Raw genomic sequence first — 142,715 nt, forward strand, 5'->3', positions numbered from 1 at the left:
CCTCTCCGGATGGAGAATTGGGGGGTCCTTGTCCCCACAGAAATTTCTGGTTCCTGGGGATTCCCCAGTTTCTCTTCAGACACTGACTTTCTGCTGGGTCAGCAAACCTGAGGAAGAGGAGGGGGAAGAAGAAGAGGAGGAGGAAGAGGAGGAGGAGGAAGATGACTGGGGATCAGAACCCAGGGACAGCAGCACCAGCTGCTGGGGCACTTCAAGCCTGCGGAGGACTGAGGTCAGGGCTGGGATGCTGGGAGATTACATGGCCAGGTGAGCTAGCCCCAGTGCTCCACTCACGCCATCTTCACTGCACTTTCCAGGGACCAGAGACACCTCCAAGACTCACAAGTCATGTCCCTTCCTGAGCCGGCCAAGGTCCTGGCCATTCTTTGTGGATCACTCAGAGGCTCTTGGCCACTGGAGTGAGCTGTAAGATGTCAGCATTTCCAATGACCCACCTGCTGTAGGTGACCTGCGAAAGGGATGGCGCTGTGGTCAGAGACATGTTGAGTTCCAGTCTGCCCACATTGTCCCTGGGATGACAGACCTGGTGGAAAATCACCCTTTGGACCAAATGAAACAGGTGAAGCCAGGTAGTTGTGGACACCAAGGGCAGACACGCCCTAGTCCATAAGTCATGCGTAGCGCTGCGCAAAACAGACCTGGGTCCAAATCCCAGCTCTGCGGTTTGCCAGTAGTAACCTCAGCAAGCCACTCTTAATCTCTATGCCTCCTCTGCTGCTGTCACGTGGGCATGGTAAAGATTCAGGGAGTTTTGGGGGCCACCAATGTCATCTGTACTGTCCATGCATTAGAATCCTCCATCTGTCCAGACTCCTGGGAGACCCCTACCTTCCAACCTGACTACCCCCTAGGTCACCCCATTTCTTCCTTGCCACCCTTATACCTTCTCATCAAGGTCCCCCCTGAAACCAGAACCCAATCAACTTTGTTTCTTTTTCAAACGCGGTCTACCCTCCAAGGTCCAGATTTGTTGGGGCAGGGCAGAAATGCACTCCTGGCCTGGTGTCCTGTTTGAATGGCATTGTGACAGTTTTGTTTTACTGTTGTGGTCATAATGAGGTTCTAGTGTTTGAGAAACTAATGCCTTTTGGAAACGGGGGGTGGGGGGGGTGTGCTGTCCTTGCTCTGCAGTGTGTGTCCTTGGCTTACAGGTGAGCACAGCTGTCGCTCATAGAACCAAAGTCTTTGTGGCTGAGGATCTAAACAGTCCATGATGCAGAAAAGAGCCCACAGCAGCTTTACCCATGGGGCTGTGCAGTGTTAAGACTTGCATAAAGCCACAGCCTTGCAGACCCCATGTAAGGGCACCCCTTAAAGCAGTGGTTCTCAACCTTCCCAATGCTTTGACCCTTTATACAGTTCCTCATGCTGTGCTGACCCCGAACCATAAACTTGTTTATTTTCCACTTCCTAACCGTAATTTTGCTACGGTTATAAATGGTAATGTAAGTGTCTCTGTTTTCCAATGGTCTTAGGCAACCTCTGGAAAGGGGGTCATTTGATCTCCCCAAAGGGGTCGGGACCCACAGGGTGAGAAATGCTGCCTTAAGGTCATTTGATGCAGGGGTTCTCCAACTCACTGTCAAAGGCCCTTGGGGGGCGGGGTCCTAGGCTCCTCCCCTCCAAGGCCAGTAGCCTCGCTGAGCTGATATACACACAGTGGCTTTGCGTAGAAGGTGTGTCACGGCTAACAAAAAGTTCTTAAAGCGCTGTCCTCCTTACATTATCTGCCTTGTTTCAAACAAAGGGCCCAAAGAACACCAAGGCAAGACTCTTTTTTTTTTTTTTTTTTTAAAGTCACCTGGATGCTCTAGTGACTTTATATGTGAGTCCCCAAGGCTTCCTAGAGTTGTTCAAACCGACAGGAGGTCTTTGCGGCCACCTCTGGGACATATACACACAACACTCACCTGCCTCTCTGGGGTCTCCCTGAAATGATGCTTGACCGTCTCACTGAGCCCAGAAGAACGAATGAGCATGCGTGAAGACGCCCATAGCGCAAGCGCAGGACCAGCTCCCGGAAATGTCCCAGCCAAGACCCAGCTGAGCTGCTCGGTGGAGGCTCTGTCAGAAATCCTTCAAAATGATCGTGACAGCATCCTCGCTTTATGCGCTTACTTCCTGCTTGTCCACCTTAATTGTTTAAAAGAACATTTCCCAAAGTTTACTCTCTCATCTAGCCTGTGCCTTTAGGTCCTTCTAAATCCCAGCTCCTTTCAGCCATTAGGCCTTTGACAAAAAGCCTGTGGGAAACCCAAGGATCGAAACAAAAGTTCCTGAGGCGTGTTCCCCACTTTGCTTACATAACAGCCTTGTCCCAGCGTCTGGGAACTGCAAGGATACCAAGGTCAAAGTGACGGACTTGAGTCACAGTGGTGTGAGGTTTCAGCACGCTGAGGCTATACACCTTTCTTACATATTTGTATTTTTGTAGAATTTTTGTACTGTATTTTATATCCTATTTAAATAATACTTAAATAAAGAGACCTATTTTTAGAAAAAATAATCTATAATTGGTGGAAACTAATGTGCATTCAGCAGCTTGGAATACACGGATCTTGGGTTGCGTCCCCAAAAGGAGACTCAGGGGAAAGGGTTGGGGAATACAGCTTCCAGATGACGCCATTCAGAATGGGGAATTGAGGCGGGCCGGTGGTGGCCCACGCCTTAATTCCCAGCACTTGGGAGGCAGAGGCAGGCGGACCTCTGTGAGTTCGAGGCCAGCCTGGTCTACAAAGTGAGTCCAGACAGGCAAGGCTACACAGAGAAACACTGCCTCGAAAAACCAAAAAGAAAAAAAGAAAGAAAGAAATGGGGGATTGAGGCAGGGAGAAGGACCCCACCCCCAGTCGAGGTACAAAACAAAACAGGTCTCTGATTCTGGAGATGGGGGCTCCACATCCCTGGGAATCTTCTGATGTCAGTGCCTGGCCCGTCAAATTTGGCCCTCTACAAAGACAGGAGGTGGAGGGCTCAGCCACCAAGCGGCACTCCTGCTGTGTGGAAGTTGCACTTGCTTGGTTTTGAACCGAGGCTCTCACAGGTGCTAGGCAAGTGCTATGTAGCCCTGAGCTGTACAGTGAGGGAAGGGGGCCTACCATGCAGGCTCCAGGAATTGAACTCAGGTCCGTGGGTTTACACAGCAAACGCCTTTGTCTCCCACCCCTTAGTTTTGGTACAGGGTCTCACTAAGTTGGCAGTGCTAGCCTTGAGCTCACCTTTCTGCCCAGACCGGTCTTGAACTTGTATCTGTCGGGATCCACAGGCATGGTGTGAGAAGAGTGAGTGCCATGGGTCTGGGCCTCCAGTGTCACCCCCTGCAGTGGGGCTGGAGCTTGCTCATCACCCTGGGAGCTCAGCCAGTGCCTGGTTTGCAGAAGGATGTCTTGGTGTGGCCAGCCTGGCAATCCTAACCTCACTCCAGCAGCTCTCAGCTAGGGAGGATGCCAGCCCAGTGACACTCCTAGGGACACACAGTGATCATATGACGTTGCACCTGCAGGTGTCACCATAGACTGCTGCCTGTCACAGGTTGAGCAGATCCAAGTTTCTTTTCAATTCAGTCTTCCTGACCAGTGAGTGAGTGAGGCCAGGCACAAGTGCTACAGTGCCTCCCCGCCTCCGTACCGAATATGTGCTTCCTACGCCAGGGTGTGGACGGCTCAGACTACAGCAAGAATGGGCTCATTGGAGTGAGAAGCCATGCCATGCCTGGTGCCACGGATCCTCTGAAAACTGGAGTTGCCCTGTAAAGTGGGCCCAGACCTTCCTGTTCTCCACTTTGAGCGCTTGGGCCTGTGTGCTGCCCCCTTCTGGGCAATGGTGGGATGGCAGGACAGCCGGAGGATTCTTCACCACCCCTCGCAAGCCTGCTTTGACAAGCACCCGGCCCAGGATGCACATGAAAGGAATAGTAAGACCCCTAGGTAAGAGGGCTGACTGGAGGGAAGGAGAAAGTTGGAATGAGAAAAACAGTCTTCATTCCAAGCATAGAAACAGGAAGAGCTTCAGAAAGTCACAAGGAAGTGATACTGGGAAAGAGCAGACCAAAATGGAGAGTGACTGGGAGCTGCGAACTGATCGCGAACTCAGCCATGCCTTCCCCATGGGGAGAGAGGGAACAAGCCACTTCTAAGGGATGCTGCCTGAGAGATGGACTGCCCACCTTAGGACACGCTCCCAGCCCTTACGAGCCCAAATCCAGCTGCCGGATCAGCGATGCTCGCTCAGTCAGACCCTGACTCCCTAGCCTACGAATCACGGGAAAGAAATCCCATTCGGCCACACCATCCTGAGAGAGACTCTGTTGGTTTTACTTTTTCAAACAAACGAACAAACGAACAAAAACAAAAACAAAAACAGATCTACTCTGGGGCCTAAAATCAGGGATTATCCATGTTAATGAGCAGAGGCTTCTCCAGAGAGGACCCAGCCTTATGTCCCTCCTATCTTGTGCCTTTCCAAAGGTGCTCAACTCCTACCCGGTAGAAGAACAGAGTTAACTCGTGAGTTTCTACTGAATGCATCCGGTACCTTCACCAAACCACTAGACTCAGAGACCCTCTCCTCTCATGGCTAGAAAATTATGTGATGCCCTGCGCTCTCTAAGTTGCCTGTTGAATCTCCCAGATCAGCCCCGAAGCATTCCTAAAAGCTGTTTCACTTGGAATCCACCTCAGCTGTTCTCTCTACCAACCCTGGAAAGAATCTTTATTGTTTAAGATAATCCACAGGCTCCCGAGAGCATCAACCCAGCCTGTTGTGGCTCCTGTGGGAGCTATGGAAGGCAGGAGGGCCACAGGCTGACAGGCCCCAGGGTCCCCTGAATAATGTTTTTGTTTTCTCCCTGTTTTCCTGTTGTCCCAGCTGTTTCTAACCTCTCTTCTTTTCTCTTCTCTTTCCCTGGCAGCTCCTTTGGTTCACTTAACCCTTTGCTTCCTCTTTTCTCCCAGTTTCCTGCCTCCTTCCTGGGTCTCATCTGAGCTGACCCTCACTGACCTTTAACCCCACAGCATACTCTGCAGTCTCCCACGGATCTCACCTACGCTGTTTGTTTTCTCCTTGCCAAGTGGTGCTGGGGAGTTGAGCCTTGAAGAGGGGACCACCTGGTAAGATCCTCCCCCAGCCCCACAACCAGGCCTATCCAAAGCATCTCATGAAAACCATCAAAATGCAGATATGCAAGAAGCAGACTCGGCTTCCCCAGGTGCTCCTAGCTCCACAGTGCCTGAACTCAGACACACTGAACTAGGTCAAATGTCAGGTGAATGAGTCAAAGATTTCCTGGTTAAAAAAAAAATGGTGAATGACCTGAAAGAGTTATACACACAAGCAGGTGAGTCCTATCCAGGTGCCGAGAGGAAAGCCAAAAACGCTGCCTCCGCCGCCCCTGACACTTTGCCTTCTGCTTCGCCCAGTGTATTGGGGACACTTCCCACTGGTTTATTATTATTATTTAATTCATTGAATTTTTCTTTTTTTTTTTTTTTTTTTTTTGGTTTTTCAAGACAGGGTTTCTCTGTGTAGCCTTGGCTGTCCTGGACTCGCTTTGTAGACCAGGCTGGCCTCGAACTCATAGCGATCCAACTACCTCTGTGCTGGGATCCAACTACCACCACTGCCAGGCCGAATTTTTCATTTCTAAAATTTCTATTTTCTCCCTGAATCTCCATTTTCCTGCTGACTTTTTCTTCCATGTTCTTGACTTGCTCACTCATTTTTGTTGATAAGGAAAAACCCACAACTCCAGACCAATGTCAAGACTAGTGAACATACATATAAGATTCTGGCAAACTGAGGGCCTGGAGAGGGGACTCAGGGGATATGACACTCGTCACAAAAGCATAAGGACCAGCGTTCAGGTCACAGCAACCATATGAAAAGCTAGGCACAGCCGGGCATGGTGGCGCATGCCTTTAATCCCAGCACTCGGGAGACAGAGGCAGGCGAATTGCTGTGAGTTCGAGGCCAGCCTGGTCTACAAAGTGAGTCCAGGATAGCCAAGGCTACACAGAGAAACCCTGTCTCAAAAAACAAAAACAAACAAACATAAAAAGCTAGGCACATATGGAGATCCCTCTGTTATGTCAGCACTCAGGAGGCAGAGACAGGCTTTCCTGAGCAAGCGGACCAGTTATACCACCTCCAGGATGCTTCATGAACAGAGATTGAGGAAGATACCTGATGTTAACTTCAGGCCTCCACACAAACACATACAAGGGCACATGCACTGACATATGTGTAAATGAACACACACACACACACACACACACACACACACACACACACACACACACCACCGCCACCACCACCACCCATGCCAAAGTAACTAATTAGATGACTGAGCATGAGGCCAGTTATCTGGGGCTGACTTATATATAAGAGAGGCTGGGATCCCCAAGTCCTGTCTCACATAGGTGTCCTCTGTCACACACATCTGCTCTGGGTGGTGGGAGCTGGGGTGGGGGTAGGTCACAGCACAGGTGTGGGGCAGTGGGTGGGTGGGGGGGGGGCAGGAGACAACTCAAGACCTTAATTGTCTGACTGTGACCTGTAACATACAACAGTATTATTGTCCGTGTGACCCACAGCACCGTCTAGGCCGGTATGCTACGGTCTTCTCCCAGCTTATTCTTGTGTGTGCAAAGTGATCTCATTTCCTTTAAAAAAAAAAAAAAAAAAAGCCACAAGTTTTTTTTCTATATCTAAATGAATGAGTCAGCCCTTATGAGTCATTGCTCAAAGACTGCGTGGGGCCCAGTCCAGCCCAGGAAGCAGGCTCCTCAGTAGGAATGCACAGCTCCATGAAGTGCAGCGTCTGTGGTGGGTTTGTTTGTTTGTTTGTTTGTTTGTTTGTTGCCCACCTCCTGATTTATGTGAATTAGAAGAGGAGGGGAGCATCCAGTCAGCCCCTGTCCGCGTGCATAAAAGCACCAGGTCAGCAGGTGGGGGCAGCCTCCCCTCGAATTATCCCATAATACTCCAACCTCAGCTTCTCTGGGAAGCCAAATTCCCATGGTGCCCTGGAGCCCCACACTCCCACTGCTCAGCCTTAAGCAAAGCACCCCCTCTTCTAAATTTCAGTATTCCCCCCCCCACCCCCAAATGGGGACTTCATGTAACTGAATGAAGAGAGTTGCAAAAAGGTCGTCAGCAGTAGAGTTTCTGGCATGCAGCATGCACCAGCTCTGAGGCGTTTTCTGCTCTGTTAACCTGTGTTGCATGTGTCGCCGCCTTGGCACTTGGCACCAGGCGCGCTGTCATGCCACACAGTGCCAGGGACCCCCCCACCTGAAACACATCGAGTCAGATATCAGTGATAGGTTGTGGGGTTTTATTTTGTAGTTCTATTTATGTATTTGTATAACTGTGACAGAAGTGTGGAGGTCCAAGGACAACCTGAGGGAATCGGTTCTCTCCTCCTACCCTGTGGGTCCCAGGAATCAAACGTAAGGTAGTCAAGTCAAGCTGGCTGGCAAGTGCCTTTACCTGCTGAGCCATCTCACCGGCCACATAATATAGGGTTTTTACTGTACACTAGAAGTTTTCTACTCTTAGAGAAACATAATGGATTAATGATGAGGAAAAAGAAAAAAGAAAAAAAAAAAAAAGATAGGGCTGGAGAGATGGCTCAGTGGTTAAGAGTACTGCCTGTTCTTCCAAAGGACCCGGGTTCAATTCCCAGCACTCACATGGCAGCTCACAACTGTCTGTAACTCCAAGATCTGACACCCTCACACCAACACACATAAATCAAAAATAAATAAAAGTAAATAAATAAAGACTTAAAGGGACACCCAGAGGCCCGCCTGCCACTGTGCTACACCAGGAGGAATGGGCTGGGATTCATGAAGTGCAGGCCGGGAGGACACAAAGAGGCCCACAACAAGACCCACTCCGATGTACAAGTTTGTTGTGGAGAGATTGGAGAACAGTTTGAACGCTATGAAGAGAGACAGAACTGGAGATTCGAGGGTGGAAACGAACAGCCTGATTCAAGTGTCCTGCCCTGCCACCTGTGACCACGGTGAAGTCCCCGCTTGTGCTGCCACCGAGGGCCATGTTTGTACATTGTCAAGCAGCAGCTCGGGGCTGTGTTCATGTCCGTGCCTCGTGTCACCACTAAAGACTACGTGGATGTCCCTGGTCTGGGCTGTCACCTGGAACCATGTTGATGTCTGAGGGCTGTGGAGAGCTGGCCCCGCCCCTCACTGGCTGCAGCACTCGGGAGAGTAGACCCTACACCTCACGTGGGTAGCACAGTAGAGCTGGCCATGGTGAGAACACAGGAAAGCTGGCCCTGCCACTTGTCTGCCATGAGGTATCGTGGGCTCTAGGGAAATGCCCTTCCCTGCCCCACCCCTCACCACCTGCAGCAGTCAGGAACGCTGGTTCCGGGAGTCATGAGAGTGGGAGAGCTGGCCCTACCCTTTGCTGGCTATAGCTCCTGGAAGAGTGGGCCTTGTGCCTGGGCAACACAGCAGAGCCGGCCCTGATGGCAAAGGCAGAGGTGAGCCAGCCCCAAGGGTGTGAACGTGGGAGAACTGGCCCAGCTCATCAATAGCTGTAGCGTTAGGGTAGCTGGCTGGGGCAGTTCTGTAGATCTGGCCCTGGTGGTGTAGGCTAGGGCAGGATTGGCAGACTGACCAACTCAACTGCCACCCAGGCCTAGATCCAGGGATCTGAGCGGGCCCCACCCCAACATCTACCCCATCTACCTATGAATTGATGGAGCAAGTGAAACGGCCAGTCCTACAGATCCAAAGCTATAGGACCTCCATGACACAGGGCAACAGCTGCATATCCGAGAGGTGTCCCGGGAGGATCCAGTATTGATGGTATAACAGAAGCCAGAGGCCTTGAGCCAGACCAGTGGCTCATTGAAATGAATGAACATTTGCAAGGAAAGCTGTGTAGGCAAAAGGATATACCACGTGACACACTGTGATGATGCAGCTTCCGTGACAAGATGCTTTTATGCTTTGTTTCGTTTATTTGTTTTGTTTTTATTTTCTTTGGCGGGGGAGAGGTTGCCAGGGCAGGGGGTGGATACAAGGGGACTGCGAGATGAGTGGGGTGGGGGTACATGGTATGAAACTCACAAAGAGTAAATAAACTTTTTTTTTTAAGACTCAGTATTTTTCTATCATCACTCTCTGCAGGCATAAAATTATCACATCTTTGGATTGCATTGTGATAGACTACTTGATATTAAGAATGATTTGATTTGATTTTACTGATAGGTTGTCTGTGCCGGTGGGCCTGTGCTTGCGAGTGCAGGAGCCCACAGGGGCAGAAAAGCACATTGGATCCCCTGAAGTCAGAGTTCTGGGCAGTTGTGAGCTGCTCAGCATGGGTCCTGGGAACTGAACTCAGATCTTCTGTGAGGGCAGCCAGTGCTCTTTACCACGGAGCCATCTCTCCAGCTCCAGGCCACTTGGTTTTAAAAAACTGGTGTTTGAATTGCTGACTTGAGCTTCAGTTTAAAACAATCCATTTTTTAAAATGTTAAAGAAACCTTGTCTTGGCATTAGGAAAGGATTCCCAAGACTTCCTGAGACGGCCCCCAAAAATGATCTGCCGCTTTGCTCTGTGTGCTTATATGAGAGGTGACTTGACAACTTTAAGAAATGTAAGCCAATTCTGATGAACACTGAAGGTGTTTCTGGGCCCTGCAGTAGCAAGCACTCCACCAAGATTTAATCATTTCTATAAAAACAAGCAAGCATGTCCATCTCATTAATATGCAAATCTGCTTTTGTATGCTAATGAATGGCAGAGGTTGGTGGACTTTTTGTGAAAATAACTTCAACAGTATGTATATGGAGAATTGCTTTTTTTAAAGGTCTCTAATTTTTTTAAATCAGTAAACAATCAATTTGTAGACCATACACACACACACACACACACACACACACACACACACACACACACACAAACACACACACACACTCAGGGTTACCTGAAAATTTCCCAGGAGAAAAGGGATGACAGGTGGGAAAAATTTAAGAAGCCCCATTTTAAGTAATGAACTCACCAGAGGCCTGATCAGCAGGACTTAAGAGCATCTCACCCCTGAACTTGCCCTCAGAAGCCTGCCAACTTGATCTCCTGGGTAAACGTGCATCACTACGTTCTTCATTGGTGCGTGTACAAAAGTCCCTCCTGGTCCTTGGTTCTTCTTTTGTAACAAGAGTGTCCTAGTTAGGGTTACTGTTGCTGTGAGGAAACACCATGACCAAAGCAACTCAGGGAGGAAAGGGTTTATTTCACTTAACATTTCTAGGAAACACTGGGGGAAGTCAAGGCAGGAACTCAAACAAGACAGGCACCTCAAGGCAGGAACTGATGCAGAGGCCACGGAGGGGTGCTGCTTACTAGCTTGCTCCCCATGCCTTGCTTGGCCTGTTTTCTATAGAACCCAGGACCACCAGCCCAGGGATGGCCCCACCCACAATGGGCTGGGCCCTTACCATCCATCACCAATTAAGAAAATGCCCTACGGCTGGATCGTATGGAGGCATTTTCTCAGTTGAGGTTCCCTCCTTTCAGATGACTCTAGCTTGTGTCAAGTTGACCTAAAACTAGCCAGGAGAAGGGGCTACACACGCCATATGTGCACTTCCTCAAAAACCACCCCAAGGCAACAGAATAGCTGCTGAGGAGTGGAGAGCTTCACTTCCATGTTGTAGATAGGAAAGTTGAGTGGGAGGGAGTAAGGGAGCTACACACAGGGAGAAGAGGAAGAGCCAGGGCTTGGACCCTCTTGGTCTGTACGGGCACCTGCACACATGTGTCATTTACCCATCCGCAGAGCTGTTCCCACCCTTACAGCACAAGACACGGGTGGACTGATTTTTTTTTTTAATGTATTTTAACTTTTTAAAAAACTGGGGGTGGGGGCGGGGTCGGTGAGAGCACATGAGTGACACCAATCAAGGAGCGAATTCCAGGTCTTCAGGCAGTTTCTGACCCCAAAGCAACACTGAAGCCATGCCGCAAACGTAGACACTGAGGCCTGCACATGGTCACCTAGAGGCGAGTGCTTGAGCTAGCCCCGGGCTCCTAAGCTGGGATGTCTCTTCAGAGGTTCCTGATTGATGCAGCCAAGACTGTGCCCAGATGCCCATGTGTCAGGACGGATTCGAAGCATCGAGCCTGCACCTCCTCTCCTCTCCTGCACCCCAGGCTCAGTATGCCTTCCTGCTATTTGCTCCTTCTGATGTTTTCATGTTACAGAAGATGAGGTTCTGAGGTCTCTGGGAGAGGAGGGAAGGAATAGAAACGTCATATTTCTGAGTATTTATCATTTTAGGACATTTTTTAAAAATATATTTTCTCTTTGCTGTTGTTTTGTTTTTGAGACAGGGTCTTGTTATACAGTCCCTGTCTACCCTGGGACTTGCCAGCTAATCCAGACTGGACTCAAACTCAAGGTCCTGTTGCCTCAACCTCCCAGTGCTGGGATGATGGGCGCATTGCTCTCTAGCCAGGACAAGCTTTTTCTGTCACTTAAGGGTAGTGTTTCAAAGGGGACTAGCAACGGGCCAGCTCCCCCTCATAGTTAATCAACAAATATTACCCAGTATCCACTGTGTCAACCCACACACAAAGGTGCTATGTTAGGCCTCGACTCCAAGTCAGCACTAAAGGCGCCGAAAATGGCGGCGTGCCCTCTGCGCTCAGAAAACGGCGCTTACAGCAGACAGGCTGGCTCACACAGCGAAGCTTTCCTGGAGGAAGATATGAATAATGAACAAAAAGATGACAGGGAAAGGGGGTGGAAAGGATGCTCTAGGCGGTGGGAACATTTTGTGCAAAGACTCAGAGGTACGCTAATGGGCGGGTTGATGGAACCATCAGGCAGAGAACGAGGGCTTTTCCTGATGGTCCAGGCTGGAATCGGGATAACGCGCCGCCATCGGGCTCATGCTGCTAGCTGACGTTAGGCATCTGGTCTCCTAGAGGTCAGCCAAAGGGTGTTCGCTGCACTCGCGACACTTCCTCCCCAGGAATTAAAGAACCATCTGCTTTTGGAGACCCAGGAGTGAAAACATCCAGGGACCTCATATGCACCTACGCCTCACTTTACACAGAGAGAAAGATGTTTACCACATTAGGCAGCGCAACCTAAATTAGTTCAGTAGGGAGAGCTGGCTCCTTAAGGTGGGAAGCACATCTCCCCTCAACAGCCTTCACGTCTCTAAAACTGGTTGTGCAAAAAATGTTCTCCTGCATTCAGCAGCCTCTAAGTGTTTATAAAATGGCTCACTATCTCCCCTCCACCCCAGCCCAGGTGTCTTCAGCAGTGTATCACACTGGCAGGTTACACTGGACAGTGTCATGTGTGGGGTAGACTACAGTTCTGGGAGGGTTTTTTAAAGGTGGTGGTTGTTGTTAATGGGTATTTTGCCTACATGTGTTTGTGCAGCGCACGCATGTAATACCAGCATAGGCCAGAAGAGGGCGTCAGATCCCCTGGAACCGAAGTTACAGGAAGTTGTGAGGCATCATGTGGGTGCCAGGAACGCAATGCAGGTCATCTGCAAAGGCAGTAAGTGCTTTTAGCCACTGAGCTATTTCTTCTCTACATCCTCTGGAAGGATTTTAAAGATGAGATTATTTGGGGCTGGAGAAGTGAGAATTTGGCTAAGGGAAAGGAGATAGCATTCCAGGAAGGGCTTGGCACTGGCAAAGGTCCTTCTTGGCTACCTATTTGCTTGTCTGGTAACCTTGTATTTCCCTTACAGAAGGTAACACGGCTCCTCATAGTGGGTTGAGTAAGAAATGTCCTCCGCAACAGCTGGTGGCACTGTTTTGGGGGAGGTGAGAAGCCGTGGCCTTGCTGGAGGAAATGCGTCACTGGGGGCGGGCTTTAAGAGCGCATAGCCTGGTCCTACTTCCAGTTTGCTCTCTCTCTGCTTCAGGTTCACAGCCATGATGTGCTCTCTCAGCTTCCTGCGCCCCATGCCTTGCCACTGGGATGGGCTCTTATCCCTCTGGAACTGTGAGACAAAAATAATCTTTCTTCTGTACGTTCCATAGTGTTTTACCACAGCAACAGAAAAGTAATTAATAGACTGTTATATTACAAGAATTGCAACACAAGGCCCTCAAGCACCAATCTCAGTGTGGTATTATGGATGGTTTATTAGAATGCCACACCTCAAGACTGGCCATGGCTGCCAGCGACACAGAAAGAACTCGGGAGCCTAACTGTGACGCTGGTCTGCTTCTAAGGTAGGCTTCCCCCCGACCCCTAGGTAGGCTTTTTTATATGAAAACCGGTAACAGGTGGGAAGCGAAGGGGAGGGCCGCGTTACATCATTTTGACCAGTTAAACACAAGAAGAATCGATTTTGTTCTTGAGCACAGTGTCCAGGTGGCTACACAAAGTATTTTAAGCTGGTTGGCTGGGATTTAGGGTAGGAGAGCTCCTGGGGGCTTTCCAGCTCTCTGGGCGAAGGGAGCATAGCAGGATGTTGCTGTCTTAACTCTAACAGAACATGGTTTATCTTAAGGCCAAGCAGAACACGCTTTTACCACCTATTGTTTTATTCTAAGAAGCAAGCGTTGAACCTTATGATCAAAATGGAGACTTGGAGTCAAAATAGCTTCTGATATGCTAAGAGCCAGTGTTAAGAGAAGAGCTAGAGTCACGCCAGGAACGAAAGGAGGTCTCAGCAGAGCAGCTAGAGAGTTTAAGCAGGTTAAACAGGTTACACCAGACTCCAATAACCATTTTAGAGAATGCAGCTATTCCATGGGAAGAAAATAAAATGGCTTCTAAATCCATTACCACCCAGAGGTGGTGGTTCCATTCCTGTTTTCATGTCCTTCGAGGCTCCATGTCTGTCAGTGGGATGGCATGCTTTACCCGGCTGGTGCCATCTGTGGGTGTTATCTGTGATTATTATTGTTGTTGTTGTTGTTATTATTATTTTGGTTTTTTGAGACAGGGTTTCTCTGCGTAGCCTTGGCTGTCCTGGACTCACTTTGTAGACCAGGCTGGCCTCGAACCCACAGCAATCCACCTGCCTCTGCCTCCGGAGTGCTGGGATTAAAGGCGTGCGCCACCACCACCCGGCATCTGTGCTGCTTCTCATTTCCAGGTCCAGAGAATCTTTACCAGGATGCAGATGGGTCCCACCACGATAGTTACAAGGTCTATGCTTGTTATTGGTTACTTACTCGTCGCTCAGACAGAACACCGGCAGAAGCACCCTAACGGAGGAAGGGCTTCCTGTGGCTCAGCCCGTCACGGCAGGGAAGGTATGGGTCGGAGAGTGCATGATTGGTCACGTTGTCTCCGCAGTCTAGAAGCGGAGGGTGATTAAAAACTGGAGTTCAGCTTACTTCCTAAAATAATTCGTATTTAGCCGGGCGGGTGGTGACTCACACCTTTAATCCCAGCACTCGGGAGGCAGAGGCAGGCGGATCACTGTGAGTTCGAGGCCAGCCTGGTCTACAAAGTGAGTCCAGGACAGCCAAGGCTAACACAAAGAGACCAAAAACAAAACAACAACAACAAAAAAAACCAAATTCGTATTCAGCCTGGGCCCCCAGCCCACAAAACGGTGCTGCCCACACCTAGGACGGCTCTTCCCGATCCAATTAGTCTAATCTAGATGCTCCCTCACAGGTGTGTCCACAGACTTATTTCCATGGCGAGTGTCTTGGTTGTTGTTAAGAACACATTTAATTGGGAGTTTGCGTACAGTTTCAGAGGGTGAGTCCATTGTCATCATGGCAGGGAACATGGAGGTAAGAGTGGTGCTGGAAGATTAGCTAAGAGCTACATCCTGATCCTCAAACAGAGAGCGGGGAGGGGAGAGAGAAGGCATGGGGGGGAGAGAGGAGAGAGAGAGAGAGAGAGAGAGAGAGAGAGAGAGAGAGAGAGAGAGAGAGAGAGAGAGAGAGAGAGAGGCAAACAGGAGGGAGGGAGGGAGAGACTGGGCCTGACATTTTTTTTTTAAGATTTATTTATTTATTATTATGCATACGGTGTTCTATCCGTGTACACCTGCAGGCCGGAAGAGGGCATCAGATCTTATTACAGATGGTTGTGAGCCACCGTGTGGTTTCTAGGAATTCAACTCAGGACCTCTGGGCCATCTCTCCAGGCCCTGGCATGGGTTTTTGAAAGCTTAAAGCCTATCACCAGTGACACACTTTCTCCAACAAGGCCACACCTCCCAATCTTTCTAATCCTATCAAAGACTTCTACTCCTTGGTGTAGAGGAACTTTAATTCAGAACATGGATGGTCTGGCACAAGATCACATCCAAAGACCTTCTTGGGTCTATGTGATCTTGCTGAAATACAAATACACCTTTAATCCAGGAGACAGAGGCAAGTAGATGTGAGTGCAAGGCCAGCTTGGTTTTAGGTTTAAAAAATAAAAAAGTTTAAGTCCAGGTGTGGTGGTACATACCTTTATCTCAAATAATAAAGGTAAAGTTAGTTTGTACAGGCAAGTACCCATGTTTGAAAGTGGTGTTTAATTGAGTGGCAGAAAAAGGGACAAATCAGAAAGATTTGACAGAATAGGATACACCCAACTCTCAAGAAGAGAGAGGAAAGGGAAGCTACTCTGGGGCAATTCAGAGAGAGAGAGAGAGAGAGAGAGAGAAGGAGGAGGAGGAGGAGGAGGAGGAGGAGGCAGTTTTTCCAGGACAGTAATAGAAGACAAGTTGCAGAGAGAGCGAGAGAAAACTCAGGTGAAGACTGAAGGAGCCAGAGAACGAGAAGGAGCCAGGAGATTAGAGCAGATCGCTGGAGTTAGAGGCCAGGCAGAGCAATTCAGAGGCCGAGAGAGAAGCCAGGTTGAATAGGTCAGCTGGGAGAGGAGTTTGAGCCAGAACAGCTGAGTTGAACCAGCCAGCCCAGAGCTCAGAAAGAACAAGAAAGGGTAGGCTGATTAAGCAATAAGTCTCAGAGGCTGAAAACATTCTAGGCCTAGGTTAGATGGTACAGAGTCTAGAACCTTCCAGGACTGGGCCTAGGTTAGCAGACAGCGGCAATAAGCCTCAGAGACAACAATTACCTTGGGAAAATAAAAGACTCTTCTATACCTTGATGACTAAGCATCAAATGTCTGAGCCTCTGGGGGCCATTTTCATTTAGCCGTCACAGTGAGCCTGAATCCAATGAAGCTGACAGTCAAGAACTATCCCATCTTACCTTGGATGGAAACACTATTATTCATCTAAGCAAGCCCTGTTGTGATACTTAGAGTTTTTCTCTCTCTCTCTCTCTCTCTCTCTCTCTCTCTCTCTCTCTCTCTCTCTCTCTCTCTCTCTCTCTCTCTCTGTGTGTGTGTGTGTGTGTGTGTGTGTGTGTGTGTCTGTCGGTCTGTCTATCTGTCTGCCTGTGCTGTCTCTCTGTGTGTGTCAGTCTTTTTCTATAATGGTCCCAATTTATTTTCAAGCTGTTTGTTTCTTTGTTTGTTTGTTTGTTTGTTTTGGGGGCCATGCGTGCCATGGCACCTGAGTGTGGAGTTCAGTCAGAGTTGGTTCTTTTCTTCCACGATGTGAGTCTCAGGGATCCAACTCAGGATGTTTGGATGGGCAGCAAGTGTATTTACATGCAGGGCCATTTTGCCAGGCCCCAAATTATTACACATCTTACTTCCTGTTCTAGCTTGCCTTCCATTGCTATGACGGACACCGGGACCAAAACAACCTAGAGGAGGAAGCATTTGTTTTGGCTCACACTTCCAGGTAGGTCACAGTCCATCACTGCGGCCTTGGCTGAGTGCTGGCTCCATCAGCGGCTTATGCTTACCTAGCTCTCTCAGGCAGCCCAGGCCCCATCTTGCCTAGGGATGACACTGCCCACAGTGGGCTAGGCTCTCCCAATCAATCATCAACCAAAACCATCTTCCAGAGGCCTGGCTGCAGGCCAATCTGATCTGGTCGGTCCTTCAGCTGAGACTCCCTCAGATGATGCTAGGCTGTGTCAAGCCGACAGCTGATGGGACGCCTCCCCTCATTCCTGCACAGACCTACACAATCACAGCTAGAGAATCTCATCAGGTTCCATCCCCTCCTGTACCCCAGAAACCCCAAGGAAACCCTTTGTGCTCCACAGGTCCTGTGTGGCTGCAGCTTGTCCTCTGGGCCAGCCACCTTGGTCCAAGGTCCACCTGTCTCCTCTCAGCGTGAGTCTCTTCTTGGTGCTTTGTAACCCAGCCCTCCAGATGTGGCCTTTCCACTCCACCTTGTCCATTACGTCACTAAAGCTTCTTCCTCCACCATGGGCCATTCCCAAGGGACTTTACTACAGAGGGGTTGATTCCCAAGTGGCAAGAGACTGTGGGTCCCAGCCAGTGTGCCCACAGCAAAGTGCTATTCAACCCTTCCACCCGCAGGGAAAGAGGAAGGCCCAGTGGTATCTGCTGCTACTGGGTTGTTTTTCTTTCTGTGTGGGGGTGGGGTTCTTGTTTGTTCATGTGTTTGTTTGTTCATTTGTTTTTGTCAACTTGACATAAAGTAGAGTCATTTGAGAGGAGGGAACCTCAAGCAAGAAAATAACTCCATCAGATGGTTCTGAAGAGGAGTTTCTTCATTAACAGTTCGATGGGAGGGCCCAGATCACTGTGCGCAGTGTCATCCCTGGACGGCAGGTGGTCCTGGGTGCTGTAAGAAAGCAGACCGAGCAAGCCGTGTAAAGAAAGCCAGGAAGCAGCCCTCCTCCATGGCTTCTGCATCAGCTCCTGCCTCTGAGTTCCTGTTCTGCATGTGGTCCTGCTTTGCTTCTGCCAACTTGTAAGCTGTAACCTGCAAGCTGAATTAACCCTTTCCTTCTCAAGGTACATTTAGCCCTGGTGGTTATCACAGCCAAGAAAACAAATGAGAACCATACCAGGACTGGAAAAAAACAAGGTTGGAAGAGCCAGGGGAGGGACACAGCCACCCTAGGGTACCACTCAGATGAGGTCACAGCGAAGGAGACGTATCTGGCATCTCCAGCCCTCCAGCATGCCTCCAGTGCCTCCATGAGCTCAGCCTATGAGGAAGCAGCTGGCAAATCTAACATCTAAGAGATACAGTCTCTGCAAATGATTGATAATGTAGACCCGGCTCTCGGGCTAGATAAGCTTTAGCAGCATTAACAATTGTAACACAGAAAAAAAAAAAAAAAAAAAAAAGTAAGCACAAATTCTTGTGTATTTGAGCCCATTTCAACTAAAGCACCAGTCCCGGGGCTGAGGGCCCAGCTCAGTGTAACTTACCGCGTTCTCATGTGAGGTGGATGGGTCTGGTCACCTTGGCAGGCTCTGCAGTTGATAATGGGGTCAGGCAAATGTGCTACGGGGCAGGGTCCCTTATTGTGTGCATGCTAAACCTAGCCCGAGCAGACTTCTCCCATCATCTCTGGGGCCCAGCAAGGAAAAAAACATGTCTTAAGCATCCGCACCTTCGTTACCATGAAGTCCGCGTTCAAGTCCACGGGCACGGATGTCAAGGGAGCTCCGGGTGTGGAAGAGGGCTGGGGGAGCAGTTTCCATCGGCACTGCCCCTACTGCCGGATTCTGGCCTCCTCTCTGATGAAACAGAAGGGATCCCCCTTTGTTATTTTTCTCTCTGTGCATGCACATGAGTGTTTGTAAGTGGAGGCAGGCACATATGTGCGCAGGTTAAAGGACAGTCTCAGCATCAACGACAGAAAATGCTTCCTTTTTTTTTTTTTTTTCTTTTACTATATATACTGTGTTCTGCCTGCACACCAGATTTCATTATAGATGGTTATGAGCCACCATGTGGTTACTGGGAATTGAACTCAAGACCTCTGGAAAAGCAGACAGTGCTCTTACCCTCTGAGCCATCTCTCCAGGCCGAGACACCCTCTCTTGTTGCTCTCTGCTCCATGCACAGGCTGGCCAGGACCACCACTTTGCAGAGATCCCTGTCTCTGCCTTCAACCCACCCACATGAGTGCTGGGATTCAAAATGCTGGACCTGCACATCCACCCAGCCTCACTTAGGTGCTGAGGGTCCAAACGCAGGGCTTCACGCTTGCTTGAAAACACACTACCTACTCCCCCTACTTTTTATAGATTCTTCGTCCAAGGTTCAAGCTTTAAATTGCCTGGGCATCGCGTTTCAGTAGCCTTGCCAGGAGGCGGCTGCTTCAATTGCAGTGTTCAGTCTTGGGGGACAGGGTAGGTGCAGGGAGGGCGAGGGGAAATGGGGAGGTAAGGAGGCTTCAAGCTCCTTGCTTTTCCTCTAGCCAGAATCAAGCCAAGAAGTCATTGCTGAAGATACACTCTTACTTGTCCCCTCAAGTGCCCTGTTCTTTTCCTCGGGATAAATCCTCTTGTAATGGAATTATTATGATAGAAGATATGCACTGGGGATATGGGGGGGGCGGCTTTGATAGCTCCCCGATAAAACTGCACGCATTTCGTCTTTGCCTTTCCCATCCCCTCAGTGCACTGATACACCACCAGGAGACTTGGGATGAATCAGTCACCAGACCAGACAAACAAGCCCTTCCTCTGCCTAGTCTGCACCCAAGGAGGGATCCTCCCTTGGCTCTCACCCAGGCCCTGGAATTCCTCAGCACCGAGCTAGGCACCTTTGTACCCCTGCCCCCACGGGCCCCAGATCTTACTTTGCTCCTCCTTACTCCGCCCTGGACCGGGCGGAGCCAGTTGCCAAAGCGGCAAGACTTCACACACAGCCCAGCCTCTGTGCAGTGCAGGGGGTCCAGAGCCAGAGGCCCGAAGGGGCCCTGGCCGGGGCAGGCCCAATGAAGACACTACTGACCATCCTAGCTGTGGGATCCCTAGCCGGTGAGTACTTCTTGACCTGTTTCCCCCTACCCCGACAACCAGGGAACACAGTTACCTCCTCATGCCCATGAGCTCCATACGAGCCAGTTTCATTTTCTTCCTTACTGGGGCTGGACTGGGTGCTGAGTTTTCCTGGAGACAGAGATGAGCTACACCAGGGAGCTGGAGAGGATAAAAGAGGACCCCAGACCCTAACTTCCTGAAGGGACTCAGTTGACTTTCAAGTATGCCGACATGGACCAGATGTCTGAACGCGGGGTTGCTAAGTCCTCTGATAGGTAACATCTTGGCCTGGGGGAGGGGGGTGTGCTTCTTCGTGTTCATCTTCTCACTAAGAGGGGCGGGGGCGGTGACAGGCTGGACAGAGCTGGGGTTAGGCCACTGTCTCCATCCATGTCTCCTCCGGCCCCTGTGGTTGGATCAGTAAAAAGAGGTTTCCTTCTGGAGCGGCAAGGTGGGCTGCATTCATGCGCCAGGGCACCCACACAAATGAGGTGAAGGACTATTGCTGTGAGGCTGACTCAAGTGAACTTCGGGGTTCATACCTGCGAGACCTTCTCTTGAGATGCAGGCTTGATGTGCTCCGAAACGGAATCTAGGGATTCTCTCTCAGGAGTCAGAGCTTGGGCACGATGGAAGGACGTGTCCAGCCATCTGGGGTCCCTAAAGAGACAGATCTGCAGCCCTGGTGGTGGGACAAACTAACGTTTGAGGCCAGCCTGGTCTACAGAGCTAGGTCCAAGACAGCCAAGGCTACACAGAGAAACCCTGCCTTGAAAAACAGAGGGGGGGGGGGAGGGAGAGAGAGAGAGAGAGCGCTGCTCTGGCTTCTATCTCCAAACAGGAGAGATGGGCCCTCAACCTCAGCAAACCTTCCCTCACAAACCAGCCTGTACCGGGCTGAGGAGATTAAAGGCAGCCACCAAATTCTCCTAAGCCTGTACATCCCACACGTTGCGGGGGGGGGGGGGCAGGCAGGGATCTCCTGAACCACTAAGATGGGGGCGGCTCAGAAAAGAGCCTTGAGGTGGCATTAGGGGACATTAGCCGCAGACACAGCCTCCCACCCCGGCTCTCAGGCTGGCTCCTGGCCACTGTGGATGTTGGCTGTGTGTTTTTCCTTAAGCTTCCACATGGCCTGATACATTGTTTTTCCACACAAATGTGAAACCTGTCTTTTATAAAGTGGCCAGCCAGCCGGCCAGACTCCCCGCTACACATCCATCGCCTTCTTTCCCAGGTTTCACAATGTAGACTTTCAACCAGGAAGTGGGGGAATTGACACGGGACAGGAAAGCAGGTGGATTTCAGGAGGGAAAGGAGAGCAGAGAGAAGCCTCCAACTTAGTTTCCTAAGTTTGGAGGGGCTCTGCCAAGTGTGCCTAACTCACATCAGTTCCCCCACCCCTGCCTCCCTTCAATTCTTTTATTGGGGTGTCCAAACCTCAACCCCAGCTTTCCTTAGCCCAGACATTGATTGTATCCAGGATTGTCTCCATTAGCAGCCTGTTCGGCAGCCTCCTTAACCCACCAGGTGTGGACAGACCCCAGCCACGTCTCAAATCTGCTCTCTCCTGCCCAGGGGCTCACCCTTATGTCCACCCAGAAGCCACTGCTCAAGTCTATTCCTTCTTCTACTGGTCTTCTCACGCACCCCTGCCCCGCCGCCCCCCCCCCCCGCTTCCACCCCAACCCCTACCCTCACCCCACCACCTAAGACCCAGACCCAGCAGCGAAATCTAAAACTAGCCTCTAATCTGCCCAAACTGCTATTCACATCTCTCAGGGCTCAGCCGCCACATTAAGTAATGACAGTGGGGACACTCAAACACTGTCCCCCCAAGGTCCCATTGTGTGGGTTCTAAGGAAGCCTGGAAAACAAAGATTGCCACAGCTGCTGCCCCCAGCCTGGCCCAGATTCAGGGAGGTGTAACCAGGGGGCCGGGCCGGCAGCAGCAGCAGCGATGGGCTGTTGCCATCTTCTGCCCACCCTCACCCCTGCAGCCCACAGATCCCTCTCGAATGGACTGTGTAGACTTGGACTGTGGGAACAGTTCTCCTCCCCTCAGCCCCTCCATCTGCTGGTGGCTGTAGACAAGCGTGGGGGAGGGAGGCATATACACATCAAAGGCACGTGTTCTCAGGGCCTTCGCTCAAAGCTCCGCACCTGTCTCTTTCCCACCCTCACCAACCAGGCCGTTCTGAGTATGTTCAGAGCCAGGGGCACCTCGGCTGGCATGATCTGGCCTTTCTTCCTCACCGCAAGCCAGGTCTGGATGAGGGAAGGGATCTGTAAGCCACAGGCTCTTCACTGACAGGGACATTGCTTCAGAGGCAGCAAGCCCCTCCCCAGTCATCCTGGGGACAGGCCTGTCTGGCCCAGCCCTCTCCTTGTCTAAAGCTGTAGCAGTCTGAGCAAAAGCCTAGGCTAGAAGCAATGGCTGACGAACAGGTTCTGTTTTGCTTTGAGCTTGGGGGTTTTGGTGCTAGGGGTTGAAGCCAGGGACTCATACATACTAAGCAGGACTCTATCTCTGAGCTACACCCAAGCCTCTGTTGTAAACTCCTTAAAGACTGTCTTCTGTCCTCCTCTGAACTGGTCCCCTACCGGAGCTTTGAAGAGACAGAGTCGGGCATTTCTTTCCACACACTCTCCTGCTTTTCCAGCCCCTCCCTTATGCTCGGGACAGACAGAGTCCTAAACGTGATGGTCACCTTCACAGTCCTTAACCCACTGCTCAGTCATGCAGCCCGTGTAGCTCTGGGACCCTGGCAAATGCTAACCATGACACTGGTCAACAGCACCGGAGGAGCCCCAGTTTTTCTCATTTATGAAATAGGAACAGCAGCGGTCACCGTCTATATAGGGTACGTGTTCCGCGAGTGGAGAGGCTTGAGCCGGTCGCTGGCAGCTGGCATGCCCTTCTGAGTGTCAGCTGCTGCTGTTGTCATCGTCTGTTCCTACGTCAGTCAAATTGTCCCCCTTCTAGACTGGAGGGAAAGAGATCAAGTTGCTTAAACAATTTCGCCATGGTGACTGTGTCTGTATGTCAGCATTCTGCCCCCTACAAGGTCAGAGTGTAGAAAGTGTCTTTGCCATCTAAGGAGGCAACAGGGACTGACACGGAAAGAATTTACCAGAATTCACAATACCTTCTCTACCGCTGCGTGAAAAGATTGACTGTAGACATGTGCCATCTTTGGGCTTTTACCTGGAGAACTCTAAAATAAGATTAAGAGTGCCAACATCAGCTGGGCATGGGGGCACACGCCTTTAATCCCAGTACTCGAGGAGGCAGAGGCAGGCAACTCTATGTGAGTTCAAGGCCACCTGACTCGAGGGAGGAAAAAAGCAAAGGAAAGAAAGCCAACCTTAGTGTTAAAAAGTGAGTGTGAGGGGCTGGAGAGATGGCTCAGCGGTTAAGAGCCCTGGCTGCGCTTGTAGAGGAGCTGGGTTCAAGGCCCAGGATCCACATGGCAACTCACACCTGTCCATGACTCCAGTAACACTCTCATACCAACATACACGCAAGCAAAACATCCAATGAACACAAAATAAAAATAAATTATGTATATTTTTAAAAGTGAGTGGGAGACAGTAAGCATTCACAAGGACGCAAAGAAATCTGACAGCCCAGTTCCTGCTGGGAGGGGGCAGGGCTAGAATGTTCTGCATGTAGCTACTTTAGGAAACGCCTTGGCAATTGCCTCAAAAGCTAAGACTAAAGGGGAAGGGTGGAGCTCAGAGGCAGAGGGCTCACCTACCAATCAATCCCTGAGACCCTGGGTCCCATCCTCAGCACTGCAGACAGGGAGGGAGGGGGAAGAACTTAAAGATAGAACTACCAAGATGTGTACCCAAAAGAGCTGGTGCGCAGTTGTGTCCACTCTAGATGCATACCCAAGGGAATTAGAACTATGTATCCACTTTTTTTTTTTTTTTGGCTGCACACATTGTCACATCAGCATTATTCAAAATCATTCTTAAAAAGTAGAAACCCAAATGTCCATCAACTGGTGATAGATAAGCAAACTGTGGTATAGCCATACAATGGAATATTATCCAGTCTTGAAAAATAAACAGTTTACTGCCCCATGCTGTGGATGAAACTTGAAATCCTGCTGAAGCCAGATGTGGGGGGGGGGGGGGGGAACACACCAAATGTTAAGCAAATGAAAATCTCAGAATTGGAGAATCCTAAGGAAAATAAAATAGATTTGTGGTTTCCAGGAACCGGGAAGGGGAAGGGGCGGGGGGGGGGGGGATAGTTTACAGGGAAGGAATGGGCTGTGATCACCAATAAAACATTTCTTTTGGGATAATGAAAATGTTGTAGGGTAGTGCTGACCGTTACACAGGAGTGGGAGGGCTCTCTGAAGATATTAGCCAGAGCACTTAAATGGCGGGTGCCATGAAGTGTAAGCCAGGTTGACTCAGCAGAAAGGGAGAACTGGGTGGGAGCAGTGAGGAGCGCTTGAGAATGAGGCGCCCCTCTCCTTGAAGGTGGGGAGTCCTCAGTCTGCAAACCCACCGGCTCACCCTGCTCCCGCCTCCTGCAGCTCACACTGTCAAGGACACATCTGGTCTCCTTCATCACGTGAAATTCCAGTCCAGCAACTTTGAAAACATCTTGACGTGGGATGGTGGGCCGGCTAGCACTCCGGACACGGTCTACAGCGTGGAGTATAAGAGGCAGGTATCTCAGCTGACCCGACCCGACCTGAGCCTGTCCTGACCCTGTTCTACAGCCAGCACCTCCAGGACATCCCCAGCTCCAAATGCCCACAGACAGATAAAGCTCTGGTCTTTTACACTTCCCTCACGGAGGGAAGATACAAGTAGAGTTAATAGTGCCCAGGCGTGAGAGCCGGCTCCAACCATGTAACCTTGGGCAGTCAGGGAAACTTCTTCGAGCCTCAGTTTCGCCATCTGTCAAGTGCAGGTAATGACACTATGCTCAGCGCAGCACCTCAAACGGAGTAAGATGATGTCACTAACGCGCTCGTGACCTCTGTGTGATAAGGTAGTACTAACTGATTGTCGGGGTGAGTCTGGGCCCATGGAAACTGCACCCCACCCTCCTGCCTATGCCTAGATCCAGCACATTCACAAAAGCCGGACCCCCTCCTTGGGCCAACCAATTCAACGTGTGGCAAGCCACTCCCCCGTCTCTGAGCCTCAGTGGGTCTCCTTGCCTGTAAAGTAGGGCTCACAGGGCTTGGGAAAGGACTGGGTGGCCAGGAGCACAGGATATCGACTGAAGCTGGCAGGCCTCTGTCTATCTCACCATATGCCCTCTTCCAAGCACTGGCCACAGTGCTCTCCCCTGAACATAGCTTCGTCCCTTGAGAACAACACACACACCTACAAGGGCCATTGTGAGATCTGACCTCAGTATCCACACAGACGGCCTCGACTCTGAGTAAACAACTGACTCGCTTATCGTCATTAATAAAGCACAGGCTTATCGGAACTGTTCGTTCACGTGCACCCTGCCTGCCCTCGCCTACAGGTACGGAGAGAGAGAGTGGCTGGCCAAGGCAGGCTGCCAGCGGATCACCCAGAAGTCCTGCAACCTGACTATGGAGACCCGTAACCACACTGAATTTTACTATGCTAAGGTCACAGCTTTCAGCTCGGGAGGTCCACCAGTCACCAAGATGACTGATCGCTTCAGCTCATGGCAGCACAGTAAGCAGGGGATCTGCACACCCGGGTTGAGGGGAGAGGTAGGCACGCACATCTGGGGTGAAGGGGAGAGGATGATGTGTGTGTTTGGAGTGAAGCGGGGAGTCCTCAGATCTTCCGGAGTGGAGGGGACCCAGCAAGTCTCTGCATCTGAGCAAGTTGGGGATGTGGGCTTTTGGAGACGGTGTCCCCAGGCCAGGGCACACCCCAGGGGCGTATTACAGGATGCCCCACCACACGCACGCTGCCAGGGCACCTCCTTCGTTTCTCCAATGTTCCGGTACCCTGCCCATTCTCTCAGGGTGTAAAGCCCACTGTGTCTTCCCTTGCTGGCGAGTCTTAGAGAAGATCCAATTCCTCCCTGTAGCCCTGCTGGCCCTCCCTCCCTAGCCCAGCCCTCAGGAGAAACACTCCGTATTCAGTGGGTCTTCTCTGCTGGCCCCTACCTTGGCACCTACACTGTTCCCCAGGTCTGAGGCCTTAGTTCAATATAGATTCCAAAGAGAGTCCCTGACTCGAGCCCTAACCACCTGTGATCTCAGCCGGTCAAAGCCAGCTGAGGTAGTTTTTTATTCTTTATCTTTATGTATTCTTTATTCCCAGCAGCTCTCTCATTCAACCAAATGCAAATGAAAAAAACATTCAGAGAAAATACTGCATCTGCATTGAGTGTTGCCCTTACCCTCTGGGTGACGCACTAATGTTTACATAGCACTTACCTAGTATTGGGCAGAATCCAGTAACAGTCTACAGAGGTTGTGTTTAGGCCGAGCACAGTGCTGGGCCACTCTGTACAGTGGACTAAGACCATGATGGATTTGGGCACTGAGGAGGTAATCCAGCACAATTCCCACAGACACAGAGAGACCCTGTACACTGTTCATGTGTCTGTTTGTATGTGTACTCTCAACTTCCCTGTCAAAGACATGACCCCAGGGCAGTCTGTGGGACCCACTGTGTCCCCAGCCATTAGCAAAGTGCTGGGTACACAGAAGAGGCTCCATGCATGACCTATGAATGAATGAATGAATGAATGAACGAACGGCAGGTGCCAAACCCTACACAAGCTAAGCATGTGGTGATGCTGACTGAATGACTTATGAAGTCACGGTTGCCTGTGTTTTGAAACAGGCTCTTAGTCTGTAGCCCTACCTGACCTGGATGTCACTTGGTAACCCAGGCTAAACTCAAAATAGTAATGTCCTAGTTTGCCTTCTGTTGCTGTGATAAACACTGACCAAAAGGGAGGAAAGGGCTTATTTAAGGCTTACATGCCCCTATCACAACTTATCATTATGGGACACATGGCAGGAGCTCAAGGCTCCGATGGAGGAAAGCTGTCTCCTGACTTGCTCCTAGGCTCACATGAAGCTAATTTTCTTCTATAGCCCAGGCCTGCCTGCCTAGGAATGGAACCACCCACAGTGGGCAATCAAGAAAATGGGCCACAAAAAAAAAGAAAGAAAGAAAGAAAAGAAAATGGGCCACAGGCATTGCACACAGACCAGTCTGATGACCGCCTCAGCCTCCTGATCCGGTGTCACATTCTTGTTTTGGAACTCCTTTTTTTCCATGTAATGGCATTGTGAACTTTGCCTTGCTCTGAAACATTTCCCACAACCTGACTTTCCATAGAAACGAAGCAGCTCTTTCTAGGGTGGAACCCTAATTCCTTTTCATTTGGGGGGATATTTTAGTGTGTGTGTGTGTGTGTGTGTGTGTGTGTGTGTGTGTGTCCTTGTGTGTTTAGATCAGAGGACAACTTTCAAGAGTTTGTCCTTGTTTTCTGTCATGTGGGCTCCAGGGATTGACCTCAGGTCCTCAGGCTTGGTGGCAAGCACCCTTAACCACTGAGCCATCTTGCCAGCTCTAGCTCCACTTTTCAGGCTCACTGGAATAAACATTCTTTGGTTAGGATGTTCTAAATCTTGGAGGACAACAAATCATTATTAGATTTGTACACATTAGATTTGGGGCAAGCAGGGTGCACCAATTCCTGAAATTGAATGCAAGATTTTTGTATGCTTACGTTGTTATGGAGAAGAAAGCCATAGCAACCATCATATTGTCAAAAAGGTATGCAGGGAGCAGGGCATGGTGGTGCACACCTTTAATCCCAGCACTCGGAAGGCAGGGGCAGGCGGATCGCTGTGAGTTCGAGGCCAGCCTGGTCTATAAAGCAAGTTCAGGACAGCCAAGGCTATACAGAGAGACTCTGTTTTGGAAAACAAACAAACAACAACAACAAAGGTTGTCACACATAGACATAGACATACACACACACACTTTTTAAGATATTGTGAAATAGTGACACTCATTTGGAAAATTCCATCTTGAGAGAATGTCTTGGGAAGAGAAGCAATAGCACTGGGCCTGGTATAATTTAGCCTCTGTCTGGACTTGTCAGTCACTGGCACCCACAAAGTTGTCTTTGCAGTGGACTAAGGGGATGGGTGTTTAAGGCACACTCACACTGGGGTGCATGAGGCAGAGCGAAGATCGTCAACACTCAGCCCTGGCTAGTCCCCCTTCCCACCTGGCACCTCCCACCCGCCCTCTGTCAGCCTTAGCCCTGGGCAGCCTTGTTCATGGACCCCAGCCACCCAAAGGCCTCTCTGTTTACTTGCTGAGTTAGTTGCTGCTCCCCAAAGCATTCTGGGATTTTCTCTCTCCCCTTTCTAGCTAACATCAAACCGCCTGATGTGACCTGTATCCCCAAAGTGAGGTCCATTCAGATGCTGATCCACCCCGCACTCACACCCGTCCTCTCGGAAGAAGGCCACCAGCTAACCCTGGAGCAGATTTTCCGTGACCTGTTCTACCGCTTAGAACTGCACGTCAACCACACCTACCAAATGGTAAATATAGGTCACGTCCCATCCTTCCTTGGGAACCCCATTCCCTCCCATGCATAGTGGGCTGCTTTCAACAAAACTGATGCATTATGTAAAAACGACACTTCCCAAATAACGTCCTCGTGGGGCTCCTAGGGTGCTAGTGAGGTTATGACCCATGACCTCCCTCTGTGGGCTCACATAGACAGCTCACATAGGCATGTTCAAGGCTCTGATGAGTCCCACAGAGCCAGGGCTTCGATGCTGTACCATGCGAATTTTTCATGTTTAGTGGACCAGATTCCTTTGGTTTGGTACATCCATTGGTTGGTGTTTGTTTGTTTGAAGCAGAGTATCACTGTAATCCAAGCTGGTCTGGAACACACTACAAACTCATAGCAATCCTTCTGCCTCAGCGCTGGTATTACAGGCGTATTCACTGTGCCTGGCTCAGAAAGCTTTATTGTTTTTTGCCTAATATCCTCTGACATCGCAGAGAGGAAAATATCTCTATTAACAACCCCAGGCATTCTCCTCAGAAAATGTTGACATCATGGCACTGCTGCCATAGCTCTGTTAGTGGAGTCCTTGCGTAACTTATGCAAAGCCCTAGCCTTGAGTCCCCAAAACCACAGAAACCAAGTTTGGTGGCGCAGGCCTATAATCCCAGCTCAGAGATGGAAGCAGGAGGGTCAGGAGTTCAGGACTATTCTCAGGTAGCAAATTTGAAACCACTCTAACCTGTGGTGAGAGGGAGAGGGAGGGAGATGGAGACAGAGACAGAGAGAGACAGAGACAGAGACACAGAGAAGAGAGAGGAAGAGAGAGAGAGAGAGAGAGAGAGAGAGAGAGAGAGAGAGAGAGAGAGAGAGAGAGAGAGAGAGAGCCTCTAGAGTCAGCCTGTACGCCTGGAAGTGTTTGGGTAAACGGTGTGTGGGGCGTGGTTTAAGATGGGTCCTATAGACGGACTGACACACCTGTCAAACGATATGCAAATGCTCTGCTCCTATGCATTCCCCAGCATGGGTGATTAATCTGTGACTCAGCTGGGCGAACGCTTATTTCCTCCTCTGCAGTTCTGAAAAATCCCTCCAAGAGTTGATGACCCAGTGGGTGGGGAAAGGGGCTAAAACAAGAATCGGAACAGGCAAGGCTGCATGACAGATGAGCTCCATTCACATAAGAGACTTGTGGGAAACTCTGGGGTGTCGATGCCACTTTCTGAGGCATGCAGGTATGCCAGTCACCTCTTCACCGCAGCTCCATGAGTTGGAGCTAGCATTTCTCCATCTTCCAGATGAGGACACAGAGCCTCAGAGAGGCCAAGCCACTTACTGGAGTGTTCAGCAGATAGCCATGTGGATGAGATCAAAGCTTACCTACTCCGGTGGGCCTCTATCGTTGCGCCACGATCAGAGAAAGAAACAGGAACATGTGCAATGTTTTCTCAAAGCACAAAGCTGGCCACTCTGGCTGGATTGTGAAGCCACATGAATCAATTTTCCTGCATGTGCCTTGGACCAGTGGCATCGGAACCTCCCAGGGTACTTGCCCAAGCAGTCCCCAGGGGAGCCCTGCGCTGGGTTTCTTATTGAAATGCCTAAATGCCTGGCAGAATGACTTAGTGGATTTCTTTCGGCTTGGAGTCTCAGAGGCGTCAGCTGGTGAGGCAGGAGGGGTGAGGCAGAGCCTAGCAGTACACATCATGGATGCAGGATGCAGGAAACATAAAAAGGGGACTCCGAAAGAAGTCCAGACAAGATTTAGACTTCAAGGGCACACGTCTAGTGGCTTAGTTTCTCCAGAAGACCACTTCCCAGATTACAAGTCCATCAAGGAATTGATCCATTCACTGGGTCAGAACCCTATCAACTGGTCCACCTTCGCTGGACACGCCCTCACAGACACACCCAGAGACAGAGTCATTCCTCTCCTAGGTGGCTCTCAATTTAGTCAAGCTGTTGAGACTGACCAGCAGGGGCCCCTCCCAGTCTGCTCAGATGTTTACAGTTGCCTGTCTGAGACCTGGATTTTAGTGTCCAACCCACAGGGGACCCCTCCCTCCACCTTGAAGCTTGAGAACCTCAGGTGTAGAGGGACCGTGGGAAACAAGCTTGAGGGCCCTATTGGGATGGTGTTGCAGAGATCTGGGGTGCAGGTGGTGGAGGAATTCTACATCTTTTTGGTTTTTTTTTTTTTTTTTTGGTTTTTTTGAGACAGGGTTTCTCTGTGTAGCCTTGACTGTCCTGGACTCACTTTTGGTGGAGGAATTCTAATCTACTTCGGTCGTTGTCATGGGAACCGCTAGAGATAACAGCCAGGAAGAGCATCCTGGCTGTCAAAGCTGCTCCTTCTGATAAACATTTGGGCTTGGACTAAAGATTTTATGGTTCTTGATTTTTAATTTAATTCTGCCTGTGGTCCGTGAGCCTACTCTATCTGAATTAGTCCCTTTAAACTCATGAAGGTCTATTTTATGACCTGCCATCTGCTGCTTGCCTTCTAAATAAAGCAAGTGTATTTGGAGGAGTAGGGTATAGGTGTAGTGTGTTGTACAAACACCACCTAGGGAGTGGAGGCTAATGGAACTCTTCCCAGCGGTATCTTTCCTGATATGCAGGTGTGTGTGTGTGTGTGTGTGTGTGTGTGTGTGTGTGTGCGTGTGCGCGCGCGCGCGCGCGCGCGCGCGCGCGCCCACATGCGTGGGCTGTTCCTTTAGCTGATGAGAGTACTAAACTCTCTAGCTATGCATGAGTTCTGTGTTTTTCTGTCATGCCTTTGAAACTCTTTTTAAACATACGCATAAACGATTAGCGTTGGCCTCTGATCATGATGAAATCCCCCATTTTGTCTCCTTATAGTGTGGGTGTATACGTATGTATTTATATACATATATACACAAATGTATTATATATAAATAAATATTTAAAGTTTTGTTTTATTTTATGTGTGTGAGTGCTTTGATCGATATACATCTGTGTACCGCATGCATGCTTGGTGCCCCTAGAGGTCAGAAGAAGGCATCAGATCCACTGGAGTTATGGATGGTTGTGAGCCACCATATGGGTGCTAAGAACTGGACTTGGATCTTCTGGAAGTTTAGTGAGTGCTCTTAACTGCTGAGCCATCTCTCCGAGCCCTAAACAGGAAGCTGACAGGGGTACTGGGAACTGAAGCCTTGGAGTTCTGCTTGTAAACTGAGCCTTTAAGGTCTGAGCTGTCTATCCATCCTTGGGTCCTTTTTTATAATCACTTATCTTTAACCTATGTCTTCATATTTAAAATGCATCTACACAAGCACCATTCTGCCAGAGGTTCTCTTTTTAAGATTTATTTCATGTGTGTGTGCACGCGTGTGGGCATTCATACGTCACAGCACATGTGTGGAGGTCAAAGGACCTCTTGCAGGTGTTGGTTCAATCCTTCTGTCACGAGGATTTGAACTCAAGCCATCAGCCTTGGAGGCAAGCACCTTTACCCACTGAGCCACCGCCGAGCAGGCCCTTTTTCATTGAGAGGCAACTCATATGCCATAAAAACTCATTCTTTTCTTTCCACTTTTTGAATGTGTGGAATCAAACTCAGATTTTTGCAAGTGCTAGGTGAGCACCTTACCTAGCTGGGACACACACACACACATACACACACACACACACACACACATATTTACTTATTCACTTTACACCCCTATTGCCTCGGCTCCCCCTCCCTCCTCTCCTTCCTCCCTCTCCTCTTCCCTTCCTCCACTCCCCCTCCCTCTCTCCTCAGAGAAGGGGAGGCCTTAGATTCACCCTTTTAAGATGCAGAGTTCCCAACATACCGCCAAGCGGCACCACTGTCTCCTACTTGCCTTGCTTCCACCGATCAATTTGTCTTCATGACTCTGTCTTTTCTCCTTTGCAAACTGTTTTTTTTTTTTTTTTAAGGCCATTCTGCATTTTTTCCAAAATCAGATATTGGGTTGTTTGATTCTGAAGTTTCCAATATTCGTATTTATCATACACTATTGAGATTTCTTATTTATTCATTACAGTTTGTATATTTTTGTTTTCTGCATGTGTATATGTGTAAAGGGTGCGCGGATGCCAAGGCACAAGTATGGAGGTCAGAGGACAATTTGCGGGAGGTTTGGTTTTTTTCCTTGTTTTGGTTTGGTTTGGTTTAGTTTTGGTTTTTCGAGACAGGGTTTCTCTGTGTAGTCCTGGCTGACCTGGACTCACTTTGTAGACCAGGCTGGCTTCGAACTCACAGTGATCCACCTGCCTCTGCCTCCCAAGTGCTGGGATTAAAGGAGTGTGCCACCACTGCCCGACAGGAGAATTTTTTTCCCCTTCTTCTTCCATGTGGGTCCTGGATATCGAACTCAGATCCCCAGGCTTGGCGGCAAGCGCTTTTACCTTCTGAGCCATCTCACACACCCTCATTTATTCATTACAAATATTATTTTCTTTTAGTTCCTTAAATACAGTTTTACAGCTGATTCAAAATTCTCTAGATTAAGCCCAAAATTCTGGTCATGTCGGGGACCACAATTTTTGCTTTCCTTGTATGATTTGTAGTGTATCCTGGATATTATGAATGCCACATAAAAGCGACTCTGGATTGTGGTCTGTGTAGCCCAGGCTAGCCTGGAACTCATTATGTAGCTAAGGTTGGCCTCACACAGGCAGCCTTCCTCCTATCTCCCCCTCCCGACTGCCACCACGCCATTACTTTGGCTGAACTCCATGTTCTGTCATCCCCATGCAATCTTTTAATTTTACTTAGGCTTGGGGGCTGCCCTATACACACAACACGTCTTTTAAGGCACCAAGGGGTAGAGCTGAGTTCACACAGAGAACCTGGACCTCCTCCAGAGTCCTGTCTATGGTTTGCCCCTCATTTTCCAGCCACTGTGGTCACCCCAAACTCTGTCCTCTGGTTATTCCTGCCAGCAAGATGGCGTAGCCTCTAGGCTTTAGCCACCCCATAGAGCATAGGCAGGAATATGCCTTCGGTGGGGAAAAGACATTTAAAAGCTTCCATAGCTGTTTTCCCCTCTCTTCTCTCCCAGCTCTCCCTCTGTTGTTTACTCTCCAGCATCTTTAAACAGTTCTCTCCCTCCCCACCCCCTTTGATCATTTATTGACTGATTTTTCCATCGACATGACCGAAGTGCCTGGCGGGACAATTTAAAGGGAAGGAATTTGCTATTGGGCTTATGGTCCCAGAAGACTCATTCCGTGGTTGCTGGTCCTTGGGCAGAATTCATGATGTCAGGAAGGGAGGAGCAGGGCTGGAGAGCTGGCTCAGTGGTTAAGCATGTGGACCGCTCTTGCAGAGGTCCTGAGTTCTGTTCCCAGCACCCAAGTCAGGCGACTCACAACTGCCTGTAACTCCAGCTCCAGGGGACCCTGGCTTTCAAAGACATCTGCATTCAGGTCACACACAGGCACGCACACACACACACACAGACACGGGCACATGGACACACACCCCCCCAGAGGCACACACACATGCATACACACACATCACCTAATTTAAAATTAAATAAATAAAAAATGCAAGCAGGAGTTGGGGCGCAGGAAGGGGTCAAGGACACAGTATCTCTAAGGACCTGCCCCTTACCCTACTTCCCCCAGCCAGGTCCTGCTCTTGAGGGTTTCCAGAGCCTCTCAAAATATCTGGGAGCCTATGTGGGACAGCTCACATCAGGCCATCACAGACTTAATGATACATTATTGGGGGACAGCCGGTCCCATCAACAGTACAAATCCCTGAAGCCAGAGTGAAAAGTGACCAGGCACACGAATGGAAGACAGCAAGGTGGGAAATCAGAGGGTGACGGACACGGATATGGGCTAAGCCAAGACGGAGCAGGGAGAGCTTGGGAAGGAGGGTTTGTGGCCCCATAGTGGCTGCCTGGACTCACACCACAGAACACTCAATGTCTTCAGGTTCGGCCGGGTAAGCTCCACAAAGGAGTAACTTATAAAAATACATTCCACGTAATCCACACACTTCATGCAGACATTCCCGGCCCCACCAGCCCCCTTTCCCTGCCAGCCCCCCTCCCCCACCAGACCCCCTCCCCCACCAGGCCCCTCCCCACCAGACCCCCCTCCCCCACCAGCCAGCACATGACCTTAAACCTCGGCCTCGTGTGTCCAGAGAAGAGAAAGCATGGCTGAAATGCAAAGAGTTAAAAGAAGAACTGAGTCCTGCCCCTTTAAGGAAAGCTGTTAGCCACAGAGGACAAGTGGGGACCACCAACTACAGCCTTTAAGAGTGAACCTCCAAGGTGAGGAAAATCAGATGCTATAAAGAGAATTTGAGAACAGGGAGCAGGTGCGAGGGTAGGTTCGGGAAGACGCAGTATGGAGGTGCCTGTGTCGTGCCACTCAGAAAGGGAACATCAGAACCCCCTTAGTGACCACGGAGGCCACAGGTCCAGACAAGATCACTAAATGAGAGAGTGAAAACGACGGGTGAATAGTTCATCCTGCTTGGAACTGAGGGGCTGAAACAGGTGGACCAGCCAGAGAGTGACAGGAGCTGACAGGAGTCGTCCCTGCCCTGCCCCCCAAGGATGGCACAGGGCAGGCAAGTTGAGGGGATCCAGAATAGGGGAGTTAGAGAAGCCTGGGGAGAGAGGACAAGTGATCACCACAGGAGGACAGAGGGTGGCCATGAACCCTGACTTACTCAAGTCACTAGAGGCCCAGGGCCCTGCATCCCCCGAGAGCCTCGAGCCAGGCAGCTATTGATGGCGTTTGGCCAGGATGTTGTCTTGTGACGATGAGCAGCCGAGGCTTTGGAGGAGAGGAACACTGTACATCTAACTTTGACAAAGATCGTGGCGGCACCAAGATTAATGTGCCAGTGGACAGGGACCAAGCCAGAGATGAGTGACCAGCCAGGGGCCACTGCAGAGGCCAGGCTGGAGCAAGCAGGTCAGATGGGGCAGAAGGGTAAAGGGCCATAAGAGTGGGGGCAGGGCTGGTGATGGAGAGGACAGGGGAGGGGTGGGGACGGTGGTGGCAATCATGTCGTCACCACCGTAGCTGGTATCCACAGGCTGGCACAATGTGATGGAGCAGGTTCAATGAGCAGGGTGTGTGTCTGTGTGTGTCTGTGTATATGTGTGTGTGTGTGTGTCTGTGTCTCTGCGTGTGTATCTGTGTCTGTATCTGTGCAATCACCCTGGGTTCTCTGTCCATTTCAGCACCTCGAAGGCAAACAGAGAGAATACGAGTTCCTTGGCCTGACTCCGGACACAGAGTTCCTCGGGTCCATCACAATTTCTATTCCACTGTGGTCCAAGAAGAGTGCCCCCTATGTGTGCAGGGTGAAGACGCTGCCCGGTGAGTTCAAATGAGGCCATGGGGTGGGAGGATTCCTGAGCGCACAGCTTAACCCCACTCCTCCCTCCATGTAACCATGCTTGTCTGTGCTCTGAGAACACTTGGAGACTGGTGGACTCATATTAAGATGGATGTTTGTTTACCCATCGCTGCGTGGTCTAATGGGCTCACTTAGCAAATGTTTAATCACCACCCTCAGCCAACGCCTGAATTTCTTTCCTCTGGCCAGCTTTGTGTAAACTCTGGCAAAGCAAACATATATACTATCAATTCAAGGAGCATATACTGAGGGAGGTGGAGGTGCATGGGTGGGGGATAGAGAGGACAAAGTAAACCTCGGTATCTTCAAAGCCGTGAAGCCGTCATGGTGATAATGATGGTCCGCGATGGTTCGCTTTTCTGCTACACAGAGCAGGGACCGGTCACTATGAACCATGACTCCCACACAAACTGAGAGGCAGGTGTTCAATTACCTTCATTCTACACAAGATGAAACTTAGGTTCAGATCGGTTACATAACTTACCCAAGGTCACACAGGAAGAGAAGGACAGAATGCCGCCCCGTTCCGGGGTTTCTGTTCTAACCTCTGTGCTACTGTATTGATAGTTTGAGTCATCTACTCAGGGAGATAGTGGCATGGCTGTTTCCTCTAGTACATTCTCAGGACTCAGGGTACAGCTCAGTAACAGAGCACAGACAAGGTTTGGGGTTCCATCCCCAACAGTGGAATGCAAGCTGACAAGAGCCCCGGCTCCCGGCGGAGCATCTGTTCTTTGCTGAAGTTTATGTTCCCAAGCACATAGAAGAGTCATAATGCTTCAAGCTGCCAGTTAGAGCCGGGCAGTAATGTCAGAGGACAGGAATGAGTGTAAGGACCGGGGCCCACCCAAACCATTGTGTTCAGGTGACTTCTGACATCTGTACCCTCCCTCGGAACTCGGGTTGAGAACTGGACGACGGTGCATGGCCCTGGGTGAAAAAAATGGTCCCTGTCCTCAGCTCTGTCCATCAGAACCCACAAGACGCTGGCTTCTCAGCCCGAATCCCGAGCCATCATCTGGCAGAAGACAGGACTGGAGAAAGGCCAGGCCTGGCCGATAGCATGGGGCATGCCCTTCCTTCCTGAGGGACCCAGGAACCAGAATAGAAGCTGGCTGGCAGGAGGTCTAGGAACAGAACCCACTCTGTGGGGGCCAAGCTGGGACGTACAATCTGATCCTTGACCTTCAACCCTGACCTTGTTGGATATGTGTCACCTGTCCCCAGGCACCCCACTCCCCACCCCACCTTGCTTCTAGACGGTGGACAGGCCACTCTTCACCCACCTTCCTATGGGCTTGACCTCACATGAGCTGGCCTGCACTGTCACAATAGCTTTTGTTTGGGTTTGGATTTTGTTGTTGCTGTTATGTTTTAAGACAGGGGTCTCCCTCTGTAGCCCAGGCTAGCCTCCAGATCCTGTTTCTCCTCCCTCACTCAGCCTCCTGAGGACTGAGATGATGGTCGTACACCATTTTTATCTGAGACCACCCACTGCTTTCATCTAAACCTCACTTTTCCTGCTAACGGACCTAAAGATGCTTTTTCTACCTAAAGAGTGAAGTATGTTACAAACACTTCCTGCTATTAGCCCCATTTCATGGTCAACATGTCAGGTGCTTTATAAGCTCTTTTGTCCCTAAGATTGCATATATTACTTAATTTTTTAAAACAACCCTCCCCCAATTACTTAATTTTTAAAGCAACCTCCCCCCCAAAACAGCTGGTAGCATCACCCTCGTCTTACATAGGAGGAAATTCCGGCTCAGGGAGGTTAAGTAATGTGTCCATGGCCACACAGCTGGTCGGCAAACCCAGTTAGCTTTACCTGGTCCTAAAGCCAGACTCTAACCATCACCTGAGAGCCTGGGGTGCAGCTGGGCCATTCTGATGTAGGCTTACTCTGAGCTTCCATTCCAGAGTGAGCCATCTGCTCTCAACTTTAGTCGAGGCTTTGCCTCTCTCCAGATCCCAGAGGCCCCTGCTTTAATGCCTCAGGATGCCTTGGAGTTATAGAATATCATCCTGGCATTGTGGCAGGAAAAAGGGTTTCAAAGTTGTCTCACCTTGACTCTTTTACAACTGAAGAAACTGAGCCATAATTGTACATTGCCTGTGGGGATTCGCTGCAGTCATACCCATCCACTGAGGAGCTGTGCAACCTTTGGCAAGTCACTGAAGCTCTCTGAGCCTCAGCCTCGTTGCTTGGAAGAGGAGAGCATCCCTGTCCCTTCGTGTGTTCTGGTGATTTGTGGGGAGAAGCCGGGCATGCAGGAAGGGCAGCTATTACTACAGATGCTAGACCAGAGAGGGCTGCACAGCAGGGAGGGGGCTCAGCACAGAGGGTCACTCTTCCTCATCTTCAGGTGGCCACCATCATTTTCCCACCCTGCCTCCACATGGGTGAAATGACGTGTGGAAAGCTATCGGGCCACAGATGTTCTTGTTTCTGTCTTGTCCTGGTACGAAGAGTGGTGGCAGCTTTCCGTTAACATTGGGCATAGCGCAGTGGCATGGTCGTGCACACCTTTAATCCCAGCACTTGGTGGGCAGAGGCAGGTGGATCGCTGTGAGTTCAAGGCCAGCCTGGTCTACAAAGTGAATCCAGGACAGCCAAGGCTACACAGAGAACCCTGTCTCAGAAAAAACAAACAAACAAACAAACAAACAAACAAACAAAAAAACCCATTGGGTATAGTGTAGAGACGTCATGCTGTAGCAGTGACAGGGTTGCCAATGACAGGGGCTAGCCCATTATTTCAGGGTGACCCAGATCCCCAAAGGCCCTGAACTGGAGGAGGCTCAGGGTTGGGGGCTCTGAGATCTCTTGTAGTAGACCCCATCACTGAGGCCAGCTGGGGTTACAGTGTGGGGTCATGAAGAGAAGAAGACAAGATGGGGGGGGGCAGGACCCCAGATAATGTAAACATCTGGTCACTGAGGCTCCATCACCCTCTGCCTCCCCAGCCTTTCACAAGTGTCACTCAGACTGACAGCAGGACAGATTGTGCCAAGGACCCTCTGTAGCCAGGCGTGGTGGCACACACACCTTTAATCACGGTACTCTGGAGGCAGAGGGACGCAAGCAGATCTCTGAGTTTGAAGGGCAAACTCAGGGATATTATACAGAGAAAAGGAAAAATAAATAAATATATAGACAACAGAGAGACAAGAAGTGTCAGGACTTCGCTCTCTCAGAGGCTTCGTGTCTCCCCAACAGCAGCTCCTCACCTGGACACAGGGACAAAGGACGCAGGTCTTCCCCAGTCTACCCTCTGACCCCTGTCCAGGAGGTGGGATGGTCTCAGAGCCCAGTCAGGGGGACTCAGCCTGCTCACTGCCCTCATTCCTTCCTCTGACACATGTGATGAAAAAAAAAAACCCCTAGCAACAGTGACCAAGCTGTCTGAACCTATAGAAGAGTGGTTCTCAACTTTCCTAAGGCTGCAACATCTTAAGATGGTTCTTCGTGTTGTAGTGACCCCCAACTACAAAATTAACTCGTTGCTACTTCGTAACTGCGATTTTGCTACCATTATAAATCGTAATGTCAAACAATATTTGTGTTTTCCGATGATCTTGGGTGGCTCCTGTGAAAGGGTCACTGGGCCATGAGGGGTCGTGACCCACAGGTTGAGAACCGTTTTGTTATAGCTCCTCTGGGCCACATTCTGTACATCAGGGACTAGGTGTCCCCATGCCTATGACAGAGCCTGTAACCAGACTATTCTCACCTCCTGCTGAAAGCAGATACTGCCTAATGTGCAAGTTCTTGGGCCAAAAGGTGACTAGAAAAATGTCTAGATGTGGAGTCTAAATAAGCTGGCTGTGTGGGTTGGGACACCCATGGCCAGCTGAGGTCCCTGGCCATGCAAGTTGGAGCCACACTGAGGACCTGCAAGAAGCCCTCCTTCTGTATATCTCACTTTGGGGTTTTTGTTTGTTTGTTTGGTTGGTTGGTTGGTTGGTTTGGTTTTTTTGTTTTGCTTTGTTTTTCAAGACAGGGTCCTGTCCTAGACTCCCTTTTGTAGACCAGGCTGGCCTTGAACTCATACTGATTCACCTGCCTCTGCCTCCCAAGTGCTGGGATTAAAGGCGTGTGTGCACCACCACCTCCCGGCTCACTTTTGTTTTTAAGGCAGGGTCTCACGTACACCAGAATAGCCTTGAACTCGCCCCATGCCCGAGGATGACCTTGAGCTTCTGATCTTGTCTCTGCCTCCCAGCTGCTGAGGTCCCCAGCTTGTACCCTGTTCACACAGCGCCTTATTGAGGCCAGGCCTCTGTGAACACTAAGCAAGTGCCCTACCAACTGAGCTACACACCCCTAGCAATGCATTTTGAATTGGGAGATGGTGAAGATCTCTCACCCCGGACCCGAGAGGGTAGCATCAGTTTTGCTCGGGGCAGGGCCCGGAAGCCTCCAGCCTCACACCGCCTTTTCCCATCCTCGTCTGCAGATCGGACGTGGGCTTACTCCTTCTCGGGCGCAGTGCTGTTCTCTATGGGCTTCCTCATCGGTTTGCTCTGCTATCTGGGCTACAGATATATTACCAAGCCACCGGTACCTCCTAACTCCCTGGTGAGTCACCTACCTGGGGCTAGAGGGGGGGGCGCAGGTCGGGGAGACCCTCCAACTCCCAGAGGACAAGGGACTTGCCCCTGAGCAGTTGCTCAGTGCAAAGATCTGCCACAAGGCAGGTTGGGTTGATAGCAGTGGTCTGGCAGATTTCTGGGTATACGCAGAAGATATTTGATCAAAATAGTGGGATTGAACAGCAGGTGCCCTGTGACTTGAGAGCATCCGAGCCAGGTGGGGATGCAGGTCCTGGAGAGCATCGAGAGCTCTGCAGTGGGGCCCTCGTCCCTGCAGAACACCCGACTATTTGAGTAGAAAGCCAAAAGTCGGTGTGTGGGCAGGGTTGCGTAATCCCAGGACTAGGGGGACCAATATGGAAGAGTCTCAAGGGCCAGGCTAGCCTGGGATACATAAGGAGATTTTGTCTTACAAATCTCCTCAACAGCAGCAACAACAGGGCTAGAGAGATGTCTCAGAGGTTTAGAGCACTGGATGCTCTTCCAAAGGTCCTGAGTTCAATTCCCAGCAACGACATGGTGGCTCATAACCATCTATAATGAGATCTGGTGCCCTCTTCTGGTGGGTAAACATATATGCAAGCATAATAAATACTCCCCACCACCCCCCGCCACACACACACCAAGACAGGGTTTCTCTGTGTAGCCTTGGCTGTCCTAGACTCACTTTGTAGACCAGGCTATCCTCAAATTACAGGGATTTGCCTGCCTCTGCCTCCCCAATGCTGGGATTAAAGGCATGTGCCGCCACTCCCAGCCCTAATAGATAAATCTTAAAATAAATAAATAAATAAATAAAAAGACGACAACAACAACAAAGAAGAAGCGAACCAAAAGATTCACAAAATATAGCACAGGCTGGCAATGCAGCTCCGTTGGCAGGATCAGGAACTCGAGGTCATGCTTGCCTACATATCCAGTTCAAAGCCAGCCAGGGCTACATAAAAGCCTGCTTCAAAACAACCAAACCAATGCCGGGCGTGGTGGTGCACGCCTTTAATCCCAGCACTGGGGAGACAGAGGCAGGCAGATCGCTGTGAGTTCAAGGCCAGCCTGGTCTACAAAGTGAGCCTAGGACAGCCAGGGCTACACAGAGAAACCCTGTCTCGAAAACAAAAACAAACAAAAAACAAAACAAAAGAAAGAAAGAAAAGAGAAATGGTGGCACATGCCTATAATGTCTAGAGGCAGAGGCAGGAGGATCTCTGTGAGTCTGAGATCAGCCTGGTCTGCAAAGAGAGTTCAAGGACAGCCAGGGATACATAGAGAACAGCCTGTCCCAAGCCAACAACATGTACAACCAAACAAAAAGTCCCTAAATGGGCAGCCCAAGTCCACCCTGCATGGCCACCTGTTGCCACTTTTTCCCTCATGAGAGTCCAGGCTTCAGATTTTCCAACTTTCAAATACTGCTGTCTAGTTTAAATACTTAGTCCCTAGGGACTCAATACATCTCACCAGTGTCCCCACTTGGCTGCGGGCTGCAGGCAGCAAGGTCCCCTTCGGCGCCTCAGGCTGAGCAGCGTGGCTCTGGAGCCAACTCTGTCCATCTTACTGGCTCAGAGGGCATTTCACGGTGTCACAGTCCTGGCTACCCACTGTCTCTCAGCCTCTTCTGGCTTTCCCTATATCCCTATCCTTTCCCACCTCAGTCCCTCATAGCAGTGGGAGCCACAGCCTTGAGGCAGGCCAAAATCGGGGCCATCTACTTCCTGGCCTGTCAATCATCCAGAGCAAGCGGATCCTAAGTCACGTTATACATCAACCAGTTACTTGTTCACTTTGGCTTTTCAAAACATAGTCTCACTATGTAGCCCAGGCTGACCTCAAATTCAAGATCTCAATGCACCAACCTCCTTAGCATGAGCTTCCCAGGAGGATGGGTAAATCTGAAGAGAACCTCATGTGCAGGGGTGGGAAGTGGGGGTTATGTACATCTTAAATGGATCCCCGATGTCTTGACACCTTCTCAGAAGGCTTTGCCTACCCATATCACAAAACAAAACATGGGGCTGGAGAAATGGCTTAGTGGGTAAGCATAAATGCTAGGAGAGTGGGGCAGCCCACCCACAACCCCAGTGCCCTGCAGGCAGAGATTCTCAGGCCTAGATGGCTGGTTAGACCAGCAAAATTGCTGAGCTCTGGGCTCATCAATATCCTGCCTTGATATGTAAGACAGAGAATAGCCAAAGATACTGGGTCTCTGGCTTCCACACGCATGTGCTCGCACACACACTCGGACACACATTCGAGCGCCCATCAGCACACACATCACCCACAAGATCACGTAAAGAGAAAAAAAAAGAACAAATATGCCCTATAGAGTGGGTTCTTGTCTCTTCACAGAATGTCCAGCGTGTCCTGACCTTCCAGCCTCTGCGCTTCATCCAGGAGCACGTGCTGATCCCTGTCTTGGACTTCAGTGGCCCCAGCAGTCTGGCTCAGCCCATCCAGTACTCCCAGGTGGTGGTGTCTGGGCCCAGGGAGCCCCCCAGGGCTGCACAGAGGCACAGCCTGCCTGAGGCTGCCTACGTAGGGCAGTTAGATGTCTCCACCCTCCTGCCCACCAACATGCCACCTCAGCAGACATCGTCCCCACCATCCTATGCTCCGAAGGCTATCCCTGAGGTCCAGCCCCCCTCCTATGCTCCTCAGGTAGCCTCCGATGCCAAAACTCTGGTCTACTCGCCGCAGCAGGTGCCGAAGACCCAGCCTCCCACCTATAACCCACAGGGCATTCTGGACAGCTGGCCTGCTTCCTATGCTGTGTGTGTGGAAGACTCCAGCAAAGACTCCACCCCTGAGATCATCCCCAGTCCCAAGCACATCAAGCCAAAAGGTCAGCTCCAGGAAGACACGATTGCTGGAACCTGTCTCCCAGGGGACCTTTCTCTGCAGGGAGTCACCTCCTTGCCTGAGGAGGAAGCACAGAGACCAAAATCGCTTCCCCAACCTCTGGGGTTTTGCACGGACAGAGGGCCTGACCTTCATGCACTGCACAGTGAGGAACCGGAGACACCACGGTACTTGAAGGGGACATTGTCCCTCCTGTCCTCTGTCCAGATTGAAGGCCACCCTGTCTCTCTCCCTTTGCACACACATTCCCTCTCTGGTTTCCCCTCTGACCAAGGACCAAGTCCCTGGGGCCTGCTGGACTCCCTCGTGTGTCCAAAGGATGAGGGTCCAGTGACTGAGGCCCTGAGCCCCAGTAATGCAGCTTCTGAGCTTGGACAGTCCACAGAACTGGATTCTCTTTTCAAAGGCTTGGCCCTGACTGTTCAGTGGGAGTCCTGAAGGGAGATCAGAGGAAGCAGGCTTAGGCTTCCTCCTGCCCCACGCAGCTTTCAACCCCACACCCACTAAGCCACAGGCTCTAAAGGCCCAGAGCCAGGTGGGTGCCCTGGCAAGAACCAGAGGAAAGAAGATTTGGGCCCCAGGCGGGAATACAAATGCATGGTGAGGGCTGTGCTGTCGTGGAGAAGTTACAGGCAGGCCACATGCGCAAATGGCCTATGCCACAGAGGCTGGCAGGTAAGGCAGACAGTGTAGGGTGATACAGGGAAACCTGGAACCCACCCCCACCACCTCTGCTCCTAGGATGCTGGGCTGGAGGCTGCTTCCCTTCGCTTGTTTCCCAGACAGCTCCCCAATCTAGTTTTAACCAAGAGTCCACCTTCTCTGAAGGAGCTTGGACTGGGAGCTAGGGGACCAAGCATTACAGGCATTTCCACCAAGGTCAGAGGCAGCACAGTGACAAGACTTGAGGCGGAGTGTGGCCAAGAGGCTCGCTCCCTGCCAGGGATCCCTTCTTTGCTCCCTGTGAGAGGTGTCACCCTGGAAGGACTTGTTCATCCTCCAGGAGGTGAGGCAGGGGTCCAGAGAAAAGCATTTGAAAGGAACGTGGAGCCATGGAACCCAAAGGCGTTGGAGTCTGTGTGGGCTCACAATCTGGCCTCTCCACCTACCATCTGTAGGACATCAAGTGAGGGGATTGGCTCAGATCCCAACTTCCTCATCGATGAAACAGGGATCAACACACTTACCTTATGAGGTGATGCCAAGGATGACATTAATGTCTGGGAAACACTTTGTTGCACCCAGCACATGGCCAGGGTCCAATACAGGATCACTGTCTCCTGCTGGGATTTTTTTTTTTTTAATCTGGAAAGACAAGGAGGACTCTCTTCTGTTCACACTGGCTCATGGGTATTTCCTCATGGATCAGAGACTGTTGCAGGCAAGGACTGAGCTATCTAGGGCAGACAAGAGGAGTCCTGACAGGACGCTCTAGAAACAGGCCCAGAGGCAACAAATGACACAGAACCTTCTTCTCCCTGAAGTTGTAGGTGAAAGCTGTTTGGGCAGAGGCTATCTCACAGGCCCTTCTTTGTGTGGTGGGAGTCCCAGGTCTCTGTCTGCCCCACCCTGGCCCTCTGACCCCATGACTGCACACAGGAAGAAGAGCCTTTACTCTGTGCTGTCAGGAAGCCAGATGGGCTTTATCAGGAGGAAGTGGAGGCCCAGCCCTCGCAAGGCCCTGTTGTGGAGTCTACACTCAAACACGGGGCCTTTTGTGGCAAGAATGGACGCTCTCCACCCTGTTGGAATTCATGGGGGGCCGGGTCTGGCAGAACACAAAGGTCTCCTGAGAGATTTGTCCTCCTCATCACCTTCTGGCCCCAAATGTCTGAGACACAACAGCAAACTCCATTTGCGCCATCGTCATCATGGCCCTGTGCCCTGCTGTACTCACCTGTGTTTCCCTTCTTTTCCCCACTGGATCCCCTTAATGACACATGGTGACAGGTGGGGCTCTTATCTGTATGTCATTAATATTTAACCTCCCTCCAAGGTCACTGACCCAGTATCTTGGGCCAAAGGTTAACTGCCTTCACTTTGTTTATGAATAAAAAGCAACTGAACGGCCTGTGCTAACCTGATCAGTCCAATCAGGGCTCCAGAGTGCGTTATAGAGGGCCATAAACTGGCTGCCTGTGCCCAGGGCTGTGTGTGTGACAACCATAACAGCTGGAGTGCCTAGGGAGGAGCCTGTGCCCCTACCCCAGGGACCCTCTGAGATCAAAACACACACACACACACACACACACACACACACACACACACACACTGGCATTCCAGGCCTATAGCTAGACTGGATCCTGCTAGAAGGCAGGCTGTCAAAATCCCACCAAGACTAGATGGTGAGCTTGGCTTTGCTGAGCACCCTCCACTCTGACCCAGTAGCCTGGAAAGTCTCCAGCCCCGCCTGTTGTGCCCTGTCCCGCCCAGAGAATAGCAAGTCTCCAAGTCACCTGCTTAACAAGGAAAGGCAGAGCCAGGCGTAAACAGTGACCACTCCCCAAACCTCATCCTCTGGGGAACGTCCCAAGACCCCAGGCCCCTGTCTAGCCAGAACCCACAAGCTGCGTGCAGCAAGGGAAAAGCTGTGAACCAAGCCCAACACAAATGGCAAACTTTCCTTAAACGTCACGATTTGTTGTTTGTTTGTTGTGGTTTTGGTTTTGTAATGCAGTTGTCTGGTTTTCCAAATGTGAAGATGACAGCGTCAGGTCCAGAGGATGTCTGAAACCAGAAGCTACCAACCCTGCAGGTGCTCTGTTTTGTCACATATCTATGATAAAGCTCTTATTTTGTAAACTAGATGTGAAGAGACAAAGAACCACATAATAGGATGTCAACTGCATGAAGTACTACAGTAAAGGTTACTGGAACACAAATATTAGGTACCAAAATCCAGTCTGACTGAATGATGTGTAACATATACAGGGTGGATACACTGGACCACAGGATGATGCTCACCCGTGGCTGGATGGAACAGGACGGCATGGCATCTTATCATGTCAGTCAGGCAGTGTAAAACTTACAGATTATGGGGCTGAAGAGATGGCTCAGGGGTTGAGAGCATCAGCTGCTCTTTCTGGGTACTGGGTCTGATTCCCAGCACCTACAAAGGGGCTCACAACTGTCTATTATCTCCAGCCTCAGGGGGATCTAGCACCCTCTCCTGGCCTCTGTGGGCACTGCATGCATGTGGAACACAGACATTGCAAGCGAATCGTCCATACACGTAAAATAAAAATGAAAGAGAAAAAAAATGTTTTAAACTTATGAGTTATCTCTGAAAATTTCCATGGAATGTTGTTGAATAAAAGTAAATGAAGCTGGGCGTGGTGACGCACACCTTTAATCCCAGCACTCAGGAGGCAGAGGCAGGAGGATCACTGTGAGTTCGAGGCCAGCCTGGTCTACAAAGCAAGTGTAGGACAGCCAAGGGTACACAGAGAAACCTTGTCTCAGAAAAAAAAAAAAAAAAAGGTAAATGAAACCAGAAACAGGAAAACCATGCTTGAGCGGGACTTGCTGTAATGGTGGCAGTGAGAGAGAGGGGAATGGAAACGTGTCACTTGGTGTCATTTGGTTTCTATCTTCATCCTTACCCTCCTGCTAATCTTCCTTCCATGACACATCCCAGTGCCCATCTTCCTCAAGGAGCAAAATGTGGCTCAGAGAAGTGAGCTCTCCTCCTCGTAAAACTTGGGGCTGGGGGCTAGGGAGACAGCTCAGCAGGTAAGAGCACTTCTTTCACAAACATCCCCAGCACGGATGGACAAGCTCGGTGTACCTGTAACCCCATCCTGGGGGCAGCAAAGTACAAAAGGGTCCCTGGGGCTTGCTGGCTGTTAGCCTAGCTCCAGGTTGTGAAAAGACTTTATCCCAGGGGAGTAAAACAGACAGTGACAGAGGAGGACAGTTGACATCATCCTTTCTGTTCTTCTCTCTCTCTCTCTCTCTCTCTCTCTCTCTCTCTCTCTCTCTCTCTCTCTCTCTCTCTCTCTCTCTCATACACACACACACACACACACAGCAATAACAAAACTTGCAGTTGCAGCTCAGTCTCTAGCATGCTTTTTTTTTTAAAAAATATTTATTTATTTAGGTATACAGTGTTTTGCCTACATTACATGTACACCTGCAGGCCAGAAGAGGGCACCAGATCTCATTATAGATGGTCATGAGCCACCATGTGGTTGCTAGGAATTGAACTCAAGACCTTTGGAAGAGCAGCCAGTGCTCTTAACCTCTTGAGCCATCTCTCCAGCCCTAGCTTATTTAGCATCCATGAACCCCTAGCAGCCATTAACAGGGCACAGGGGCACACGCCAGTGATCCCAGCATTAGGAGAAGAAGCAATGTTGAGTGAGTGTAGTGGCCCATCCCTTCAACCCCAATATTCAGGAGGCAGAAGCAGGCAGATCTCTGTGAGTTTGAGGCCAGCCTGGTCTAGATAGCAAGTTCCAGGACTACAGGGTTACAAAGAAACATTGCCTAAAAAAAAAAAAAAGGCAAGATCTTAAGGTCATCCTCAGCTACATAGTAAGTTTGAGGTCAGGCTGGTCTATATGAAGCCCTGTCTAAAAAAAAAAGGAGAGATTTCTTTTGGTTCATGGATTCAGAGAATGTTCTGGCCTGGTGGGGAATGTGTGCTGGAAGAGGAACAGCAGCTCCATCTCTCGTGGTGGGAGTGGGGTCACAAGCTCCTAAAGCCTTCATGAATCAGGGCACACAGAGCTGGAAGCAGCGTGGGAAGAAGATTCAAACTCTCGAAGATACCCACTTACAGGTCTCATGCCCCCCAAGGTTCCATAACCCCCAAAATAGTGCCCAGACGGGGACCAGGACAGACACATGGGCCTGTGGGAAACATTCAGCCTCAGATCATAACAGGGGTGCACTGAAAGACAGTTTCCCAACATTGCTCCTGGAGAGACAGACAGACAGACAAAGGCACGGAGAGAAACAGACGATACACTTTTCGTTGTTTGTTTGTTTGTTGAGACAGGGTTTCTCTGTTACACAGAGCCCTGGCTGTTCTGGACTCACTTTGTAGACCAGGCTGGCCTCGAACTCATAGATCCGCCTGCCTCTGCCTCCCTGAGTGCTGGGATTAAAGGCGTGACCCATCATGCCCGCCTGTCTCAAGGATACATATTTTGTTGTCATTATTTGCAACAGGGTCTTACTAACGTAATCCTAGTTGGCCTGGTATTTATTATGTCATCAGGACAGCTTTGAACACATGACAGTCCTCAGGAACTCATAGCCTGTGCCTCCCACAAACTGGGATTACAGGTATGCAGGACCATGTCAGGCTTAAGAATGAGTGTGTGTGTGTGTGTTACTGTGCTTTCTTGGTTTTGTGCACATGTTGAGGGGTGCATGTGCCATGCAGGAGTCAGTCCTCACCCTCCACCATGGGGGTTCTAGGGATTACAGTCATGTCATCAGGCTTGGCGGCAGGAGCCTTTACCCCCACTGAGCCATCTCCGCAGGCCGAAGAATTTAGATTTTTTTAAAAAAACAAATTCTTGTGAGATTTCTGCTCAAGGAAATTAAAGTGACAGTGTCTCCATTCACAGCCTCAACTTACAAGCCTCCACCGCCCGCATTATACCCCTTAGACAGCAAGGCTGGGGTGACTAAAACCCTTAACCTCCAAGCCCTCGGCTCTGGGAACAGACCGGGCTTGCCCAAGTGTCGGCTCTGAAATAAGGCTAAACTTCAGGGGCTTTCTAGAAGACCAGGTCCTTCTTTGTCCCTACTGAGTGGGGTTAGCCTGAGCAAAGAGGCTGCGACCTCGTCTCACCACTTTTTCCTCCGTCTCCTCACCTATGAACTGAGACAGCATGACCAGAGAGACAGAGTCCTGACATCTAAGTTGAAAGTCAGAGCTCCGAGGCCCCGCCCCGCAAACGGTCCCTTTACCTCTGCCAGGCATTAAAGGCATGTGCCACCGGTGCCTGGCTCCATTTTTCTTTTACTCTAAGGGGGAAGGAGACCAGGAAGCATTCACTGGTGTGCATAAAGGAGTGCAGGGGCTGGAATTACCCAGAGCGAGAGGCAAAGAACACAGAAACTGGAGGCAGGAGGCGCCGTCAGCCGTGGGCGGCTGGGTTGCTCGCAGTCACAGACTGAGCTGTTGATAGAGATGCCAGAGCTCCACTGGCCATCATCCTGAGTCACACTGGTTTGGTCGTCAGTCCAGGAAAATAAAGGGCAAATAAAGTGGAGAAGGAAAGAGGAGAAAGATGGAAATAGAAGTGACATACTGAAGCCAGGCGTGGTGGCGCATGCCTTTAATCCCAGCACTCGGGAGGCAGAGGCAGGCGGATTGCTATGAGTTCGAGGCCAGCCTGGTCTACAAAGCGAGTCCAGGGCAAGCCAAGGCTAACACAGAGAAAGAAGAGAGATACTGAGCCAAGCACTTCTTGCATTTGGATCACAATTTAGTCTCACAACCATTTAGCAAAACAGATGGCTGTGATTTGAATGTTGGGGCCCCTCCCACCCAAAAAAACGTGTGTGTGTGTGATGTGTGAGTGTATATGTGTGTGTGGGCACACACAATTGTGAGAAGGGCCAGATGTCAATATTGGGTGTCTTCTTCAATCACTCCCTACCTTATTTCCTGAGAGTCTCTTGTTGATCCTGGAGCTCACTGATTGGCTAGCCTGCCTGACCATCAAGATCCCAGAATCCTCCTGCGTTTGCCTCCCAGTGCTGGAATTACAGGCACATGCCCGGCTCAGGTCCTAATGCTTGCTCATCACGCACTTTACCCACTCACCGTCTGAGGGCTCCAGAGACAGTGAGAGCTCAGACGCTGAAACTTAACCGCTAGTGCAACTGCGTCAAGAGCTTGGGTCTTTACAGCCATGATTACATCATGAGGAGGGGCTGGTGGGCGTGTCCTAACCCCTTCAGCTCTTCTGAAGACTTATGATATGGTGTGACACAGACTAAAGTCATCTGAAAGGAGGGAGCCTCAATTGAGAAAATGGTTCCACGTTGTCAAGCTGTAGGCAAGTCTGTGGGGCATTTTCTTAATTAGTGATTGACAGGGAAGGGTCCAGCCCATTGTGGGTGGGGCCATCCCTGGGCTAGTGGTCCTGGGGTCTATAAGAAAACAGGCCAAGCAAGCCATGGGGAGCAAGCCAGTAAGCAGCACCCCTCTGTGGCCTCTGCCTCAGCTCCTGCCTCCAGGTTCCTGCCCTGTTTGAGTTCCTGCCCTGACTTCTTCAGTGATGGACTATGATGTGGAAGTGTGAGCTGAACAAATCCTTTGCTCTCCAACTTGATTTTGGTCGTGATGTTTCATCACAGCAAGAACAACTCTAAGATGGGTGGAAAGTGAGACTTGACCTTGGTTGGACTTTGGTGCCTCCAGAACGGTAAGAAATAAATTTCCATCCTTTATAAATGACCCAGTGTGTACTAGGCCAAGTAGATTGAGACAATATTTACCCACTTGTTAATTAAATTAATTAGCTTTGTTTTTAGACAGGGTCTAATGTAGCCCAGGTTGACCTCAAACTTGCTACAGAGTTGAGGGTAGCCTTGAACTCCTGATCCTTCTGCTTTGACCTCCCACGTGGTAGGATTATTGGCATGCACTACCATGCCTGGCTTTCCATTCATTTTCAAAGCCAAGTTGAGGGCAAGGCTGTATTCCAGGAACCGTTATTTCCTTTGGGGGAGAGGGAGGGGCAGAGAGAACAAGACAAGCAAGTGTCCCTGCTATCTAGAATCTTCTCTAGTCTACAATTCAGAAACTGAGACTATAGGAGGAAGCTGATGGTACATGCTTGGAATCCCAGCACTCAAGGTACTGAGGCAGGAGGATTGTGGAGTTGAGGCCAGCTTAAACTGTATAGTGAGACTTGTCTCAATTCTTTAAAAAATTGTTTTCCGAAACTGGGTTTCTCTGTGTAGCCTTGGCTGTCCTGGACTCACGTTATAGACCACGCTGGCCTCGAACTCATGGAGATCCACCTGCCTCTGCCTCCCGAGTGCTGGGATTACAGGCTTGCACTACAGCACCTAGCTGAATTATTTCAAAATTTAAAAAACAAAATAAAAATATAGAGAGGAGGTCAAGGCTCCTCAGAGACCAAGGTCTTCCTCATTTGTGAATAGAGGCACTTGAGGCTGAAATCGAAGCCACAAGCTGTGTGAAGAGCCATCTTACTTCTGTTCCATTTCCTGACTGAGGTTTGGCTGTACTTACAAAAGACCCAGTGATATGGGTCTGCATCACCATGAATGATCAGCTGAGGGATACAGAAGAACGGTCCCTGTGCCCAGATGGATGGGGTGAGACAAGGCCTTCAGTGTCCCCAGATCTGCAGAGTGACTGGTGGAGCCCTCATCTCTCAATGGTCTACAGTAAGCCTGGCGCTGTAGGGGAGGCTTTGGACTCTGCTAGGACCACTTTCTTTCAGAGGGTCCAGTTGGAGACAAGATCTCACTGTGTAGCCAAGGCTGGGTCTAGATGCCTGTATCCATCTACTTCAGCCTCCTGAATGCTGGGATGACAGGTCTGCACCACCACGCCCAGCTGGCAGACAAGGGTGGGGGGTGGGGGTGGAGGGTTGGGGGAGGGAAGGGGCAGGGAGTCACTACTGTCCCCAGGAATATAGATAAACCAGATCAAATCAAGGTGACTTGCTTAAGCTACAAAGCCAGGAGACTGATTGGGATCCTGAACAGTCAGACTCTGAGGTGCCCCTGAGTCTGGTGCACTCCTGAGTCCATCCCCCTCAGGCTGCCTCAGAGGACAGGGACAATGGGGCCTATGTAAGAGGCTGCATTCTGCTGAGCAGAAACAGAAGCACATCACCCTTGGTCATCAACAGCAACTGTGTAAGTCCAAAGAAGCTCTTTCCAGATGGGATAATAGGAGAGGGGAGGGCAGGGTGGTACATACTTGAAACCATGGCACTCGGGACACTGAGGTTGGCATTCTGTCAGTTGCAAGCTAGCCTGGCCTACCTAGCAAAACCTTGTCTCAAAAAAAAAAAAAAAGACAACAACCAAGAGGCTGGAGAGATGGCTCAGTGGTTAGGAGCACTATCTCCTCTTCCAGAAGTCCTGAGTTCAATTCCTGGCAAGCACATGGTGGCTCACAACCATCTGTGATGTGATCTGATGCCCTCTTCTGGCGTGCAGGTGTACATGCAGATAGGGTGCTCATATACATAAAATAAATTTTAAAATCTTTTTAAGACAACAACAAAGAGATGATTGAGGGCTGGAGAGATGGCTCAGTAAAGGTTGGAGCACTGGCTGTTCTTCCAGAGGACCTAGGATTGACTCCCAGCACGCCCCAGGCAGCTCATAAATAACCATGTACATCTCCAGCTCCAGGGGATCTGATGCCCTTTTCTGGTGTCTGCGGTTACTAGGCATGCACGAAGCACACAGTCATACATGCAAGTAAAACACCCAGACAGATAAAATTTTCTAAATAGAAAAATAATAATAATGAAAAGAATAGTGGAACAGGGTGCCCCAGCATCCTTCCCCGGAGCTACTGTGACACTGGCCTGGGAAAGGGATGAGTCCAGGAAGCTTAGGAAGGGCTTTTCAAATACACAGGAGATTAAGATGAGGACTGAAAAGCTCAGTGCCCGCTCACTCCCTCTCTCAAGGGAGTAGCTTCCAAGCTGTAGAAAAAGCAGCAGCAGCAGTGGGCTGTTGTTGATCTCCGTGCCTGTGGTCTCAGGAAGAGCACTGTCGGGAAGCCATGTTCTCTACCCTGGAGCTGGCACAGCCTTCCCAGATCTGCTGGCGCTCTGGAGGGCTGTGTCCCTTCCTCACGGCTTCCCAGCTCTTCTCCTGGCCCTGCCTCCCACACACACAAGCATGGGCAGATGGGGAATAACTGCTGGGATGCCAGACAGGAAGAAGTCCCACATCTCCACCTTAGCCAAGGGAGTCAAAGTCTGCTTGTTCGGATCGCACTCTCCGCACCATCTATGTGAGACTAGACCCTCTGACAACGCTGTCTCTGTTTCTCAGGAAGGAATTCAGACCAGAAAAGCTGAAAACCTTCCCCAGGGTACCTTGCGGATGGAAGGAGAATTGCGGTCAAACCTATACAGCTGGGAACACGTGTGTCCACTTTCCCCAATCCAGGCTTGAGCCCTAGGCATCGCTCTTCCCTCTAGGCAGGGACTGGGGTAGGGTGGAAAGGCTAGAGGTGGGGGAGGAGCAGCCTGAGGGGGTGGGGGCCATCCCACCTGTCGCTGCCGCCCAGCAGCGCTGGCAAGAAGAGACAGCCCTGCCCTCTGCCTCCACCCTCACCATAACTCCCATCCATTGTCACCACACTGTCTCAGCGCTGCTATATTTAAGACAGTTGCAAGGCTCCAAGATCACATTCTTCACGCCCGTCCTCACTGAGCTGAGGGCAGGAAGAGACCGGAGACCTTCTTGCTGTCCCGGAGACCCCTGAGTGGACACCACTGTTTCTGTGAGTCACATGCAGGCGCCAGGGTCTAAGGGAGCCCTGCTGAGGGAGACCCTCAACTTTCCACAGTGTATGACCTATGCGGGGTGGTACATATGGCATATGTGTAGTGTATTTATCTGTAGTGTATGCGTGCCCTGTGGTATGTGAGCTTCCATATGTGTATACGATGTGGGTATGATCTATACATAGGTTTACTTGGAAGTCTATGATGTGTGTATGTGTTCATGAGGGGGTGCGTATTGTGTAGTGGGGGTAGTATTTGTGTGACTATGGTGTGTCTGTGTGTCTATAGTGTAGCGTGTGGGTGTGTGTGTATGATGTGGGCATCTACAGTGTGTGTGTGTGTGGTAGAGTATGTGTTTGTGTGTGTATGTGTGTGCATGTGTGTGCTATAGGGAATGTGTGTATCTCGGTAGAGTATATATATATATGTATATGCAAACATGTTGGAAAGGGGCCTTGTTTGGGAGATTTGAGCCTGCTAGCACCCCAACTCCCAGAACTCCATGCCTCGCTGCACTTCTCTGTGTAACCTGGGGTCTTCTGAGTCTTCTGATGTGAGCCCTCCTTGATATTAAAGCTAAAAATAAAGGAAGAAAAAGGCCCCTGGGGATACACTTGGAACTGGAGTCTTTGCTGCGTGGGGCAGCCAGTCGGGAGCCAGAGTTGGCAGGTCCAGCGGGGATGGCATGTGCGGGCTGAGCTCTCATTGTTCAACCCCACAGGCAGAGAAAAAGCACACAAGCCCTGCCATCCCAGATTCTAGGCTTGCCAGGTTCATCCCCCACAGGGGATGAGGACACGGGGCTCTGCTGGGAAAGAAACAGCCTCCACTAGCCAGAGCCAGACCATCGCAGCCTCCTGGGCGCTGGGGAACCAGTGCATGTCCCAGCCTGTGTCGACCCACTGGGCAAGATCATGCACTCCAGCTCAGCCAGTACTGCTCCTCACCCCGTGGGAAAGGGCAACGGAGGCCACAAACCTGCCCCCACTTAATCCCACACTTCAGTCAGCGCTTTAAAAAGCATCCAGGCTCACCGCAGAGGAAGGGGTTTTGAGGCCAAGTGCCAGTGGGCCGCTATGCTCATTAGGGCAGAGATTCCGGGAGAGAGCTGGGTGTTGGGCTTGGAGCCTTGCTCCCCACATCAGCCGGGGGTGGGGGGTGGGCGGTTTCTGAGGAAGAAGAGTGGGATGTGTGGGTTTGGCTAGTTCTCTGCATGTAGAGATGCTTTCTAGCCAGAGCCAGGCCTAACTGGGCAACTGTCCTCTGACTCTGCTAAGATGCTTGTCAGGAGCCAAAGGACCTTTTAGAGTAGCCCTTGATGGCCGCTGACCGCTGCCAGCCAGCCACTGTCCGCCCTGATGGCCACAGCTGAGGCCAGCAAAGAAAACCAAACCCTAAGGAAATGGAAGAGATACATGCTCAGCACCTGACGTTCAGCAGCCTAAGCCCCGCCGCCAGCAAGTCATATACAGCCGACATACAGAGATGAACTAAGCAGTAAGAGGAGGCATTTTCTAAATGAGAACCAAACTGGAGAATGCGGATTTAAAATACCAAAAGGATTAAAGGGGAGAGGGAGTCTAGGCCTGGTGTGCGCGTGCGTGCGTGCGTGTGTGAACGGTCAGTCTTGAGTGTTATTTTTTGGTCTGTTGTTCCTTTTCGTTTTTTTTTTCTCAACCCCTTTGAGGGGTCGCATATCAGATAACCTACATATCAGATGTTTGCATTACGATTCATTACAGTAGCGAAATTACAGTTATGAAGTAGCCATGAAATAAACTTATGGTTGGAGGTCACCACAACATGAGGAACTGTATATATGAAAAAGGTCGCAGCGTTAGGGATGTTGGAACCACTGCTCTAGAGAAATAGCCTCTAAGAGAACCTCTCCGGCACACTTCGAGAGCACTCGGGAAGGGAGGTGGCGGATGCCAGGTGGCATAACCGTACACCTTGGCTTTGACAGGTCGTTTGCTCGCAGCCATGACTCTGCCCCACAGCGCTGGGGAGCCCCAAGCCTCCCAGACCGTGCAGGTCCACAGACTGGAACACAGGCAGGAGGAGGAACAGAAAGAGGAGCGACAGCACAGCCTGCATATGGGCTCTTCTGTGCAGAGGCGGACCTACCGCAGCAGGTGGGAGTACTCAGCCCCGGCCCTGCGAGCCCCTCCCCAGCCACAGCTCCACCCCAGGAATGAAGGGGAGGCCTAGCCAGCTGTCCAGAGACATCCTTAGATGGGTAGCACAGGCCTACCTTCTGAGACACCCCTCACTGACCGCCAACCCCTCCCCCCTCCCCACACCCATCTGAATAAAAGGGACAAGGGCCAATCCTCTGCAGACTCTGTCTGAGAAGAGACACAGTCAGTCAGTACCTCGGGATAGCCAGCAGGCTAGAGAGTGTGCTGGAGGCTTTTTGTCACCATGACAAAGCACCTGAGAAAAATACTGTAGAAGTGGACTTTTTTGTTTGTATGCTTTGAGGGTTTTGTTGTTGTTGTTTGGGGGGGGGATTGATTTGTTTTGTTTTTTTGATAGCCCTTTATGGTGTTCATACTCGTCTTGGCTCTATTGCTTTGGGCCTGAGGTAAGGCAAACAAACAAACAAACAACAACAAACCCAAAAGAACAAAACAAAACAAAAAAATATCACAGTGGAAGAGTAGCCAGGAACAGGAAAAAAAAAAAAAGGAATGGGGGGGCCTAGAACATGACAAAGGCCCCATGACCACATCCTCCAACCAAGGCTCGCCTCTAGATGTTTCTTCTGCGCCTAATAAAAACCACCAAATGGAATCCATCAGGGGATTGCCTGACTGGTGAGCCCGCAGCCCCTGTGGTCCAGCCACTTCTGGATGAATAGATCTAGCAGCTGTGGACAGAGTTTTCCACACAACTCCTTTAGGGGTTACCTCATACCCAGACCCTAAGAGGAGGCACAAGCCCTGTCCTCTCGAGCCTGCCTGGGGTTGGGAGACATCCCTGCTCTCTCAGACCCCTGCACGAAGGAGAAAGGTCATAATGAGAAGGGAGCTCGGGGGTTGCCTTCTGGTACCCTAATGTACAGCCATGGTCTTGGGAACACCGGGGAAATTCCCTCCAAGAGCCGTGACTTCTTTTTGTCCTGGCAGTGAGGAGGAACAGCAGTTCAGCTCCCAAGACTATGCCCTGGCTGCTGCCCTGGCCCTGACAGCCTCCTCAGAATTGTCCTGGTAAGTCACATGACTGTCACTAGATGAGGAAGGGTTGTCTTGTCTTGACCCTAGTCCCTGCTGCCCTGTTCCCCACCTCCCCATAGGCTCCCATCGACACACGTTGGACCTGCCACAAGTTCTTTTGGAGGGAGAAAGGCTAGGCAGAGTGCAAACCAGACATGTTCCCCGACCACCAAGTCTTATGCCACCCCCTGGAAAAGTCCCCACAGCAGAAAAGGACTGTCGCCAAGCAGCAATCCTTATTACCAAAGAGGTTCACAAGGAAGTGAGGTGCTGCCATGGGGTACAGACTGGTAACACTCACAAATCTCGTACAGGAAGGGAAGGTCCCTGAATGCCTGCCTGAGGTACCACAGTTTTAGGAAGGGCCCTAAGCTTGGACACCAGGGACACAGTCCTGCTGTCCTTAAGCAAGTCACTGGACCTCAGTTCTCTGTCCTGGGAAACGGGGAGGGGAGCACCTGTCCACTTGGACATAGCGAAACCTAGCCAATGGTTTGTTGAGAAGCCCCCACATACCCCATTTATAACTATCTATTTATTAAATTCTGGCTGTAAGCAGCTTATCTCACACATGCGCACGCGCACACACACACACACACACACACACACACACACACACACCTACACCTACACCTACACCTACACCTACATACGCACTTTTTGGAGATAGGGCCTCAGGTAGCCTAGGCTAGCCTCAAACTTGCTATGTAACCAAAGGTGGCCTTGAACTTTGTTCCTCCTGCCTCCTGGGTGCTGGGATTGCAGGCGTGTACTACCATGTGTGCTTAACGTGGCGCTGGAGATCTAACCCAGGGCTCTGTACATTTGAGGCAAGCACTCTACCAGCCGGACTACATCCCCAAGTCCCTTTTCCAAGGTGTCTGTGGGCAGAAGAGGGGTCAAGGCTGTGTTGTCCCTAAGGCACATTCCCAAATACCACTAGCATGTTGGGATGGGGTGGGAGGGTAGGACTTCTCCTGCCTCTTTGGGCCAAGTCTGAGTCCCCATCCCTGTAGGGAAGCTAAACTGAGGCACCAGTCCACCACAGTGGAGCTAGAGGAACGTGGACAGAAGCGGGTGGGCTTCGGCAATGACTTGGAGCGGATGGAGGTGGCCTTCCTACGGACGCAGAGGCTGCTGCGCCAGAGACGGGACTGGAAGGCGCTGCGGCAACAGGTGAGTGAGGCACTGGGGGGCCTCAGCCTTAGAACCTGACACTCGACACATGGCCAGTCCTCACTCTCACCCACTTCTCAAAGGGCATCCACGAAAAGTCTCAGGCCTAGGTTCCGATCCAGATGCCCCCTAACCTCAGCGGTGTAACCTGAGAAAGGGTCAGACTATTCTTGCGCCTCAGTTTCCCTTCTCTGACTCAGGTGTGGCTATAACAGCTCTGCGCTGAGGTAGAAAGTAAGTGAGCTTAGATTTGTAGAGTGACCTCCCAGCGTCTAAAAGACCTTCACAGTCATGCAAGGTCTGACGTCACCTCCCTGCCCCTTGCCCAGGGCTTTTTTTTTACAGCACCCCTGTGTTTTCCATGCATTGACCCCCCCCCCTCCTCATTACAACCCCACAGGGGCGAAGCAAACAAATAGCTTCATCTTCCACATTTTACAGGCAAGGAGAATGCGGCTCTGCCTGTGACCCCTTTGCTGGCCCCATAGCACACTCCCTGCCCACTGAGCAATACTGCCACAAGATGGTGCCCGATGAGGGCTCAGCCTGAATTGTGTGGAAGCCATCCCTGGGCCCTAGGAGTCACACACCCTTTCACCTCCAGACAGAGAAGAAGGTCCGGGAGGCCAAGGAGCTGATTGAACTGTGCTCTGGCCGCGGCCCCTGGTTCTGGATCCCACTTCGCTCGCATGCTGTCTGGGAGCACACCACAGTCCTGCTCACCTGCACCATCCAGGGCTCCTTTCCGTTCCAGGTTACCTGGTAAGCCCCTGGGGCCGGAGACAAGAGTCCTCACTCGCTCTCTCACTCTCTCTCTCTTGGTCTTCCATTCTCTCTTCCGTCCTCCATGTTCACCCAAGGGTCCTCTGTCTCAGCAAAGCCACAGCCCACAGACTCTGAGCTCTATCCACCCTACACACAGAGCAACGACAGCTGCCCAGGAGCCTCAGGCCTCCTTGGGCCTTGTTTATTCTTAGGCACCTTCCTGCCAGCCTGGGCCAGAAAGACTGGACCCCTGGAGAGCCAGCCCTTGTAAAAATATGATTCTGGTGGCATGAGCCATCAGCTGCTTTGAGCTGGGCATCTTCGTCACTAGAGACTGTCTGGGAGTCAGGATAGAGAGCCCAGAAGTTAGAGACGGGGTAAGGAAGGGCAGGGCCCTGCTGGAAGAATGGGTTCAGATCTACAGTGTGAGCCGAAAAGTCAGGCCTAGCATCCTCTCTTATAAGTCCCGGTGTGGCATCAGGCTCGACCTAAGCACCCCTCCCGCCCCCCCCACCCCCCGCTTCTGGTTTTGCCTCTGTCTCCCATTCCTACGATGGGCTGAAGACCCCTCATCCAGCTGAATTTCGGCAAAGGGTTTAATGTCCTGCAGAGGAAGTCCTCAGAACATGGCAAGAGCTAGGAAAGAGCCTGTATGGTTACACATGCCTGTGGCCCAAGACTTAAGAGACTGAGGCAGGAGGATCGGGGTTTTTAAAAAGAAAAGAGGGGTGCCGGGCAGTGGTGGCGCACGCCTTTAATCCCAGCACTCAGGAGGCAGAGGCAGGTGGATCACTGTGAGGTCAAGGCTAGCCTGGTCTACAAAGCAAGTCCAGGACAGCCAGGGCTACACAGAGAAACACTGTCTCAAAAAGAAAGAAAGAAAGAAAGAAAGAAAGAAAGAAAGAAAGAAAGAAAGAAAGAAAGAAAGAAAAAGAGAAAGAGAGAGAGAAAAAGAAAGAAAGAAAAGAGGGAAGTGCTGGGGAAACAGGAGACAACATTTCTAGAAGCATACCAGCACCCCAGAAGCCTTACAGCTGTGGGGGGTCCCCTGAACAAGGTAGTGAAGATGAGGTTGATCATGGACACTTCCTAGTAGGAGGCACATTGTCCACAAAGCGGAGTCCCAGGGCACGCTTCGGCATAAGAAAGGGATTTCAACAATGTTTGCTGTCAGTTTCACAGTCCCAGGCCCTGCCAGGGTCTCACCCTCAAGGAATGCTCTGCCCAGGGGGAACTGGCTGCCAAGAAGTGTATTCATGGACCCACTCCGATCGAAGGGCAGGGGGAGGAGAGGAAACCGCTGGCTGGCATGGTCTGAAGTGTCCAGGAAAGTGTCTCAGAAGAGGTGGCACGGGAGCTGCAGGGTGAACACCTCATCACCCAAACACAGAAGAGAAAGGCAGCACCTTGCTGGGACCTACCACACACAGACTCCGCCCCCTTGTCCCTTTTGAGCCTCATCTAAGGTCACACAGCCAAAATGGATCAGGATTCAAATTCGGGAATCCTCCCAGTAGCCGGCAGAGCAAGAGGGCAATAGAGTCTTTTGTTGTTTTGTTTTGTTTTGTTTTCTAACCTAAAGGGCACACGTGCTAAGGAGTTAAGGATGGTAAACATGCAGGCAGGTCACAACCAAGAGTGACATCTGGAGGGAGCTGGCCTCCAGGCTGGCCAGCTCCAGCTGGCACACTTTCAAAGTCATGCACTGGGCGCTGTGCTGAGCACTGGGGCGCAGTGAAGCCCAAGGCTGCCCTACCTGCAAGTGGCTGCCTCCAGGAAGAGGTCTGTTTCCAACTCAGAGCTGGGCCAAGTTGGGGTGGGGGGGGGCGGGGATCCGAGGTTCAGATGTCCACCTGCAGCCAAATCCCACCCGCCCTTGCACTTAAGCCCACATCTAAAGGATACCATGGGAGCCTCTAGGATGGGGGGACTGTTTTCTGCTCCAAGCAACAAGGCCAGCTCCACAGAGCTAAGCATTCCTGAAAGGGTAGAAGCCAAGGCCAGACCCACTGACTCTGGAAGCCCCTGGGGCTCCTGGCTCTGCGATCCTGGAGGAGAGGCCTGTGGCTGGTCTCGAAGGGTGGTGTCCTTGCTCAAGCTCCAGGCTTGTCAGGAAAGTCCATTCATTCAGCAGCTACTGAGCATTTCCTAAATTCAGAAGCATTGAAAGGACTCAAACGTACAGCCCCACGCTGGTGAGGCAAACACATGCGGAGCCCTGGATTATATCAACTGGAGCTGTTGACACTGAGGACGAATTTACTACATATGGCAGGCAGGCAGGGGGAGGGCGGGACACACATGGCAGCCGGTACTCTACATGGGACTGCACGTGAACAGGAAGGAGGACCCCAAGTCAGAGCATCTCAGGAGAGCTCAGGGCTCAGAGGAGTGCCAGGGAGAGACAAAGGCAGGGGCAGCAACTGCTGGAATCAGATGAGGTGCTGTGACCGGCCACCCCAGGGACACGGGGGATAGTGGAGAGTTATAGCAGGTGGCTGTGTTGGCAGGGACAAGAGGCGGCATGCTAAGGGAGGGACCCGGGAAAATGCAAATGATGTCTTAGAAAGCCCAAGCTGCTGGGGCTCGAGGCGAGAACTAGTCAGGTGAAGGGAAGCCCACCGTGGCCATGTTTAACCCACGGGGGGGGGGGGGGGAGCGGGAACAAACTTGGTCTCACTGATGACAGATAGAATAAATATCTCAGACAAAGTACCCTTAAAAATGAAATCTAAGGGCTGGAGAGGTGCCTTAAATGGTTAAGAATGGGCACTGCTCTTCCAAAGGACCAGAGTTCAATTCCCAGCACCCATGTTGGTGGTTCATAATCGTCTGAAACTCCAGCTCAAAGGAAGCCAAAGGCTCTGGTTCCCACGGGTTCTGCATTCACAATTTCCCACCTCTTGCATATAATGGTTTTTAAATTTAAAACAAACAAACAAAACCAGGCGCTATGGCACATGCCTGTAATCCCAGCACTCAGGGAGGCAGAGGCAGGCAGATCTCTGTGAGTTTGAGGCCAGCCTGGTCTACAAAGTGAGTCCAGAACAGCCAGAGCTACACAGAGAAACTCTGTCTCAAAACAACAACAACCCAGGTGTGATGGTGCACGTCTGTAATCTCAGCATTCGGGAGCCAGAGGCAGGAGGATCTCTGTGAGTTGGAGGCTAGCCTGGTCTGCAAAGTGAGTCCAGGGCAGCCAAGGCTACAAAGAGAAACACTTTCTTGAATCCCCTCCCCAAAAAAGCTAGGTGATGGTTCCAGGGCAAAAATACATAGTGAGACCTAGTCTCAAAAAACATAAATAAGGTCTGGTGTGGTGGTGCACGCCTTTAATCCCAGCACTCGAGAGGCAGAGGCAGGTGGATCTTGCTGAGTTTGAGGTCATTCTGATCTACAAAGAGAGTTCAGGTCAGCCAAAGGTGTACAGAGAAACCCTGTCTCAAAAAAACAAAAACCATAAATATACAAAGAATAGAATAGACGTTTTGCTTTGTTTTGTTTTTCAAGACAAGGTTTCTCTGTGTAGCCTTGGCTGTCCTGGACTCACTTTGTAGACCAAGCTGGCCTCGAACTCACAATGATCCACCTGCCTCTGCCTCCCGAGTGCTGGGATCAAAAGTGTGTGCCAGCCGGGCATGGTGGCGCACGCCTTTAATCCCAGCACTCGGGAGGCAGAGGCAGGCGGATCGCTGTGAGTTCGAGGCCAGCCTGGTCTACAAAGTGAGTCCAGGACAGCCAAGGCTACACAGAGAAACCCTGTCTCGGAAAAAAAAAAAAAAAAGTGTGTGCCACCACATCCAGCTAGAATAGAATAGACTTTGACCATCAAAACGCACCATGAAAGCTAAGCATACAGAGATGCAGGACTGTGGTCCCCGCCTTCAGACTGAGACCTGAAAGTCACAAGTCTGAGACTGGCCTGGGCTGCCCAGTGAGACACTATCTCAAAGAACAACAGAAGACTTAGGCAAACAGTAAGAGCCTCTTTCCTGAGCCCTCTCTGGCTGGAGGGGCGGGCAGGATGAGGCTAAGGGCCTGGCAGGCCACACTCAGAGCTCCAGCTGCTACTTCTTGAGAGGAAGACCGAGCCTGGCCAGCCTGAGGTGTCTGGAATGTTTCTGACAGGTGTGGGCTAGGGGCCTAGCCCTCAGAGCCTGGAGAGATGTGTGCCAGATTAGGTACTGCCCTCCCCACAGGAGACTTAGAGGAACCCCTTCCTTAAATGGGTATAGCCTGGGGACAGAGTGGGTGTGCCTCTGTTGTGTGGCCGTGGAGAGAAACAGTGCATTCAGAGACGGGCGAGGTCCAAAGAGGGCTCATCCTGAGGTTGGGGCGCCCTCTGTCGGCAACAAGTATGCCCTCTTCTTCAACCTCAACTACCTGTACTTGGCAGGAAGAGGCATTTCTGCATTCACCCCTGAGATACACACACGCACGGGGTGGGGGGGGGCACGCGCACGTGTGCGCACACACACACACACATCACCACCACCACCACCACCACAACAACAACAACAAAAATACTGGGTGTGTTTAGTGTTAGGCACTAGCCTAACACAAATGGGCCTAGAAGGCAACCCTCAGCAGGGCTATACAGGCACGAATGCACACATGCACACAGGCACACACACACAGGCACACACACACATGCACACACACACATGCACAGATGCACACACATGCATGCATGCACCCCATACCGGTGCCCAGACCCTATACCCAGAAGCCCTAATTTTATCAGGACACAGCGTGAGTCCTGAGTGTGCAGCTGCTTTGTCTTTGAGCAGCTAAACTGAGGTAGGAACTTGGTTTTCTCCCTGGTGTCTGGATGTAGCACTGGCCACTGGCAACTCTGCCCACAGCATCCCAGCCTTCTTCCAGCCACAGGGCATAGAGGAGGTCAAAGTGATGCAAAGTGTGTCAGCAGCAGCAGCCATGTGGCGCCTGTCCTCGCGTGCTGTTGACCATTACCATGTGGCCACAGCTCCCAGAGAGAGGGACAAGGAGACAGACAGTATGCTGGGGAGCTCCAGGGTAAATCCTGTTTTCTTCAGGATTCGAGCCGTGGCTCCCAACTTGCCTGACACTGTGACCTTGTAATACTTTCCTCATGCTGTGGTGACCCCAACCATAAAATTATTTTCGTTGCCACTCCATAGCAGGAATTTTGCTGCGGTTATGAATTGTAATATAAATATCTCTATTTTCCAGTAGTCTTAGGTGACCCCTGTGAAAGGGTCCTTCAACTCTCGAAGGGGCCATGACCCACATGTTGAGAACCACTGGATTATGGGAAACTGATGTGGGGGAGCAATGGGTGGTCTCTTATGCAGCCCCCTCCCAAGGCCTGTGTCCAAACTCTGCCCAAAATAAAGAGCCTTCGGTGTTGCTGAGACAACCCCGGGGCTTATATGTGCTGAGCAAATGTTCCACACGCAGCCTGCACCCCAGCTCCGTGCAAAGACCTTTAAAATCATCCTTGGATGATTTGATTGAGAGCTAAAAGAACAGAAAGCCAGATGTGGGGAGTGCACGCCTGTAACCCCAGCGCCAGGAAGGTTGATCCCTGAGGATCGCAAACTCAAGGCTCACATGAGCTACATAGGGAGGCCCTGTCTCCAAAGAGGATGGAGGAGAAGGCAGGGAAGAGGAGAGAGGAGGAGGAGGAGGAGGATGGGGAGGTGGAGGAGGATGAGGAGGTGGAGGAGGACAGGGGAAAGAGGAGAAAAAGTGGAAGCAGCAGCAACTAGGCTTGCACACTTCTGATGCCAGCCCTTGAGATGGAGGCAGGAATATTAACATTTCACAGTCATCCTTGGCTACATTTCAAAATCAAGGCTAGCCCAGGTGACCTGAACCCCAATCTCAAACTTCAATAAACAAATAGCAGTCATCTTAGGCATCTGCCCTGGGGAGTTATAGAGAGAAGCTGTGGGGCTTTCATTGGTACAGGTCCCCCAAAGAGCAGTCAAAGTACAAGGCCTAGTCCCTGGCTACCCCAGACTCTGAGCATCTATAGTGAGCAGGGCCAAGGAAGTGTTACCCCACCTCAGGGTCACGACAGCCCTGCAGAGTCAGCCCTGCGTACAGGGCCAGCCCTGTGTACTCCCATTTCCCAGATGAGGACAACTGAGGCCGGCAGTGAAAGTTCCACCAGACAGGGGTGTTGGCAGCTGGTGAGCAGCACATTGCCGAGGCTGGAATCCAGGTGTGAAGGCTCTGCGTCCCCCAACTCACTGCAGCTACCATTTGTCCCCACAGGTACAAGGATGACATCCGGATTGATCCCCGCCTCTTTCCCGCCGGCAAGTACCGAATCACCAACAATTACGGGCTGCTGACCCTGGAGATCAGAAGGTAAAACCACAGACCCTGCATGGCCCATCCCCCATGACCCCCAACACCACTGAGGCCAATCCTGGGCTCTGGCACCCCAGTTTACTCATCCTCAGACATGGTATAGGATGGGGAGGGACCCTCGAGGGTCCAGCAAGACTGGTCTTCAAAGCCCTGAGTTCCAGGGAAGATGGAGCACCAAGGGGCTCTTAGCTTGTTGATGGGGCACATCCTACTGCCTACTCTGCCAGCAGGGTACCTTGGACAGACATGGGGTTTTTTTTGTTTGGTTGGGTTTTTTTTTTTTTTTTTTTTTTTTTTTTTTTTTTTGGGTGCACACACAGGGCTAGTCTGGCTGGTGATGAGACCTAGGCCTGAAACTGAAGATCTGGGCATTGTGCCTGGTTCTGGCACAGACTGGCACTAGGCCTCAGCGAGTCTGATGCCCTGTGTGACTTCCTCAAGTCCTGCAACTGGTTTTTGACATAGAGATGTCAAGAGGGCAGGAGGCAGCGCCTCCTGGAACCAGGCAAGGACAGCTGCATTGAGTTTCTATTGCTATGCGATTCTGGCAGAATGACATCACCACTCTGGTCTTCCACAGTCGGTCACAACAAGGATGCAGGATGATGTTTCCAAAGCCCTTTCCTTCGAGCTGTTTTAGGCTGGTGTCAGATCCCTAGGTTTGTTTTTTGTTTTGTTTTTGTTGTTGTTGTTGTTTTGTTTTTTGTTTTCCTCAGAAAAATCCAGTGACCAGCCCAAAGACACAGAGCCCAGGGTCTTCCTATGCACCCCAGGCTCCCTTCCCACCCAGCAGGGTGTGAGTTCCTTGCCCAGCATCCTGTGAAGTTCCTTCCTCCCTCCTTTTCAGATGCACAGTTGAGGACTCAGCCACCTACACAGTGCTGGTGAAGAACGCCTACGGCCAGGCCTCTTCCTTCGCCAAAGTCCTCATCCGCAGTGAGTCCAACCCATCCCCAGCAGGCCAGGCCCCGAGAGCCCACAACCAGCAGAAAGCCATGAACCTATGGCTGCACAGGAGGAAAGGGTTAGGGTGTTGAGCTGAGACTGGGGACCCGGAGATCTTTAGATTGAGAGAGCCTCCTCTCTCAGACTAGCAAGGACAGCTGGGTGAGCTGATGGCATAAGGATGACTAGGCAGGAACCTCCGCCCCTGGGGACTGATGTAGAGAGCCACCAGGAGGAGAAGAAAGTGCAGGGCGGTAGTCCCCCAGCATTCAGTATGCACCGAGCATATGCAGTCTCTCTCTGTGCTGTGCTGGCCTTGAACTTAGCTCTGTGTACGGGGTCATGACAGGCATGGGTCAGTCACTAAGCTTCAGGTGTGCTAGGTAGATGGATTAGAAAGGGGGACTGAGCCGGGCGTGGTGGCACACACCTTTAATCCCAGCACTCGGGAGGCAGAGGCAGGCGGATCGCTGTGAGTTCGAGGCCAGCCTGGTCTACAAAGTGAGTCCAGGACAGCCAAGGATACACAGAGAAACCCTGTCTCAGAAAACCAAAAAAGAAAGAAAGAAAGAAAAAGAAAGGAAAGAAGGAAGGAAGGAGGAATAGGGGCTGTCCTACAAGTGGAGGGCAAAACAGACTGGGTTTCAGGCCCCGCTGGCTGTGGACAGTCCTCCATGAAGAGCACTAGCCAACTGTTCCAAGTGACCTTGTCAGCGCATCTCCATAGGGTGCTAGAGTCTAACTCAGATGAGGGCATCCAAGAGGGTGGCGCAGCAGCAAAGGGAAAGGCAGCCCTCCCTGACCACGGCCCCTCTCGGCTTTCTCCTGTGTCTTTTCCTGCTGGACTCGTCCCTCCTAGATATTGTCCCACGAACAATCAAAACTCACAGCTTACAGCAGATCAGACACCCAGGCATCGGCCAGACCTGGGTTCCCATGCTGCCTCTGCCTCAGCTAGCCATGGGGGACCTGGACAAGCCACCCAACCTCTCTGAGGTGCGGTTTACTTAACAGTGGGGTTCTGTTCCCTGCTCATGGATGGTCAAGTGGTGCAGATAAGTTTGGTGCACTGCTGCTGAGAGATGATGTTGTCCTCTGTCCCTCTGGCATGAGAGGCCCCACGTAGTGCATTCTCTCTGTCATCTCTGTCTCTCTGTGTCTCTGAGTCTCTCTATGTCTGTCTCTCTGTCTCTCTGTCTCTCTGTCTCTCTGTCTCTCTGTCTCTCTCTCTCTCTCTGTTTCCCTGCCCAACCAGGGCAGCTGTCCAGCCCTGCCCTCCTTGCCTGTCACAGTCCTTGTTAAACTGTCCTTTGCAGTCCTCTACCCTCTGTGCATTCCTGAGATAGCTCTTGGGAGGCAGCTGTCCTTGTCACCCGGCCAGGCTCCCCGTGTAGACATCTGAGCTGCCCCATAGGCTGTGCCCAGAGTGAAACCCAAGGTCAGACACTATTTCTCTCTATGCAGCCCTCCTCCCTCCCTCCTTCCATACCTCTGTCCTTCCCTCCCTCCAGCAAGGCCAGCAATTCAAGGATCCCTGCCTGAGGCATGAACCCACAGATAGGACAACCGCCCCTCTGTTTCATCTCCATGGTGACGGGGGTATCTATGCATGTTCCCCTGCTGGGAGATGGGACCCCAGCTTCTAATACCAAGTCTCCCACCAGCCCTATGTACCACCTGGAACCTCCCTCTCCCCTTTCAGGACCTCACTGTGGGGACCAGGGTCACATCATGGCTCAGGCTGCTGGGGCTAGCCTGGGTAACTCTGCCTCAGTTTCTCCATCTGTGAATGTCAGCAGAATTAAGCTAGGGGCTGCTGCTCTTACTTGGCTCTGGGGGTCAGGTCCATTTCACTCTGAACTTCCAATCGACCCTGTCGATGATGATACCTCCAGAGTCCCTGGCCAGGATCATCCACTTTCAGGACAGTGTATGATCCCATCAGCAAGTCCGGACAGACGAGGAAAACCAGCATTTATGAAGCACCTACTGTGTGCCAGATGCTCAGTAGGGGCTTTATTTTAAAAAAAAAAAAAAAGTTTGTTCATAACCCACACCACCAGGGAGTAATCACAGCTCCCATTTTGCTAGTGAAGAAACTGAGGCACGGGGACATAAGAGACTTGCTCCAGAGCTGCTACAGGAGGCCACTGACACGTCAGAAGTCAAATCCACACCCACGACCACGCCCCCAAATGTAGCAGGATTGTCGGGGCCTGAGCCCTCTCCAGCTGCAGTTGCCCTGTTTTTTGCAGATTACCTGGGGAAAGATGCTGGTTTCGACTCAGAGATCTTTAAAAGTAAGTGGGACAGGGATGGGGGCAAGGCATCTGGGATCCCCGCGGTCCTTCTGAGAACAGTCACCATTGCCCATAAAAGCTCTTCATGGAAAGTGGGCACAGGTGCTGACCCCCAACTGACGCGCTGACTTCTGTGGTTCCCCCTCCCACCCCAGGACTTCTTTCCCTATTAAGTCACCTTTAAGAACTGTAAATAGAGGGTGTGGTGCTGCATGCCTTAAATCCCAGCACTGGGGAGGCTGAGGCACTGGATCTCTGAGTTCGAGGCCAGCCTGAGCATGTTCCTCCAGGACAGCCAGGGTTACACAGAGAAATCCTGGGGAGAGGGGAGGAGGAGACTGTGTATCCTGACCCAGAGGAATGGGGGCCACTCAGAAGAGTCCTTGCTCCCATTTAGGCCCTGGGACAGGCCTGTGTCTTAAAAGACTTTGATCTCACGTTCTGTCCCCACCCAGGATCTATGTTCGGCCCCAGCGTGGAGTTTACGTCGGTGTTGAAGCCAATCTTTGCCCGAGAGAAAGAGCCCTTCTCCCTGACCTGTCTCTTCTCAGATGACGTGTTGGAAGCTGAGCAGAGGATCCAGTGGTTCCGAGATGGTGAGGCCACGGCCTTCTGAGCCAGAGCCCTGCTCCTTCCTAACCCAGAAACAACTCCCACCCCGACCCCAGGCATCAGCCATGCCCCTCCGCAGACAGTGCTGGGCACATCTTGGGTGGGGCCAAGGGTTGTCTTGGTTTATTTTCCTGTTGCTGTCATACAGTTTCCTGACAACACCATCTTAAGGGAGAAAGGGTTTGTTTTGGCTCACAGTTCAAGGATACAGTCCCCCAGGGCAGGGAAGTCAAGAAAGTAGGAGCTTGAAGCAGCTGTCCACACCCCAGCCACAGCTAGGAGAGCAGCCAGCGATGAATGCATGCTTTTCCCAGCTCACTTTCCTCACTTAGACAGTCCAGTAATGGCGCCACTCCCAGTGGGTGGGTCTTCTCACCTCAATGAATGCAACCAAGATAATCCACCCCCCACAGGCAAGCCCTGAACTCACAGTCTTATTCTTTTTTTTTTTTAAGATTTATTTATTTATTATGGATACAGATCTTGTTATAGATGGTTGTGAGCCAACATGTGGTTACTGGGAATTGAACTCGTGACCTTTGGAAGAGCAGTCAGTGCTCTTAACCTCTGAGCCATCTCTCCAGCTCCCACAGTCTTATTCTTACATACCCCTGGTCTGATGGAGGAGGCTCAGTCCTGCCAGGAAGCCCAAGGATCATAGGGAGGATCATAGCTGCTTCTTGAAGTTCTCTCAGTCTGAGGGAGGGGATCAGTCTGCTCTCAAGAGCACTCTGGGGGTGTTGAGGCATAGTTCCCTCAGCCTTTAGCTGCCTCAGATTTGCCCCAGCTCCATAGAGTCTGGTCACACAGCTCCTGTCTGCCTCTAATGGGCTCCAAGAGTAACAAGACCCGCCGGGTGTGGTGGCGCACACCTTTAATCCCAGCACTCGGGAGGCAGAGGCAGTAGAATCACTGTGAGTTTGAGGCTAACCTGGTCTACAAAGTGAGTCCAGGATAGCCAAGGCTACACAGAGAGACCCTGTCTCGAAAAACTGAAAAAGAAAAACTTAAAAGAGTAACAAGACCCACTTTGGACTCCAAGACTCCACTTAGAATTCAGGGCCTGGAGTGGGTAGAGCTGCCACTGGGGATTTAAGGAGTTGCGTGTCAGAGAAGGCCACTATAACCACTGCCAGTGAGGTCTGCCCAGGTGCTGGCTTCATGTGTCACCTCCTCCCTGCAGTGAGCAATGAATGACATTCAAGACGAAGGGACCAGAGACCAAGGGTAGGGGGTCAGGACAGGTTGTGCGGCTCACCACAGACCCTTTGAAGGCCATGTTTGTACTCATGCATGGGTGCGTGCATGCATACATGTGCATGCGCTTGTGTGAGCGTGTGAGTGTGTGTGTATATGTGTGTGTGTTGGTTCAGGATGCATACATGTGTATGCACTTACCTGTGTGGGTGTGAGTGTGTGTCAGTTCAGGATGAGTGCATGCATACATATGCATGCACTTGAGTGTGTGTGTGTGAGTGTGGGTGTGAGTGTGGGGGGGGGGGGGTGTGAGTGTGTGTCAGTTCAGGATGAGTGCATGCACTTGTGTGTGTGTGTGTGAGTGTGTATGTGAGTGTGGGTGTGAGTGTGGGTGTGGGGGTGTGTGTCAGTTCAGGATGAGTGCATGCATACATATGCATGCACTTGTGTGTGTGTGTGAGTGTGTATGTGAGTGTGTGTGTGTGTGTGTATGTGTGTGTGTGTGTTCAGGATGAAGAGCTCCAGGGAGGCTCAGGGAAAGGGCTAGAGCGGGCTATTCTGTGAAAGGAGAAAGCACCTGGCCCTCGGGTCCTGACCACAGCCAGGACTGCAGCCTAAGGGCAAGAAGTTTAACCACCCTCCCCGTGCCCTTGCCTTGAGCCCAGGAGGGTGGCACCTGCTGGGTGGGGTGAAGTGGAGGAGCTCTGAGGGACAGCTGCAATAACAAGAGCGATGTGTTTTCCCAAACCTGTCCATCACTCAGAATGGAGTGCTGACAGGAGGGAGGAGGGGAAGGACTCCTCTCCAAGGCAGCTCAGGGCAAGGCTCCCAGAGCCCCACTCAAGGTCTCTCCGCTGACCTCTGACCCCTCTGCCCTCCTCACTGTGTGAGGCCCAGGCCCTTTACTGCGCTCCCAGCTCTCAGTGAGACTTCTCACATTAAGCCGGGTGTGGTGGTGCACGCCTTTAATACCAGCACTCAGGAGGCAGAGGCAGGTGGATCGCTGTGAGTTCAAGACCAGGCTGGTCTACAAAGTGAGTCTGGGACAGCCAAGGCTAACACAGAGAAACCCTGTCTTGAAAAACCAAAAAGAAAAAGAAAGAAAAAAAGATTTCTTGCCTACCATGCATAAAGCAGGATTCTATCCCTAGGACCACATGAATGGGCCGTGAAAGTGAGTACCTGTCGTCCTAGCACTCAGGAGTCAGGGGCTGGGGGAATCAGAAGTCCCGGGGGGGTACATCGGCTCATCTACTGAATCCCCTTTACTGAGTTTCCAGACTTCACGCGGGCTCCTTCTCTTTCCCAGAGAACTCCTCATTCCTCACCTGCTAACTAGCTCCCTAAACCTTTTTATTCTCTCCTTGAGCCCCCGCATTGCCACAGAGCCTTGATCCCACCCTCCAGATCTCTCCAAAGAGGGTTTAGAACCCATGCCGACAGATTCCCCCAAAAGTTCTCAATACCTCCACCGCCAGCCTCAGCCTCCAGCCACACCAGCCCCCTCTTGCGACTTCCCAGGGCCTCTAAAGCCCCAAGTGTCTCTGAGCTCCTAGGTGAGGCCAGGATCCCCCTAAGATCTCCCACAGAACCGCCTTCCCCTCCACAGGCAGGCTCCTGAGGTCTTCAGCCCGCAGGCAGATACTCTACGCAGACCGCCAGGCAGCTGTGCAGGTGTCCTGTGCCTACAAGGAAGATGAGGGATTCTACACAGTCCGAGTTTCCTCCCCCTTTGGGCCACAGGAGCAAAGTGCCTACGTCTTTATAAGAGGTAGGTTGACCACTTCATCCAAGGCCCTTATGCTCTCAGAGCCTGGGTTCGTCTACTATAAGATGAACATGTCGTGTTGATCTCTGAAGGTCCCTGCAGTAGCATCCTGTGGATCCAAAAGAGACGCAACCACATCTCCACCGTCTCCGAGAGGAGATGCGGTGGGGACCAGGAGGGAGGGCTCTGGACAGTGTTGGAAGGCTCTGCTCGCTGTTGGAGTTCTGCCTTCTAGGGCCTTGAGTCCTGTCTACACTCAGCTCCTGGTGTGGTTAATCTGTGAGCTGAATGCCCTTGAATATGTTGCTGTCCCTCTGGGAGGCTGTTTCTCACCGCCAAAATGAGACGTCAAGTACTCAGGTGCCTAGTGTAAAATGGACACTTAATAAATGAGAGACTGCCGCCCCTCCTGCCGGATGCTGCCGTCTAGCGGAGGCCAGCTCAGTCCCCAGGCACTGGTCCTCCAGTCTGAGGCCCTGGAGGACTCAAGGGAAGAGGAAGTCAGGTGGGTTGGGAGGAGGTCTAGCTCCCAAATGGTCCCAGGCTGAGGATAAACCCCCTTTTCTCCCTCCCCGGGGTTCAGATGCTGCAGCTGAGATGCCAGGAGCCCCAGGCTCCCCGCTAAATGTCCGATGCCTGAATGTGCACAGAGACTGCCTGACCCTGACCTGGGCCCCGCCCAGCGACACCCGGGGTAGCACCATCACTGGCTACTCCATTGAGCTGTGAGTTGTATTTCAGTGTGGCAGAGCCACTTGGGCAGGGTACTGATGAACAGCTTGTGTGTGTGTGTGTGTGTGTGTGTGTGTGTGGTGGAGGGTGGCACAGCACAAAAGGTGGAAAAAGCAAGCTGCATGCTAGGACTCTCAGCCCTGATTCACAGAAAAGAGCAAGAGGCTGTCTATAAAGTACAGTTTAAAGACAGTGCAAGGAGCCGAGCGGCGGTGGCGCACGCCTTTAATCCCAGCACTCGGGAGGCAGAGGCAGGCGGATCTCTGTGAGTTCGAGGCCAGCCTGGTCTACAAAGCAAGTCCAGGGCAGGCAGGGCTACACAGAGAAACCTTGTCTCGAAAAACCTTAAAAAAAAAAGAAAGAAAGAAAGAAAGAAAAGAAAAAGAAAAAAGGGCAGTGCAAGGGTGTGCAGGTTTCCAAAATCCTTTCACACTGATGCCTAGAATTCTGCTACAAAACCATTAGGTGCTTTGACACTTGAGTAGCTGTCAGTTTGATGGCTTTGATCCTCCAGAGAGGGACACACTGAGAGTGGGAAAGGATGGCTGGAGAAACAGAGTGCTGCCTCCTTGTTGCGCTGGGGATGCTGACACTGGAGCTAGGGAGAAAACCAGGTTTAAGAGTAGACTGCTGAGCTGGGCGTGGTAGCACATGCCTTTAGTCCCAGCACTGGGGAGGTAGAGGCAGGCTACAAAGTGAGTCCAGGACAGCCAGGGCTGTTACACAGAGAAGCCCTGTCTCAAAAAAAAAAAAAAAAAAAAGACTAGACTGCTGTGTGTGCCTGGACCTGTGCTCAGTTTCCTAGCTCTCTAACTGTGCATGCCTGTTGTGGAGTGACTGGCAGGGCCGGGGGAAGACAAAATGGGAGTCGGGATCAAGGTCCCATCATGGTGTCAGAGACATGGCAAGCTCTCCAGAGCACTGCATCTTCCGACCAGCGATCAGCGTGGTGGTAGCAGGTGGTGAAGAGCCTCTAGCCTCTGGCTGGAGCAAGGCTTTCAAGTGGGAGACGAGGGTAGAAGGCAGCTGCAGCTGAGTGCAAGAAACAGCCCCTGTTGGGGCTCAGACTGGGAAGGGCTGAGAGTCGGGGTGTGTTTCCACAGGTGCCAGGGTGATTCCGAAGAGTGGGTGCCTTGCCATGAGGCCCCCGGGGGAACCTGCCGGTGCCCGATCCAAGGTCTTGTTGAAGGGCAGAGCTATCGATTCCGAGTGCGAGCCGTCAGCAAGGCCGGCAGCAGTCTCCCTTCCAAGGCCTCAGAAGCGGTTGTCATGGGTGACCACGATGCACCCCAGAATATGGGTGAGGTCCTGAGGGGATATTGTAGGGACCCAGCCAGGGCACAGAGAGGGGACTGCCTCGATAGGGAAGAGGTGGCTTGGTTTCCCCTGGTCACTGCTGTTGGCAAAGCACCTAGCAAAAACAGTACAGGAAAGGAAGTGTTCACTTGGGCTCCAGTTTGAAGTACAGTTCATCACAGCAGGACAGCCGTGACCCCAGGAGCACAGAGCAGCTGGCCACATTGTATCCATAATCAGGAAGCAGAGAGACATGACCACCACTGTCCATCCCAATTTCTTCTTTTTACCAAGTCCAGGTCCCCAGCTCACAGAATGGTGCTGCACACACTTAGGACCGGCATTCCTGCCTCACTGACTCCCTCATAGTCACACTCAGAGGCCTATTTCCATGGTAACTATTAATCCTGTCGAACTGACAATCTAATTAACACTAGGCATCCCAGGGACACATGGCCCAACCTCCAGGAAGTCCTAATCTGAGCCAGAGAAAACCCTACTTAGCCCTAGTGAGATGACAGCTCACGGTCTTTACTCTTTTTTTTTTCTTTTCCTTTCTTTCTTTTTAAAAATAATATTTAAAGATTTATTTATTTATCTATTATGTATACATTGCTCTGCCTGCTTGTAACCCTGCAGGCCAGAAGAGGGCGTCAGATCACATTATAGATGGTTGTGAGCCACCATGTGGTTGCTGGGAATTGAACTCAGGACCTCTGGCAGAGCAGTCAGTGCTCTTAACTGCTGAGCCATCTCTCCAGCCCACAGTCCTTACTCTTAAGTCTCCTTAGTCTGATGGAAGAGGCACAGTCCTGTCTTTAGGAACTCCTCCCCAGAAGGGGAAGAAACAGCCATTCTGGTGGAAGGCACCAGGCCCATCCCTAGGAGATGCCTCGGCAAGTTCCAACCATAGCTGCTACCTCAGGTGCTCTCGGTTTGATGGAGACGATCAGTCTGCCCTCAAGAGCGCCACCTCAAGCCAGGCAGTGGTGGCGCACGCCACTCAGGAGACAGAGACAGGAGGATCTTAGCAAGTTCAAGAGTGAGTTCCAAGACAGCTATTATACAGAGAAACCCTGTCTCAACAAACAAACAAACAAAAAAGAGCCCTATCTCTAGGGGTGTCAGAGGCACAGCTCTCCCAGCCCTTGGAAGCCACCCTGCCTTGGGTGTACTCCAACTCTGTGGAGTCTAAGCACACAGCCCCTGTCTCTGTCTCCATCTGCCCTAAGAGCAAACAGGGCTCACTTTGGACTCTAAGAAACTAGACCCTGAAGGCTCATCTCTGAAGCATCATGGCCAAGGGACTGCCAGGCAAAGTAGGACTAGGCAGGATCCAGAACCTGAGGTCATTAGCTGACTTCTGACGCAATCCCCTGTGCTCCATCCTACCTCCTAGAGATTCCCTTTGGCCTGGGCAGCAAGATCACCATCAGCAAGAACGATTTCGAAGGTATGTGCGAGCTTCCCCTGCCCCGTCACAGATCTGAGACTTGCGTTCGTTGATTATTTGTGTTTGAGGTGTAGGAGGGTCTCCTCAGAAGAAAGCAAGCACAGGGTCCCTGTAGACTGCCTGGCTGTGCCTCTGTGGACGAGATGGCGTACAGATGGCAGGGCCTCAGGGGAGCAGGGGCTGGTGCCTGCTCGGGTCTGGGTTTGCTGAATCAGCTAGGACAATACCCCACCCGCTTCCCTTCCCTTCCCCTCCCCTCCCCCTCCCCCACTGCCATGCTCCTAGCACCCTCTGTGAATGCAAAGTTGAGGTTGAGTCTATGTGGATCTTTTTTTCTTTCTTTTTTTTTGGGGGGGGGGTGTGTTCCAGACAGGGTTTCTCTGTGTAGTCTTGGCTGTCCTGGACTCGCTTTGTAGACCAGGCTGGCCTCAAACTCACAGTGGTCCACCCACCTCTGCCTCCCGAGTGCTGGGATTAAAGGTATGTGCCACCACGCCCAGCATCTTTGCGGATCTTTGAGGGACTCCTTATCTCTCCCTTGATGACTCTTGATTCCAGATGCTGTGACCATTCCCTCAGCCCCAACCAATGTCCATGCCAGCGACATCAGAGAGGCCTATGCAGTTCTGAGCTGGGAGGAGCCCAGTCCCCGGGGCAGAGCCCCGCTGACTTACACTCTGGAAAAGGTACAGATGTGAATGAGGAAAAGCCCCAGGATAGCCTGGCAGGCTACAGGTCTGGGGTGAGGAGATGCAGGGTATGGAGAACCCCAAGAACAGCCTTGGGGCCTTCAGAGATGGGAATTTACCGACTGGAAGGGCCTAAGCAAAGCCTTAGTCTGAGGCAGGAGGATGGACTAGAGGGCCTTTATATGCTGAAAGCCCAGATACAGAGAATGCTCCCTAGGGTCAGATAGCTGTAATTATAAGGAGATCCACTGGTTTCCCGGACACCTCCCTTCTTCCAGGTCAATGTCATAAGGTCACACTTAGGGCCCAGCACTCGTAGGCCACGTTGGGTGGGAAGTAAGGCTTGAATTCATCAGACATGGGCCACGGGGCATGTCTAGCACTAGGAAATGGTCCTCACTAGGGACAGAGACAGAGCAGGAGAGACTATGAGGGAGGTGGAAGGAAAGTGGCCAGGCCAATCAGGAGACAGTGTTGATGGGATTCAGTCAACCCCAGGCTCTTCTGTAGGAGTCTGAGGCAGTTTCCTAACCTCACCCGCCCTCCTGTGACTCAGTGTTCTCCATCCTTGATTGGAAAGTCGGCCCTGGGGGGTTGGGGAGGGGAGCATCGCACATAGCTAGGGCTGGTACCTGTGGCTCGCTTGCCTCTCGGAAGGCCTCTAACCCTGAGTCCGGAGTTAGTAGATAACATAATTGAAGCCATGAATCTAAAATGTTCAAGGAGGAATCAATACCTCTGCTTGCCCAGAGAGCCCTCTTCTTGCCTTCAGGTAAACAGCTTTAACTCTCTGTCAGAAGAGAGCTGTGGATCTCTTTTGTGGGCCTGGGAACCCAGCTAAAGTCCACACTGAATTCTGATCCTCCTCAAAAGCCAGGCATGGCAGGGGGCTCCTGTAATCCCAGAGCTGGTAGAAACAGGGCTGGGAGGATCCTAGCTGGCTTGCTGGCCAGTTAATGTAGCCAGTGTGTGAGCTTCAGGCTCATTGAGAGAACAACTGAGGGAGATATCTATCCAGTGTCAACAGCACACACACACACACACACACACACACACACACACACACACACACACCATACATACTCATACACTCCCACACATTCACACACACATAACCACACACACTACACCCGCCACACACATGCACACTCACACACACATGCACACTCACACACACACATACCACACACACACACACCACACACACACACACTATACTACACGCAGGTCCCCACCTGCTGCAGGCTAGTTCATTCCATTATAACCTATGAACAGACACACACACACACACACACACACACACACACACACACACACACACACACGTATGCATGCTATCCGCATACACAAACATAAGCACAAAAGAGATTTGTTTCCTGGGTTGTGGAGTAAGGTCTGCCCTCGGGGTCAGGCTGCCTGGGCTCAAAGCCTGCCTCTGCTAATCAGTAACAGTACGGCCTTGAGCAAGTTGTTCGTGTTTACCCTTCTGTGCCTCAGTTTTTTGTCTGGTGTGTGGTAGTGGCCTCTGAAACCTATGAATTTTTTGGGGGGGTGGGTGGGTTCTAGGCTCAACAGCCATGTGGGCCTTGGGGAAGAAGAGACAGGGAGGCAGGATCAGAGAGGCCTCACTGTGGCTCTCTACCCTCCATCTTCGCAGAGGCCCAGGAGCCATGGTTGCCTCCTGAGTCCCTGAGAGAGCTGAGCTGGTGCCACTTACACCTGTGTTTCCGGGCCCTGTCTGACTCTTGCTTGATGGGTGATTTCAGACACCTAAGTTCCCTCCCTGGTATGGAAATTTACATGTACTTTGCAAAGCTTTCCTGAGAATTCACTGGCTTAGTCATCCATTCTCCCATGGGCTGAGACCCATCCTGGCCCTGGGGACGTGGGAAGGTAAGGAGGCCTGAGAAACAAAATGAAGCTATAAAATAAATAAATAAATAAATAAATAATGACAAGAGCTCATTATGTAGTGGGAGAGTGCCAAAGAGTGACACAAAGCAGGGGAGGCTTAGAAGTCGTAGGTATGACTGGAGGCCTTCCCAGAAGGCAAGTTCTTAGTAAGTGCCTCTAAAAAGTAAGGAGCCAAGCAGGGCATGCTGGCGCACGCCCTGCACTCAGGAGACAAGTAAAAGTATGTTCATGAGTTCAAGGCCAGCCTGGTCTACAAAGTGAGTCCAGGACAGCCAAGGCTACACAGAGAAACCCTGTCTCGAAAAACCAAAAGAAAAACAAAACAAAACAAACAAACAAACAAAAACAACCACCACCAACAACACACACACACACACACACACACACACACACACACACACACAAAGAAAGGAGCCCAGAAGATTCTAGAACATTCCTGGTACAGGCTCCAGCAAGTACAAAGACCCAGAGATCAGATCCAGGCTCTGGAGAGCAACAAAAGACCCAAATGGGCAAAGGAAAGTGAATGGTGGCCAGATAGGTAGCAAGTCACAGGGACGTTTTTGCTAACAGGTCAGAAGGACATGGGAACCTAGGAAGGTTGTGAGGAGACAGGGGCCTGCTGCTATAAAGGAACCCTCTGACAGCCACTGAAAAAAAAGACCAGAGCAAGGCATAGTAGTGCATGCCTGTAGTCTCAGCACTTAGACGATGCAGGCAGGAGGATCAAGAGTTCAAGGCCAGCCTACGCTACATGAGACCCTGCCTCAAAAATCAAAAGGGGACGGGAGGTGTGGTTCAGCGGTCCATCAGAGGGCCAGAGTTCTCATCCGAGCACCTCAAAACCCCTGTAACTCCAGCTCCAAGGGATATGATGGCCGTCTTCTGGCCTCTGGGTACTCACACACAAAAATAATAAAATAAATTTTTTTCTTTTTCTTTTGTTTTTTCAAGACAGGGTTTCTCTGTGTAGCCCTGGCTGTCCTGGAACTCTCTCTGTAAACTAGGCTGGCTTCAAACTCACGAAGATCCACCTGCCTCTGCCTCTGCCTCCTAAGTGCTGGGGTTAAAGGGATTCACTGCCACAGCCTAGCACAAATCTTTAACAATAACAACAATAATAAAAGGATGGAGTGAGAAAGGAAAAGAGGAAAGAAGAAAAGAAAAAAGAAGAGAAGAGGTCCGGGCTGTGGTGGTGCACGCCTTTAATCCCAGCACTCGGGGGGCAGAGGCAGGTGAATCACTGTGAGTTTGAGGCCAGCCTGGTCTACAAAGTGAGTCCAGGACAGCCAGGGCTACACAGAGAGACCTTGTCTCAAAAATAAATAAATAAATAAAAATTAAGAAGAAGAAGAGAAGTTAAAGTTACAATGACAGGGGTCAGTTAGACAAGTTAAGTAATTCGTGTGACCGGTAAAGCTGGCCTGAATCAAGGGTACGGTGGGAAATAAGAAGTAGAAGTTAGAATTCGACCCCAGATGTGTTTTGAAGGTGGGGTTAACTGGCTTAGATTTGGGCCTCTCGTTCTAATGGTTTGGGCCCAGGTGACTGCAGGTGTGAGCCACATTGGAGCTCACGGTAAGTTCTGGCCACACCTGGGTGAGGAGCTCAGCAGGCACCAGAGTGGGGAGGTTGAGGAAGCTGAAGAAGGAGCGATCAGGTGCGCAGGGGCCAGGGGCCGTGCAAGCTGCAGACAGGCGCTCTGAGAGGCTGCAGGGGAAGGGCCGAGCCCACAGCCAGGCTGTGGCAGCCACAGCACCAACTCCAGCTGCTCTTGCTCTTCAGTCCGTCATAGGGAGCGGAACCTGGGAGGCCATCAGCTCCGAAAAACCCATCAAGTCCCCGAGATTCGCCCTCCTGGACTTGGAGAAGGGGAAGTCGTACGTCTTCAGGGTGCGAGCCTTGAACCAGTATGGCATGAGCGACCCCTCAGAACCCAGCGAGCCCATCGCCCTGAAGGGCAAGCCAGGTACCAAGTGATGCTACTGTGCCATGGAGAAAAAAAAAAAAAAAAAAAAGACGGGCTACCCAGACTGTCAAACTCAGAAATCGGGCTTCAAGGAGGGGCCTTGCTCACTTTCCTACCAAGGAGGCGGAAAAGCAACATGGCCTCCAGCCTGTAGAGTTTTGAGGCAGAGCAGCAGGCTCGGGGAGGGGTGGGCGTTCTGCCCACCCAGATCAATGGTTTCCAGACAACAGAGTCCGACGGGGGTTAGCCCAGGCACTGAGTATGAGCGAGTGTCCCTCAGTTCTAAGGTCTCCGCTGAGCCTCTTAAACGGGTAGACTTCCTGTGCCGGCCCCTACTTCCTCCTCAAGTGGCCAGACAGTTCCAGTGTGAGAACTGGCTCCCTGGGCGTACATAGTGTCCTTATTTGCCAAGCTCACCCTCCTGGGGGCCTTAGTAACCGTCTCCCCAATTTTTGACTCCTCCTGAATCCCCCGTGGCAGCTCCACCCTACCCACCTTCTCAAGGTGTTTCTTCTTCCAAAGCCTCTGTATTCTTGGGCTCTTTGCTCTCTGAGGAGATCAGATCTGAGGGCTCCCTGGAGCAGCTGTCATCCTTGAGGAGCTGCCATCCCAGAAAGGTCTGGAGAGAATATCAAAGCCCTGGATTTGCCCCACTTTAATACTTTATTCACATATATATGGATACATGCATATATACACACATATGTACAAATATACATAAACCATATATAATTATGCACAAATTATACATATGTATGTGTCTTAGTCACTGTTCTATTGCTAGAAAGAAACGCCATAACCAAGAAAAATCTTAGAAAAGCAAGCATTTAATTGGGGGCTGGCTTACAGTTTCAGAGGTTTAGACCATTATCACAAGGGCAGAGAACATGACGGCACGCAGGCAGACATGGTGCTGCAAAGAGACTGAGCCTGAGCTTTTGAAACTTCAAAGCCCACCCCAGCAATATACTTCCTTCAACAAGGCCCCGCCTCCCAGTCCTTGTAATCCTTTAAAACAGTCCCATTCCCTAGTGACCAAGCATTCAATATATGAGTCTATGGAGGGATTCTTACTCAAATCACTACTATATGTATACATGTGGCACATATAAAATGGGTTAATGGGCAACTGGTATTTTTCTTTTTTTTTTTTCTTTTTTTCTTTTTTAAGATTTATTTATGGGCTGGAGAGATGGCTCAGTGGTTAAGAGCGCTGACTGCTCTTCCAGAGGTTCTGAGTTCAATTCCCAGTAACCACATGGTGGCTCACAACCATCTATAATGTATACATAATAATAAATAAATTTTAAAAAAAAAGATTTATTTATTATTATGTATACAATTACTCTGTCTGCATGTACACCTGCAGGCCAGAAGAGGGCAGCACACACGCACACACACTAATGCACACAGAAACTCACCCACCCACACATGGACACACACACTCACCCACTCACTCACACATGGACATACACACACTCATGCACATACACACACGTACACACACTCATCTACCCACCCACTCAAGCACACACACACACACACACACACACTCATGCACACACTCACCCACCCACCCACACATGGATACATGCACACACACTCATGCACACACACACACATATGTACACACATACTCATCCACTCACAGACACACACTCACGCACATACACACTCATGCACACACACACACACAGAGACACACACACACACACACACTCACCTGCAGGACGCCCTTCCTGGGAACCTTCCCCAGCCTAGGGTTGCTGACAGTATGGCCAGTAGTGGAGATAAGGAGTAGCAACAGAAGGGAGGGAGGGAGTCAGGCTCCATGGTGAGGGAATGACACAGCTCTGACTTCTAGCAGCCAGGTGCTGCTTTACTCAGACAGGTTTCACAGAACCTATATGACAGACTAGTGATTATCCAAGTGGTACCGAGTATGTGTTTGTTTTTTCATTATATGTCCAGGGTTACAAGTTCAGTCACAATTAGAGAATACAAATAGAACAATTTTTCTATTATTATTATTATTAGCCCTGTAATTCCAATTTAAGGAGTCTAAAGAGTGTTTTATCCAAAGCAAACACATTTATTATATGAAAGCCTGCTTTTAGGCTGGCGGTGTTTGCTATTTGAAAGCACTGCGGACAAACAGGAAATCCCTGAGCTGGTCTTTTTATGAATTGCTAATACTAAAATCTAACTCCTTTTACTATATGCTTTATCATCTACACTATAAAGTAGGAAAGGTTTATTTTAGTCAATCTATCTTATTTACTGAGTTTTATTCCAACTCTCTATCTTTAAACTACATTTCAGAGCACTCTAAGCCTATAAGAAAGAGAGACCTTGAATCTGTAACCTATTTTCCTGGTCAGTCAGGGTTTGTCAATTGTCTCTGTTTACCCTGCACCAATTACACTGTTTGAGTTAGCTCAGGAGCAGACGCCCCACGAAGATTCCTGGAGTGATGGCCTCATCCAGCTATGTGCTTATCTGTGCCTTATCTCTCCAGGGCATGAGGAAGACCTCTAAGTGGTGGCCTGATAAAGTTAATTTTAGGATTTTCCTAAAAAGACTCAGACATAATTTTTCTCAGGAAAAGACATAAAATAACCATAATGCAGAAAGTCCCCAAGAATGCAACATGCAGAGACCAACACCTGAAAGTTAGAGACAGAAGCACAGTGATTGTAGCAATCTGCTCAGCTTTGCTGGCTTCATGACTCTTACCGTTTCCAGTGGATACGGCTGGACCACTCACTCACCAACCCATATGTGCACACACACACTCACCCACTCACCCATACATGCACACACCCACACACTCACCCACCTGCCCATACTTGCACACATACACACACCCATACATGACACACATCCACTCACCCACCCACACATACACATACACACACTCACCCACTCACCCACACATGCACACACACACTCACACACACACACACATGCACATAAACATGTATACACTCACCCACCCACACATGCACACACACACTCACCCACCCACACATGCACACACACTCACCCACCCACACATGCACACACACTCACCCACCCACACATGCACACACACTCACCCACCCACACATGCACACACACACTCACCCACACACACACTCACCCACCCACACATGCACACACACTCACCCACCCACACATGCACACACACTCACCCACCCACACATGCACACACACACTCACCCACCCACACATGCACACACACACTCACCCACCCACACATGCACACACACACTCACCCACACACACACTCACCCACCCACACATGCACACACACTCACCCACCCACACATGCACACACACTCACCCACCCACACATGCACACACACTCACCCACCCACACATGCACACACACACTCACCCACCCACACACAAACACATATCATTCATCCATCTAACAAGCATGCATGTACACCTCCATGCATACATACAAACAACCATCCGCCCATCCATTTAGCAAATCATGGAAGTCCTAACTCAAGCAACTTGGTCATCGGGAACCATGAAAATCAGAACAACCGCTTCAAGAAAAGAAAATCAAGTTGTCTTTTTTGTTTTTGTTTTGAAGACTGACGTTAAGGGCTGGGGAAAGCTGTGCGAATTGAAAAAGGGTGAGTGGGAGGGAGGGGAAAGGAAGAGGGGGAGAGAGCAACTGACTAAGAAGATGAATGTAGCACTTGAGTGAGGAACAAGATGGCTTTTAGGGCAGGAGAGTGAGTGTGAGACACACTCAGCTTGGGCGGTCCCACAGCCTGTAGCTGGTCTGGAATCTAGCCACCGCCTAGCCTGCTAGGGAAGTCCTTCCGGATCCCCCCATGCCCTTCCTGCCCCAGCTCAGTGTCCTCTCCCTGTCCCCTCTGTTTTCCAGCGACCCTCCCTCCTCCAGCTCAAGTGCAAGCTTTCCGAGACACGCAGACCTCTGTGTCCCTTGCCTGGGAGCCTGTGGATGGAGGCGCGGAGCTCCTGGGTTATTACATCTACTCCCGGGAAGCAGGGGCATCCACGTGGCAAACAGTGAACAACAAGCCGGTCCAGGACACCAAGTAAGTCTGTCCCACCAGCTCCTAGCCAGGACATCCCAGGCTGGCCACTGCTCTAAGTCCTTCCATCGTCCTGTAGTAGGTTTCCCAGTTTGCTGCCATCCTGAAATTCAGATGGTTGTTTATGCTGCTGCTTTAAAGATGGAGGAACTAAAGCACAGACCTCGCCAAAGCTCCGATAATAAATAAAGGCAGAGGACTTGGACCAAGAGGGTCTCCACTCATAGCGAACACACTGTTAGCAGGAGTCTGAGGGTGGAGGGCCTTCTGTCAGACAGCTACCCCCCACCCATAGAGCTGCAGGAAGTGTGGGCAAAGGAGAGAGAGGCCCATGATTCCAGTTTCAGCCATTGGAAACGGGATAGAGAAGACAGTTTCCTACAAGCCAGGGTGTCCTAGAAGGGCCTGGATGGCAGTTCTCTGGAGGGTCATTAAAGGGATTTTCAAGTGTTGAGCCGCAGTGTCACTCACTGTAGATTGAATCAGAACACTGTTCTCCAAAATTGAGGCCAGCACCCTAAGCATGCATCCAGTGGCACTGGGCAGCGGGTAGGCTTCCCTGGCCTGGACCAGCCCCCTTTCAGGCATCATTGCATCTTTTATATGGGGTTTTTTTTTTTTTTTTTTTTTTTTTTTTTTTTTTTCCCCCAAGATAGGGTTTCTCTGTGTAGCCTTGGCTGTCCTAGACTCACTTTGTAGACCAGGCTGGCCTCGAACTCACAGCAATCCGCCTGCCTCTGCCTCCCGAGTGCTGGGATTACAGGCGTGCGCCACCACCGCCCAGCTCAGCTCTACATTTCTTAAAAGTGAGTTTATTTATTAATCTGGGGGTGTGTGGAGGTCAGAGGTCAGCCTGTGGAAACTGGTTCTCTCTTTCTACCACATGCGTCCCAGAAACCAAACCTAGGTGGTCAGGCTAAACTCTCTGTCCAGCACCTCATCTTAATATTTGAGACAGGGTCTCTCAGTGAGCCTGGAGTTCACGAACTGGCTAGGCTGGCTGGTCAATGAACTGTAGGGATTCTGTCTCTCACACCCACATACACACACCCACACAAACACACACAGACACACACATACACCCTATACAGATGTTACACATACACAACTCTTTTGCACTGCTGCTAAAGACAGAGAGACAGAACTTGTTTTCTTGGGCATATGTGGCACATACTTTACCAACTACACCAGCCATGTAGGTGATGGAATCTAGAAGAACAGCTGTTCTTTACAACCCCGAAGGCGACATTCTCCATGTGCCATCACATATGTCACTATGAGACCAGGACAGTACGTCAGCCGGGAGCCTTCTACCCCCATCTCACCGGCGAGCATTTGTCCCGTGAGGCGGTTCAGATGGTGTCAGCTGTTTGGACACCCCTGACAGCTGAACTTTTCTCTCCCAGGTTCACAGTTCCGGGGCTGAGGACGGGGAAGGAGTATGAATTTTGCATCAGGTCGGTCAGCGAGGCTGGGGTTGGCGAGAGCTCAGCGGCAACACAGCCCGTCAGGGTCAAGCAAGCACTGGGTGAGTCCAGGGCCAGACCAGCCTGTGATCTTCAGGGAAGCCTGGCCTGGGCAAGAGCCAAGCTTTCTGCTCACCCTTTTCCTTCAAGAATGAAGTGACAGTGGCCTGAGGCCATTGTGTGCACTGATCCTGGCCTCTCTAGGGAGTGGGAAGGGTCCCAGCCTCAGAGATCAGACACCCACAGCCTTTAATGGGGGGACTCCTAAATCCGGGTACTCACCCACAGGGGAAGCTCACCAGCTCCCTGGGGCCCCACTGCCCAATTCAGCGCCCCCCAGGGAGCCTTCTCCTCAGTCCCTGTCCCCTACAGCTACCCCATCAGCCCCATATGACTTTGCACTCCTAAACTGTGGGAAAAACGAAATGGTCATCGGATGGAAACCCCCCAAACGGCGAGGAGGTGGCAAGATCCTGGGCTACTTCGTGGACCAACATGACCCCGAGGAGTCAGACTGGCACCCAGTCAACAGTCAACCCATCCCAAGCCGGGTGTGCAAGGTGAGGCTTGCGTATGGTCACAACCTGCGTCACTACTGCTATGCAAGGTACAGGAAACACAGCGGGAAAGCCTCTGGGTTCCCCAGGCTCTGCCAACCAGGAGCCCCTGGGACAGCCATATTGGAAGCCCCCACAGGTCTCCTGCGATGCCTGATCCCACTACTGCGGTGCCTCCCCGTTCTCTGTCCCAGCCTCAGCTTCCACAGTCTGACTTTCCACCTCTGCAGGTCACTAACCTTCAAGAAGGCCACTTCTACGAGTTCCAAGCCCGGGCCTTGAACTGGGCAGGTATCGGTGAGCTGTCAGCACCCAGCAGCCTGTTTGAGTGCAAAGAGTGGACAATGCCTGAACCAGGTAAGGGCTAATAGACCCAGGCTTGTCCCCATCTTCCCTCATCACACCATCAACATGGATGCCTCTGCCTGCCCTGGGCATCCTGTCTTGCCATGTTGGTCCTGACCCCACAGTCTGCATGAGCTGACTCTGGAAACCCTGACACAGATGATATAAAGCCTGCCTGAGGGAATTCTAACTGGACCACCACTGTCTCCCACCTTGACACTACCTGAACTCTTTCTGACCAGATATTTCATTGACCCCCCGCCCCCGCAAGGCCACACTGTTGGAACAGTCAGTTCCTGGATCACCCAGGACTTTCAGTTCATCACCCCCAAACCCAGTCCTAGGCCAGCGGGGACAGTCAGCCACCCTGAGCGCTCACTGTTCCTAGAACCTCACTGGCTCTCTCACACTCTCTGCCACATCACCCTGTTCATAATAGTCCTGCGTTCCACACAGAACCTGCCCCAGATGCTGGGAATAGCCCAGCGATGGCACACTTGTTAGCCTGTGGGATGCCCTGCGATTGCAAGCAGCTAACGTCAACTGAGTATTTGCTGTGTGGGTGCATTCTGTGAATGACCTCCCTGTTGCTCTCTATGCCTCCATACACTAGAACTGTTGCTACCTCGCCTTAGAGGTAAAGAGATAGGAACACAAAAGTTAAATAACTCCCAAGTCTCCATCACTGGAAAGGGTAGAGCTGGCTCTGGAGGTCATGACCTCGGCCTCCATCTTTGACATCCAAGTGGCAAAAGTTGTCTCAGATGGGAGTGGGGAAGGTCAAAGAGGCTTCTGGAAGGAGATGATGCTGTGCACATCTCAAACAGTTAACCAAGTTTCAGGTCCAAGGTCAAGTGTTGTGCAACCAGGGCTGGCCAGGTGCCACAATACTCACAGGAGGCACTTCTAGACTCAGTGATGGCTGACAGTCTACTCAGCTTGCACACTGATGACTCAGCTCGCTGTCCACCTGTCTGGCTAGAAGGCAGTGTAGATGGATGGTTGGCTAGCTGTTGCCTAACCAAACAGCCCCACATCTCTGCCCATATTTCATCCCCATCCCCGCAGGCCCCCCATATGATGTGAAGGTGTCTGAGGTACACGCCACCTCCCTGATGCTGCAGTGGGAGCCTCCACTGTATATCGGAGCTGGCCCAGTCACAGGCTACCGTGTCAGCTTCCAGGAGAAAGGCTCTGAGGAGTGGACGCCGGTCACCCCAGATGCCACCCCCGGCACCCACCTCAGGGTAAGTTCCTGCCCCTCTGTCCTCCCTGCCACTGCATTTGTCAAAGCCACACAACATGCAAAGTTCACCAGTTCCCGGCGAGCACTTCTTTACTTAATAGCAGCAAAGGACCCAAGAAGGAAGATGACTTCGCCCAGGGTCACATGTCACATGGTGATAGGTCTGGCTGGCTGGTGACATTACCTACTCCATGCTGGGCAGACACTCCCCTAAAAACTCACCTGAGAAACAGCCAGCTATAGCAGCATTCAGACACACATATCCTCTGACCCAAAAAATTTGCTTCTGTGATTAAACCAAAGAGAAATAACAAGTCATGCGTGCAGATACCCAAGGACAGTCGTGAGTACTCTTTATAATGGCGGAAGGTGGAAGTGACTTGGAATCTGTCACTGGGGGGTGAGATGCTGAACTAATTCATAAGTGGGTCCTTAAGAGGAACCCAACAAGACAGTACAGGAGAGGCAGTGATATGAAGAATAAACTTGACCAATGTGTATATATCAACTGAGGTGAAAAAAAAAATACATATAAAGAGAGAGAGAGAGAGAGAGAGAGAGAGAGAGAGAGAGAGAGAGAGTAGGAAGAAAAATAAACCAGAACAGTGTGCTTAGATAGCATGTATCTACCATGGCATATTCGTTACATGTAAGTAAACATGCTTCTTAATTAATTTGGTGATAAGAGTGGAAGCTCAGGCTGGGATTACAGGCGTGTACCTAGGTTATATTTCTGGATTTTTTTTTTTTTTTGAGACAGGGTTTCTCTGTGTAGCCTTGGCTGTCCTGGACTCACTCTGTAGACCAGGCTGGCCTCGAACTCACAGAGATCCACCTGCCTCTGCCTCCCAAGCGCTGGGGTTGCAGGTGTGTGCCACCACTGCCCAGCTTGTTCTATTCCTTTCTAATTCACCCATAAACTTGGGTTAGCTCCAGAAGAGAAACAAAGCTGAATGCAGTGGCAGTGGCCATCATTATTACATTTGTTATTTGCTGGGTAGGCTCAGGAGAGTAGAGTAATGGGTAATTTTTTTTAATTGAATATGAGAGAGGAATCAGAAGCAGAAAATGGCGGCCAGGCTGAGCATATTAGGTGAAATCCACATTCATGCAAACTGATTCCCCTGAGGAAATATTGAACTGAGATTGTCAAAATGTGACACTAAGCCAGTGTGGCAGCAAATACCTGTAATCCCAGCACTTGGGAGATAGGGCAGGAGGATCAAGCGTTTAAGGTGGTCAGCCTGGGCTACATAGCAAGTTTGAGACCAGCTTGGGCTACATGAACCCCCTATATCAGAAGTAAAATCACACTGGGTGGTGGTGATGCACGCCTGTAATCCCAGCACTCGGGGAAGCAGAGGCAGGTGGATCACCGTGAGTTCGAAGCCAGCCTGGTCTACAAAGTGAGTCCAGGACAGCCAAGGCTACACAGCAAAACTCTGTTTTGAAGCAACAAAAAGAAAAGAAAAAAAAAACTAGATAGGTAGGTAGACAGACAAACAGATAGACAGACAGACAGATAAAAATCACAGAAAATAGAATAGTTTGTGATGCATTGAGGCTGTGCAGAGTTAATTGATTGAAAGACATTTGTAACGATGAATAAGAAGAAAACGAGACCCTCATGAACACAAAAAGATGTTCGAGGAAAGTCTTTTATACCAACAAATGTCCCTACCAAACAGTGGCTTCAAAGCTGAAATGCTTAGATGACATTGGGTCAATAAACAGGTAGACGCTTGACAGTCCCTGGGTCAGTGTCCCCACAGTAGAGTCAGCCATTGCATGCCCTTGGATGTGTGTTGGTCCAGGCCAGGGCAGATGGCCATGGTAACTTGGCACCGGTTCCCACCTTGGGATGCTTGGCTGCTGCTCAGTAATTCACTAACCGCGCTTCTTGACACCTACTTAGTGCCAGATCTGGACCAAGTCCCGGACAATTTAAGCTAAACATGCCATGGGCATTGGTGACAAGCGACACCGGTCTGTGATAAATGCTACAATGGAGAGGTACCCGAGGGATTCCGGGGGGCCGAGGGAGGGAAGTCAGAGCAGCTTCCTGCCATCGTTGTATGGGGCCACAGCTGGATAAAAGGAAGCCTGGAGTATGTTAGACCCTGGGGTACTCAAGGCAGAGACCTCAGCGAGGACAGAGGCCAGGGACCCTGGGGGAGCTGTGGAGTGAAGGTCGCTTATGTGGGAGCAAGAGGCAAAGAGGTTTAGACACCTTGGAAGACTTTGGGTCTTTGACATCAGAACTTGAAATTGATCCCGAAGACCACGGGAAAATTTAGGCGTAGTCAGACGGACAGAGAGAAACACAGGCTAGAGAGAGGTGCAGGGAGACACCTTCAAGGGAACCGCAAGGCTAATCCAAAGGAGCAGAAACCGAGTTTCCTTGGAGGCACAGCTGGGACACAGACAGGAGATCGAGCCCTTCAATCCATGCTGGGCAGTGCACAGTGCAGTCTGTAATCCCAGCTACTCCGCAGGCTAAGGCAGGAAGATAAGTTTGGGGCCTTCATGGAAAACAGAGCAAGCTCAAGGCCAGCCTGGGCAACTGATTGAGACTCTGATTCAAACTAAAATGTTAGAGCTGGGGCTGGGGCTCAGTGTCGACTGCCTGCCCAGGATGCACAAGGCGCTGTGGTCGACCCTCAGCGCCACCGAAGCTGGGCTTGGTGGTACACACCTGCAATCTCAGGGCCCAGGAGGTAGAGGCAAAAGGATCAGGGGTTCAAGGTCACCCCTTGACTACATGTCTGGCCTACATGAGGTTGTTTCCAAAAAAAAATTTTTGTTGTTGTTTTTTTGGTTTTGGGGGGGTTTTTTTTTGGAGACAGGGTTTCTCTATGCTATCTCAGCTGTACTGGACTCAGCTTTGTAGACCAGGCTGGCCTCGAACTCACAGCGATCCGCCTGCCTCTGCCTCCCGAGTGCTGGGATTAAAGGCGTGCGCCACCACCGCCCGGCTTGTTTCCAAAAATGTATTAATCAATTTCGAGACAGGATTTCACTGCGTAGCTCTGGGTGACCTGGAACTAGTATGTAGTCCAGGCTAGCCTCAGACTCAGAGAGATCTGTGCCTCTGTACTGGGACTAAAGACATACACCATATTCGGGTAATTTTCCCCCCACTAGGAATGTAATTCAGGGCTAGAGAGATGGCTCAGAGGTTAAGAGCACTGGCTACTCTTAGAAAGGTCCTGAGTTCAATTCCCAGCAACCACATGGTGGATCACAGCCATCTAAAATGAGATCTGGTGCCCTCTTCTGGCCTGCAGGTGTACATGCAGCCAGAGCGCTGTATACATAATAATAAATAAATAAATCTTTTTTTAAAAAAGGAGTGTAACTCAGTGGCAGAGTATTTGCTTAGCATGTGTGAGGGTCTGGGTTTAACCTCCAGTACCAGTAAAGGGAAGAAAGGAAAATAACCTGACAGAAGCATGGAAAGTGAGCCCAGGTCTGCCTCAGAGCCACTAAAGAGAGAGAAGGCAGTATCTGTGAGAGATGAGGATTGCAGGAAGGAGAGGGTAGACGGGAAGACAGTGAGTTACATCCAATCAGGTTCCAGGACTGAATTCCTAGAGAACCAAGCCAGACAGAGAGGCCAATAGAAAACTGGAGCTGATGGGCAGATCTGGTGGTTCAGCCTTTAATCCCAGCACTCAGGAGGCAGAGGCAGGCGGATCTTTATGAGTTCGAGGCCAGCCTGGTCTACAAAGTGAGTCCAGGACAGCCAAGGCTACACAGAGAAACCCTCTATCAAAAAAAAAGAAAAAGAAAAAAAAAAAAGAAAAAGAAAGAAAGAAAAGAAAAGAAAAAACTGGAGCTGACGGGCAAGCCTGGTGGTGCATGCCTGTAAGCCCAGGACATAGGAAGTAGAGCCAAGAGGATCAGGCGTTCCGGGCCAGCCACAGCTGCATAGCAAGTTCAAGACCAGCCCAAGCCACAGGAGATCCTGTCTGAAGACAAAATAAAAATAATTAGACTTTAGAAGCCAAGAATGAGGATACAAGCCTTCATAGACCAGAGAGTAAGGCAGAAGAATGCTGAGTCCCAGGCCAGCCTGGGCAACATATAGAGGCCCCATCTCCAAACAAAAACTAAACTGCCCCGGATGCCAGGAAAAGGGCATGTTCCCCAGCTGCTCCAGCCCACAAGGGGACCCAGCAGCTCCGACCAGCGTCTGCAAGAGTGCATCTTCCCTGTCCTCAGGCTTTGCTCTCTACCTCCAGGTATCTGACTTGCAGCCAGGAAAGCAATACATGTTCAGGGTCCAGGCCGTGAATTCAGCTGGTCTGGGACAGCCATCAGTGCCCACTGACCCCGTGCTCATGGAAGACAAGCCAGGTAGGATGACCAGGGAGGGCCAGGCTGCCCTGAGGGACTACGGTCTGGATTCAGGGAAAACTCAGGAGGATGACGGGAGGGGCATGAGACCAGAGCTGGAGGCCAAGAGCCAGTGGACCCTGCCCCACCCACCACTCTACCTACCCACTGCCATCTCAACCTTCCCTGGTGGCTTGCCCCTCACTCCTCCTCCCCACACACCTCTTCCACAGATGTAAGGGCGTCTTCCACGCTGCTTTCTTTGCAGGGGGAGGGAGGCAGGGGTTGAGACAGGATTTCTCTGTGTAGCCTTGGCTGTCCTGGACTCACTTGGTAGACCAGGCTGGCCTCGAACTCACAGCGATCCGCCTGCCTCTGCCTCCCAAGGGCTGAGATCAAAAGTGTGCACCACGATGCCCAGTTCATCTTCTATGCTGTCTATGCCATATGCCATATGCATGAACTTCATGAACTCCTTCAATCGATCCCCAGCTCCATCTCAGGCACTCCTTGTGGCTTTGCCTCTGTTGAGCTCACTGGACCTGTGGTCTCTCCTGCTATCAGAGTTGCTCCTAGGTCCTAGTGCAAATCCATTAAAGCACCAAGGCCCATGCCTTGACCAAGACTCCCCTCCCCCACCCCCATGTTGCTAACTATAAGTCACTTCCTAGTCTATTGGATATTCAAACCAACAAATACTTGGTGAGGTCCACACTGCACAGGGGACACAGCTGTGGATGAGAAAGCACATCTCTGCTGTTATAATGGGGAAGATGGGGCAGAGGTGAGGGTTGAGGGGAGCAGGGGTGGATGGGCAGTAAAGGCAAACTAGCCAGGGGTAAGGCAGAGAGACCCAGCTCAGTGGTGGAGGACTTGCCTAGCTCTGGGTTTTGTCACAGCACTGTAGAGATGAAAAGGACTTTTTAGAGACAGGAGTCTGGTGTTTTGTTTTGTTTCTTTAGTTTTTTAGAAGACAAGATTTCTCTGTGTTATCTTGGCTGTCCTGGACTTGCTTTGTAGACCATGCTGGCTTTGAACTCACAGCGGCCCCACTGCCTCTGCCTCCTGAGTGCTGGGGTTAAAGGCGTGTGCCATCATGCCTGGCTGAGACAGGAGTCTGATGGTGGTCTACACCTATAACCCTAGAACTCCAGAGACCAAGGTTGTAGAACTGTGGATAGCCTGAACTACCTAGTAAACTGAAGGCCAGCCTGGGCTATTGTAGCAAAATGTTATGTCAAAGAAAAGAATTAGAGGGGCAGGAAGAAAAAGGAGGAAGGAGAAGGAAAAAGAGGAAGTGGGAGACAGGAAGAGGAAAAGTCAGTCAAGAAAGACCTCTTGGAGGAGGTGACATGAGTTGAGGATCATAAAAGGCCTTGGAACGGCCAGGCGTGGTGGCGCACGCCTTTAGTCCCAGCACTCGGGAGGCAGAGGCAGGCGGATCGCTGTGAGTTCGAGGCCAGCCTGGTCTATAAAGTGAGTCCAGGATGGCCAAGGCTACACAGAGAAACCCTGTCTCGAAAAACCAAAAAAAAAAAAAAGGCCTTGGAGGTCACAAGAGGTCTAATCCAGGGAGCAACATGACCACAGTTATAATAAAGAAATCGCTCTTGTCCCTTCCTGGATCTCACCCCAGACGCCCAAGAGATCGAAGTTGGCGTGGACGAGGAGGGCCAGATCTACTTGGCTTTCGAAGCCCCAGAAGCTCCTGACTTCTCTGAGTTTCAGTGGTCCAAGGACTACAAAGGCCCACCAGACCCGCAGAGGGTGGAGGTGGAGGATGAAATTAACAAGTGAGTGTTGGCGTGGGGGGGGGGGTGTAAGGACAGCACCCAAGGGTGGCAGAATTGATAGGGAGACACACAGTTGGCCAAGGCCGTCCCCATCTGCCAGGAGGGTGCTGGCCATTGGCTCAAGGAGAAGCAAGAGACGGTGAGTGCCTTTAGGGTCAGAAATGAAGACATTCTTTGGGAAATTATTATTATTATTATTATTATTATTTGGTTAGTGGCCAGGAGAGCCACTGCCTAAAATCCTCAAGCAGACGTGGAGTCGCTGGCTGCTGGTTGCAGACTATGCGCCACACTGCCAGCTCTAGAGCTTTTGCTGGTCCACAGGGGACCTCCGGGGTTGCAAAGGTACAGCTGTCCCTGCTGTCCAGCTTGGCCAGGACCTAGGACAGGGCACAGGCCTGCCAGAGCCAAGATTCTCTAGCTCCCCCCGCCCCCCGAGTTGGCTTGTCCCCATCCCCATCCCCACAGACTGTGAGGGTGTCTTGTGCACACAACCCTAAAGCCCCATCTCAGAGCATCATCCTACCTCTGTCTGCCAGGTCCAAGGTCATCCTGAAAGAACCTGATCTTCCGGACGTGGGTACCTACTCAGTGGTGGTCGCTGATGCTGATGAAGACACCTCAGCAAGCCACACGCTGACAGAGGAAGGTAACAGCCTCCCTCCAGGACAGCCCCTCGGGGAAACAGACCCCCCCCACCTGGAGCCCAAGCACCCACAGAAGCCCAGTGGGCACTGAGGCTCAGCCTGCCCAGAGCTGGACACTGAGGTGCTCGCCCCTGCAGAGCCTGCCATCCACAAGGTGCTTCCCTGAGCAGGTGGGGGAGTTTAGGCGACCTTGGAGTAGCCTAAAGTAGCTGCAGCATCTCACACTGTGTGACCAGAGCCCACTGCGCTTACCACCAGCTCTGTGGAGCGTGTGACCCCAAGTTGACAGCAATGCGGAGCTCTCTTGGGACGCCTCGGCATGGAGGCCCCTAGGACGGCTGTTGTGGAGCCTGTGACCTAATGCCGCCTCTGTTTTCTTCCTTGCCCCTCTCTGCCCCAGAGCTGAACAAGCTGAAGAAGTTGAGCCATGAGATCAGAAACCCAGGTGAGCCCTGAGGTAAAGCTTCCTGCGGTTCCTAAAGTCCTGGGAACATGTGCCGAGCGGAGCTGAGTCAGTCAGAGAGCAAGACTGTAACCTGGAAGCAAGAGAGAAAGGGGAACCCCAGCCTGGAGGACCAGAGGCCAGAGGCATATTGATGGGGAAATGACAGCCAGCAGGAAGCCAGAGATGTGCAGAAGAGGGAAACAGGTGTCTCTTATCAGCATGAGCACCTCCAACATCATCACCGTCACCGCTGTCACCACCACCAGCACCATCATTGTCACTATCACCGCCACCACCACTATCATCATCACCATCTATCATTACCACCATCACCATTGTTGTCACCATCATCACCACCATCAAATCACCACTGTCACTATCACCACCACCATTATCACCTCCACCGGCATCACCATCACTCTTGTCACCATCATCACTATCATGGCCATCACCATCACTACCACCATCACCACCACCATCATCACCATCACCACCACCACCATCACCATCACCACCACCATCACCACCACCATCATCACCATCACCACCACCACCACCACCACCATCACCACCACCACCACCACCACCATCACCACCACCATCATCACCATCACTACCACCATCATCACCACCACCACCACCTCCACCACCACCACCATCACCACCACCATCATCACCACCACCACCATCACCACCACCACCATCACCATCACCACCACCATCATCACCATCACCACCACCATCATCACCACCACCACCACCACCACCACCACCACCATCACCACCACCACCATCACCACCACCATCACCACCACCATCATCACCATCACCACCACCATCATCACCACCACCACCATCACCACCACCATCACCACCACCACCATCACCACCACCATCACCACCACCATCATCACCATCACCACCACCATCATCACCATCACCACCATCACCACCACCACCATCACCATCACCACCACCACCATCACCACCACCACCATCACCATCACCACCACCACCACCACCACCACCATCACCACCACCACCACCACCATCACCACCACCACCACCATCATCACCACCACCACCATCACCACCATCACCACCACCACCACCACCACCATCACCACCACCACCATCACCACCACCACCACCATCATCACCACCACCACCATCACCACCACCACCATCACCACCACCACCACCATCATCACCACCACCACCATCACCACCACCACCATCACCACCACCACCACCACCACCACCACCACCATCACCACCACCACCATCACCACCACCACCATCACCACCATCACCACCACCACCACCACCACCACCACCACCACCACCACCACCACCACCATCACCACCACCACCACCACCACCACCATCACCATCACCACCACCATCATCACCACCACCACCATCACCACCATCACCACCACCACCACCACCACCACCACCTCCACCATCACCACCACCACCATCACCACCACCATCATCACCATCACTACCACCACTGCCATCACCACCATCTATCGTCATGAACACCACCACTGTCACCATCACTACCATCATGACCACCACCATCATCATACCATTGTCACCACCACTACCGTCATCACCATCACCACTATCACCACCATCCCTGTTGTCACCACCATCCTCAACACCATCATCACCACCCATCCTCGTCATCACTATTGTCACCACCATGACCACCATCACCCATTATCCCCACCGTTGTCACCACCACCACCATAATCACCATCATTGCCATCATCACCATCGCTGTTGTCCCCACTACGTCGCCGCCATCCTCATCAGCTCTTGAGACATCTGGACGTGAGAGCATCTAAACCACTTCCCCGCCTTCCCCTCTCTGGATGGTGGAATCCTTAAGCTCAGACACTTGATCACATACTGGAATTGTTCCAAATTTCCTGCCCAGGCCCTGCCCAGCCAAGTCACAACGGGCAAGGTGAAGACCAGACTCCAGTGTTTAAGGTCCCTTGAAGAGGAAATGTGTTTCTGAGATCAGTTCAGTCTACAGAGAGTTTACAGACCTCCAGCCAGGCCCAGCTCCCTCAGGCTCTACAGAGATTCCACCACCACCACCCCCTCCCGCCATTCACTGCCAAGGGCGGGGCAGGTGGGCGGGGCATGGTGGGGCAGGTGGGCGGGGCAGAGCTGGTTGATGTTGGGAGGCGCTGTGAGAGGCAGAGGTGGGGAAGGAGGCAAGGGGAGCCTGCAAGGGGGTGGGGCTAGGAAAGTGCTGAGAGGAGAGGGCTCCCGCCCACACCTTCCTGTGTCTTCCAGTCATCAAGCTGATCTCAGGCTGGAACGTGGAGATCCTCGAGCAAGGTGAGGTGCGGCTGTGGCTGGAGGTGGAGAAGCTGTCGCCCGCAGCAGAGTTGCACCTCATCTTCAATGAGAAGGAGATTTTCAGCTCACCGGTAAATGGTGACCACAAGCCCTGGGGGAGGCTTTCCTACCCCAGCCTCCGCACCTGTGAGTTGGTGCTTGAGACCAGCTGTCATTTTAGAAATAGCTGTCGCTTTGGCTGTCCCAGCAGCGGCGTGTGTGTGTATGTGTGTGTGTGTGCGCGCGCGCACACGCGCGCAAATGGCTTTCAGTATATGGGGGGGTGCTGTTACTAAGCAGTGGGGGACATTTTCACACCCACTGCCACTTTCAAGTGTCCTTCCCAGCATCCCTAAGGTGGAAGCCTACGCTCGGGCTGACAGCTTTCTAACCTTGACAGACACTCAGGGAAGAGTTTTTCTTCTCTTGGCCACTTTACACCGGCTTGTTCATTTTCCTGTTTTGATCCTTTGCTTTTTCCCCCTCTCATTTCAAGTCAGAGCAAGGGCCTGGGGCTGCAGGTCAGTGGTAGTCCATTGTATCCAAGGATCTACTCGCCAACATACACAGGGTTATTTGTTTTTTAATTTATTTTATGTATGAGAGCTCTATCTGCATATATGCCTGCAGGCCGGGAGAGGGCACCAGATCACATTATAGATTGTTGTGAGCCATGGCGTGGTTGCTGGGAATTGAACTCGGGACCCCTGGAAGAGCAGACAGTGCTCTTATCCACTGAGCCATCCCTCCACCCCCAACACAGGTTGGTTTGTTTTTGTTTTTTTTTTTTAATGATACTTATACAAGGGCATTGCACTGTTTCCATTTTAATGCATAGGGAAGGTAAGTAAATTTGTCAGAATGGGCAACTGACATTCAATTGTTTTTACCTGAACGCATATTGATTTCTGCCTCAAGACAGTACAAATTCACCAGTGTGAATTTCATCTTCAAATGGCAAAGCAGTCACCCAAAAACGTGGATTAGAGACAGAGGTGCAACTCAGTGGCTAGACCCTGAGTTAGAACCAAAGAAAGGAGGGAGGGAGGGAGGAAATATATCTTCCAGAGAAAGGGGTGATGGTTTGGGTCAGAGTAAATATCAGACAGGTGGCGGGAATGTGGGAGCAGCCCTATGGGTGCCAGTGTCCCTCTCTCTGCCTCCCTCTCTGTGTCTGCACACCACAGGAGGTTTTCCCAGGAGCGAGAGGAACAAAGCAGGGAGCATATTTGAAAGCGGTGTGTAAAAGGAGCCTGTCGCACGCTATCAGCGGTGCTGTGAGGTCTAAAGCAGCGGTTTCCCAAGCTGTGGGTCCCAGCCCCTTTAGAGATCCCACCGCCCTTCTGCAGGAATCTCCTAAGACCATTGGAAAACACAGATCTTTACATTACAATTCACAACAGTAGCAAAATTACAATTAAGTAGCAACAAAATAACTTTATGGTTGGGGGTCACCCCGACATGAGGAGCTGTGTGAAAGGACCAGAGCACAAAGAAGGACTAGATCCACTGGTCTAGAGACTTCCGTGAGCCTTGTTTGGCTCACCCGCCATCCTTACAAAGTACACAAGCCGCTCGTTCCCTTCAGCCACACGTGCAAATAGAGCCAGGAGTAGTAAGGACCTAAATGCAGAGAATAAAGCGTGTAAGCTGTTAGTGTGCGGCAAAATATGAGTGACTGACTGGTTGTAAGTTACACGCCTTTAGTCCCAGCACTTGGGCATCAGAGGCAGGTGGCTCTCTGAATTTGAGGCCAGCCTGGTCTACAGAGTGAGTTCCAGGACAGCAGAGACTACACAGAGAACTCTGTCTTGAAATAAGCAAAATCAAAGCCAAAAAGAAAAAGAAAGAAAGAAAGAGAAAGAAATGTGATGACTATAGTTTTAGAGTGTCAGTATGAAACTGTAACAGGAATGCTGGGTAGTGCTAACCTGTAATCTCATCGGTTAGGAGTTAGAGACAGAAGGATTGAAAGTTCAGGGTCATCCTCAGCTATAGGGCAAGTTTGAGGCCAGCCAGGGGTACATGAGACCCTGCCTTAAAAGAAAGAGAGAGAGAAAGAAAGAAGGAGAGAAGGAAGGAAGGAAGGAAGGAAGGAAGGAAGGAAGGAAGGAAGGAAGAAAAAGAGAGCCCTGAGGGCTGGAGGTGGCTCAGTGGTTAGAAGCAGTGGCTGCTCTTGCCAAGGACACCCAGGTTCCCTGCACAGCTGTGACAGCTCCCACCAGTTCTAGAGGATCTGATGCCCTCTTCTGGCCTCCTTGGGCACTGCATGTGCTACTGGTACACAGGCATGCAGACAAAACACCCATACACATAAACTAAAAATAAGTCTTTTAAATAAAAAAAACTGGGAGTGGCCAGGTGTGGTGGCCCAGTGGGTAAAGGCACTTGCCACCAAGTCTGAAGGCACTAACTCAATCCCCAGGGTCCACGTAATAGAAGAAGAACACAGAACTGACTTCCACAAGTAGTTCTCTGACCTCCACACATGTTCAGCGGTCTAAGCGTTCCCTCCACAATACAAACACACACACACACACACATACTTAAAATGTAATGACTTTTAAGTTAAATTATTTTTTAAAGTGGAAATTAAAAATAACCAACAATGTGACACAGCACAGGAATAGAACTTATTATTAAATTATAATTAATTGAAACTCGGGACGCTGGGGAGTCCTGGTCTATTCAAGCAGGAAAAGGTTACCCTCCCTCAGTCCCTGGAGGTTGACAGGAATTTGTTCCTCCAGAACCGGAAGATCAACTTTGAGCGAGAGAAGGGCCTGGTGGAAGTTATCATCCAGCAACTGTCCGAAGATGACAAGGGGTCGTACACCGCCCAGCTCCAGGATGGAAAAGCCAAGAACCAGATCACGCTAGCCCTGGTGGATGACGGTCAGCCTGGCTCTGCTCCTCCCTGGAGCACACGCCCCCCACCAGCTCGCACCGTCCCGAGCCTCTCAGCTCACAGCTCTCTCCACTCACGCCGCTTCCTCCCGATGTCTTCACAGATTTTGACGCGCTTCTAAGGAAAGCGGACGCGAAGAGAAGAGACTGGAAGAGAAAGCAAGGTAAGGAAGGGGCCGTTGATCGGTTCTGGAAAATGCCAATCCATCCAGGGAGAGTCACCACGATCTGGTCAAGTCCTGCCCTGATGACAGAACAAAACTTCACTTTCTCAGCCCGAGAAGGCAGCGCCGCCTTAAAAGCTCTTTTCATTTAAGGGGACCCCAAGCCCCTCGCTTCTCCTCAGTCCTTGCCCTCGGCTTAGAGAGCAGGGTCTTTGGCAGTCTCCTGCCTAGTTGGTGTTCCCTGTCTAGCCACGAGGTGGCGCCCTGGCTCCTCCTAAAGCTCAAGACTCGCGGGTATGTTCTGTCTTGTCCCTTGCAGGTCCCTATTTCCAGGAGCCTTTGAAGTGGCAGGTCACGGAGGACTGCAGAGTGATTCTGACATGCAAGGTAAGTCTTCAACCCCACTGCCAACCCTGCCAACTCTGTCATCAACCCAGAGGCGTCACCTGTGTCTTGGAATTCTATCTCCCGTGCCTGGCTGATCCCACAGCTGTAAAGGGGCCCGGGGCAAAAGAGGACACACACACACACACACACACACACACACACGCACACGTTGCATTGTGTTGCGTGTTGCGTCAGCCTTAAGGTAGATCTCCCCAGGGCCTCAGAGGGTCTGGGAGCTATGTTGAAGGGGCTCCCTGTGTTTATTATAACCCTTGACCAGACACTGCTCAGTGCACTGAGGTATGATTTAATCTCCCTTGTCTCTTCACCAAGGTGTGACTTAATTTCACCTGCCTCACAGTCACCCATGGTTTATCACGCCACCTCAGAGAGGAGGAAAACAGTAGGGGAGACAGCTGAGGACACAAAGAGGACAGGGGCCCAAGTCCCAACCACGTCACCCTGACTCCCAAGCCCAGGCCCTTCCAGCATCTCGCAGCTCCTTTGAGAATATGCGTGTGTGTGTGTGTGTGTGTGTGTGTGTGTGTGTGTGTGTGTGTATGCCCCCCACCAGCCGATGCTTTCTAAGAAGAAAGCCACCAGCACTCAGTAAGGTGCTGGGCATACCTAGTTCCCTTAGGCCTCTGGGCACCCACAGCACAGGGCAGAACTACTCAAACAGTGTGCCTTATGCTTGACCAGATTCAGGAGACATCCCAACACTCAGGAAGTTCATTAGTTATGGGGCAGGAGAGGCACTCTGGGATGCTTCCAAAGGGCTTCCTGGAGAAGGTGACATCTGACTTCATTTAGAGGCCTTCAGGTATTTACAAGGAAAACAGAGAAAAAGTCAGGACCCAGAGGCCAGCAGATGAGTGTAAGGGAGGGGTCAGCTGGCTTTAGTGCCCAAGTCACAGAGGGTCACATGGGAGGGGCTGCGTAAAGGAAAACGGGTTTATTTTAAACTATTTTATTTATTTATTTTTTGGGGGGGGGTTTCAAAACAGGGTTTCTCTGTGTAGCTTTGGCTGTCCTGGACTCACTTTGTAGACCAGGCTGGCCTCAAACTCACAGCAATCTGCCTGCCTCTGCCTCCCAAGTGCTGGGATTAAAGGCGTGTGCCACCACCGCCTAGCTTCTTCTTTTTTTTTTTTTTTCTTTTCTTTTTTTTTTAGTTTATGTGCATTGGGGTGAGGGTATCAGATCTTGGAGTTATAAACAGTTGTAAGCTGTCATGTGGGTGCTGGGAGTTGAACAAGGTTCCTTTGGAAGAGCAGGCAGTGCTCTTAACCACAGAGCCATCTCTTCAGCCCTGGGTTTTATTTTAAAATGGAAAGCCTGGTGAAGTCCCCTCATGCTCTGTCCTCCTCAGGTAACCAACACCAAGAAGGAGACTCGCTTTCAGTGGCTCTTCCAAAAGAAAGAGGCGCCGGGGGGACAGTACAACCCACAGACCGGAGATGGACATCACTGCATTGAGGAGGTAAGCACAGCTGGGCCTCGGGCCTTACCCCGCTCAGTAGCCAAGAGCACTGGGCAGAGCCTGAGTGGAGCTGGTCACACAGGAGCGCCAGGGCCCAGACAAGATAGATAGAGGGGATGGGGAGCTGCTCTTGCAGCGGTCCCCAAATTCCAGTTCTTAGCACCCACACAAGGACAGCCGGTCACAGCTGTCTGTAGCTCCAGTTCGCCTTCTACTGGCCTCCGTGGGCACTACATGCACGTGGTGCGCAGACATACAAAGCAAGCAAGCACTCGCCCATATACATAAAATGTTTAAAGAGAATGTTTTATAAGAGATAAATGCCAGGACCTAGGAATGTAGTTCAGGTGGTAAATAGCTTGGTTAGCATGCACAATGCCCTGGGTTTGATCTCCGACACCACATAAACCAAATGTACAAGCTATGTAAGGTGTTTGGGGCCAGCCTAAGCTACATGCAACTTTCAATGGGGAAAAAAAAATTAAAGCCAGGCGTAATAGCTCACTCCTTTAATCCAAGCACTTGCGAGGCAACGGTGGGGGGTGGGGGAGGCAGGGGTATCTTTGTGAATTTGAGGCCAGCCTGGCCTACAAGATGAGTGTCAGGACACAGAGCACACAGAGAAACCCTGTCTTGAAAAACAAAACAAAACCCAATGTATGCAATTTTTTTTTTCAAAAACTCAAAATTAACATTAAAAACAAAGACATACAAGTTTCAAAAGACTGGCCCAGTGTTACTTGTTACTGATTTTTCCTGCCTCAGGATCCAGGCCTGGAAAATACTAGGCTGTGCAACCTTAGGCGAGTCACTGGCTCTGTCTCTGTGAGCTCCCTGCCCAGTCTAGGGTTGAGGACAGGAACTATGTCCCCCAATGAGGCAGGCCCAGAGAAAAGCAGGCTTGGAGCTCGGTTCTTTCCTGGGTCCCTCCACACAGCCCCAGGACTAAGGCTGGCTGGCAGAGAAATGCAAAGCTGACGCCCACCTGCCAGGTGCCTCTCTCTGACGCAGAGTTCCAGAGCCTCTGGCAGGTGCTGGGGACACTGGACAATTGATCACGGGTTCCTACTAGGAAGAATATATCAAGTCCAGGGTCTTCTCCTCCGCCCTTGATCTTGTCAGCCTTTGTCACTGTTAATTAAGCATGCTCCTCAACAGGGGCGTGGCATTCGGTGAGTGCTTTGTATTCATGGAGTCAATGCAGGGGGCGGAGCTTTCTGTCTTTCCTAGTATTGATCCCTGGGTCCTGGCAGTCCCTGGGGCACATGGACAGCAAGGACACCAGAGCTGCTCCACAGATGGGTAAACCGAGGCTCGGACAGATGAAGTTCAAGGACATGTGGCTAGGGTAGGGTCAGAAATCACTCCCCAGTGAGGGCAGCCATGTCTGTTCTACAAGGCTGAGGCATGCCTGGTCTCCTGTCCACCCCAGTGCCCACTCTCGGGGCCTTTGCTCTCTCCAGAGTTACCCCAATATCACTGGGGACTTTATGGCCTTCTGTAGGTTAAAAGAAAGAAAGAAAAGAAAGGATTGTTGAGCCGGGCGTGGTGGGGCACGCCTTTAATCCCATCACTCGGGAGGCAGAGGCAGGGAGATTGCTGTGAGTTCGAGGCCAGCCTGGTCTACAAAGAGAGTCCAGGACAGACAAGGCTACACAGAGAGACCCTGTCTCGGAAAAAAAAAAAAGAAAAAAGAAAGAAAGGATTGTTGACTTTTAGGGGAAAAACCTACCTCTACCTTGGATCCCCAAAGTTACTATGTGGAGGTAGCCTGGGTGAGAGGGACCTTTGAGGAGCCCGAAGGAATAGCCTTCTGATGAGATGTCACTTCTGGCCTCTGCTTCTCGCCTCAAAAGCACAGCCCTGAACCAAGGGTGAGCTTAGATGCCTTGCCTTGCACGTGAGGCGGCCCCAGCACACATGCTCTGGATTTAAAAGACCGCACAGACATGCCAGAAGGACTGCATGTTCTGAGCCGAGGGAAACACGCTTCCTGCCGGGGACCTGCCAGGGACCCTTGCTCAGGGAGAGGAACATTCTTGTCCAGACAAGCTCTGCCCAGGCTCCACGTGCTGAGCTGGCCAGGGCCCCAAGGAGCCAGGTGGGAAGTGAGACAGAGTGCTCACTATGTCTGCCCTCAGTACACACACACACACACACACACACACACACACACACTCACACACACATAGTCACACCCATACAAACACATTCACTCACACACATATGTACACTCACATACATTCAAATCCTCTCACACATACAAACACACTCACACACATATGTACACTCACACACACACTCACACACTCTCAGACACTCACGCACACATTCCCTCACACATAGTCATTCACGCCCATACAAAGACGTTCACTCACAAACATACAAATCCTCTCACACATACAAACACACTCACACACACACACACACACACACACACACGCTCTCAGACATACATGCACACACACTCACACACACACATGCACACACACACATGCACACACACTCACACACACACACATGCACCCACTCCCTAGACCCACCAACTTCATAGCTGACAGAGGCCACACAGGGGTGGGACCTGGGCCCTCCTGACTGGCTGTCACCTCTCCCTCTGGGAACCTTTGCACACACTGTCATCCTCTTCTGTAGTTTTCCAAAGAAAACCAGGGAATCTACAGAGCTGTGGTTTCTGACGACAGAGGGGAAGATGACACGATCCTGGACCTCACGGGTGAAGGTAGGGACCTGGTGACATCAGAGAGGAGTCGCCAGGGCTGTGGGGAGGTCACACGGGGAGCAAGAGATGGTGGTATGGCATGGGGCCTAAGATTTATGGGCTCTCCGTGTCACTTGGGGAAACAGAGGCACAGAGAGGGTAAGTGAGTTGTCCAAGGTTGCACAGCCAGCCACTGGCAGGGACCTGATCTGTGCTGCAAAGGTATGACACAGTTAATCCAGGCCTGATCCCTCCATCACTCACCACCCAAGAACCCCTCCCATTCCCAAGTTTCCACTCTCAGCGGGGTTCTGAACATCCTTCTCCACCACCCCTGGACATCCGTAAGGGAACCCACCCAGCTGACCATTTCGTCTCTCTCCAGCCCTGGAGGCGGTCTTCACTGAGCTGGGCAGGATCGGCGGTAAGTGAGTTCGCCCTCCTCTTTGCCTTAACCTTGGCCCAATGCCGAGGGGCCTCCAAGGATTCCTCCAGCAGCCTTAGCGGTGGGGATGGATCTGGCACCTGCCCCTGGTGACGGGGATGGAAACCCCGTGCTCACACACACACACACACACACACACACACACACACACACACAGTAAGGCGTAGTAATGTGGCTCCCACAAGCAGGCTGGGCCCAAAACATGCCACTCGAATGTCCTCAGAGGAGACTCACCTTTGGCCTCTGCATCCTCAGCTCTCTCTGCAACTCCTCTGAAAATCCAGGGGACTGAAGAGGGGATCCGGCTCTTCAGCAAGGTCAAATACTACAACGTGGAGTACATGAAGACCGCTTGGTTCCACAAGTAGGTTGGCCTTGCCCTTGCCTTAGCAAACCAGAAGGTCGTGCGCATGTGCCTTTAGGATTTCTCCTCCACCCGCTGCCTAATCCTCCCACGAGCCTCAGTCCCAAGCCATGGGCAAAGGAAAAGGTCTTAGCCCAGATGCAGGGATCAGGAAGAGTCGGTCATTAGAGTGATGGTGCACTTGTGGGGCCTCTGCAGCCTTGGCAAACCCAGGTAGCCAGGATCGGTAGGTGGGTTTGGGCAGAGAGAGATGTGGAAGGGAAACCATGTGCTTGCCTTTAATCCCAGCACTCAGGAAGGTCGCTGTGAGTTCGAGGCCAGCCTGGTCTACAAAGTCACACAGAGAAACCCTGTCTCGAAAAAACACAAAACAAAATAAAATAAGAATACGATCTCCCCAGAGTTTTGTTGTTGTTGTTTGGTTTTTGTTTGTTTGTTTGGTTTTGTTTTTTGAGACAGGATCTCTCTGTGTAGCCTTGGCTGTCCTAGACTCGCTTTGCAGACCAGGCTGGCCTCGAACTCACAGCGATCCAACTGCCTCTGCCTCCCGTGTGCTGGGATTAAAGGCATGCGCCACCATGCCCGGCTCCAGAGCTTCTTTTCAAGTGTATGCCTCAGCCTTGCGAAGCTGACTTGGCTGCACCCATCCCATAGGGAAGCCGGGACTGACTTGGGAAAATATGTGCAGTAAGAGAGAGCGAGGGCTGCAGAAAGCTTCGGGATGACTTTCTGAGCCCTGCAACAAGAGGCATAGGCAACAGAACACCAGGACTGCGTGTCTTTGTGGATGAGATCTAAGGAGAGAAGGAACCTGGTTTCTCAAGTTAGGAGAGAGTGACTGGGCAGAAACGCTGAGGGCGTTAAAATGGGAATGAAGAGGTGAAGGGGTGAGTGCTAAGAGCGGGAGGTCACTGCTGCAGGGGTGAGTGAGTGCTAAGAGCAGGAGGTCACTGCTGCAGGGGTGAGTGCCAAGAGCAGGAGGTCATTGCTGCAGGGGTGAGTGCCAAGAGCGGGAGGTCACTGCTGCAGGGGTGAGTGACTGCCAAGAGCAGGAGGTCACTGCTGCAGGGGTGAGTACAAGAGGGGGAGGTCACTGCTGCAGGGGTGAGTGACTGCCAAGAGTGGGATGTCACTGCTGCAGGGGTGAGTACAAGAGTGGGAGGTCACTGCTGCAGGGATGAGTACCAAAAGCTGGAGGTCACTGCTGCAGGAGTGCCATTTGCTCATTGTCCCAGCCTGCAGGACAGATAGAGACTCAGGTTTTGTATGCAGTTGATCTGCCATGGGATTTGGGGAGGAAGGAAGGAAGGAAGGAAGGAAGGAAGGAAGGAAGGAAGGAAGGAAGGAAGGAAGGGAAGGGTGGTTAGCTGCTGAGTGAATGGTCAGACGATTGAAGCTCTGAACAATGAGTGGGTGAGTGGATCTATTGCAACTACCTGGTGGATGGTCATACGTCTCAGGCCCCCACTTGAAAACAACATCCCAAAAGAGGGGATGTGGACGGGGTGGGGTGGGGGGGGTCAGACCCTCAGTGACCCTAGTGTTTCCCTGCCTTTGCCTTCAGAGACAAGCGTCTGGAGAGTGGCGACCGGGTAAGGGCGGGCACCACCCTGGATGAGATCTGGCTCCACATCCTGGACCCCAAGGACTCGGACAAAGGCAAATACACCTTGGAGATAACCGCAGGGAAGGAAGTCCGGCAGCTCTCAGCAGACTTGTCTGGCCAAGGTGAGCCACCCTCCTGTCTGTCAGTCTGTCTGCTGAGAGACCTGTCTAGACAGTCCCATGGGGTTAGGCACCGTGGCACACATCTCTAGCCTATGCTCGAAGGCAGGAGGACCAGGAGTTCAGCGTCATCCTCAGCTACAGGGTAAGTTTGAGACCAGCCCACACTGCCTGGAACTTCGTCCTACTACAAAGGATGGAGGGGTAACGAGATGCCTCAGGGTTAAAGCCACTCGGTAAGCAAACTTGATGCCCTGAGTTCAAGCCCTAGAACCCACATAAAAGTAGAAGAGACCCGGCCATGTGAAGTCGTCCTCCGACCTTCACATCCACACACAAATTAAAAACAACAACAACAACAACGGAAAAATGTTAAAGGAAAATTCTATGATGAAGTCAGACAGGGTGGCACATCCCTGCAATCAACACGGAGGAGGTGGAGGCAGGAGGAAAACAAGTTCAGTCAGGCCATCCTTGGCTACATAGAAGGAACTTGTCTCAAAACAATAAAACAAAAAGCTGGGAGTGGTGACACATGCCTTTAATCCCAGCACTCGGGAGGCAGAGGCAGGCAGATCACTGTGAGTTCGAGGCTAGCCTGGTCTACAAAGCAAGTCCAGGACAGCCAAGGCTACACAGAGAAACCCTGTCTTGAAAAACCAGAAAAAAAAAAAAAAAAGATAAAAGAAAATCCCAGAGGCCTGCTGGGAGGCTCTCCCTGCCCTGTGAAACTCCTGGAGTGGGGAGGGAAGCTAGAGACAGTCCCCTCTCAGCCCTGTCCTGTCTTCTTTGCCCTACAGCTTTTGATGATGCCCTGGCAGAGCACCAGCGACTGAAGTAAGTTTTCCTACACTCTCCCTGTGAATCACGGCCTCACTCAGGCATAAAGCGACTGTTTCTAGGCCCCCAACTGGGAACCCTAGCCAACCCCACCTTCCTCATCTCACACAGTGAGAGAAGTCACATGCGACCACACTGTGCCCCTTTCTATCTTTCAGGGCCTTGGCTGTCATTGAGAAGAGTGAGTGCCTGGTGGTCTCCTTCCGCATGTTCCTGAGTCTAGATCGTCTTCTCTAGAACCCCGGTCTCCTGTCAGACTGCCCAAGTCTCCTCAGCAGGCTCTGGGGACACCTGGGTGCTAGGTGTAAAAAGACAGCTGGATGAGGAACCAGGGGCTACTGGAAGTCAGCTGGGCAGGCCTGGTGTGGGTCTGGTGCCAAGTAGGTACACACAGCCCTCGGTGGGAACCCGGAGGCTGGGCTAGGCTTCCCGAGTGGGCCATAGAAAGGGGATGGCCTGGAACCTGAAACTGAGGCTTGTGAAGGGGATCGGGGAGGGATGGTGGCTCTAACCCAGAATCAGTCCCAGGCTCGGGAAATGTGACAAGGTTCCTGAGATACCTGGGAAGCTGCCACCAATCCATGTTCAAATCTGTCCCACTTATGAGCCCTCCCCCCAACCTCGGCAGCTTTAAACAGCCCCGTGCAGCCAAGGCTACACAGAGAAACCCTGTCTAAAAAAAAGAAAAGGAAAAAGCCCAGTGTTGGGAGAATAGCTCTCAGGTTCCCCTGGCCCAGTGATGGGAAATAGACTCCGGTGAAGGACAGGGGCTGCCCCCCAGAGTCCCACAGCCTGCCCAGCCTGACAAGAGAGGGACATAGACTGCTATGAGCATCAAGGACACTGCAGGACCATCAACACAGAGATGTGGGTGCCTCTCTCTCTGCATGATTGTTTCTACTCTCCCCGAGTAACACGAAGGACAGGCATTGGATACATAACTGCCGTCCTGACAATCCAAGGTTCCAAGTGACCGTGCACTGTCAGCTGACCTTGGAGAAGCCAGCAGAGCCAGAAGGCAGCCTCTCGTGTGCTCAAGCCAGAAGGGACCCTCACAGCACCACCTAGTTGTATGCCCAACACAAATGTCCCCTCCCGTCTGGGACTCCCACAGAAGGAATTTGAACTTGACCACGTGTGATTGCTGGGCCTTGAGAGGTTGGAGGCAATGAGAGAATGGGGTCACCTCCTTCAGCTGTGGAAAGCTGGTGCAAATTCCCAGCCACGACAGTGTCCATCCCTGGGGCCTTCACTGTCTGACTCAGGGGCCTTCTCCCTTCCACTGGACAGCAGCCACCTGCACCAGGCTTTTTGTGCATTTGGGACACATGGGCTAGGTCTCCCCAGGGCCTCCAATGCAATATGAGGGACACATTTGACTCTCTGCTTAGTAAGTCATAGCCACACTGTCTTCCTGTGGCCACCAGGATTCTCCTTGGACCAGTCAGGGTTTCCCAAAAGATGTCACTTTCCCTGGTCCCCTTCTTGGCTCTCCCCTCCACTTGGTCAGAGAGAAGGTATGTTGGGTAGAATTGTCAGCTCTAGTTCAGAGCAATCTGTTCAGCATCTTTCTCTTGAGGACAGATGCTATTCACCATCTCCTGGGTACCACTGATGATGGTGACCTCAACTCTGTGGCAAAAACAGCTCGCATATCATGTCTTCCACCTGGGGAGACAAGGAGCATGGGACGAGATGTTGAGGAAAGAACTAGAAAGAAGCCTCCTTGATACGAACCCTCTACTTGAAGAAAGCTACAGGGCAGGGCAGCGGGAGGGCAGCTGGCAGGACTTCACCCCTCACATGATTTCTCTTCATTCCAGATCGGGCTAAAGTGGTGAGGGGCCTGCCAGATGTGGCCACCATCATGGAAGATAAGGTACCATTCCTCCCAGCCCACAGCCAGCCGCCCCATGCTTGTGTTCCTCCGAGGATCCCTTTCTGGTCATGCTACAGTAGAATGCTATGCATTGAAGAGCCAAAGGTCACGGGCTGGCAGAGAGGCTGGACCTGCCACAGCTGGCCACGTGACACCATGATCACATGTGTATCAAGGAAAACCAGAGCCTGGTGTCAGACCCCTGTGCTCAACCTGGCTCTGTCCCATCTATAGACAAGCCTTGGCGGGAGCCTGCCACCTGTGACTCTGGCTTCCACAAGAGTTTAACTAGGTGACCCCTAAAAGCTGCAGTGTTTTCTAAAGCCTGTCTGGTGTTTGCTTTGTGCTGACTACCAGTATACATTAGTACATATCCCCGCTCATTTTGCCCCTGAGGCAACCACTGGATATAGGGTATTGACGGCTGAGGAAACGGAGACCCAGAGTGGTTAAGGGACTGGAAAAGTCACACAGCGTGATGGGCAGGGCTGAGGTTCTTAGCCTAGCAGCCCACTTCCAGAGCCTGTGAGTTGATCATTATGCGATGTGCTGCCTGAGGCCTCACTCAAGAACCTCCACACTCAACCCACAAGCCTTTGTGTCTAAGCAGTACAGTCTTAGGGGCTGAGGTGGTTCAGCATTTAAGAGAATTAGCTACTCTTCCAGAGGACCCAGGTTCAATTCCTAGCACCCCGATGATGGCTTACAAGCATCTGTAACTCCACTTTGAGGGGATCCAATACCCTTTTCTGACTCCTAAGGGCACTGCACATATGTCTCGTACATACACACATACACACATGTGCAGGCAAACACTCATACACAATTTTGTTGTGAACTCACTCTGTATCTCAAGCTGGCCTCCAACTCAGAGATCTCTCCTTCCTCTACCTCCCAAGTGCTGGGAGTAAAGGCATGTGCCACTGCTGCCTGGCATCATACACAATTTTTTTTTTACAAATTATAATCTTACTTGTGCGGTAATGTCACAACCACGTATATCTTACCAAAGACAAAAATTGCAAAGTGCAGGTCATTCGGGGTAGGCCATTACTAAAGAATATCTAAGATTTTTTCCAGTAACTTTTCCTGTAAAAAGTTGAGGGTTGGAGAAAGGTGGGGTTATGCAACCTCCAGTGCTGCAGAAAACTGGGCCTGCCTGTATCCAGCCCTTAGGGTGTGGGGACAGGAAGACAGAAGTTCAAGGTCACCCTCAGCTACCTAGCCAGTTCAAGGCCAGTCTAGGGTACATGAAACCTTAGAGGGGTTTGGGGGTTGTTTTGTTTTGTTTTGTTTGGATTTTTTGGTTTTTCGAGACAGGGTTTCTCTGTGTAGCCTTGCTTGTCCTGGACTCGCTTTGTAGACCAGGCTAGCCTTGGACTCACAGAGATCTGCCTGCCTCTGCCTCCCTGAGTGCTGGGATTACAGGGATGTGCCACCGTGCTCACCTTGTTTTTAAAACACACAAATACATGCATGCCCACATGCTCGCGCACGCACGCGCACACACACATACACACACTTTGTTCAGAATAAGCTGTCTGTACTAGTAGCTCTCCAGTGCATAAAGGTGAGTGCAGAGTCCAGGTTACAAGGAAGTAAAATTGTTTCCTTCCCGTCCACCAAAACAGACCCTGTGCCTGACCTGCGTCATCTCAGGAGACCCCTCCCCTGAAATCTCCTGGCTAAAGAACGACCAGCCTGTCTCCTTCACTGACCGGTACCACATGGATGTGAAGGGTACCGAGGTCACCGTCACCATTGACCGGGTCACCAGCGAAGACAGTGGGCGCTATGGAATCTTCGTCAAGAACAAGTATGGCTCAGAAACAGGCCAGGTCACCATCAGCGTGTTCAAGCACGGGGAGGAGCCGAAGGAGCTGAAGAAGATGTGATGGGGGCTGTTCAGTGACAGCCTGAGATCCACCCTCCATGGACCAGCAGGCCAGCCGGGGGGCAGGGGGGTCAAAACCTAACACAGGCCACTGGGGTGGGACAGAGACACATCAGAGCTGCCTCTAATACACCAAAGAGAAGAAGCAAAGATTTTTGCTGGGGTCCTCAGAGGACTCTAGGAGGGTGTGGGGGTGAGCACTTAGCCTTAGAATTTGGAAGCTGGGGTACAGGACTCAGTTTCCACAAAAGCTCTTTACAAGCCTTGCCTTGCTCATCCGTCAGATGGGCATCCCTAGCTACTCCGAGGGGCCTCATGAAAATCCCTTATCAATCTTTCTCAGTGGGTCGCAGCAGGAAGCACCTTTGCTCCACAGGGAGCAGTTGGCAATGCTCACAGAGTTTGGTTGTCACACCCCCGAAGTATTTCCTGGCATTGAGTAGGTTAAGACCACAGGTGATGGTAAGCACTGTGGCTCCCACAACACAGAGTATGTCCTTTTAGGATAGGATTGTCACCCTTCTCTGTGTCTGTCACTGATTGGAAGTACAGTATGCTTATGACTGAGGTTAGTCCCAGAACTACAAAGATAAGCATTATGCAGGCTCCCCCCTCCCCCCCTGCCACCCCCTCACTCCCCACTCCCCCACCCCGGCACTCAAAAATGAACTTGGGTGCAGGGTTAGGGCCAAGGCAGGAGATCATAGAGCTCACCTACGGGGACAAGTAAAGGGTCTTCACTGGTCAGAGGATGTGGGCAGTGGACAATCCGACTGGGGGATGCAGGGCTTTACAGCTCCCTTCCCCACTGGGCGGGACAGCGTTGCTGTGCCCCGAAAGCTGAATCCAGTTGGGCTGTGGAGATGGGAAATGGACACTTCAGGAGCAGACATGTGGTGGAAAGCAAGGATAGAAGGGAGCCTGCCCAGGTGTTCTGGGATGCCAGGCATATGTAGTTGATGCCCCTTTAGGACTTCTTCCTGCATGGAGCCTATGTGGCCTGCGACAGGCACCTCGGCTGGCCTTACTCCGTGGATCTCAGCTGAACATTTCTCTGCCTTCCAGTCCAGTTTCCTCCATTGGAAACAAGTTGTGGGTGGGGCTATAAAACTATAGCTGTTTGTTGTCAAATCTTAGGTGATTTTTGAAATTATGAAGGAGGAAATAATAAAATAAAATAAAATAAAATAAAAACCTGTGGTCTCATCCTCAAGAAGCAGCACCTGCCTGCTGCTTCTGCAATGACCTTGGAACTGAGGGACAGAATGAACCAGCCCTCAGCCTGGCAGCTAGTCAGCCAGTGGAGTGAGGCAGCTGCCTGTGCCCCCCTGCACCTCCTGTTCCAGCCTCCACGTGAGCCTCGGTACACATGCACCCCCTGCCACACAGTAATAGATAAATACATAGACAGAGAGGAAGGGACAGAGAAAGAAAGAAGGAAAGAAAGACATAAAACAAGATCAAAAGCAACTTCCAGGGCCTGTCCAGCTGACACTAAATTTTCATTGTATTGCTTTCCACACCTCTGTTCTTCTTTGATTTTTTCCTTTCCCATGAAAATATGGTGTAGAGAAAAAAAAATCTCCCTCCTGGCACCCCCTCCTGTTCACAAATTCAGTTGCTAAACTTGCTTTTAAAACAACAAGAAGTCTTTGCTGCTTTCCTGTGTCTGTAAAAAAAAAGAGACCATTTCAGTGACGTTGGAAAGCCTATTAGCCATGATGGAACATAGTAGGAGTGCCCCCTGTTGGCATGGTTTGTGTTTGCACTCTAAGAAGCAGAAAAAGGGAAAGCCTTTCCTGGGGAAAACCCGGAGTGTCTCATCAGATGACCAGCCAATGTGGGGACAGAGACTGGTCCCTGCTGCTGCTGCTGCTTTAGAGTCTATGTAGTACATTAATAATAGGTGGGCTTTTAAAATCTCTGATCTGATAACGCCTATAACCTGGGCATCCCTGAGCCTGGCTCTGGTGTCTGTTCGGTCTCTCACATGCAGTCTGCCTTTCATCCTGCCTTTGTGTTTGACTGTGGAAAGACAGACCACACAGGCAAGGGCAAAGTAGCAGCCATAAATCATAATCAACTTTTAAAGGAAAGGTGTGAAGTGGGGTGGGGGGAGAAATATTATCTTGAGTGGGTCTCAGGCTCTGGGGGAGGGGCGGTCTCATGTAGCCCAGGCTGGCCTTAGCCAGCTATGTAGCCAAGCATGATCTTGAACTCCTGATCCTCTGTCACTATGCATACCAGTTTATGAAGTGCTGGGGATTGAACTCGGGACTTCGTGAACCCTAAGTCATCACTTTGCCAGCTGAGCTGACTCTCTGGCCCTGAACCTCAGGCTTGAGAGAACCTGCACCCAGTCCCTGAGTTCCACACACACCCTCAGGCTTTTCTGTTTCACTCCCCAAGGTGGGACAAGAAAACTACGTGGCTGGCATTAGGTGTTTTTGCTTCCCTCAGCTGATTAGGTGAGATGGTCCTAAAATGGTGGTCCTAAGGTCAGGTTCCGGTGGGACTAGAATGACCTAGTGTGTTGTGTTTTTTTTTTTTTTTTTTTTCTGTTGTTGTTGTTGTTTTTTTTAACTGGCTAATTTTCCCTCCTTTTGAAGTCAGAGGGGATTTTTGTCACCTCTCACTGTGAGGACATGGTCTGGCTCCTATGGGCAAAACTCTCAGATGGCTGGATCCAGTTGAGTTCTCCCTTGGGCTTGGTAGACTGAGTCTCCAGAGATTCACCAGCTGAGGCTCAGGTTCCAACCCCGGCACTGGCTCCCAAGTCCTCGTGAGGTTCCCGTGTTCACCTCTCTGTCTCTCCCCCATTAGGGAATGGCAACGTACCCTGTGACCTCAACCTCTCTGACAGATGGGCCCAGAAGAGTGGTCTCTTACTTGTTGTTAGAATGGAGTGACGACTCTTAACCTTATAGACTGGACGGCAAACCGGAGACTCCACCCCTCAAAGTACAGCCTCCCATGACGTCCGGAGAGCTGCCTGAAGTTCTTTTTGACTTGTATTGACACTGACGAAAGCAACTTAAGAGAGAAAAGGTTAATTGTAGCTCAACATCTCAGAGGAACGGGGAAGGCAAGGCGGCAGGAACTTGCAGCGGCTGGTCACTTCACGGCTGCAGTCAGGAGATGAGTATGTGTGTGTGTGTGTGTGTGTGTGTGTGTGTGTGTGTGTGTGTGTGTGCGCGTGCATCATTTTAGAGCTCGTCAAGTTGACAATTAGCACTAACCATCGCAGGGCCCCTGGTACCTCCCACTGTCACTCTGACACTTTGTATTAGTCCTAAGGAGCTCTGTAGTACCACGGGGACAGGACCCAGTGGCAGGAGAGTCCATGAACCGATAACCTCCGCTGGGTCTTTTCCATTATCCTGGTTCTATATTCACTGAGCCTGGAGTAAGTGGCCCTTGGGTGCCCTGGCGCAGTGAAGTCAGACTGACCAACTTCATTTTGTGTATATCTACCAGCTTGGAAGCCTGGCCTTCCCTGACTGACCCTTCCTAACCTGCTCTAAGATCCCCTGCCTCCTGCCTGCTCCTTCCCAGCATCTTGCTCCTCGGCTATGATTTCCATCAGTCTCTCTGACTTCTCCTGGGAATAGCTCAGTTGGGTTCCCTGTGTGGGACAGTGCAAAATAAGGAATGCTGACTCTTACCCCACAGAACCCATTAGCAATACACAAGTAAAGAATTCCTCAGCTGGGCGTTGTTGACTCATACCTTTAATCCCAGCACTCGGGAGGCAGAGGCAGGCGGATCACTGTGAGTTCGAGGCCAGCCTGGTCTACAAAGTGAGTCCAGGACAGCCAAGGCTACACAGAGAAACGCTGTCTCAGAAAAAAAAAAAAAAAATTCTCCAGAACACTCTAATAGATCTTCCAATACCTTAATCTTGCAGAAAGCCCAGGTCAAATATGCAGGCTGGAGGAAGCACTGGCAGCCAGTAGGGTTCCCTCAGCAACCGGGGTCAGGTCCTCTTTTTCCCACAGTATTTATGCTACTGTTCACAGAATAAGCAGTGTACATGGTCATGAGCCGCCATGTGGTTGCTGGGAATCAAACTCAACACCTTTGGAAGAGCAGTCAGCACTCTTAACCTCTGAGTCACCTCTCCAGCCCGCAGTGTACAATTCTCGGCATTTGACAAGAGAGCACCAGGTACAGCAGACTGACAGGAAGCAGCAGGCCAGTGTAATAAACAGCATAAGCCACTGCAGTGCCTCCAGGTGGGTACTTTCTATACTCAACTCCCCCTACCCATAAACCCCCGCTGATTGCCTTTTAAAAATTCCAAATAGCTTTAAGCAACATAAGTGACATTTTCACACCAAAAAAAAAAAAAAAAAAGGTTCTAAAGCAACGTTCCTCATATGTCACCAGCGCCAGTGAGGGGAAACCAGATGTTTGCTCTTCAGCATTTGAGAAAAATGTACTGTAGAAGTTGGAAGCTGGAGACAGTTCAGCAAAGGAAGGTCTTAGGTACCCACAAAACAAATTACACAGCCAGTGAGGAACGTGCCCCGCCTCCCTGAGCCTCCCAGAAATCCATCAGTACTGAGGGACCCTTTCCAATGACCTGCCCTATGCTGGCTAAACTACAGAAAACGGAGCTGGGCATAGTAGCGCAGGCCTGTGATCCCAGCACTCCAGAGGCAGGCAGATCTCTGTGAATTCAATTCCAGCCTGGTCTACAAAGTGAGGGCCAGGACAGCAAGGACTACAAGAGGGACCCTGTCTCTAAACAAAACAAACTAACAAAAACAAGAAACTTAAAAGCCTTTTCATTCCCAATGAGGACTGTTGGTGAGGAAAAGAGTCTTCAGGGTTTTGCTTTAAATGCTCTGGTGAAACATGACGTAGGAGGAGAGAAACAAGAAAGTTAGCAAAGTAGTGATGTTTCTTGGTGGAATGTGGTGGCTCAAATCAGTAATCCCTGAAGGAGAGATAAACCTGTTTTTTAGGATCCCAAGGGTGGGATGGTAAACGGTCTTGTGAGAGAACAGGTGAGGTTAATCCACTGGAAAACAGACCACCTCACGCAGGAGCTTGATTGTTGCCAGCTGAAAAGATCCCACGAACAGACTCTGGGAGGAGATATATAAATGAGCCGAAAACTGGAGGCGGGGCTTTTTGGAGACTTCACTTCAAGACGCTTCTAGAGAGAACCACTTGAGGGAAGGCTTGGGGCTCCGGGCTCCTGCTGAGGTTCCGGGTTCTGGTTACTCCAGGTTCCAGCAGAAGAAATTCTGCTGATTACGCCAGAAGAATCATTCCTCTGAACTGATATCCTTACAGCTTTGTTGTTGTGTTCCTTAATCCTCATTTCCTATTATTTTGGTTAGTCGGGTTATAAGTGACGTACACTCGGTTAATAAGTTGTAATAAAATATATTGGTTAAGAAAACTGAGCCTACAAATCCCAGCACTAGGGAGGCTGAGGCAGGAGAATTGCTGTGAGTTCCAGACCAAGCTACAGAGCAGACCCTGTCTCAAAAAGCAAATGTATATTATACACACAAAATAGTGATGATTTTTGTTTTTGTTTTGTTTTGTTTTGTTTTTGAGACCGGGCTTCTCTCTTTAGCCCTAGCTGTCCTGAAACTCACTCTGTAGACCAGGCTTTCCTCAAATTCAAGAAGATCCGCCTGCCTCTGCCTCCCAGGAGTTGGGATTAAAGGTGGGTGCCGCCACCAACCCACATAGTGATGATTGGTTTTTTGTTTGTTTGTTTTTTGTTTTTTCATAGTGATGATCCTTAAAACTTGGTCATGGGAAGCTGGAATTCTCTCTAGTTTTGTGTATGTTTGACACTTTTTTTCATAGTAAATTTTAAAAATACCCAGGTGGGGGAAACACCCTCAGCAGCCTTTTCATTTGGAGTCATCTATGTATAAATTATTTTAGGGCAGTGGCTCTCCCCTTTCCTAATGCTGTGACCCCCCCCAACCATAAGATTATTTCATTTCTACTTCATAACTGTGACTTTGCTACTGTTATAAATCACAAGGTAAATGTCTGATATGCGACCCCAAACAGGTCTCGACCCACAGGTTGAGGTATTGAGTTTGGGCGCATGAGTGCAGACTCCCTCTCTTGTGGCTTATGTAGCCTGTTGTTTCCCGGCTGTCCTAGCTATAATTAACAGATGCTCTGTCAGAAATACTTCTCTGGCCACTGAGGTGGCTCTGACGGGAAAGGGGCTTGCCAAGCACTCCTCACAGTGGCTTTTCCTGAACAAACAGTGAGCAGTCTGCCAGCTGGTGTGTGATGTGTCTCCTGACACCTGGCATATCTGGGTCACAGTTGGAAGTGGGAGTGGTGAGTGCGGGCTGGAACCCACACCTCAAGGCTATGAGAAGGTCCGTGGGCACTCACAACACGTGCACCGTTGCTTCTATTTAAAGGGACCTGGATCCTCTTACCTTATGGGATTTTACTTTCTTTTGGTGTTTTAAACAGTAATATTTGTTTTTGTTTTTTGAGACAGGGTCTCTTTCTGTGTTAGCCTTGGCTGTCCTGGACTCACTTTGTAGACCAGGCTGGCCTCGAACTCACAGTGATCCACCTGCCTCTGCCTCCGAAGTACTGGGATTAAAGGTGTGTGCCACCATGCCCAGCCCACCTTATTTTTTGAAACAGGTTCTTTTTTGATAAACCTAGAGCTTACCAGTTTCACCTTCTACACTGACCAGCAAGCCCCAGGGACCCTCCTGTCTCTGTCTTCTCAATGCTGAGACTACGGGTTCAAGCCTCCATGCCCAGCTTTAGCTTTATTACATGGATACGGGGGATATGAACTCAGGTCCTGAGGCTTGCAAAGCAAGCACTTTATCTACTAAGCCATTTTCCCAGACCCTGGGCCAGGTTCTTAAAGAGCAAAATATGTTCTTTCCCCTCAAGGAAACTATTTCATGACCAACTGAGCTATGACATAATTAGGTTATTTTTAACGTAGTTATCTGTTCCACAGAAGCCTCAGCCTGTATATTCCTGTGTGCATAGCTAATTAAATGTAATTAATGCTAGTCTGAAGGGCACTTACAGTTTGAGGGCAAAGTAGCAAGCTCTAATTAATAGCTTTGCATTTTTTCCCCTCCTACTGGATATAGCTTTTGGCCACTTGAGTCTTTTGTTTATGTCATGGGAGATTAAAGTTGTGGCTAATTAGGAGGTTGGCTAACAGATTGCTCTGTGCCCATCAGATAGCACTTGGCATCATGGCTCACTTTAGTAGCAGATTTGCTGGTGGGAGAGCAGAGGCTAAATTTTTCAGAAGGTAATTTTAGTTAAGAAAAAATTTAAGGCCAGGTGTGGTGCTGCACACCTTTAACCCCAGTACCCAGGAGGCAGAGGCAGGCTCATTGCTGTGAGTTCGAGGCCAGCCTGGTCTACAAAGCGAGTCCAGGACAGCCAAGGCTACACAGAGAAACCCAGTCTAGAAAAATGAACAAACAAATAAATAATTATAGTGCTATTTTGATTTTTTTTTTTTTTTTTTTTTTTTTTTGAGGCGGGTTCTCATGTAGATGTGGCTCACGCTGGCCTCCAGGGAAACGTGTGGCCCAGATGACTGCGAAGAGCTCATGACCCCTGTGCTTCCACCTTCCACACGCTGTGGTTACAGGGAGACACCGCCACATCCAGATCTTGTCGTTGCGGACCAGCCTGTCCTGGAACTCAACTATTTAGCCCAGGCTGGCCTGGAACGCAAGGTGATCCTCTGGGGATACCTCAGTTTTCCCGGTGCTATGATTACAGTAACATGGTGGCACGCCTGGCTACTTTCCACTTTTAAGCCAAATTCTAGATTCAGTTAGACTCTGGCTGCCTTGAGAACAGATGCAGAGCGCCCATGATTGACACCTGGTGCAGTCACTCCGGACAGAGTCCCCATGGCTCTGGCACCGGTGTCCTGCCCACCCCAGGAAAACGGAAGAATGCAGAGAGGAAGAAGAAAAAAAAACCTCTTTGTTGGCAACAGAGAATGAGGGCAGAAGGCTCACAAATAATTATCAGCTGCAGGGATTTGGCTGAAGGTTCTCTGAGGGAGGAGAGCTGTCCTGGGGCCTTCCTGCTAAGGCCTCCAGTGACTCCGCCGAAGCCTCTAGGCGCTGTGTACAAGGCTGCTGTTGCAATGCGTGCTCAGCCCATTGCAAGAATGGGCCCTGGAGCTCCTGCAGCTGTCGGCAGCTGTGGGCAGCTGTGTCCCTGTGGGAGAGAGATAAGGAGCAAGGACAGGTGAGCCCCACCCCCATGGCCTAGCGTCTCCCCCTCTGAATAAAAGGCGCTCTGCTTCCGGACTCCAAGTGCCTTAGGTGATTGTCTCTGTGCCTCAGCCGTTTGTCTCCCCGCTGGGAACAAAGACCCCAAGTAGCCACTACCGGAAGACGGAGCTTCTTCCTGCTCACAATTGCAGGACGAGCAATCCAGCCTTGCAGAGATGGAGGGGACAGGACCACGCGGCGGCGGCGGCGGCAGCGGGCACAGTCAGGAAGCAAAGCGCTTTTTATTCAGAGGGAGACTCTAGGCCATGGGGGTGGTGCCGCCCACACTCAGGATGGGGCTTCCCACCTAATTAAGGCAGTGTAGACACTCCCTCACAGGCTCAGCCAGGGCTTTGTCTGCTAGGCGATCCTAGAGCTTGTCCCCAGTTGACCTTCAAGATTACGTCACACCTAGTAAGATACTCAGAATGGTGAACAGGGGGTGGAACCCATACTCTCCAACCAGCATATGGAGCTGCGTGATTTGCAACAGCCAGAGAGAGGAAGCATTTCCAGCGTCTGTCAACAAATGAATGGGTAACTCACGTGAAATACATACATACAGAAAGATAGAAACGTATGTATAGATTGTTACATACAGACAGATGAGCATATATAGACATATAATTGAATATTAATTATGAGCATATATAGACATAATTGAATATTAATTATGAGCATATATAGACATATAATTGAATATTAATTATGAGCATATATAGACATATAATTGAATATTAATTATGAGCATATATAGACATATAATTGAATATTAATTTGGCCTCTTCAAGGAGTGAAATTCTACACATTATATGACAGAGATAAAACTTAAAAGGTAGCATACAGTATGATTCTACTTAAATGAGGGACCTAGAATAGGCCAATTCAAACAGGAAATAGGACTGAGGTTGCCCGAGATTCGGGGGAAGAAGGACAGGGGAAGTTATTGCATGGTGCAGAGTTGGATGATGGGCATTTTCCAGAATAGACAGTGGTGTGACTGCAAAACACTTTAAAACAGTTCAATCAAATCCCAGCACTTGGGAGGCAGAGGCAGGAGGATCACTGTGAGTTCTAGGCCAGTCTGGTCTACAAAGCAAGTCCAGGAAAGCCAAGGCTACACAGAGAAACCCAGTCTAGGAAGGAAAAAACAAAAAACAAAAAACAATGGAGCCAGGCGTGCCCCAGCACTTAGGAGGCAGAGGCAGGCAGATCTCTGTGAGTTCAAGGACAGCCTGGTATACAGAGAGAGTTCCAGAACAGCTAAAGCTGTTACACAAAGAAACCCTGTCTCAAAAACAAAAACAATTAATTAATAATTAATGAAAACAATAATTTTGAACCCTGGTTGCTCTGAGGTGAGAGGGTAAGGTAACAACAGGGCCCTGAATGAGGCAGGAGGAAGAAGAGGAGGAGGCAAAGTTCTGGCCTGAGACTTGAAATGTGAGAGAGAATCAGCCTTGAAGAGAATATCCCAGGAGAGGTAGCCACGGGCAGAGGGGACAGCCACGGGAAGGCTGACAGTGTCCAGGGCACCAGCCAGCAAAGAGACTGTGAACTCCAGAGGTCATACTGGATGGCCAGCCACTAGGAAGTTCCACACAACGATGCCCAGGAGACCAGGCTGCAAAGAGGCCGGACACAGAAGCTAGGACACAGTTACAAAGCTACTCCTGGAGAGGCGGTGGTGGCGCACGCCTTTAATCCCAGCACTCAGGAGGCAGAGGTAGGCTGCTCATTGTGAGCTCGAGGCCAGACTGTTCTACAAAGTGAGTCCAGGACAGCCAAGGATACACAGAGAAACCCTGTCTCAAAAAAAAAAAAAAAAAAAAAAAACTACTCCTGGGCCAGGGATGGCTTAGCACTGAGCCCTTTTTCGCTCTGTCGTGAAGATGGGAGTTTGAATCCCAGCATCCACCTTAAGAGACTCACAAAATGGCTATATAGATAGGGCTGGCTTTGAACTAATAGAGCTCCAGCTGCCTCTGCCTCCTGAGTACTGGAATATAAAGGCACGTGCTACCATGCCCAGCTAAACACCCCACAGGAGCTTCTGTAACTGAATGTGGGGGCCTTGAAACATCTGGCAGCCGTAGAAGTTTTCTGATCCCTCAACAACAAGTAAGTTAATTCAGGGTCAAACATGACGCGCCGAGCGTGCTTCTGTGAGACTTCACTGCAGCCTTGGTTCCAAACACACAACACAGGCACTTCGAACTGCACTTGCCGTCATCACACCGCCGCACAGCAGCAATGGCTGCTGCCTTAGACGCGTCAGTGGAGATTTGAGTCTGTTGTGTGTAATGAATTCCAGGGTTGTGTAGTTGTGTGTGTGTGTGTGTGTGTATATACATATATATATGCATACATACAGTATTCTGCCTGCATGTGAGCCAGCAGGCCAGAAGAGGGCACCAGATTGTATTATAGTTGGTTATGAATCACGATGTGGTGTTGACTCTGTTTCTTAGCAATTAAACTTTATTATACAACCCAACTAGCTTATACAAGAAGGAAAAAGGTTAAAGGGACAAAAGAGTGAACCTTCCGGTAGCCGTTCCACGGGACAGATCCTTAGGTGTCTCTCTGGCCAGCGTGCTGATCCAGCTTGTCTGCTGCCCCTGCACGCTCTCCCTGCCCCCGACTTTGTTATTCTCTCTTCCCCAACTCCTTCAGTCACGTGGGAAGGACCAGCTCCTTCTCCCGGTGAGGGTCCATTAGAAAGACAATAGTCCAGGTGAGGTTCCCAGATCTGCTTCCTGAATTCCAGACCCAGGATGGCTCCACTCAGTCTGTCACAAGGTATTCATGGGGTGCCCCAAGGGTAAAGCCCGCCAAGATTGCTCCCACCTGTGACAAAGCTTACTCCTTCCCACAATGTGGTTGCTGGGAATTGAACTCAGGACCTTTGGAAGAACAGCCAGTGCTCTTAACCACTGAGCTATCTCTCCAGCACACACACACACACACACACACACACACACACACACACACACCTGCCCAGGGACTTTACTATATGTACTAATCTGCTTTTTGGAAAACATAATGGCTTAACTACAGAAAACAATGACTGTTCATAATTTCCTGCCATTATTCCCTCAGCCTGTAGCTATCAATTTAGTAGCTCTTCGTGTTTCAACCCTCATGGCTTGGGTTGAAAGCCTGGAGCCCTGGCTGGGGAAGTGAGGGGATGAAGAAAAGACAGGCACATGTATATGGTACAGCTGGTGGGGATGGCTACACCCTCAACCCAGAACCTCAGTGTGCTTGTGATGTACAGCACAGAGGCTAGTCTCCCTTTCAGGTCTGTATAGGGGAGCAGTCTCAGGGTGGAAACGAAGGAGGAGGAAGCTGCAGCTGCTGGTCTCTACACACACTGATCAATGAATGGCCTTTATACTTGGAATCCCAAAGAAAGTTGGCCATCCTTGCCGAGCCTCACCCAAGGAAGGCCTAGGCATTGGTGTTAGCGTGGAAGCAGCTTCACTAACCTGCCTCCAGGTTGCTTAGCAACCTCTGACATCATCACCTGCCCAATGCTAGGCAGGATAAAATGACAACCCCTCCTCCCCCCTCTTCCTCTCTCTCTCCCCCTCTCTCTTTCTTTCCGCGCCCCCCCCTTCCTTCTCTCCCCACGCTTCTACAATAAATCTTATTCCATGTTATGTGGCACATATTTTAAAATAGGGATCGTCAACATGGCCATGCCCGTGGCAACAATACTCACGTAAGTCCACTCAGGACTTCACTCCTTCATGGCTTCCTCCACTTCCTGCATCTTTGGATAATACTATACAAGAACGCTTGGTTTTTTGTTTTTTGTTTGTTTGTTTGTTTGTTTGTTTGTTTTTTTAATTGCTGATAGTGCCAGGCTTGGTAGTGCATCACTAATGCCAGCGCTCTGGCGGGTGGGGCAGAAAAACAAGGCTACATTAGCATCAAGGCCAACCTGAGCTACATGAGACCCTGTCTCAAAATTCAATAATAAACGGACCATGAGTAAAAGCACTTGCTGCACAGCGTGAGGACCCGAGCTGAGATCTCCAGCCCCCGTGTAGGATCCATAGCGCTTGCTGGTTGCCAGCTTCAGTGAGAGATACTGTCTCAAGGGAGTAAGGCAGGAATGATAGAGCAGACACCAGAGGAAGCAGCGCCCCCACCCCCACCCCCTCTCACCCCCACACCCCCAGGCAAGCGCGAATGCCTGTACATACACAAGGGGGGAAAATTCACTTGACAGGCTGCACTGAAATGTAGCTTAGTGGTAGAGTGTTGCCTAGCACACGTAGGCCCAGCAACACACATACACACCGTTAAAATAAAGAAAGCTGGCTGGGCGTGGTGGCACAGACCTTTAATCTCAGGTGGCAGAGGCAGCCTAGTCTATAGAACAAGGTCAGGACTACACAGAGAAATCCTGTCTTGAAGAACCAAAAACGAAATAAATAAAAGTTGGAAATAAATGTGAAAAATAAATCCGTTTTAGCAAGCACTTTAAAGCGAACTATAGAAGTTACCACTAAAAGCAAGCTCCCCACACATCAAAGCAAAGCCACCATCGGCTCTGATGCAGGGGGCCTGCGGAGTCCCTTCCCTCCGTCTCTCCCACCCACATTACAGAGTGCCAATTTAGAGACTGAGAAGAGGAGCAGGTTTACAGGCTCTGTTCACCACATAGGGGCTCAATCTCCAGTCGCCCCGCAAGTGAGAACTATTTCAGGCCTGAAGACAACATCCCTGAAAACTCTGGAGAATGTGCGGAGATCACCATGGCAACCTGCCCCGGGCCCTTCCTGGCGGCGCTCCAAGCCACACAAATAAAGCCACTGGAATGTGGTGCAGGGCTCAGGGTTGGGTGACTAGAAAAGCTGCCAATTTTCCATGAAAAGCACCAGTGAGAGGCCTTAGCCTCAGGAAGGTGTCGATAGAGAGGGCTGGGTTCTCTCTGAGCGCCAAGAGACGCGCAGACGCGCGGAGGCTCACACGCACGCGCAGAAACACACTCACCCGGCTTGCCTGTAGGGCAGGACTACTTGAACACCGCAGGCAGCTCAAGGGTAGTGCACTGCGTCTTGCATGCACAAAGCCCTGAGTGCCAACCGCAGCACACTCGAAAGAAAGGGAGGAAGAAAAACTTCCGGTCCGTGCCTTCCAGTCCTCCTTCCTCTAGGAAGCTTCCACAAGCCCACTTCCCCCACCTCCAAGTCCTTGCCCCAAGGTCGTCTTTTCCCGAGAACTTCCCTTAGGACCTTATGCCAAATTGAGCTTCCTGGCTCCGCAGGCTGGTTAGGGTTTTGTTACTTTTGACACAAGCTAGCGTCGTCTGGGGAGAGGGAACCTCAATTGAGAAAAATGCCTTCATCCGATTTGCCTGTAGGCAAGTCTGTGGAACATGTTCTTGACTGATGATTGATAAAATGAGAGGACGCAGCACTGTGGGCGGTGCCTGCATCCAAGCTTGCCCTTTTTTAGGCAGAATTCTGTCTGTGGTAGAAATCAGGACATTTTTTCCCAGTGGTTTATTGTTACGGATCGTTTTAGTTGGGTATAGGTCCTTGGGAACGGGAGTTCTCAAAGCGTCAGTGGGCAAGGATTTGGCAAAGTGACAAAACAAGCCCAGGGGGAGTTTGAATCTGGGTGTATTTTGTAGGCAAGCAGTCTAGATTTTTATACACATTTTTTGAAACAGGGAGTGTTTTGTGGCTACATTTCCCATGGAGTGGATTCAAGGGAGTCGGTGAAGTAATCAGGCACACATAGTACAGAGTACAGAACGCAAAGCAATAGTGTTGTCATTTTTGAGTTACCAACTTGAATGAAACAATACGGGGTACAGAATTTAAAGTAAAGACATCATCATTTTTAAGTTATTGGCTTGGTATCAGTGCTCTCTTTGTCAAGGGTCAAATGTCCTCTCATTAACTTTTGCCCAACACCTGTGTGCTGGGGGTGTGGGAACCAAGACAGTTTTTTCTTAGTTCTCCTTTTTAATATCTGAGCACCACTATTTGGAGCTTTTTGAAACACTTTATTTTTTTGTAAGCCATAATATAAATTATTAACTAATGAATAATTCTTAGCCATGTTTCTTTTAATAAGTGGAGAAGACCAGCAGACCTTGGCGGTGACCTCTGGGCCTGAACAGTCCCTGGCTGCAGTCCCATGTTAGAGTGTTTTCATTGAAATGTCGTCATGTGTGAAGGGTCCTGGTATGGGAGTAAGGTTAGGAGAAAGAATAGAGACAAAATATATCAACGCAATGAGAAAAGGGAAGGCTGTAATCAGTTACTCCCAGCAGAAACATCAGACCCATTCCAGGAGGCTCTCCCTGGGCAGGGGTCATCGCCTCGGGTTGTGCAACAGCGTTTATCACACAGACTCCACGGGAGGGGTTGTGACACTTTGCACATTTGAAGCCATCTCCATATGGAGGTTCTTTGATGTGCATCATCCTCTTTGAGGTAGGCTGGGTGTTGCCAGGAGTTAACCTGTCTCATTGTCAATGAATCTTCAAAATAATAAAAACAGGGCTGGAGAGATGGCTCAGTGGTTAAGAGTGCCACCTGCCCTTCCAGAGGTCCTGAGTTCAATTCCCAGCAACCACAGGGTGGCTCACACCCATCTATAATGTTATCTGATGCCCTCTTCTGCAGATAAAGCAGTCATATACAATAAATGTGTGTGTGTGTTTTCTTTTTTTTTTTTTTTAAAGATTTATTGATTTATTTATTATGTATACAATGTTCTGCCTGCTTGTACCCGTTGCCGGCCAGACGAGAGCACCAGATCACATTACAGAGCGTTGTGAGCCACCATGTGGTTGAGGGGAATTGAACCCAGGACCTCTGGAAGAGAAGTCAGTGCTCTTAACCTCTGAGCCATCTCTCCAGCTGTTTTCTTTTTCTTTTTTCTTTCTTTCTTTCTTTTTCTTTCTTTTTTTTTTTTTTTTTTTTTTTTTTTTTTTTCAGTTTTTTGAGACAGGGTTTCTCTGTGTAGCCTTGGCTGTCCTAGACTCACTTTGTACACCAGGCTGGCCTCGAACTCACAGAAATCCGCCTGCCTCTTCCTCCCAAGTGCTGGGATTAAAGTCGTGCACCACCATGCCTGGCTCCCATAAAAACATTTTAAAATACCATATTGTGTATGTCTCTGAGGTTTTTGTAGACCTTATCAATTTTCTCTATCTTTCTACAGAATCATGTCTATCTGTTGCACCTGAGATGTCTATTCTTGTGATAAGAATAGACTAGTGATTGATATGACCATGATTTGATCAACTAACAATCAACTCGTGTGACTTATTTATCCTAACAGCCTGCAATAGCACTTTCAAAGCATTGGAAGTAAACCTTGTATTATAATTGAGTTATATGGGTAACAATGCCCCATGTTAGAGTAAAAATATATAAAATATGTGTGGCGAATAATCTTAAATTTGATTTCTATACCACTGTTTCTAAAATTAAACTTATTTTGCCTCTACATACAAAATTCTATACCAGTGAATTAAAAAATAACCTTGTGAGTGACAATTAAGGCATTAAGTTGAGGAGTAGATTCACTTATCTACTTTTTCTTCTATCTTCCCTACCAGACTGGGATTTTTTTTTTTTTTTTTTTTTTTTTTTTTTGGTCCAGTTCATCTTCTGCCCCCTGAAACAGCATCTGACACATAATAAGTACACAGGGAGCATCACTGAGTGAGTACCCAGGTTCTCTGACCATCAGTTTTCTCATGGAGAAGAGGAGACTAATTCTACCTCCATGGTTACTATGAACACTGAAAGATGGGTTGTGAGTTCAGGACCCCGCTTGGCTTCTGCCCTAGTGCCATTTCCCAATATAGCCAGCTTATGGGGATAGCTGATGCTAAACAGACCCCTTGCTGTGATTTTTTTTTTTTTTAGCACTTAGCTCACATACAAGAGTGATTTTCAAGGGACCGAAGATACAGGTTGACAGAGCATTAGATAGTATGTACAAGGCCCTTGGTTCCATTGCCACAAATCAAGGACTTTTTTTTTTTTCTGTTTGTTTGTTTTGTTTTTTCGAGACAGTGTCTCTCTGTGTTAGCCTTGGCTGGCCTGGACTCACTTTGTAGAACAGGCTGGCCTCCAACTCACAGTGATCCACCTGCCTCTGCCTCCCGGGTGCTGGGATTAAAAGCCATGTGCCACCACGCCCAGCTCAAATCAAGGGCTTTTATGACCTCCTTCCTAATACATGGGTGCAGAATGACCGTGAAATATACCAGACGTTCCATACACAGAGAGATTTTCGTTGTTGTTAAGAGATGCAAGGTCCTCGTGGCACACACCTGAAATCCCAGGCCAGGGAGGGGGTGAAGGGAAGTCTGAACTCCACAGTGAGCCCTCAAAAGAAACAGTGGGGGCAGCGGCATGGGAGATCACTCGGACGGAAAAGTGCTTTCCTGCAGAAGCGTGAGGACCCGAGTTTGATGCCAGAGCCCTCATTTAAAAAGCCTGGTGCACACTCGTGATCCCAATGCCAGAGGAAGGCCAGGTGAATCCCTGCCATGCAGAAGCCAGCCGGTCTAATTCGTTAGCCCTGGGTCCTAGTGAAAAAAGCCGTCTCCAAAAACATTACCCAAGGTTGACCTGTGGCTTTCACAGGCACACATGCACAGGCATGCACACACACAGGAACACACACATATACATGCACACACACAGGACACTGTTGTTAGTTTGTATTGTTGATATGATATAGACTCACTTGGAAATAGAATCTCAGTGAGGGATTTTGATTTTTTTTTAGGTTGGCTTTGTGAACATGCCTGTGTTGGATTATCTTTAATATGTTTGCTGAGCTGGGAAGATCTGCCCGCTGTGGGTAGCAAATTCCCTAGGCAGGGGATTCCGGACTTTTATGATTGGAGAAAGCAAGCTGAGCACTGGCATGCATGCGTTAATTGACTATTGTCTGCTCTAGACTGTGGATGTCATAGGATCAGTTCCTTCTTGTTCCTGCTGCCTTCGTTTCCCTACAACAGTGAACTGTAATCTAGGAGTGTAAGCAAAATAAACCCTTTCTCCCTTAAGTTGCATTTGCCAGGGTGTTTTATCATAACGACAGGAAATTAAAACAGAGAGAGAGAGAGAGAATAAACTGAGGCAGAGAGCAGAGGTTTGGAACCTGGCCTTTCATCTCACCACAGTAAGTACTCAGTCAGCAGCCAAGCCCAGAGCTGGCTAAGCCCCAAAGCATGTCTTCCTGCCATTCCACCTACGTTCTTTGGAATACTCATTTGGTGAGAGGCTTGTATGTTGAGCAAGTTCAGAGTGTTCTATGAGTAATGCTAAAAATAAAAACACAACTGAAACTAAGAATGGGAGCTATCTACCAAGGAAAAAGAAACTGTTTTCGTTGATACCCATCCAAAAATTCGCACCTTTATTTTTAGGTGACCTTTTTGCCTGGGCCTGGGAAAGGCTTTGAGAAGTCATGTTTCTCTTTCATTAGCTTGTCTCTGAAGACGTCATCGCTGATTTGGGGGTTCCACATATGATAGCCAACAGCACTTTCTATTCAGATGAAGTTTCTGTCTTATGCTTTAAACATGCTGCTCCTTTAGGATGCTTTGACTTTATTTATAACCTTTTGTTTCGTCATACGTGCCAGAGTCTGGCACGTCCTGGAAACAGCTATGAGGTGCAAGAGCCTCCAACAACAACACCCTTCCAGAAGGAGAGCAGAGAACGTTCCGCCAGAACACACTGACCTGCAACTAGGACATTCTGTGCCAAATGGAGTGGTGTGCTTGGTTGGGCTGGTGCATGGGCTCCGTGCAGTGACTGTACACAGGGGCTTGACATTAGCCTCAGGAAACTATGCACGAATGTAAAAGGAAACTTTCATTCTCCTGGCTCAGTTGTTATCTGGGAGGCTTGCTGCCTCCTTCTGCTAACCTAGGCCTAGTCCTGGAAGCTTCTAGCCTCTGTACAATCTAACCAAGGCCTAGAATGTTTTCAGCCTCTAAGATTTACTGCTTAATAAGCTCACCCTTACTCATTCTTTCTGAGCTCTGGGCTGGCTGGCTCAACTCAGCTGTTCTGGCTCAAACTCCTCTCCCATTTGACTTAATCTGGCTTCTCTCTTGGCCTGGAATTGCTCTGCTTGGCTTCAAACTAACTCAGCAATCTGCTCTTCGGCCTCTTCTCATTTTCTGGCTCGTTCCATCTTCACCTGAGTTCTCTCTCTCTCTCTCTCTCTCTCTCTCTCTCTCTCTCTCTCTCTCTCTCTCTCTCTCTCTCTCTCTCCTCTCTCTGCAACCCTGGTAAAAACTGCCTCCTGTCTCTGTAAAACTGCCTCTTAAGTAGCTTCCCTTTCCTCTCGTGAGAATTGGGTGTATCCTATTTTGTCAAATCTTCTCTGATTCATCACCTTTTCTGCCACTCAATTAGACATCACTTTTTTTTGTTTTTGTTTTTGTTTTTGTTTTTCGAGACAGGGTTTCTCTGTGTTTTTTTTTTTTTTTTTTTTTTTTTTTTTTTTTTTTTTTTTTTTTTTTTTTTTTTTTTTTTTTTTTTACATTATATGAGGTTTATTAAGTGAGCATGGGTGAGAAGGAAAGGGGGAAGGGTGCCCGAGAGCAAGAGAAAGAGAGAGAGGGGGGTGGGGAAGAGCTTCTCTGTGTTTTTTTTGTTTTTCGAGTCCAGGGTTTCCTGGACTCACTTTGTAGACCAGGCTAGACTCGAACTCACAGCGATCCGCCTGCCTCTGCCTCCCGAGTACTGGGATTAAAGGCGTGCGCCACCACGCCCGGCTTAGACATCACTTTTAGACATGGGTGCTTCCTTCTACAAACTAACTTTACCTTTGTTTGGGATTAAAGGCAGGTACCACCATGCCTGGACCTAAGCTTTTCTTTACCTGATATTTGCTCTATACCAGGCTGGCCTTGAACTCAGATCTGTTTGCCTCTGTCTCCTGGATTAGAGATGTGTTTGTATTCCAGCCAGATCACACAGACCTAGAAGATCTTGCCAGAGCAGCCACGTTCTGAATTAACATTCCTCTACGGTTGGACATCACTGAAAACAGGTTGGTTTTGCTTTCCCCCCTCAATGCTTATTGCTAAACACGTGCCTGTACTCTGCCGGATTGCTTGTAATCTCACCTATTACAAAATACAAAGGGGATTTTGGATACAAAGTCATAGAAAAGTGGTTCGAGGGCTGGTGCTGTCACTCAGTGGGTAGAGTGTTTGCCTAACATGTATGAGGCCCCGAGTTCATCCGCCATATCACATAAGCAAGATGGAGGAGCTGGCTTACGCCTGTAATAACAGCATTTGAGGGGTGGAGTCAGAAGGGCCAGGGGCCCAAGGTTATTCCTGGCTACAAGACAAATGTGAAGCCAGCGTGGGGTTCATGGACACTTGCCTCAGGACTAAAAGAAGAGGAGGAGGGGCTGGAGAGATGGCTCAGAGGTTAAGTGCACTGACTGTTCTTCCAGAGGTCCTGAGTTCAATTCCCAGTAACCACATGGTGGCTCACAACCATCTGTAATGCGATCTAATGTCTTCTCACCTGCAAGTGTACATTCAGGCAGAGTAACTGTATATATAATAATAAATAAATATATTTTAAAAAGAAACTACTTTTGAAAAGAAGAGGAGGGGGCTGGAGAGATGGCTCAGTGGTTAAGAGCACTGTCTGCTCTTCCAAAGGACCTGGGTTCAATTCCCAGCACCCACGTGGCAGCTCACAACTGTCTATAACTCCAAGATCTGACACCTTCACACCAAATGCACATAAATTTTAAAAATTAAAAAAAAAAAAAAAAGAGCCGGGCGTGGTGGCGCGCGCCTTTAATCCCAGCACTCGGGAGGCAGAGGTAGGCGGATCGCTGTGAGTTCCAGGCCAGCCTGGTCTACAAAGTGAGTCCAGGATGGCCAAGGCTACACAGAAAAACCCTGTCTTGAAAAACCAAAAAAAAAAAAAAAAAAGAAGAAGAAGAAGAAGAGGAGGAAGAGGAAGGAAGGAAGGAAGGAAGGAAGTAGCTGAAGAGATGGCTCAGTAGTTAAGAGCATTGGCTGCTCTTCCAGAGGTCCCTGGTTCAATTCCCAGCACCCACATGTTGTATAACAGTGATCTGTAATTCATTCTAGGGGATCTGTCGCCCTCTTCTGTCCTCTAAGGGCACTGCTTCCACATGGGCCACAGATGTGTAGGTGAGCAAAAAACATGTACATTAAAAATTTTTAAATAAATCTTTTTCTTTTTGTTTTATGAGACAGGATTTCTTCATGTAACTTTGGCTCTCCTGGAATTGGCTCTGTAGTCCAAGCTGGCCTCGAACTCACAGAGATGTTCCTGCCTCTGCCTCCCAAGTGCTGGGATTAAAGGCATGTACCACCACTGCCCAACAATATTTTATTTGGTAGACATGACTACTTTAAAATGTTCTTGGGGGCCAGCGTGGTGGCATACACTTTTAATCCCAGCACTCTGGAGGCAGAGGCAGGTGGATCTCTGAGAGTTCGAAGACAACCTGGTCTACAAAGCAAGTCTAGGACAGCCAAGGCTACACAGAGAAACCCTGTCTCAAAACAAACAGACAAACAAACAAATAATAAATGAATGAATAAGAATTTTTAAAAATAAAATGTACTTGGGATGACAAGATGGCTTAGAAAGGATTCATATAGCCCAGGATGGCCTCAGACTCGCTTTGTAACCAGTAATGACCTTGAATGCCTGATCTTCCTGCCTATGTGAGATTACAGGTGTATACTACCACCAAAAATGTATGTGGGGCTGAGGGTCACAAATGCTAGGCAAGCGCTCTACCCAGCGAGCTTCCTATAATAGCCCCTTCAGTTCCTTTTAACAGCAGTTTGCCGTCATCTCCTCTATCTGACCTAGCACACTCTTAACTTTTGGAATATATGGACAAACTCAGCCAGCCAGCCTCCCCCTGGCTTAGCCTGCAGCTAATATGTGCTAAGGACACCACCTAAATGCTAGGGATTTTTCCATCTGCCTGCAGCCGCCTATCTCGTGACTCCCACCCGCTGTGTATTTTGCAAGTACAGTGATGCCTGACTTTATGTTCCATGCCTACAAAAGCTTAATTCTTTCTATGTAAAAGGTCTTCCAGGGTAATTTGAATCCATGTTCACTCATACTTGGCTCAGAATAAGCAATCTTCATGTTTCCAGCAAGGAGGGCCGGTATGACCTTGACACTTGCTACAGTGAAAGAGCAAAGAGAGCAGAAGAGAATTCCCTTATTGTGGGGGAAGAAAACAAAGACTCTTTACACCATCAGACAAATATTCAAGGTAAACTGACATTTTCAGCAAAAACCTTCTTTCTTTGGAGTATAGGTTTTTGGAAGCCAGCCTGCTGTTACTCTAGACTGCATTCCCCCAGGAGCTCAGCATAACACTGGTGTTTCTATTTAACACAGCAAAAGCCGTGAAAGAGGGCGGCCCTCATCATTAAGGCCCTCATCATATTAAACAAAACCAGTGACATAGCTTTAACATGCCACCTGAAGCCGGGCATGGCACACACCTTCAATCCCAGTACCTGGGAGACACAGCAGGTGAGTCTCTGTAAATTCAAGGCCAGCCTGGTCTTCATAGTGAGACCCAGTCTCAAAAAAAAAAAAAAAAAAAAAAAAAAAAGTAATAATAAAATAAAAATAACTCCTAAACTAAGCAACTGTTACTACTATGACATGGAAAAGGATAACAATTGCGATGTAATATGAATAAATTAATAAAATATATGTTTTAAAAAGACAGGGTAAAGGGCTTCAGAAATACTATGCAGAGAGAAACGGCAGCTGGAGAGATGGCTTGGCAGTTTAGAGCATGTATTGCTCTTCCAGAGGACCCAAGTTCAGCTCCTAACACCCCATGTTGGGCAACAGCCTGTAACTCCAGCAGCAGGGGACCAAAATCCCTCTTCTGGCCTTGAGGGGCACTCTCATGCTCAAACCCCTTTCCTCATCCTAAACTGTTAGGGGATGGTCTAATGTATTTTGATGCTAATTACTGCTTGCTGTCTCTGTGACCCACCTTATGATTAATAAAAAGCCACCCCCCCTGGGCAGGGCAAAGGAGATAGGTGTGGCTAAGGTTCCCGGGCTGAGGGGGGGGGGGGCGGGATCCTGGGAAAAAGAAGAAGTGGGTCCCCAAGAAGGAGGCCACCGTGGGTTAGGTGAAGGAGAAGCACATGGCCAGCGTGGGTGGAGAATCCAGGCCAGATGAAGAACATTAGCAAGTATTTGGGATTATGGATGGGAGATAGCTTGATAGAAGTTATTAGAAGCAGATGGCATGGGATTGGGGCCGGGATCCCATACCTGCCCCACTATGGGAGGTAGTTTAGAGGATTAATGTCTGCCCTGCCCCAGGTTAACTAAGGCTATTTTAAAACATAACAAGTGTCTGTGTCTTCATTGATTGTTAGCCGGGCCTACAGATAACACTGATAATACAGATAATTTAAAAGCAACACTACACACATAATTTTAAGATAAAATACATTGTTAAAAAGAGAGAAAGAAGCTGGTTACAAAATGATAAAGAATTATTTTGCTGTTTAAAAAAAAAAAAAAAAAAAAAAAAGAGCAAGGTCGCATATAGCCCATGCTGGTCTTGAACTTGCTATGTAGCCAATGATGACCTTGAACTGAATTTCTTCCTGTTTCCACCTCCCAAGTACTGTGATTATAGACATGTTGCTACCATATATATATATGTTCACTTCTTTGTTTAGCAGTGCTGGGGAAGTAACCTAGAGCCTAGGTAAACCCTGTACCACACCCATGATTCAGTTTCATGTTGCCCAGGCTGGCCCTTGGACTCACTATGCAGCTGAGGATGACAATTTCTGATCCTCGACTCCTCCCTCTAACCACCAAGTGTTGGAATTATGGGTCTGTACTGCCACAGCCAGTTAATGTGATGCTACAGGTCAAACACAGGGCATCAGGCTTGCTGGGCAAGCACAACAGCAACTGAGCTATGGCTACAGTCATATTTCCTTTTCTAAGACAGAGTCTTGCTATATAATGCTGGCTGATCTAATACTTGCTTGTTCTGTGGCCTACAGTGGCCTTGAACTCACGGAAATCCTCCTGCCCCGGCATTCAGAGTGCTGTGATCGTAGGCATGTACAACCACAACTGGCTCAGGATTAGACTTTTTAAATTACTGTAAACTACTCAAATACAAATCCCTCATAGCACGTCTTTGGACACTGGGAGTCAAGTTTAAGGGGTGACTTAGCCAGGGAGACAGTGGAATGGGAGGAAATCCTGGAAGGTGTTCCCAAAAGGCCTATAGAGGAAGATTTGGAGTGCTAAATTTGCCGGGGTGCCCTCAAGAAAGAAAACCTGCAGGGTGCGGCAGTGCTCGCCTTTGATCCCAGCACTCCAAAGGCAGAGGCAAGTAGATTTCTCAAAAAAAAAAAAAATTTTTAAGACCATCCAGGACTACATGATGAGACCTGTCTCTTTAAAGAGTAGAGAGAAAAAAGCCAGGCTTGGTGGCACACATCTTCAATCCCAGCACTTGGGAGGCAGAGGCAGGCGGATCACTGTGATTTCGAGGCTAGCCTGATCTACAAAGGGAGACCAGGACAGCCAAGGGTATACAGAGAGAAACCCTGTCTCAAAAAAACAAAACAAAACAAAACAAAACAAAAAAGTAGAGAGAAGCCAGTCACGGTAGCGCACACTTGTAATCCCAGCACTCTGGGAGGCAGAGGCAAGCAGATTGATGTAAGTTCAAGGCCAGCCTGGTCTACAAAGCGAGTCCAGGACAGCCAAGGCTACACAGAGAAATTTATCTTGGGGTAGGAGTGGGGGTAGGGGGCCGAGGCAAAAAAAAAAAAGGTAGAGAGAAATAATGAAGTGACAGGTTCACACACATCTGTGAACATCTGGTCTCCCTTTGGGAAGTTGGAAAAATCTCAGCTGGTACCTAACGGAAGAAAATGAGTTACTTGAGAGGCGGACCTTCAGGCTTATACACCAGCCAAGGCCAAGCTTCCACTACTACAACGAAGAACTACTTCCTCCGTGACTCCCACCACCACTGTGGTGGTTTGGATAAGAATGGTCCCCATAGGCTCATATATTAGGACGCTTAGTCATGCAGGGGTGGCACTACGTGAGGAGGGTTAGGAGGTGTGGCTTTGTTGGAGTAAGTGGTCCACTGGGCATGGGCTTTAAGGCTTCAAAAGCTTCAAACCAGGCCCAGTGTCACTGTCTTTATTGCCTGCGGATCTGGATGTGGAACTCTCAGCTACTTCTCCAGCGCCATGTCTGCCTGTGCGCCACCATGCTCCCAGACATGATGATAATGAACTAAACCCCTGAAACTGTAAGCCAGCCCCAAGTAAGTGCTTTCCTTTTTTTAAAAAGAGTTTGCCGAGGGGATGGTGTCTCTTCACAGCAACAGAACACTGACTCAGACAACCATCCTGCCATACTGGACTGTACTCCTTCAAACCGTGAGCCAAGCTGACTCCTCCCTTCCTTATGCTGTTTCTCTCAGGACCACTCACAGGTTAGTACTTACGAAACCACAGTGGCATCGGGTGGAAAAGAAAGGCAGTTACCCAAAGCTTAAAGGTGCAGTGTCCCTAAAGGCTTGTGTTGACAGGAACTAACAATTTCTACACTTGCAAGCCATTTCTCTCACACCTGCAGCCACCACCCAGATCCATTGCTGCCATTGTCAACAATGGCGTTCATCTCTGCTACCAAAGATGCCATTAGAATCCAGAAGCAGAGCCAGGCGTGGTGGCACACGCCTTTAATCCCAGCACTCGGGAGGCAAAGGTAGGCAGATCTCTGTGAGTTCGAGGCCAGCCTGGTCTACTACAAAGCAAGTCTAGGACAGCCAAGGCTGTTACACAGAGAAACCCTGTCTTGAATAACCCCTCCCCCCGGAAAAGAATCCAGAAGTAGGGAGGGAATCATCAACTTCCTTTAAAATAAATAAATAAATCATCCCAAAGCCTTTTGTCAGCAAAACCTAAGTAGAAGGTAGCTAGGCAAAAGCTTGGAAAATACAGTTTGTCTTTCTCTGATGCACAGCAGAGTAAGGAGGGCAGATAGGTAGGGCTAAGAACAACAGATAAATGACTAGCGCCGCCTGTCTCTGTGCTTGCTGGGTGTCCTGCCTCACTAATCTACTGATGCTTAAGTGTTACAATTGTAGCAACCCTAAGTTTTCTCCACAAAAGTAGGCAAAAATCCCTCTCACAAAGAACCAGTCTCTCACTGCCAAACATGAGAGATGGAATTCATCTTTGAAGGCTGGTGGTGCAGCCCAGTGATCAAGCACAGGTTTAACATACAGAAGGTCCTGAGTTCAATCCAGCACTGAAAAAAAAAAGGGGGGGGGGGATTTAGGGCCAGGCGTGGTGACGCACACCTTTAATCCCAGCACTCAGGAAGCAGAGGCAGGCAGATCTCTGAGTTCAAAGCCAACCTGGTCTACAGAGCAAGTTCCAGGACAACCAGGATTACACTGAGAAACACTGTCTCAGAAAAGAAAAAAATATTCATTTTAATTTTATCAATGTGAGTGGTTTTGCCTGCATGTGTGCTTGTAGAGATCCAATACGGGCATCAGATCTCCTGGAACTGGAGTTACGGATGCTTGTGAGCCATCTTGTAGGGGCTGGGAATTGAACCCTGGTCCTCTGCAGGAACAAACGCTGTTAACTGCCGAGCCATCTTTCCAGCCACCCAAAAGGAGAAAGTAGACTCCATCTCTTTATTTGTCATTAGATAATAAGTCCTTGTGATAGTTTCTCTTTTTTTGTCAGCATAACTGAACATATAGAGTTGTGGACTGAATGCCACCTATGATCTTTCTCTCTGCTTCTTGATTGTGGATACAGTGTTACCAACCGCCTTGCTCCTGGCAACATTTCTTCTCACCATTGTGGACTAGATCCCTTAAGATTATGAGCCAGGCCCTGGTGTGGTGGCACTTGGGAGGCAGCGACAGGCAGATCTCTGTGAGTTCGAGGCCAGCCTGGTCTACAAAGGAAGTCCAGGACAGCCAAGGCTACACAGAGAAATCCTATCTTGAAAAAACAAAAACAAGTAAAAATAAATAAATAAATAATTATTTAAAAATGGATTAGCCAAAACTAACCCTTCCCTCCACAAGCTGGATTTTGTTTTTGTTTTGTTTTGTTTTGTTTGCTTGTTTGTTTGCTTGCTTGCTTGCTTGGCTGTTTTTTTGTTGTTGTTGTTTTGTTTTGGGTTTTTTTGGGTTTTTTTTTGAGACAAGATTTCTCTATGTAACAGGCTTGGCTATCCTAGATTCACTTTGTAGACCAGGCTAGCCTCAAACTCAGAGAGAGCTAGGCACTAGGCTAGCCTCCTAAGTGCTGGGATTAGATGCCTGTGCTGCCACACCTGGCTCTCTAGGAGCTGTTTTTGTCAGAAAAGTAACTCCAGTCCTCTCGTAGCCCAACCGCAACTGCACGCCCATCTGGCTAGTCTGTAATCTCAAAGATTAACCAGAGTCAGGTATTGTACTGTCTTCACTTTATAATATTCTTTTCTTTTTTTTGTTTTCTTTCAAGATACATTAAAGATTTTATTTGGGCCAGAGCAGGAATCTAATCAAGTCAGGGGAATGCCATGTCCTCATCTGACTCTTCGAACTCCTCTTCCTTGTCTTTCCTGGCCTCTGCTTGCAGCAAGGGCAGAGCCAGCTTGCAGAGCTACAGAGGCAGAGGCAGCAGAAGCAGCCACGGCCCCGGCAGCAGGCACACCGGCAAAGCTTCTCCACATCCTGGGCCATGACCTTGTCAAGGTGTCATTTGTTCAGCTCAGTGATGGCCTTGTTGAGTTGGCCTATGTCCACGATGCCTGGGATCTTCTTGATGTCCTGGGCACAGGGGGAGGAGGTAGCCGAAAAGGTGTAGCAGGGAGGAGGCAACAACATACAGTCCTCACTGTGGGATCTCAGGCAAGAGTAAGAAGATGATGACGCAAGAGGGATGGATGGGGCTTGAAACCTCTTTCTAACGTTCTTACTCAGAAGCCTTCCATGAGTTTCCCATTATCTTCTAAGACAAAAGCCAGCCAGGCATGGTGGCGCACGCCCTTCATCCTAGCACTTGGGAGGCAGAGGCAGGTAGATCGCTGTGAAGTTGAGGCCAGCCTGGTCTACAGAGTGAGTCCAGGACAGCCAAGGCTACACAGAGAAACCCTGTCTTGAAAAACAAAAACAAAAAACAAACAAACAAACAAAAAAACTGATACCTTTTTCTGGCTTCTATACATGCACACATGTGCACTGGTATGTTACCTTTGTTTCTTAGCAATTAAACTTTATTATGCAACCCAACTAGCTTATACAAGAAGGAAAAAGGTTAAAGGGACAAAAGAGTGAACCTTCCGGTAGCTGTTCCACGGGATGGATCCTTAGGTGTCTCTCTGGCCTGCATGCTGATACAGCTTGTCAGCTGCCCCTGCACGCTCTCCCTGCAGCCGACTTTGTTATTCTCTCTTCCCCAACTCCTTCAGTCACGTGGGAAGGACTGGCTCCTTCTCCCGGTGAGGGTCCATTAGAAAGACAATAGTCCAGGTGGGGTTCCCAGGTCTGCTTCCTGAATTCCAGACCCAGGATGGCTCCACTCAGTCTGTCACAAGGTATTCATGGGGTGCCCCAAGGGTAAAACCCGCCAAGACTGCTCCCGCCTGTGACAAAGCTTACTCCTTCCCACACTGGTACACATATATGTGCATATGCTTGTGAGATACATACATACATACATTTAATATTTTTACATTTTTGATAGGCATAGTGGCACATGATTTTAAGTTTTAATTTTAATTTTATTTATTTCATGTGCGTTGGTGTTTTGCCTATATGTATGTCTGTGTGAGGGTGTTGGATCCTTTGGAACTGGAGTCTCAGACAGTTGTAAACCACCATGTGGATGATGGAATTGAACCTGGGTCCGCTGGAAGAGCAGCCAGTACCCCTAACCATTGAATCATGTCTCTCTCTAGCCCTGTAGCACTCAGGAGGCAGAAGCAAGCAGATCTCTATGAGCTCTAGGTCAGTCAGGGTTGCATAGTGAAAACCACTCTCAAAAAAAAAAAAAAAAAAAGAGTTGGACGTGTTGGTGCATGCCTTTAATCCCAGCACTTGGAGGCAGAGGCAGGTGGATCCCTGTGAGTTCAAGGATAGCCTGGTCTACAAAAAGGAATCCAGGACAGCCAGGACTGTTACACAGAGAAACCTTGTCTCAAAAAAATCCTTAAAAACAGATTTTAAATGAATAAATTGTTTCTTTTTTCCTCATAAATTAATTATCTTTTTGTTTGTTGTTTTTTTGTGTGTGTGTGGTTTTGTTGTTGTTGTTGTTTTGGTTTTTTGAGATAGGTTTCTCTGTATAGCTTTGGCTGTCCTGGACTGGGTTTGTAGACCAGGCTGGCCTCGAACTCAAAGCGATTCACCTGCCTCTGCTCCTGAGTGCTGGGATTAAAGGCATGCACCACCACCACCCGACTTGTTTGTTGTTTTTTGACACAGGGTTTCTCCCTGTAGCCTTGGCTGTCCTGGACTGGGTTCGTAGACCAGGCTGGCTTCAAACTCACAGAGCTCCACATGCCTCTGCTTTCCCGAGGGCAGGGATTACAAGGATGCGCCACTGCGCCCAGTTTATCTTGTGTGTGTTAATAGTAATGAAAGTCTGACAAACATGGCTTGGGATTTAAGACCTTACTAAGCTAGACCAAGCCTCCTTCCACTATCTGTCAGCTTCAGCTGAGCCCAGAGTGGACCTGAGGGAGTCTCAACTGAGAAACAGCCTGGACCAGACTGGCCTGTGAGTATATTTGGGGGGCACATCTTCTTGATTGCTAATTGCTCTAGTCAGGCCCGGGACCACTGTGGGAGCTGCCACCCTTGGGCTGTTAAGCAAGCAGGCTGAACTCCAGCCAGAGGGAACAAGCCGGTAGGCATCTGTTCCTCCATAGTCTGCGCTCCATTTCCTCCCTCCAGGTTCCTGCCTTGGTTTTCCTCCATGATGGGCTGTAGCCCGTAAACAGAAATAAACTCCCTCCTCCCCAGGTTGCTTTTAGCCCCGACGCTTATCACAGCATCGGGACATATGCCATGCCTCACTGCAGAAGCCCCGGTGACTTACAGTACCTTTCCCTACTACACCCGTCTGCCCCTCCCTCCAGGCCTTTCAGCTTCACGTTTCTTGACAGTACATCCTCCATCACTCCGGAGCTCCCTGGCAACTCATCCTTTAAGGCTGGCCTCAGGATCAGTTCTTGCACACAACCCCACCTAAAGGCACAAACCTTCCAGGACTACCCAATCTGTCCTGGGCTTACCTTTTCCTGCCTACCCCATAAAACCCTGGGGGATAAAGTCTCCTATGTCTTCATTTACTGATGTCTATATGCCTGTGGAAGCTGGAGAAATGACTCGGCAGGGCATAGCCGGTTATTCCTTCGAAGCCCAAGATGCTAACTGCCCAGCCTCAGTTTCCAAGTCTGCACGAGCTCATGCAGTATCTCCATTCACAGTTGGCACTTCAGAGTTCAGCCAGCCCCAGAGCAGCTGCTGGTTGGCTGGGGTGGTTAGTGATGGGTGGGGCAGGCCCGCTGTGGTGGCCCACGCCCTTAGTCCCAGCCACTCGGGAGGCAGAGGCAGGCGGATGTCTTGAGTTTGAGGCCAGACTGTTCTACAGATTGAGTTCAAGGACAGCCAGAGCTACACAGGGCTACAGACATCCCCCAAAGCAGCCCCAGGCTAAAAGGAGACTGTGAGTTGACACATATGATGTGAATATGTATGTGGTCCAAAGTTTCCAACTCACAAGTAAGGAATATCTAAGGAACGCTGAGTCCTCAGTGTGAGAAACTGGCTCGTTGACTGCTGGCCACTTTCTTGTGACGGCTCGTTCACAAGGAAATGAACGGGCTTCTAATAGCTGGCTCACCTGTTGGGTCAGCTGTCACTGACGAGGGTGAACTAAACAGTTGCGACAACGAAACCAACACTCTGTCAACTCAAGACAGAGATGCCTCATAACTGACCCTGAGGGTCTACTTTTGACGTTTAGCCTGTGGTGTCTGGGCCATCAGCCACAAAACCAGAAGAAACTATTTCGAGACCAAGGATAGGATTAAGCTTACGTGTGTACGTGTGTGTGTGTGTGTGTGTGTGTGTGTGTGTGTGTGTGTGTGTGTGTGTTTTATGGGTATTTTGCCTGCATGATGCCTGGTGACTTCAGAAGGATCCCTGGAACTGTATTACAGATGGTT

The 142,715-nt window shown here is 50.3% G+C and overlaps 3 protein-coding genes across 3 annotated transcripts in view; all 3 read left to right on the forward strand.

The window, feature by feature from the left end:
* Ifnlr1 (interferon lambda receptor 1) overlaps nt 1-963 on the forward strand; it is a 20,506-nt gene extending 19,543 nt beyond the window's left edge. The window contains exon 7 of the mRNA XM_051171866.1: nt 1-963. This exon is cut by the window's left edge and continues 527 nt beyond it. Within this exon, the coding sequence (XP_051027823.1) occupies nt 1-271 (271 nt within the window). The 3' untranslated portion in view covers nt 272-963.
* An 18,763-nt stretch (nt 964-19,726) lies between these two features.
* Il22ra1 (interleukin 22 receptor subunit alpha 1) lies at nt 19,727-43,886 on the forward strand. The gene is made up of 7 exons (XM_051171892.1): nt 19,727-19,819; nt 24,379-24,511; nt 25,332-25,510; nt 28,190-28,365; nt 35,546-35,684; nt 40,185-40,306; nt 42,667-43,886. Exons 1-7 carry the CDS (start codon nt 19,777-19,779, stop codon nt 43,612-43,614), a joined length of 1,740 nt encoding a protein of 579 aa, XP_051027849.1. The 5' UTR covers nt 19,727-19,776; the 3' UTR covers nt 43,615-43,886.
* A 9,641-nt stretch (nt 43,887-53,527) lies between these two features.
* Myom3 (myomesin 3) lies at nt 53,528-112,195 on the forward strand. Its single transcript, XM_051171947.1, has 37 exons — nt 53,528-53,653; nt 55,624-55,792; nt 56,789-56,869; nt 57,892-58,051; nt 58,656-58,813; nt 65,081-65,176; nt 66,027-66,115; nt 68,380-68,424; nt 68,880-69,020; nt 71,843-72,004; nt 72,585-72,726; nt 73,837-74,033; nt 75,429-75,482; nt 76,041-76,168; nt 79,871-80,054; nt 83,962-84,136; nt 85,540-85,661; nt 85,972-86,159; nt 86,387-86,513; nt 87,570-87,748; nt 91,992-92,106; nt 93,722-93,878; nt 94,418-94,527; nt 94,926-94,970; nt 97,287-97,423; nt 100,082-100,226; nt 100,343-100,402; nt 100,722-100,789; nt 102,162-102,272; nt 104,925-105,012; nt 105,377-105,415; nt 105,692-105,800; nt 107,365-107,528; nt 108,326-108,362; nt 108,524-108,546; nt 110,189-110,244; nt 111,876-112,195. Exons 2-37 carry the CDS (start codon nt 55,641-55,643, stop codon nt 112,137-112,139), a joined length of 4,308 nt encoding a protein of 1,435 aa, XP_051027904.1. The 5' UTR covers nt 53,528-53,653; nt 55,624-55,640; the 3' UTR covers nt 112,140-112,195.
* The last annotated feature ends 30,520 nt before the right edge of the window (nt 112,196-142,715 follow it).

This window comes from Acomys russatus, chromosome 29, assembly GCF_903995435.1.
Source record: "Acomys russatus chromosome 29, mAcoRus1.1, whole genome shotgun sequence".
NCBI classification, from domain to species: Eukaryota; Metazoa; Chordata; class Mammalia; order Rodentia; family Muridae; genus Acomys; species Acomys russatus.

What these genes read in the sequence shown, in the direction of transcription:
- Myom3 (XM_051171947.1), top strand. Translation starts at nt 55,641, where the DNA reads ATGACTCTGCCCCACAGCGCTGGGGAGCCCCAAGCCTCCCAGACCGTG. An exon ending in GGAAGGCGCTGCGGCAACAG is followed by an intron (nt 58,052 to 58,655) that starts GTGAGTGAGGCA and finishes TTTCACCTCCAG; the next exon opens with ACAGAGAAGAAGGTCCGGGA. An exon ending in GTGGAGGATGAAATTAACAA is followed by an intron (nt 93,879 to 94,417) that starts GTGAGTGTTGGC and finishes TCTGTCTGCCAG; the next exon opens with GTCCAAGGTCATCCTGAAAG.
- Il22ra1 (XM_051171892.1), top strand. Translation starts at nt 19,777, where the DNA reads ATGAAGACACTACTGACCATCCTAGCTGTGGGATCCCTAGCCG. An exon ending in CAGGGTGAAGACGCTGCCCG is followed by an intron (nt 35,685 to 40,184) that starts GTGAGTTCAAAT and finishes CCTCGTCTGCAG; the next exon opens with ATCGGACGTGGGCTTACTCC. An exon ending in CGGTACCTCCTAACTCCCTG is followed by an intron (nt 40,307 to 42,666) that starts GTGAGTCACCTA and finishes GTCTCTTCACAG; the next exon opens with AATGTCCAGCGTGTCCTGAC.